The 104,149-nt window shown below is 40.0% G+C and overlaps 4 protein-coding genes and 1 long non-coding RNA gene across 7 annotated transcripts; 3 read left to right on the top strand and 2 right to left on the bottom strand.

Moving 5' to 3' along the window:
• The first annotated feature begins 13,299 nt into the window (after positions 1-13,299).
• Positions 13,300-14,853, top strand: LOC114460224 (gastrula zinc finger protein xLCGF3.1-like). The gene has a single exon (XM_028442222.1). The coding sequence runs from the start codon at positions 13,375-13,377 to the stop codon at positions 14,437-14,439; it is 1,065 nt and encodes a 354-aa protein (XP_028298023.1). The 5' UTR covers positions 13,300-13,374; the 3' UTR covers positions 14,440-14,853.
• Positions 14,854-18,838: 3,985 nt separating this feature from the next.
• Positions 18,839-25,784, top strand: LOC114460185 (zinc finger protein 32-like). 3 transcript variants are annotated; one of them, XM_028442220.1, is made up of 2 exons: positions 18,839-18,855; positions 23,737-25,784. In XM_028442220.1, exon 2 carries the CDS (start codon positions 24,060-24,062, stop codon positions 25,293-25,295), a length of 1,236 nt encoding a protein of 411 aa, XP_028298021.1. In that variant the 5' UTR covers positions 18,839-18,855; positions 23,737-24,059; the 3' UTR covers positions 25,296-25,784. The 3 variants fall into 3 exon arrangements, with proteins under 3 accessions (XP_028298021.1, XP_028298018.1, XP_028298020.1); XM_028442217.1 differs by having other exon boundaries at positions 18,840-18,903; XM_028442219.1 differs by lacking the exon at positions 18,839-18,855 and adding an exon at positions 18,860-18,938.
• A 912-nt stretch (positions 25,785-26,696) lies between these two features.
• On the top strand, positions 26,697-27,356 carry LOC114460240 (uncharacterized). Its single transcript, XR_003673578.1, has 3 exons — positions 26,697-26,761; positions 26,850-26,978; positions 27,114-27,356. It is a non-coding gene; the product is annotated as an uncharacterized LOC114460240 (long non-coding RNA).
• Positions 27,357-49,770: 22,414 nt separating this feature from the next.
• LOC114458962 (low choriolytic enzyme-like) lies at positions 49,771-57,637 on the bottom strand. Its single transcript, XM_028441351.1, has 9 exons — positions 57,621-57,637; positions 57,275-57,396; positions 52,230-52,277; positions 51,359-51,406; positions 51,116-51,271; positions 50,892-51,012; positions 50,638-50,816; positions 49,977-50,058; positions 49,771-49,903 (listed from the first exon to the last, which is right to left on the bottom strand). The coding sequence occupies exons 1-9, from the start codon at positions 57,635-57,637 to the stop codon at positions 49,771-49,773; spliced, it is 906 nt and encodes a 301-aa protein (XP_028297152.1).
• LOC114458012 (CD81 protein-like) lies at positions 57,165-98,178 on the bottom strand. Its single transcript, XM_028440247.1, has 8 exons — positions 98,011-98,178; positions 81,104-81,218; positions 65,694-65,791; positions 64,116-64,190; positions 62,264-62,383; positions 62,047-62,145; positions 60,215-60,298; positions 57,165-58,623 (listed from the first exon to the last, which is right to left on the bottom strand). Exons 1-8 carry the CDS (start codon positions 98,074-98,076, stop codon positions 58,561-58,563), a joined length of 720 nt encoding a protein of 239 aa, XP_028296048.1. The 5' UTR covers positions 98,077-98,178; the 3' UTR covers positions 57,165-58,560.
• Between the last annotated feature and the right edge of the window lie 5,971 nt (positions 98,179-104,149).

The following is a 104,149-nucleotide window of genomic DNA, read 5'->3' as shown; positions in this document are numbered from 1 at the left end:
TTAAATTAATCTACTGATCAGCTCTTGGTTCTGTGGTTCTTAGTTGGGGTAAGTGATAGTGTAAGTGAAATGTCTTGCCAGCACCCACGAGCACAACCCATCCTTACGCCGCCATCTTGGGAACCCCGGAAAAATGAATAGTTAGATTCATCGATGCATTGAAAAAATAATCTCTAGATTAATCGTTTAAAAAATAATCGTTTATCCCAGGCCTAGTAGAAATAGCAATATTTATGTATCAACTTCAGTGCAGTCACAAATATGAAAGTTCTTTATTTTCTGTTTTAGTAAAGTTAACACATGTTCAGACTTTCAAAACAGACTTCTACAATTTAGGATATCTACAAAGAATAAATCTTGGCACACACGAGAAAAAAATATTATTAGACTTGAGTTATTCATGAATGTAAACATACTTGATTTTACTGTGCATTTATTAGGGCCCGAGCACTAATTGTGGTGCAAAGGCCCTAGGTCGTTTGTGTAAAAAAATAACTTTATTTCAATAGTTTTTTTTTTTAAGCTATAGGAAGCCATTGCAAAAGAGTCAAAGATCCACATGAGGCTCCCGAGCCGCAGGTTGCAGACCACTGCCCTGGGAGAACCACTGCTGAACATCTGGCCTGGCATCATAGTCCATCAGTTCTGGTCCCTCCATGCTTGTTCTGATGAGCGTGTACACTATCGCTGCGCTCTGAATGTTGTTCCTTTTTACTGCTGCCCTCAATGTGAGCGTGCACTCAGTGAAGGGCTCGTATGCCTGGCTCTGGCCCCCGCTCTTTCTGCTGGCCTGGCTGCATCTGCGGGCACGGGGCAGTTCCTGGGTTTGCGGTAGCGGTTTTGGCGTTGCCTGCCAATAACTTCCGGGTCCCATCCTTTCTTAGATAGATGTTTTACATTGTTTTGTACAAAAGATAAATATGCTATTGGTTGACAAAAAATTGGGATTTCAAATATGAGTAAAATATTTCTGATTATAATTCACAATTATGAATTAAAGATGAAGATGTTTGTCTTTTGTACAAAAGATAAATATGTTATTGGTTAACAAATCATCGGAATTACAGTTATGAGTTAAATAATCTTGATTATAATTTTTTCTATAATTGAGCAGCTCCGCAGTAAACAATGTTTTGTGTTTTAGGCATCTTAAAAATGCTATTTATTTTTGGATTATTACTGATCTACCTAACCATGTGTGTATTGTTTGACACAAACATGAAAACAACAGTTTCAAACGTGCATTTTTATTCTTCAATGTGAGCATATGCAACATTAAAAGTTATTCTTTGCCTCACGGTGACGGCGTTCCACATTCTGTCAGTTTCTGCATTCAACAGTGGATGCTGTTTTTATTGGTCGATTCCGTGATGCTATCTGTGATTCCGTTAGCATGGAAATTATAGGGCCCTACTAACGTTCCACGTCTCCTCGACGTGCAGTCAGGATTTCTGGGAGACACATGTCAGGTTACGGCGTCGGGGTCTAGTTGACCTAGAGAGCTTCGTGTAGCATTGAGATTAACTGCCGAGTTACCTGTGCTGGTAAGGTTACATAATATGAAATATAGCAAAGTTTTGGAAGCTCTGGTTTTGCCTTTTTTGTTTCCGTTTATGGCAATTCATATGCACTTTACTTTTGTAACTAGAAAGAATGACCTATAAGTATCTGTGGTATTTTAGTTCAAGCTTGAAATGGTTGGGTGCGCTTTTTTGCCCATGAAAAACATTTGTTCAGAGATTGAGCGACACTGCCATGTTGATTTGTACAGATGTTTTGTATTTTTGTGGGTTTTATAGATATATTTTAGATTAAAGAAATGTAAAATGTACTTTTGCGGTACTGTATTAACTAGGGGTGTCCCGATCCGATTTTAATATCAGATATTGATCCGATATCAGCCAGAAAACGAATATCGGATTTTATCGGACTGCATCTAAAATCTCTGATATACGCGCTCTGGTAAGTTTTTGTCCCCGTCCTCAGTTGTTCCCACCATATACTAACTGAAGTAAACTGGAGTTGTTTGCACTTTAAAAGTATAACGTAACATCACATGATCAAGCCTATTCTAATATTCCACACTACGAAATAAGTAATAAAAGTATGTATGATGCATGCTGATATCGTATCGATATTGACCAACACCCAAGGCTACAATATCGGTATTATATCAGAAATGAAAAAGTTGTATCGGGACATTCCTAGTATTAACATTGTTTATGAACGAAATAAGAACTAAATATGGATGAAAGACAGTGAATAGTCCATTGTTCTCACTAAATGCTACATTTTTCAGATTGCCCACTTCACTGCAACGGCAGTCCCAGTGCTTGGGGCCTGTAACACTAGCAGAGGAGCTAGCGGCGGCGAGACGCTACTGGAAAGAAAAGTGGAGAGGAGCAGTTCAAACACCGTTACCACTGTGTCTTACTGGTAACCCTGTTGGGAACAAAGCTTTCTGCTTCTGAGAGAAATTCCAGTGGATGCTGAAATGAAAATGATCCTTCCTGACTAACGTATCCACCATAACACCAGTAAACAATTAGGTTCCAACTTCCCAATCTGTTCCAAATATGGATCCAGCAGAAAAAATTGCGGCGTCTGCCTCCATTCCCAAAGTTCAGCTGCACAGATTACAGGTCCAGCAGCCGTCAGTCACTGATTGTGTTTTCAGTGAGAGGAAGAATGTGGAGCAGCTGCTCCCAGAGCGTCTCCACATAAAGGAGGAACCAGAGATGCTCAGTGAAGGTCAGGAGGAAAACCAGCTTTGTGTGCAGCAGGAGACAAATAGTGCTGCTTGTCCTGTTAAATGTGAAGATGAAGAGGAGAAGCCTCAGGTCTCCCAGCTACACTGGAGAACACAAACAGAAATTAACATGAAGGAGGAACCTTCAACCTACAGTTTAAATGAATTAATTAAAAGACAGACTGTGGTAATTAGCAGCAAAGGACCAGAAGCAGCCCAGAACCCAGATCCAAGCAGTTTAGTACTACAAGGTCCTGATGGAACGGAAACAGACTCGTCTCAGACAGAAGATAGTAGTGAGGATGATGATGATGAAGACTCTGATAGATGGCAGAAACCTCTGTCAGAGTCTGAAACTGATGCTGAACCTGACTTTGACTCCACCAGGAAAAAGAGAAAGATGTCTGACTCTAGGAAAAGTGCTGAAATGGGATGTAAAGCTTTCAATACACAGATTAGTTCATTTCAACAGATTTGTTCAAAGAAGATGATTCTGGTAAAGATGACATCTGAATGTGTGGGTGGTAAGAAAGCATCACTCAGTAAAGCTTTAAAACTGAAAATCCACGCTCGAGAGAAACCATTCAAATGTGATGTTTGTAGGAAATGTTTTAACCAAAAGGGACACTTTCAATCACACATGATAATCCACACAGGAGAGAAACCATTCAAATGTGATGTTTGTAATAAATGTTTTAACCTAAAGTCTAACCTACAGGTACACATGAGAATCCACTCAGGAGTGAAACCTTTTGAATGTGATGTTTGTAGGAAATGTTTTAACCAAAAGGGACACCTTCAATCACACATGATAATCCACACAGGAGAGAAACCATTCAAATGTAATGTTTGTAATAAATGTTTTAACCGTAAGGATTACCTGCAGTTTCACATGAGAATCCACACAGGAGAGAAACCATTCAAATGCAATGTTTGTAATAAATGTTTTAACCGTAAGGAATACCTGCAGTTTCACATGAGATTCCACACAGGAGAGAAATCATTAAAATGTGATGTTTGTAGTTAATGTTTTCCCCAAAATGCTTCCCTGTTTACACTTTTAAAAACGCACAAAGGAGAGAATCCCTTAGAATGTGGGCAGCCACAGTGTAGCGCCCAGGGAGCTGTTAGGCGAAGGGACTTGCTCAACATCCCACAGTGATGGCCCAGGGGAGATTTGAACCAGTGACCCTCCGATTACAAGTTCTTACTTAACCACTAATGTTTTAACAAACTTCTCACTTTGACAAACATAACAATCTACTGATGAGAGAAACCTAGTGGATGTGATGTTGATAATATTAATCCTGTATTTTTTTTTCTCAATAGTTCATTATTTTTTTAGCTACATAGGTTTAGGTAGTTGAAAATAGAAGTGTAGTTAGAGTTTTGTAAGTTAGTATTTTTATTATGTTAACAGATTTTTGCAGACGTTTTAGAGTTGAGCAGTTTGTATTTACGATTATTTTTTTAAAGTGTATTTTTTTTACTAAGTGTAACTGTAAACAATTGTTTTCCTTTGAATATTAAAGCATCATCTGTGTTACTTGCTCTTTAAAAATAAAAAGAAAGAATTACAATTCTGTTATGTACTTTTTTCACCGATTACATTTACAGCAAATTTTCCCAATAAATATTATTAGTTAGTGAACTTGTCATGAGCATGTGTAGGTGCAGACCCAAATGCAGGGACGGAGGTGCAGCATTATTCCAATATTTGTTTCTTGAGGCATTTTCAGACAAGCAGGGATACGGCACACAGGTAGTCAATCCAGGGAGGTAGAGGTAATCAAAAAGGCAAATCAAGAACACGGAGCAAGGGTAAGAATGTCCAAATGCAGGGAAAAAAACACAAAACCAAGTTCAGGTGGCCACCCATGAGGCGTCGCAGGTGAAACGGGACCAGGGCTCTGGTGGCCTCCCATGAGGCGGCGTAGGCAAAGCAGACGGTGACACCTCTGGCGGGCCAGGCGAAGAGGGCGCAGGTGAGACAGATGAGAAGACCTCTGGCGAGACAGATTAAGTCACCTTCGACAGACCAGACGAAGAGGGCTCTGGCGAGACAGACGGGAAGACCCCCGGCGGGCCAGATGAAGAGGGCTTCGGCAAGCCGGGAGCTGGCGGCCTGGTGTGGGGAGCCGGGACTGGCGGCCGGGTGCGAGGACACCAGGTACGCCAGGGACCTGCACTGAACTGAAGCAAAGCCTCCCCATTTATACCCAGCAATTAATCAGTTGCAGCTGGAGACCAATCAGCAGGAGAAGGCTGCTGGGAGGGAGGCCAAGATTTCCTGCCTGCTCTCCAAAATAAAACCCCATCCTGACAGAACTAATTAACTGGAAAAGATCTGAGGCAGTTTCTAGGTACATTAGTCCCACTCTGGCTTTCTAAAACCTGCAGTAGAAAAATAATGTAATGACGAGCCTCCAGCCATAATCCAAGTTTTGTAGTATTTAATGAAGCACGTTGAAACCCGACAACTGTGGGCTGTAGTCGACGCCAAAATCAAACAGAACACAGCCACCAGGTACCGTCTTACTCTGTTCAAACTCACAACCGACAGAACCCGAATTTACACTCTTTTTCCCCGCTTACACACCTCCTCCCCCCCAGCCTCCCAGCCAATCACCACTTACAACACCCGTTAACAAAGATACACATTGGTAGGGAAAGCTGTACGTAACGGTGGTGCATTCAAAGCCATGGGACATCTCAACATTAGTGAATCATTGAATACACAAGTAGAACAACATACACATAGGACCCAGTCCGTTACACAACCCCCCCTCACAAAGACCCTCGCCCTCGAGGGTTACTGAACAAAGTCCTTCCAGCGTGCAGGGGGCCTCCGTATTCTCCGGGGCCTTCCTGTGGCAGGGGTTATTGAATCAGATGGAGCCCAGGAAAAGCATGTTAGCTCCTGATCAATGTCAGTGTAAGACCCTTGAGGGGGTTCAGGAGCAAGCCAGGCACGTCCAGGCGTTTCTGGTGGAGATGGTGCCAGTTGGGGGGAGGAACACGGAGCAGGTAAGCAAGCACCAGTCTCAGGACTCAACCATTCTGGGACGGCTGAACCCCGGTATGGAGACAGCTGGTCCTGATGTAACGCAACTCTCCTCCCTCTTGGTGGCAGCTGGACTCGGTAAACTACAGTACCTCTCCAAGCCTTTCAAGGATTCTGCACGGCCCCACCCAGTTACTGTCCAATTTAGGACACCTACCCTTTCTTCTCTGCGGGTTATATACCCAAACCAACTCCCCGGCTGCAAACTGACGTCCCGTGGCCCGGATGTCATAGTTCCTTTTCTGCCTCGCGCCTGCAGTCTCCATCTGATGTCTTGCAAAACTGTGGGCAGATTCCAGGCGGTCCTGCAGTTTCCGAGTGTAGTTCGGCCCCAGGAGGTCAGTAGGAGTATCCGGTGGTCTTCCCACTAACATCTCAGCTGGGGTTCGGATCTCCCTGCCCAGCATCAGGAGAGCCGGGGAACATGAAGTGGAATCCTGGGCAGCGGAACGGTAGGCCATCAGCACCAGTGGGATGTGGTTGTCCCAATCCCGTTGATGACTAGCTGTCACGATTGCCAACTGCTGAGCCAATGTGCGATTAAACCTTTCGACTAATCATCACTCTGTGGATGGAGTGGAGTGGTGCGGGTTTTCCGGGCACCTAGTCTCTCACACATGACGAATACACGAGATTCAAAGTTCCTGCCTTGGTCTGTGTGGATTGTCTCTGGAACCCCGAACCTTCTAAACATTCTGCCAATCAGAGCATCCACCACAGTCTCTGCCTCTTGATCAGGGAGACCGAAGTGTCCTGATCCAGGCGCTCCGTGCATCGCCCTCAGGACAGCATCACGTAGAGAATGTGGCACCACAACCTGCCACTGGATCTTGCCTGTCGCTGGTTCTTTCCAACCCCTTTGGAGAATCTCATCACAGAGACGCAGAGTTTCAAACATGGACCAGAGTCCCTTTGTTGCGCGTGAATGCATGGCTATGTCATCCCACTGTGGTTTCTGCTGTGTGCTTACCCACGTGACCACTGGTGAGATTTCTGCATCCTGTCTTTGTTCATCTATCCACTCGGTGCTCACTTCGACTAAATCCCCGGGGTCTGGCTGATCTCTCAGGTTAGTAGCCAAACATCTAACACCACCTCATGACTCGTCCGCCTCCCACATCTCCCTTTTCTCACAGTAGCTGCAGTTGTCTGCAAAACAAGGCCACCGAGAAAGCGCATTTGCATTACCATGACGCACCCCCGGTCTATGGACTACAGTGAAGTCATAAGCTTGTAGTTCCTCAATCCATCGCGCTAACTGACCTTCTGTTTCTTTGACGTTCATTAGCCACTGTAATGCTGAGTGATCAGTCCTGACCATGAAATGGAGACCCCAAGGTAATACTTGAAGTGTCTAATGGCAGAAACAACAGCCAGTAACTCCCGTCTTGTGACACAATAGCGGCGCTCTGCTTTGTTAAATGTTCTACTGTAGTAAGCTACTACCTTCTCTCCACTCTGGGTCACCTGGGTTAACACTGCGCCCGACCCCACCCCGCTGGCATCCGTGTCTACAATAAATGGTAAGTTGGCATCAGGGGGAACAAGGATAGGGGCCTCTACTAAAAAATTCTGAAGTTTAGTGAACGCTGTCTCACACTGCTCTGTCCACTCAAAAACCTCTCCTTTCTGTAGTAGGCGAAACAGTGGGGCTGCTATGCAGGAAATATATATATATATATAGAAAAATAACTCACTCACATGGGAGCCCTGATGCACCCTGTTTGTTTGATTTTAGTTTTTTATTTTCCCTCCATGCACCCCATTTTGTTTTTTTGTTTTTTGTTGTTTTTACTTTTGAAAAATTTTGATTTAATATCCTCGTTGAGAGTTTGTATTTTTTGCAAATGTTCAATAAAAGTTTTGTTTTTTTTAATTTTTAAAAAAAATAAGGTTTTGAGGTATTTTAATATTTTTTAATTTACAGTAATTGAAGGAATATTTGTATATTTTACACAATAATGCCAAATTAAACTTTTAGACAAATTATTCTGTCATAAGTGCTTGATTTTAGTAAGCGGTGGGAACTGTAGAAAGTGATGCGGAACCTTTGTGTGGGAGGCGTTCCTCTCAGGTTGCGTTTTACGGAGCAACTTCCTGTTTCCTGATGTGAGTCCAACGTCTTCATTGCTCTCACTAAAATACTGCATTTTTCAGGTCAGTTCACGCTGAAATTCGTCACACATTCTACAGTAAGGCCATTATTACCAAATGAGTTCTCAGTATGTTACATGTTATAGAAGCCACTGGTGATTATTGGACAATGTTTGGAAGTTTTAGATTTGAAAATAGAGGACATTTCTGTTTCCCGCTACGAGCCGTCCCACCAACCAAGCTTATATTTTGTACACAAGGCAGGGCGATATGCCTGAAAAATGCATCACAACTTGTTTCATATCAGTTTATATCAATAATTATTGATTCGTTTTTTTTGTTTTTAACCTATTTAAAATGAGGACCAGAAGAAAAAAGGCCAAATTTCAATCTTTAACATTTAAAAAGAGGTCAACAAAACTATTGGGGAAAAAAAAAAAAACACTGAAAAACCTCAATTAACTGTTAAATGTACATATATATACATTAAATAAATGCTTAATGAAAATGTACAATAGTAGAAGCAGTAGAACTAACATCTCTGACATAAAACAAATCGCAGGATATGTAATAAGACAATTTGATGGGGCAATTGGTGGCAATGGTATAGAGGTTTTTCAAGGCGCGTCATCAACCCGGAAGTCGCCATTTTGGAGATAAGCAGCTGGTTTACAAACGGCACACACACAAGCAAATCCAGAATTTTGAGAGGAAATGGTGAACTATTGCCGTGTTTTTGGCTGTACTAATCGGTCAGACTGTGAAAAACGTGGAGTTTTATAGATTGCCAAAAGTTATAACAGATCAGGGCAGAACAATGTCTGCATTTTATAGTCAGTAGTTCTACATCAGGAGAGCAATGACATGAAACTAGCTCACCATTGTTGCACCAGTTGTTATTGATGTATATGCAAACACATGCCGCTCTCATCTCATCTCCCGTCTTGCACTGGTGTTGAATCTTGTTTATTTTATATCTGATAATGAGTTACATAAAGTTATGGTTAATGAATATCTCGCTGATTTCCTATAATTAAACCAGATGAAGTTTGATCATTTAATCATTAATTACTGAAAGCATTTCAAACAGGTTATTCTGGTGTAATAACGGGATTCTCGCCAGCGCTGTTGAGGGCTCCTGACATTGTAATTTTGCTCCCCAATGGAGCAATGGCGCCCCCTAAGTTCAGTTTTCAGCTACATAGGGGGGATTTTCTGTTGCCTTTTCTTTTTTTATTCGGTACGGTCGTAATAATTGTTGCACACTTGGACACAAAAGGGACTCCCAGGTGTGCACGTGTTGTTTTAACTGTTTTTAATCTGAAAAAGCCATAAACTAGGGATTGCAATTTGTAATTCTAATAACCACACCACTCAGTATGCAGCATTTAAATCTAGAAATCAAGCTAATGCTAAAGCTAAGCTAGCGTGGCAAAGAGCCATTGGGCTGCTGTTGCAAACTTGTATTCCTACTAGTGTGGAATTATTCTACAATATTCACAGGAAAATAGACCATCCTAAGTCAATCTACTGCAGTAATTCCTTTATCAACCAATAGTAAATTCTGTGAACACATGATTTTGAATGAAAAAAAAATACCATCATACTGTATACTGTGAAACCGTTAAAATTTTGAAAAATGCCGTGATAAACATTTTTGGTCATACCGCCCAGCCCTACTAGAACCACATACATCATGGTCAGCCGTAGGGCTGGGCGATATATCGAATATACTCGATATATCGCAGCTTGTAGTCTGTGCGGTGTTGAAAATGACCATACCGTTAAACTCGCTGACTTTTTTTTTTTTTTTTTTTTTTAAATTTCTTAGTGGCATTATGCACAAAAGGTGCACTTAAATTTAGTGTTGTTTTGAAATGCCATCTTAATGACAACATGCACAAAAGGGCACTATTTGTTTTAAAATATTGTAGTGGCATTATGTACAAAAAGTGCACTTTAATTTTGTGTTTTGAAATGCCATGTGAGTTGCATCCTGCACTAATGTCTTGTTTTGAAATGTCTCTGTGACAATTTTGCACAGAACGTGCACTTTCTGTTGACAATTTTATGTTTGAGCCACTCACTGTTTAATAAATACAGTTATGTCAACTTTGACTTAGTTGTGATATCCCCTTTTTTGCATGAAAGTTTAAAATTGGCATATATTAATGCAGTATGATCAAGAATGTTTTAATGTAGACATATAGAATCATCATACTGGTGTGATTTTGTGCATCAAAGTGTTAATTCAAGGGTAATGCAAAATATCGAGATATATATCGTGTATCGTGACATGGCCTAAAAATATCGCGGGATTTATAAAAGGCCATATCGCCCAGCCCTAGTCAGCCGCACCATCTATTTAATACAGGCGATCTGCTCGGAAAGCTCCCGTCTTTCCCTGAGGACCCCTGCAGCCCGTTAGCTGCCCAAGATGTGTGCATCCTCTGCTAACCGTAATAATGGTCCACGCATTTATGCTCCGAGCACTAGGGACAGTCCGGACTCCGTTGTGCGCGGAGGCTCAAACTTACCGTGGCTTTGAAGGGCCCGGCGGCGAAGGCACTGCCCCGCTCCCAACTCGCCGCTTACCGGGGGCCGTGGACATGGTTACCTCACTGAGCCCTCTCCGCTCTCCAGCGGGGACGGAGCCCCCTCGTCCCTGGCACAGACTGTCCTCAGTCCGCCCCGACACAGGGACTGGATCTCGAGAGTTGGCGCAAGGGGTCGGTGGGGTTGTCGGCCACCTACTTGACCATGTCTAGAAACACGGACCGCTGTGTAACTGCACAGCAGAGCACAGTGAATAGAAGCATGTTGACCAGCTCCTTTTCTTACACAATCATTTAAAAGTGAAGACAGCAACGATGATGAGTAGCTGTACATTTGTCTTATCACCTGGCATTAATAATTAATTGTGTGCTTTTACCCATTCACCTTTTATTTAAAAACCCAAATTCCACAATTGTAAAGAGAGCTGATTTTGTAGGTTTATAAGTATTAAATAGCCACAAAGTGGGGAAATGAAAAAAAGATGCCTAAAAAATTGTGATAATTGTTAATATTGTAATAATCGTTGATTAATCAAATTGTAGCACCCTGAATTAAAATCAAATTGAATCGTGAGGTCAACTAGATGGCACACCCTTAAAAGTAAGGCAGTAACGAAGTTTTAAAAAAAGTTTACTTTAGCTTTATTTCACTCATTTTTTTCCCCAAACAGTTACATCTCTATCGCATTATACATCGTTATTTTATCACCCATGATTAATACTGAGTGACAATAAATCACATTAAATACAGAAATTTGTACTCCACCTAAAAAAACCCAGAGATTTATATCAAATGCTAAATAAACATTTTAATATTTGGAATGTATTTATTTTTTAAAGCATTAATATTAATGTATACAATTGCAATGTTTGAATTTTAGTGAGGTTAGTACACATGTTCGGCCGAATATTACAAAAAAAAAGCAACATTCGGCCTTCGGTGGAATGAGTTAAAAGCAAGGCTGAATAGTAGCATATGACACAATCAAACAACACACAGTGATTTTGTATCAGAAAAGTGTGTGTGCGCGTTGCTGCAGAACCAGAGCAGCAGCTCCTCCTTTCTGCATAGCAACACAGCCAGACTCTCTCCTTTCCGCTTATCGCTCTCTGTCACAGCGTAAAAGTTGGAAGCGTCCAATTCCACAACCAAGTCCATTGTTAGCGCTGTGAGTGTTTCCTCCGCAGTTTACAAGCGATGTTGGGTCTCGCTGCACAGGCTGGTGTAGCATTAACATAGAGTGCTAACTATTCAAAACTATGCAATTTAACTAAAAATAAATCTTGAATGGAATAATACAAATGAAGAAGAAGCCTATTAATTTAGATTCTGGTTCTATAGTAAACAATGCAAAACTGCATAATAGTTTTTAAAAGTGCAACTGAAAATGTATTTTGTGCCTTAACAATTGGACTTAAAAAAACAAAACAAAAAACAGCCATTGCACTGTATTTACGTTAGATATTTGTTTGGACCAGCAGAGGGCGGTGATAACCCAGTGGTCGGTTGGCATGCAGTTATTCTACCAGTGAAGAAGAGATGGTATGCGCTAGCAGACAGAGCTAATAGAAAAACTTGATTTATACAGATATTCACGTAATACTACAGATATTCTTTCGGTGATAAAGGTCTAAGGAATAATTTATGAACATGTTTAAGAGTAGAAAGCGGCCAGAAAGAAAGTAGTAGCAGATTTCGCCCGCCGCCAACACTTCTGGAAAAGAGAAGGATAAATATATAGCGCCCTCTGCTGTTTAAAAAAGTACTGCGATTCAATTTTCACAGTATTGATGTGAACCGTGATACCAATTAATCGATTTTAAACTGCCTTACGATTAATCATTGCATCCCTAGTTGTTGACTATTGTTCTCTGTTGACATAGAGAGCTATGTGTAGCATTGAGATTAATTACCAAGTTACCTGTGCTGGCAAAGTTACGTAAGATAATTTAGTTGAAATATCGCAATGTTTTAGAAGTTCTGGTTTTGCCTTTTTAGTTTGTGTTTGAGGCAATTCACATGCACTTACTTTTGTAACTAGGTTGAATGACCTATAAGTATCTGTAGTATTTTAGTTCAAGCTTCAAATGGTTGGGTGCGCTTGATTGCCCATGAAAAGCATTTGTTCAGAGATTAAGCAACACTGCCATGTTGATTTGTTCAGATGTTATTTTGTATTTTTGTGGGTTTTATAGATATATTTTGGATTAAAGAAATGGGAAATGTACTTTAGTGGTACTGAATTAATATTGTTTAAGAACTCAATATGGACAAAAGACAGTGAATAGTTCATTGTTCTCACTCAATGCTACATTTTTCAGATTGCCCACTTCAGTGCTCCGACAGTCCCAGTCCTTTGGGCCTGTAACACTAGCAGAGGAGCTAGCAGCGCCAAGACACTACTGGAAAGAAAGGTAAAGAAAGCGGGAAAAAAGGAGAGGAGCAGTTCAAACACCATCACCACTGTGTCTCACGGGTAACCCTGCTGGGAACAAAGCTTTCTGCTTCTGAGAGAAGTTCCAGTGGATGCTGAAATTAAAATGATCTTTCCTGACTAAAGTATCCACCATAACACCAGCAAACAATTAGGTTCCCAATCTAATCCAAAAAGGATTCAGCAGAGAAACCTGTGGTGTCAGCCTTCATGCCCAAAGTTCAGCTGCACAGATTACAGGTCCAGCAGCCGTCAGTCACTGATTGTGTTTTCAGTGAGAGGAAGAATGTGGAGCAGCTGCTCCCAGAGCGTCTCCACATAAAGGAGGAACCAGAGATGCTCAGTGAAGGTCAGGAGGAAAACAATCTTTGTGTGCAGCAGGAGACAAACAGTGCTGCTTGTCTTGTTAAATATGAAGATGAAGAGGAGAAACCTCAGGTCTCCCAGCTACACTGGAGAACACAAACAGAAATTAACATGAAGGAGGAACCTTCAACCTACAGTTTAAATGAATTAAATAAAAGACAAACTGTGGTAATTAGCAGCAAAGGACCAGAAGCAGCCCAGAACCCAGATCCAAGCAGTTTAGTATTACAAGGTCCTGATGGAACGGAAACAGACCCGTCTCAGACAGAAGATAGTAGTGAGGATGATGATGATGAAGACTCTGATAGTTGGCAGAAACCTCTGTCAGAGTCTGAAACTGATGCTGAACCTGACGTTGACTCCACCAGGAAAAAGAGAAAGATGTCTGACTCTAGGAAAAGTGCTGAAATGGGATGTAAGGCTTTCAAAACACAGATTAGTTCATTTCAACAGATTTGTTTAAAGAAGAAAGTTCAGGTAAAGATGACATCTGAATGTGTAGGTGGTAAGAAAGCATCACTCAGTAAAGCTTTAAAACTGAAAATCCACGCTCGAGAGAAACCATTCAAATGTGTTGTTTGTAGGAAATGTTTTAACCAAAAGGGACACCTTCAATCACACATGATAATCCACACAGGAGAGAAACCATTCAAATGTGACGTTTGTAATAAATGTTTTAACCTAAAGTCTAACCTACAGGTACACATGAGAATCCACTCAGGAGTGAAACCTTTTGAATGTGATGTTTGTAGTAAATGTTTTACCCATAAGTCCTCCCTGCAGTTTCACATGAAAATCCACACTGGAGAGAAACCATTTAAATGTAATGTTTGTTGTAAATGTTTTAACCGTAAGGATTACCTGCAGTTTCACATGCGAATCCATACAGGAGAGAATCCATTCAAATGTGATGTATGTAGTAAATGTTTTAATCGAATGGATTCCCTGCAGTTACACATGAAAATCCACACAGGAGAGAAACCATTCAAATGTAATGTTTGTAATAAATGTTTTAACCGTAAGGATTACCTGCAGTTTCACATGAGAATCCACACAGGAGAGAAACCATTCAAATGCAATGTTTGTAATAAATGTTTTAACCGTAAGGATTACCTGCAGTTTCACATGAGAATCCACACAGGAGAGAAATCATTAAAATGTGATGTTTGTAGTTAATGTTTTCCCCAAAATGCTTCCCTGTTTACACATTTAAAAATGCACAAAGGAGAGAATCCCTTAGAATGTGGGCAGCCACAGTGTAGCGCCCAGGGAGCTGTTGGGTGAAGGGACTTGCTCAACATCCCACAGTGATGGCCCAGGGGAGATTTGAACCAGTGACCCTCCAATTACAAGTTCTTACTTAACCACTAATGTTTTAACAAAATTCTCACTTTGACAAACATAACAATCTACTGATTAGAGAAACCTAGTGGATGTGATGTTGATAATATTAATCCTGTATTTTTTTTTCTCAATAGTTCATTATTTTTTTAGCTACATAGGTTTAGGTAGTTGAAAATAGAAGTGTAGTTAGAGGTTTGTAAGTTAGTATTTTTATTATGTTAACAGATTTTTGCAGAAGTTTTAGAGTTGAGCAGTTTGTATTCACGATTATTTTTTTAAAGTGTATTTTTTTTACTAAGTGTAACTGTAAACAATTGTGTAAATTGTTTTCCTTTGAATATTAAAACATCATCTGTGTTACTTGCTCTTTAAAAATAAAAAAAAAAGAATTACAATTCTGTTATGTACTTTTTTCACCGATTACATTTACAGCAAATTTTCCCAATAAATATTAGTTAGTGAACTTGTCATGAGCATGTGTAGGTGCAGACCCAAATGCAGGGACGGAGGTGCAGCATTATTCCAATATTTGTTTCTTGAGGCATTTTCAGACAAGCAGGGATACGGCACACAGGTAGTCAATCCAGGGAGGTAGAGGTAATCAAAAAGGCAAATCAAGAACACGGAGCAAGGGTAAGAATGTCCAAATGCAGGGAAAAAACAAAACCAAGTTCAGGTGGCCACCCATGAGGCGTCGCAGGTGAAGCAGGGTACCAGGGCTCTGGCGGTCTCCCATGAGGCGGCGTAGGCAAAGCAGACGGTGACACCTCTGGCGGGCCAGGCGAAGAGGGCGCAGGTGAGACAGTCGGCGAGACAGATGAGAAGACCTCCTCTGGCGAGACAGATTAAGTCACCTTCGACGGACCAGACAAAGAGGGCTCTGGCGAGACAGACGGGAAGACCTCCGGCGGGCCAGATGAAGAGGGCTTCGGCAAGCTGGGAGCTGGCGGCCTGGTGTGGGGAGCCGGGACTGGCGGCCGGGTGCGAGGACACCAGGTACGCCAGGGACCTGCACTGAACTGAAGCAAAGCCTCCCCATTTATATCCAGCAATTAATCAGTTGCAGCTGGAGACCAATCAGCAGGAGAAGGCTGCTGGGAGGGAGGCCAAGATTTCCTGCCTGCTCTCCAAAATAAAACCCCATCCTGACAGAACTAATTAACTGGAAAAGATCTGAGGCAGTTTCTAGGTACATTAGTCCCACTCTGGCTTTCTAAAACCTGCAGTAGAAAAATAATGTAATGACGAGCCTCCAGCCATAATCCAAGTTTTGTAGTATTTAATGAAGCACGTTGAAACCCGACAACTGTGGGCTGTAGTCGACGCCAAAATCAAACAGAACACAGCCACCAGGTACCGTCTTACTCTGTTCAAACTCACAACCGACAGAACCCGAATTTACACTCTTTTTCCCCGCTTACACACCTCCTCCCCCCAGCCTCCCAGCCAATCACCACTTAGAACACCCGTTAACAAAGATACACATTGGTAGGGAAAGCTGTACGTAACGGTGGTGCATTCAAAGCCATGGGACATCTCAACATTAGTGAATCATTGAATACACAAGTAGAACAACATACACATAGAACCCAGTCTGTTACACAACGCCCCCTCACAAAGACCCTCGCCCTCGAGGGTTACTGAACAAAGTCCTTCCAGCGTGCAGGGGGCCTCCGTATTCTCCGGGGCCTTCCTGTGGCAGGGGTTATTGAATCAGATGGAGCCCAGGAAAAGCGTGTTAGCTCCTGATCAATGTCAGTGTAAGACCCTTGAGGGGGTTCAGGAGCAAGCCAGGCACGTCCAGGCGTTTCTGGTGGAGATGGTGCCAGTTGGGGGGAGGAACACGGAGCAGGTAAGCAAGCACCAGTCTCAGGACTCAACCATTGTGGGACGGCTGAACCCCGGTATGGAGACAGCTGGTCCTGATGTAACGCAACTCTCCTCCCTCTTGGTGGCAGCTGGACTCGGTAAACTACAGTACCTCTCCAAGCCTTTCAAGGATTCTGCACGGCCCCACCCAGTTACTGTCCAATTTAGGGCACCTACCCTTTCTTCTCTGCGGGTTATATACCCAAACCAACTCCCCGGCTGCAAACTGACGTCCCGTGGCCCGGATGTCATAGTTCCTTTTCTGCCTCGCGCCTGCAGTCTCCATCTGATGTCTGGCAAAACTGTGGGCAGATTCCAGGCGGTCCTGCAGTTTCCGAGTGTAGTTCGGCCCCGGGAGGTCAGTAGGAGTATCCGGTGGTCTTCCCACCAACATCTCAGCTGGGGTTCGGATCTCCCTGCCCAGCATCAGGAGAGCCGGGGAACATGAAGTGGAATCCTGGGCAGCGGAACGGTAGGCCATCAGCACCAGTGGGATGTGGTTGTCCCAATCCCGTTGATGACTAGCTGTCACGATTGCCAACTGCTGAGCCAATGTGCGATTAAACCTTTCGACTAATCCATCACTCTGTGGATGGAGTGGAGTGGTGCGGGTTTTCCGGGCACCTAGTCTCTCACACATGACGAATACACGAGATTCAAAGTTCCTGCCTTGGTCTGTGTGGATTGTCTCTGGAACCCCGAACCTTCTAAACATTCCGCCAATCAGAGCATCAACCACAGTCTCTGCCTCTTGATCAGGGAGACTGTAAGCCTCGGGCCACATAGTAAAGTAGTTCATTGCAACAAGGATGTAGCGGTTTCCTTTCTCAACATCAATCCCTACTCTTTCCATTGGAGCCCCTGTGTGGAACAGTTGGAGCAGAGCATGTGACCTCCCAGTGGGGCCTTTCTGGGCAGTGCAGCTGTCACAGAGGCAACAGAAATCCTCCACATCTCTCCTCTGCTCCCCCCAGTAGAACCCCTGACGCAGGCAGCGAAGTGTTTTTGTGACACCGAAGTGTCCTGATCCAGGCGCTCCGTGCATCGCCCTCAGGACAGCATCACGTAGAGAATGTGGCACCACAACCTGCCACTGGATCTTGCCTGTCGCTGGTTCTTTCCAACCCCTTTGGAGAATCCCATCACAGAGACGCAGAGTTTCAAACATGGACCAGAGTCCCTTTGTTGCGCGTGAATGCATGGCTATGTCATCCCACTGTGGTTTCTGCTGTGTGCTAACCCACGTGACCACTGGTGAGATTTCTGCATCCTGTCTTTGTTCATCTATCCACTCGGTGCTCACTTCGACTAAATCCCCGGGGTCTGGCTGATCTCTCAGGTTAGTAGCCAAACATCTAACACCACCTCATGACTTGTCCGCCTCCCACATCTCCCTTTTCTCACAGTAGCTGCAGTTGTCTGCAAAACAAGGCCACCGAGAAAGCGCATTTGCATTACCATGACGCACCCCCGGTCTATGGACTACAGTGAAGTCATAAGCTTGTAGTTCCTCAATCCATCTCGCTAACTGACCTTCTGTTTCTTTGAAGTTCATTAGCAACTGTAATGCTGAGTGATCAGTCCTGACCGTGAAATGGAGACCCCAAGGTAATACTTGAAGTGTCTAATGGCAGAAACAACAGCCAGTAACTCCCGTCTTGTGACACAATAGCGGCGCTCTGCTTTGTTAAATGTTCTACTGTAGTAAGCTACTACCTTCTCTCCACTCTGGGTCACCTGGGTTAACACTGCGCCCGACCCCACCCCGCTGGCATCCGTGTCTACAATAAATGGTAAGTTGGCATCAGGGGGAACAAGGATAGGGGCCTCTACTAAAAAATTCTGAAGTTTAGTGAACGCTGTCTCACACTCCTCTGTCCACTCAAAAACCTCTCCTTTCTGTAGTAGGCGAAACAGTGGGGCTGCTATGCAGGATATATATATATATATAAACTAACTCACTCACATGGGAGCCATGATGCACCCTGTTTGTTTGATTTTAGTTTTTTTATTTTCCCTCCATGCACCCCATTTTGTTTTTTGTTTTTTTTTTGTTGTTTTTACTTTTGAAAAATTTTGATTTATTATCCTCTTTGAGAGTTTGTATTTTTTGCAAATGTTCAATAAAAGTTTTTTTTTTTTTAATTTTTTTTTTTAAATAAGGTTTTGAGTTATTTTAATATTTTTTAATTTACAGTAATTGAAGAAATATTTGTATATTTTACACAATAATGCCAAATTAAACATTTAGACAAATTATTCTGTCATAAGTGCTTGATTTTAGTAAGTGGTGGGAACTGTAGAAAGTGATGCGGAACCTTTGTGTGGGAGGCGTTCCTCTCAGGTTGCGTTTTACGGAGCAACTTCCTGTTTCCTGATGTGAGTCCAACGTCTTCATTGCTCTCACTAAAATACTGCATTTTTCAGGTCAGTTCACGCTGAAATTCGTCACACATTCTACAGTAAGGCCATTATTACCAAATGAGTTCTCAGTATGTTACATGTTATAGAAGCCACTGGTGATTATTGGACAATGTTTGGAAGTTTTCGATTTGAAAATAGAGGACATTTCTGTTTCCCGCTACGAGCCGTCCCACCAACCAAGCTCAGTATCCCTTATATTTTGTACACAAGGCAGGGCGATATGCCTGAAAAATGCATCACAACTTGTTTCATATCAGTCTATATCAATAATTATTGATTCGTTTTTTTTTTGTTTTTAACCTATTTAAAATAAGGACCAGAAGAAAAAAGGCCAAATTTAAATCTTTAACATTTAAAAAGAGGTCAACAAAACTATGGGGAAAAAAAAAAACACTGAAAAACCTCAATTAACTGTTAAATGTACATATATATACATTAAATAAATGCTTAATGAAAATGTGCAATATAGAAGCTAGGGATGTAACGATTCACTCAACTCCCGATACGATTCGATTCACGATACTGGGTTCACGATACGATTCTCTCACGATTTATTTTACAAAATGGGACTGTAGACATTTTTTTTGGGGGGGGGAAACTAGAAAATGCTGTACTATTTTTATTTTATTTTTCATTGTCAAAAGAATTCCTTGATAAACTATTCAAAACAATGCAATTTAACTAAAAATAAATCTTGAATGAAATAAATAAAGGAATAATACAAATGAAAATGAAGCCTATTAATTTAAATTCTGGTTCTATAATAAACAATGCAAAACTGCATAATAGTTCTTTTTCTTTTAAAAGTGCAACTGAAAATGTATTTTGTGCCTTAACAATTGGACTTTAAAAAAAAAAAATCATTGCACTGATTTACGTCATATTTGTTTGGACCAGCAGAGGGCGCTGGTAACACAGTGGTCGGTTGGCATGCAGATATCTTGCAGTGAAGAAGAGATGCTATGCTAGCAGACAGAGCTAATAGAAAAACGTGACTTTTACAGATATTCAAGTAATATTACAGATATTCTTTCGGTGCTAAAGGGGCAATGAATCATTTATTAACATATTTAAGATTAGAAGGCAGCCAGAAAGAAAGTATTAGCAGACTCCGCTCGTCGCCTACACCGCCCCCTGCTGGTCAAAAAAAGTACTGCGATTCAATTTTCAGAAAGTCGATATCAACCGTGATACCTATGAATCTATTTTTAACTGCCTTACGATTAATCATTACATCCCTAGTAGAAGCAGTAGAACTAACATCTCTGACATAAAACAAATCGCAGGATATGTAATAAGACAATTTTATGGGGCAATTGGTGGCAATGGTATAGAGGTTTTTCATGGCGCGTCATCAACCCGGAAGTCGCCATTTTGGAGATAAGCAGCTGGTTTACAAACGGCCCACACACAAGCAAATCCAGAATTTTGAGAGGAAATGGTAAAGTATTGCCGTGTTTTTGGCTGTACTAATCGGTCTGTGAAAAACGTGGAGTTTTATAGATTGCCAAAAGTTATAACAGATCAGGGAAGAACAATGTCTGCATTTTATAGTCAGTAGTTCTACATCAGGAGAGCAATGACATGAAACTAGCTCACCATTGTTGCACCAGTTGTTATTGATGTACCTGTATATGCAAACACACGCCGCTCTCATCTCATCTCCCGTCTTGCACTGGTGTTGAATCTTGTTTATTTTATATCTGATAATGAGTTACATAAAGTTATGGTTAATAAATATCTCGCTGATTTCCTATAATTAAACCAGATGAAGTTTGATCATTTAATCATTAATTACTGAAAGCAGTTCAAACACGTTATTCTGGTGTAATAACGGGATTCTCGCCAGCGCTGTTGAGGGCTCCTGACATTAAAATTTTGCTCCCCGATGGAGCAATGGCGCCCCCTAAGTTCAGTTTTCAGCTACATAGGGGGGATTTTCTGTTGCCTTTTCTTTTTTTATTCGGTACCGTCGTAATAATTGTTGCACACTTGGACACAAAAGGGACTCCCAGGTGTGCACGTGTTGTTTTAACTGTTTTTAATCTGAAAAAGCCATAAACTAGGGATTGCAATTTGTAATTCTAATAACCACACCACTCAGTATGCAGCATTTAAATCTAGAAATCAAGCTAATGCTAAAGCTAAGCTAGCGTGGCAAAGAGCCATTGGGCTGCTGTTGCAAACTTGTATTCCTACTAGTGTGGAATTATTCTACAATATTCACAGGAAAATAGACCATCCTAAGTCAATCTACTGCAGTAATTCTTTTATCAACCAATAGTAAATTCTGTGAACACATGATTTTGAATGAAAAAAAAATACCATCATACTGTATACTGTGAAACCGTTAAAATTTTGAAAAATGCCGTGATATACATTTTTGGTCATACCGCCCAGCCCTACTAGAACCACATACATCATGGTCAGCTGCACCATCTATTTAATACAGGCGATCTGCTCGGAAAGCTCCCGTCTTTCCCTGAGGACCCCTGCAGCCCGTTAGCTGCCCAAGATGTGTGCATCCTCTGCTAACCGTAATAATGGTTCACGCATTTATGCTCCAAGCACTAGGGACAGTCCGGACTCCGTTGTGCGCGGAGGCTCAAACTTACCGTGGCCTTGAAGGGCCCGGCGGCGAAGGCACTGCCCCGCTCCCAACTCGCCGCTTACCGGGGGCCGTGGACATGGTTACCTCACTGAGCCCTCTCCACTCTCCAGCGGGGACGGAGCCCCCTCGTCCCTGGCACAGACTGTCCTCAGTCCGCCCCGACACAGGGACTGGATCTCGAGAGTTGGCGCAAGGGGTCGGTGGGGTTGTCGGCCACCTACTTGACCATGTCTAGAAACACGGACCGCTGTGTAACTGCACAGCAGAGCACAGTGAATAGAAGCATGTTGACCAGCTCCTTTTCTTACACAATCATTTAAAAGTGAAGACAGCAACGATGATGAGTAGCTGTACATTTGTCTTATCACCTGGCGTTAATAATTAATTGTGTGCTTTTACCCATTCACCTTTTATTTAAAAACCCAAATTCCACAAGTGTAAAGAGAGCTGATTTTGTAGGTTTATAAGTATTAAATAGCCACAAAGTGGGGAAAAGAAAAAGAGATGCATAAAAAATTGTGATAATTGTTAATATTGTAATAATCGTTGATTAATCAAATTGTAGCACCCTGAATTAAAATCAAACTGAATCGTGAGGTCAACTAGATGGCAAACCCTTAAAAGTAAGGCAGTAACGAAGTTTTAAAAAAAGTTTACTTTAGCTTTATTTCACTCATTTTTTTTCCCAAACAGTTACATCTCTATCGCATTATATATCGTTATCATTTTATCCCCCATGATTAATACTGAGTGACAATAAATCACATTAAATACAGAAATTTGTACTCCGCCTCAAAAAACCCAGAGATTTATATCAAATGCTAAATAAACATTTTAATATTTGGAATGTATTTATTTTTTAAAGCATTAATATTAATTTATACAATTGCAATGTTTGAATTTTAGTGAGGTTAGTACACATGTTCGGCCGAATATTACAAAAAAAAGCAACATTCGGCCTTCGGTGGAATGAGTTAAAAGCAAGGCTGAATAGTAGCATATGACACAATCAAACGACACACAGTGATTTTGTATCAGAAAAGTGTGTGTGCGCGTTGCTGCAGAACCAGAGCAGCAGCAGCAGCTCCCCCTTTCTGCATAGCAACACAGCCAGACTCTCTCCTTTCCGCTTATCGCTCTCTGTCACAGCGTAAAAGTTGGAAGCGTCCAATTCCACAACCAAGTCCATTGTTAGCGCTGTGAGTGTTTCCTCCGCAGTTTACAAGTGATGTGTGGTCTCGCTGCACAGGCTGGTGTAGCATTAACATAGAGTGCTAACTATTCAAAACTATGCAATTTAACTAAAAATAAATCTTGAATGAAATAAATAAAGGAATAATACAAATGAAGAAGAAGCCTATTAATTTAGATTCTGGTTCTATAGTAAACAATGCAAAACTGCATAATAGTTCTTTTTCTTTTTAAAAGTGCAACTGTAAATGTATTTTGTGCCTTAACAATTGGACTTAAAAAAAAACAAAAAACAGCCATTGCACTGTATTTACGTTAGATATTTGTTTGGACCAGCAGAGGGCGGTGGTAACTCAGTGGTCGGTTGGCATGCAGTTATTCTAGCAGTGAAGAAGAGATGGTATGCGCTAGCAGACAGAGCTAATAGAAAAACTTGATTTATTCAGATATTCACGTAATACTACAGATATTCTTTCGGTGATAAAGGTCTAAGGAATAATTTATGAACATGTTTAAGAGTAGAAAGCGGCCAGAAAGAAAGTAGTAGCAGATTTCGCCCGCCGCCAACACTTCTGGAAAAGAGAAGGATAAATATATAGCGCCCTCTGCTGTTTAAAAAAAGTACTGCGATTCAATTTTCACAGTATTGATGTGAACCGTGATACCTATTAATCGATTTTAAACTGCCTTATGATTAATCATTACATCCCTAGTTGTTGACTATTGTTCTCTGTTGACATAGAGAGCTACGTGTAGCATTGAGATTAATTACCAAGTTACCTGTGCTGGCAAAGCTTCAAATGGTTGGGTGCGCTTGATTGCCCATGAAAAGCATTTGTTCAGAGATTAAGCAACACTGCCATGTTGATTTGTTCAGATGTTATTTTGTATTTTTGTGGGTTTTATAGATATATTTTGGATTAAAGAAATGGGAAATGTACTTTAGTGGTACTGAATTAATATTGTTTAAGAACTCAATATGGACAAAAGACAGTGAATAGTTCATTGTTCTCACTCAATACTACATTTTTCAGATTGCCCACTTCACTGCTCCGACAGTCCCAGTCCTTTGGGCCTGTAACACTAGCAGAGGAGCTAGCAGCGCCAAGACACTACTGGAAAGAAAAGTAAAGAAAGCGGGAAAAAAGGAGAGGAGCAGTTCAAACACCATCACCACTGTGTCTCACGGGTAACCCTGCTGGGAACAAAGCTTTCTGCTTCTGAGAGAAGTTCCAGTGGATGCTGAAATTAAAATGATCTTTCCTGACTAAAGTATCCACCATAACACCAGCAAACAATTAGGTTCCCAATCTAATCCAAAAAGGATTCAGCAGAGAAACCTGCGGTGTCAGCCTTCATGCCCAAAGTTCAGCTGCACAGATTACAGGTCCAGCAGCCGTCAGTCACTGATTGTGTTTTCAGTGAGAGGAAGAATGCGGAGCAGCTGCTCCCAGAGCGTCTCCACATAAAGGAGGAACCAGAGACGCTCAGTGAAGGTCAGGAGGAAAACCAGCTTTATGTGCAGCAGGAGACAAACAGTGCTGCTTGTCCTGTTAAATATGAAGATGAAGAGGAGAAACCTCAGGTCTCCCAGCTACACTGGAGACCACAAACAGAAGTGAACATCAAGGAGGAACCTTCAACCTACAGTTTAAATGAATTAAATAAAAGACAAACTGTGGTAATTAGCAGCAAAGGACCAGAAGCAGCCCAGAACCCAGATCCAAGCAGTTTAGTACGACAAGGTCCTGATGGAACGGAAACAGACTCGTCTCAGACAGAATATAGTAGCGAGGATGATGATAATAATGATGATGATGATGAAGACTCTGATAGATGGCAGAAACCTCTGTCAGAGTCTGAAACTGATGCTGAACCTGACTTTGACTCCACCAGGAAAAAGAGAAAGATGTCTGACTCTAGGAAAAGTGCTGAAATGGGATGTAAAGCTTTCAAAACACAGATTAGTTCATTTCAACAGATTTGTTCAAAGAAGAAAGTTCAGGTAAAGATGACATCTGAATGTGTGGGTGGTAAGAAAGCATCACTCAGTAAAGCTTCAAAACTAAAAATGCACGCTCGAGAGAAACCATTCAAATGTGATGTTTGTAGTAAATGTTTTAAACAAAAGGGACACCTACAATCACACATAATAATCCACACAGGAGAGAAACCATTTAAATGTGATGTTTGTAGTAAATGTTTTACCCGAAACTCTTCCCTGCATTCACACATGAGAATCCATACAGGAGAGAAACCATTTAAATGTGATGTATGTAGTAAATGTTTTAACCAAAGGGGTTCCCTGCAGTCACACGTGAGAATCCATACAGGAGAGAAACCTTTCAAATGTGATGTATGTAGTAAATGTTTTAACCAAAAGTCTTCTCTGCTGTCACACATGAGAATCCATACAGGAGCGAAACCTTTCAAATGTAATGTTTGCAGTAAATGTTTTGGCCATTCGTGTAACCTGCAGTCACACATGAGAGTCCACACAGGAGAGAAACCATTCAAATGTGATTTTTGCAGTAAATGTTTTACACATCAGTTCTCCCTGCAGTCACACATGAGAGTCCACGCAGGAGAGTAACTATTAAAATTTGATGTTTGTAGTAAATGTTTTCCTCATAATGCCTCCCTGCTTATACAGTACACGTGAAAATGCACATAAGAGAGAAAGCCTTAGACTGTTTTTGTAAGAAATGTTTCAAACAAAAATTTGAACTCAAGGTCCACAAGTGAATCCACATAAGACATCAAATGTGATATTTAGAATAGTATAGAATATACTTCATTGTCAGATATGTACAGCTACATACACAAAATGTGTTCTCTGCGTGTCGCGCTCGGGAGCTGTTGGGTGAACGGACTTGCTCAACATCCCACAGTGATGGTCCAGGGGAGATTTGAACCAGTGACCCTTCGATTACAAGCCCGCTTCCATAACTCCTAATGTTTCCAACAAAAATCTCACCTTGACAAACTTAATCTACTTTTGAGAGAAACCTAGTGCATATGATGTTTGATACAAAATTAAAATACTAACCTGGATAAGGAAATTACAAGCTAAACAAAAGACAATCCCTTTAAATATTATATTGTTATTAAAATAAATAAACAATTTGTTTGCTGTTGACAATATACTTTTTTGTATCTTATATTTTTTTTCTCCTAATTCATTGTTTTTGCTATTTTTTAGCTACATAGGTTTAGGTTGTAGAAGTTAGAGTTTTGTAAGTTAGTATTTTCAGTATGTTAACAGATTTTTGCAGAAGTTTTAGAGTTTTGCGTCATCTTTTCGCGATTGATTTATTTTGTGGGTTTTTTTACTGTATGACTGTAAATTGTTTCTCCTTTAAATCTTAAAGCCTCATCTGTGTTACATTTTACAATTTTGTTCAATAAAACAAAAGCAACTACACTTCTGTAGTGTATTACTTTTTTCACAGACTGCACAAAAACACTTGAACTGGTAAAGATCTTGGGACCTGTTTGAAAGCAGTGAGCAAACTCATCTTAGGTCCAGTGGTCTACGGTTAACAGATAGATTAGTCCCACTCTGGCTTTTTAAAACATGGCAGCAGAAAAAGAAATTCAGTGACAGGACAAAAGCTTTGAAAACCTGGAAAAGGATGTTGTCCAGCCCAACACAATATAACCAGGAAGTAGGAGCAGTCACGCTCTTCAGTGGCATTTTAGGGTCAGTTGAACGGCAGAAATGTATGAGGAAACAGTGGGACCACACAGGATGGGTTCTAAGGATGATCTCTTATTTTAAAGTATAGCTCTCAGTAAAACCAAAACTAAATCAATAATTTTGGCCAATATCATGAACGGGTGGCAGGAATATTGGGATGAAGGATCTAAAGGACTTCACTTGCATAATATAAAAAAAAAAGTGTTTAATGGGTGAACGGAAGTCAGTGGGTGGGAACCACGGGGGACGTCCATCGTATTGACGGACCTATTTAACCGACGCACAATCAGTCCACTCCCCCTCTGCTCCCCACCTAAAGCATGGCACTGCTGCTGTGCACGGAATTCTGAAAGAAATCTGTAAGTTTGTTAAACCTTTTGAAGCTAATTGCACAAGTCACTTTACATGCGGCCTTTTAATATAAACAAATAAATTTTTGCTTATTAGAAACAATCAAATCAGAACGGAACTGCACCTCCGGCCAGTAGCGACATGGTGTGGAATGTTGATGGGTTAAATTCTCATACTATCTGGATGTGTAAAGGGCTATAAAAGAACCCATTTTGGCAAAGGACCGTGAGTGAATCGTTTTACCTGTCGTTTTTTATCCCACCCACCTTTTTTAAATACATGTTTGCGCCCCCTTTTTAATGTAATTACGGCACTCGAATTGGGATTTTATTGTTGATTGTAATCATTATATCTATCTAGGGTTGCCAACTGTCCCGTATTCGCCGGGACACCCCGTATTTGGACCTTAATTGGTTTGTCCCTTATGTTACTCACCTTGTCCCGGATATTGACTGCAGTGTACTACTCCAACCAATAGATGGCCCCCTTGTACTAATTTCTAAGGTAAGGTGCTGATTCATTAGAAGCAATTCCAAGAATTAGAATAGAATATAATCATCTTTATTGGCCATGTAATGTATGTTATACACACGAGGAATTTGACTTGGTGAACTGTGCTTTCTCAAATAGTGTAAACATTAAATAATAACAATTAACTAGAAAAAAATATATAAACATAAATATAAACAGTAGTTAGACTAATATGTGCAAAACTAAATAAAATAATATAACAAGATAACAATAACAAGATAAGATAATAATATAGTAGTGCAGGTGAACATTTAAATGAAATAGTATGTACATGAACATTCTCAGTGACAGGTTGATCCAGGGTTGTTGCATGTTTAGTTCCATGGTTATTTCACAGAAACAGGTCTGACACACTTTGACTGTTTAGTGTTGATCAGAGTGACAGCCTGGGGGAAGAAACTGTTTTTATGGAGGGTAGTTTTGGCGTACAGTGATCTGTAGCATCTGCCGGAGGGGAGGAGTTTAAACAGATTGTGTGCAGGGTGTGAGGGGTCTGCAGTGATGTTACCTGCCCATTTCCTGACCCTGGACAGGTATAAGTCTTGGATGGAGGGCAGATCGACACCAATGATCTTTTCAGCAGTCCTGATTATCCGTTGTTGTCTGTGTCTGTCTAGTTTGGTTGTAAATCCAGGTTGAGATTTATCTGTGCTTCTTCCACAATGTGGGTTGTGTTTTTGAACAACTTGTGAAAAAACTGGAGGAAACAAAACTTTGCATCACAGATGTTTTTGAAGACATGGAGAAGTTCAAAGCTAAAATGATGCAGCAGAAACAAGACTTTGATACCAGACCAAACAGCTCATGGACAGACGACTGCTAGCACAAAGGTCCAAGGAGCAACAGGACTTTATGAAGTTCTACGACTCGGTCATCTCTTAAATTGACAAGTGGTTTGTAGGAATATGCGATATTTTATTGTTTATGATTTATCGTCGAAAACAATCTCACCGGTAAGAATTTGTCATCCCACAGTATAAACGATAAACTCCCATGTCGGAAATTAGCGAGGGCTACGGGCCATTTGTTTCTCAATTTAGCTAAGAACACCCCCCAAAAAAACCGTGTTCCACGGACAAAAACTGCCCCTGTTTGCTGTCAACTTTTATTCTCTGGAGCGGAACGTTGTTTACGGAAGCTCTGACGTGCACCGCCACCGCCCCCCGCACACACCGCCATCTGTCTGTGTGTTAGGTGCCCGTCTCAACTCCCGTGTTGCGATACAACACGGACCGCTACTTGGTTAAAACCAGATAACCATCCAACAAAGGGAACCAATTCAAGTTCCTCCGTCAGATCCACCCAAAGTTTCACAAACACGGGGACAGAGATGAACCTGTAGCAACAATTATGAACTGGAAACTCAACTAAAGCTAACTATGCTAAGCTAGCACACAGCAAATAAAACTTTCACTCGCGCACGCTGAAAATATACTCGCATATGCAACCATTTTGGTCCCAGTCTCGAGCCCTGCTAGAGCGAACATGGGCTGGTATGTAAAAGGTCGCATTTTCTGGTTCAATTAACGGTAAGAGATTCAAATTCTGCTGTAGCTGGTTGTGATTTACAGTCTGCATAAACAGGACTGAATCATAACATAACCTAACCACTAGAGCGGACATGGGCTCGTCTGTGAACGGTCACATTTACAGACCTAGGAGTCGCTGTTAGCTTACCAATAAACGAGAAGCAATTTGTCACCTTTATAATAAGTGCTGACTAGGCCACTGGGAGTGAGACCCAAGGCCAAGACAGGCTGACTTGATAATAATGTATCATGTTTTTCTGCAGTCAGTGCCTTCTCCTCGTCCTTCTCTCTCTGCTCTGTTCCAGGTGTCGTGAAGCTGATGATGGCAGTTCCTGATCTGTGGTTCACAGCTCAACTAGTCTGGAACACTCTGATGTTCTATCTCTCTATCCTGTTCTGTTGGTCCTTCTGTCCACTAACTGCAACCAGTCAAAGCAGATGTTCTCCACCTCTGAACCTGGTTCTGCTGGAGATTTCTTCCTGTTAAAAGGGAAATGTTTCTTCCCACTATCGCTAAATGCGTGTTCATGTGGATCTTGTTGGATTTTTTTCTTTCTTATTATGAATTTTATATTTTGATAAGCACATTGAGATGACTTTGTTGTAAACTGCGCTATACAAATAAGGTTGAATTAAATTGAATCTTCAAGTAGATGTCATGGGGTAATAAAAGCTCAGAACTTCCACTTAGCCCTTGAGAGGGCAAACCATGAGGAATACCTATTTAGTAGCTAGTTTAGTTGATTAAAGATACTAAAATGTATCTTATTCATTAAAATATTTTTATAGTAGTATAATAAGGACTACAAGATTTAAAAAAAAAAAAAAACATTAATTTGCAACTGCTATTACAATACCAAGCTTTGTCCTTTGTTCAATGTGATTGGAACCTGGATTTAACATCCATGGTAAAAACAATGTTTTAAAAATAATACAGGGTGTTATGCCTTTTTCATCCAATACCTGTAGATGAACAGTTTTGGGAATAGGACTGTCGTGGGGTCCAAAAAACACTCCAAAGAGTGGGCAAAACACAGGCGTAGTCAGAAGATTTTAGTGATGTTGAATTTATTTACAGCCGGCCTCCAAAGGTGTAGCACAGGAAAAAACAATGATGAGAAAATACTATTTACAATAGATACAATGAAACAAAAACGAACAAAAAAAAACAAGTTGAATAGAGTCCTTCTGTGACTCATCAGACCAACTCTGTCATCACCTGGTGTTACCTGCTCTGTAACCCAGAACCAACTCTCCCCACTAGGCCATAGCAGCCTGTATTTAAAGTAAAAGCCCCTCCTACTGGGCGTCATCAATCTCATGATCTATTTTTCCCAGAGAATAGTTTCTTCTAAATAAACCATTCCACACATTGTCATCCCCATCATTAATTTATAGGTTTTTTAATTACCTATTTTAAATTCAATCAAAACCCCAAATAACACTTATTTTCCCCCAGGAATAATTAATATCTAAATTACCCACATCATGTGACCATTTAGTGGTATCAATAAACTATAAAAAATTCGGAAGTAATGTGCCCCGTTTCCTCATCCCTACATGGGACGACTGCAGGTAAGAGCGCTTTGAATGTATGCATTTTAACAACTAGCGCTTCCAAGTGTGCACCCTTGGTTGCGCTATGACTGGGGAAGGAAGGAGAGGTTATGTTTTTTAACTGTCTGCACCCAGAACCGCTGTCAGAAGGGAAAAGTTTGGAGGATGACGTGTCTGCTTTAGAGCTGTCTCTGCTCCGCGATGCGTGTGTGCGTGCGTGCGTGTGTGTGTTGTTGCCCGCGGTCAGTGACGGACCTGCTCCGTCACATCATCCCTCTCCTCCGGGAGGTTACCGATGTGCGGAAACCTTGACAGGTAGTCAGCCACCACATTCGTCTTTCCTGATCGGTGTCGGATGAGGAACTTGAACGGCTGAAGAGAAAGATACCATCGGGTCAGGCGACTGTTTTGATCTTTCATTGAGTTGATCCAGGTAAGGGCACGGTGATCTGTTTCCAGGTCAAACTCTCTTCCAAGCAGGTAGTATCGCAGGCTCTCCAATGCCCACTTGATGGCCAAGCCCTCCTTTTCCACAGTGGAATACCTGGTTTCTCGTGGCTGTAGTTTGCGACTCAGATACAGGATGGGACGCTCTTTACCAAGATCTCCTTGCGCCAAAACCGCTCCAAGGCCCACTGCTGATGCATCTACTTGAACCAGGAACTTTCGATTAAAATCTGGACTTTTCAGGACAGGTGAGGAACACAGCAAGGTCTTCAACTTGGTGAAAGCCGTTTCACAGTCCTTAGACCAGGTCACCGGGTTTTTCTGATCTTTACTCGTGAGCGCTGTGAGTGGTGCAGCAATGGTTGCAAATTGTGGCACGAACCTCCTGTACCAGCCAACTAGCCCCAGGAAAGACCGTACCTCCTTCTTAGTCCGAGGTCAAGAGCACTTCTGGATAGCTTCAACCTTATCCACTTGTGGTCGCACCTCTCCTCGGCCTAGTAGGTAACCAAGGTAACGTGTTTCCTGACGTGCCCATTCACACTTAGAAGGATTAAGAGTCAGTCCAGCTTCCTTAATCTTTCCCAAGATCAGTGCCAGATGTTGAACATGATCCTCCCATGTGTTGCTGTAGATCACAACATCATCAAGGTACGTAGCACTGCAGTATCCACACTCCTGGAGAACCCGATCCATTAATCTCTGGAAGGTGGCTGGTGCCCCATGGAGACCAAATGGCATTACTGTAAATTGAAAAAGGCCAGCTGGTGTCCGAAATGCCGCATAGGGTCGGCTTGACTTCTCCAGAGGAACCTGCCAGTAGCCTTTTCACAAGTCCAATGTAGTGATGTATTTTGCTGCCCCAATCTTCTCCAGGAGGTCATCAATTCTTGGCATTGGGTAGGCGTCAAACTCTGAGATTGAGTTCAGCTTCCTAAAATCAATGCATATGCGAAGAGACCCATCCTTCTTAAAAACAATTACTACTGGGCTGCACCATTCAGCGTTTGTCTGCTCGATCACACCCAGCTTCAGCATCTCCTCCACCTCTTGTTGCAGCTTTGCCACTAGATGTTGTGGTACACGGTAGGGTCGTTGGCGGATCGGTTGGCCCTCCTTCAGGCGGATGACATGCTCAACCACTGTTGTTTTTCCAGCGCTGGCCGAAAACAGTGATGAAGTCTGCTTGAAGACTTGGAGAAGCTGGTCAGCTTGTACTGGAGTCAGATGAGCCAGAATTGGAGAAACAGGCGGTTCAGGAGGTAACAGACCAACATCCTCTTCGTCTTCCAGGTTTACTTCCCTCACCAGCATAGCCATCCCAGGGGACTGGTCTGGTCATTCTTTCCACTCTTTTAGAAGGTTTACGTGGTATATCTGTTTTTGTCTTTTTTTTCTCTGGTTGGTGGACCTCATAGGTGACCGGACCCATCTTCCGCGTAATGGTATGGGGGCCTTGCCATTTTGCCAGGAGTTTGCTGGTTGAGGAAGGGAGGAGTAGCAGTACCCTCTGTCCTGGCTGGAACTCTTGATGGCAAGCCTGTTGGTCATACCAAGTCTTCTGGCTTTTCTGAGCTTCACGCAGGTTGACCTCTGCCTCCTCTAAATACTTTGCAAGCCGCTCTCGCATCTCCAACACATACTGGACCACTCCTTTGTCGCTGGTCGGGGTTGAAGGGGCTTCCCACCCTTTACGGAGAAGATCAAGGGGTCCCTGAACATCCCAGCCGTACAACAACTCAAACGGTGAAAAACCTGTTGATGCTTGAGGAACCTCCCGGTAAGCGAAAAGCAGGAAGGGCAGCCAGCGATCCCAGTCCCTCCCTGTATCGTCTACAAACTTCTGGAGCATCCTCTTCAGCATCTGGTTGAATCGTTCAACCAGACCATCAGTCTGAGGGTGATACGGGGTGGTTTTGAGTCCGGTGATGCCCAGTTGGTTGTAGAGGAGCTGCATCAGCCTGGAGGTGAAGTTTGTGCCTTGGTCGGTTAGGATCTGGTCCGGTATTCCCACCCTGGAGAAGAGTTGAACCAAGGCACGCACCACAGCTGGAGCAGTGATGGAGCGGAGGGGAAATGCCTCTGGAAATCTTGTGGCATAGTCACATACGACCAAGATGTATTGATGACCACTGCTGCTTTTCACGAGTGGGCCCACAATGTCCATGGCGATTCTGCGAAATGGCGTAGAGATAACTGGCAGGGGCTGCAGAAACGCCCGGTCAGACCTGCGGGCAGCAGAAGTTTTCTGACATGTGGGGCATGTAGTGCAGTTTTTCTGAATAGCAGAGTACATTGAGGGCCAATAAAACCGTGAACTAACCCGGATATACGTTCTGTGGCGACCTAAATGTCCTGCCCATGGGAGTGTGTGTGCGAGATGCATGACAAGGTCTCTACACTTTGCTGGGATCACAAGCCGTTTAGCTTCAACCGAAACACAGTAAAGCACATCATTCTCAATCATAAATATATCTTTTCCCACACAATCTCTGATATATATATATATATATAGAGCCAAGATGGCGCCGCGGATGGTTGCCTCGGTACTGCGCTCTCTCGTAGTTGTTGTGTTTTTCTTTATTTTTGTAGTTTATTGCTCCCCTTCTCTGGTCTCTTTCACCAGAGGAGAACTATTACAAGTTGGACAGTCCTCTGCTGATCTTTTTTCACCGGTTCTCATTGAACCAGCAAGTTATGCGGAGATTCTCACCGGAGGAGCAGCAGCTCTCTATGGAATTTGCAGGAGACACCGCAGACGCAGACGGGGTAAACGAGCAGGCGCGCTCGTAAAACTGAGGCAGCGGGGATTACGCACTGCGCTTCCATCCATTCACCTGGCAAATGTCCGCTCTCTGGCAAATAAAATGGATGAACTGCTACTCCTAAACACTAGAAACTCGGACTTTTGCAGATCCGCCACCCTGTGTTTTACTGAAACCTGGCTCAGTGAACTCATCCCGGACAGCTCTCTACATCTACCGGACTTTCAGCTCCTCAGAGCGGACCGCGTAAAAGAGCTCTGTGGGAAGACGAGGGGCGGCGGAATATGCTTTTACATTAACCAAGGTTGGTGTACAGATGTCACAGTGTTGAAGCAGACGTGTAGCCCTAATCTGGAGAGTTTTTTCATAAACTGTAAACCGTTTTATTCTCCGCGGGAGTTCTCCTCGTTTGTTATGGTCGGTGTTTACATCCCACCTCAGGCTTGTGTAACAGAGGCGTTACAGCACCTGGCTGACCAGATAGCAGACGTGGAGAAACAACATCCAGACTCTTTGCTAATCATTCTCGGGGATTTTAACAGAGCAAATCTAACCCACGAACTCCCTAAATACAGACAGCATATAAAGTGTCCCACCAGGGGTGCTAACACACTGGACCACTGCTACACTGCAATAAAGGATTCATATCACTCTGTTCCCCGTGCAGCTTTGGGGCTCTCTGATCACTGTCTGATTCACCTCATCCCGACCTACAGGCATAAGTTTAAATCTGCTAAACCTGTAGTAAGGACTGTAAAGAGGTGGACAGAGGAGTCAAAGCAGGAGTTACAGGACTGCTTTGACTGCACTGATTGGAGTGTTTTTGAAGCTGCATCAGACAACCTAGATGAACTGACTGACACTGTGACATCTTACATCAGCTTCTGTGAGGACATGTGTGTGCAGACCAAGACTTTCTGCACATACAACAACAACAAACCCTGGTTCACACCTCAACTCAGGATGCTGCGTCAGGCTAAGGAGGAAGCCTACAGGAGTGGGGACAGGGACCTGTTCAGGCGGGCCAAGTACATACTATCCAGGGAGATTAAAGTAGCCAAGAGGTGCTACACTGAGAAGCTAAAACAAAGCTTCTCAAACAAAGTCCCTTCAGAAGTGTGGAAAGGCCTGCGTGAGGTAACCAACTACAGGAAACCCTCCCCCCACCCTGCAGGTAACAAAAGACTGGCTGAAGACCTGAATAGCTTTTACTGCAGGTTTTCTCACCCACCCCCCAGCTCATTAGCATCAGCCCATCACCTGGACTCTGCCCTTCCTGCTCCAACCACTTCCCCCCCTACCTCACCCTCTGACCCCCCACCAACCCTGAAGATCAATGAAAGAGATGTGTGCCAGCTATTCAAGAAACAAAAGATCAAAAAGGCTCCAGGACCAGACGGAGTATCTCCCTCCTGCCTGAAAGCCTGTGCTGAACAGCTGGCCCCCATCTTCACACGGATCTTCAATACATCACTGGAGCTGTGTGAAGTACCATCCTGCTTCAAAAGCTCCAGCATCATCCCAGTCCCAAAGAAACCTGCCATCACAGGACTTAATGACTATCGACCCATTGCCCTGACGTCCGTAGTCATGAAGTCCTTTGAGAGGCTGGTACTGAGCCACCTGAAGTACATCACAGGACCCCTGCTGGACCCCCTGCAGTTTGCCTATCGGGCAAACAGGTCTGTCGAGGATGCAGTCAACATGGGACTGAACTACATCCTGCATCACCTCGACTCCCCAGGGACCTACGCTAGGATCCTGTTTGTGGATTTCAGCTCTGCGTTCAACACCATCATCCCGGACATCCTTCACCAGAAACTCACACAGCTCACAGTGCCGGCCTCCACCTGTCAGTGGATCACCAACTTCCTGACTGACAGGAAGCAGCAAGTAAGGCTGGGAGGCATCACATCCAGCACCCGGTCACTCAGCACTGGCGCCCCTCAGGGGTGTGTTCTCTCCCCACTGCTATTCTCCCTCTACACCAATGACTGCACCTCAGGGGACCCCTCTGTGAAACTCCTGAAGTTTGCAGACGACACCACCATCATCGGTCTCATCAGGGATGGGGACGAGTCTGCCTTCAGACGGGAGGTGGAACAGCTGGCTCTCTGGTGCAGTCAGAACCACCTGGAACTGAACCCACTCAAGACTGTGGAGATGACAGTGGACTTCAGGAGAAATCCCCCCCCACTCACCCCCCTTACCATTCTGAATAGCAAAGTGGCTACCGTGGACTCCTTCAGGTTCCTGGGATCCACAATCTCACAGGACCTGAAGTGGTCCCCCCACATAGACACAACCAGGAAAAAGGCACAGCAGAGGATGTACTTTCTGCGACAGCTGAGGAAGTTCAACCTGCCCCAGGAGCTGCTGATAATGTTCTACACCTCCATCATTCAGTCTGTTCTGTGCACCTCCATCACTGTCTGGTTTGGATCTACAACCAAACTAGACAGACACAGACTACAAAGGATAGTCAGGACTGCAGAAAAGATCATTGGTGTTGATCTGCCCTCCATCCAAGACTTATACCTGTCCAGGGTCAGGAAACGGGCAGGTAGCATCACTGCAGACCCCTCACACCCTGCACACAATCTGTTTAAACTCCTCCCCTCCGGCAGACGCTACAGATCACTGTACGCCAAAACTTCCCGCCATAATAACAGTTTCTTCCCCCAGGCTGTCACTCTGATCAACACTAAACAGTCAAAGAGTGTCGGACCTGTTTCTGTTACTGTGATATAACCTGGAACTAAACATATCAACCCTGGAACAACCTGTCACTGTGAATGTTCATGGACATAATTTTTTCATTTAAATGTTCACCTATTTGCACTACTCATCAATGCACTGCACTACTCATCAATGCACTACTGCACTATTATCTTATTATTGTTATCTTATTTTATTTCATTATTATTATTATTATTATTATTATTATTATTACTATTATTATTATCTTGTTATTTTTATTTAGTTTGCACATATTAGTCTAACTACTCTTATATTTATGTTTATACTTCTTTTTTCATTTATTTTTCTTTATTTTATTTATTTTCTTTATTCTAGTTGATTGTTATTATTTAATGTTATACTACCTGAGAGAGCACAGGTCACCAAAAGAAATTCCTCATGTGTATTCATTCACCCCTGGCCAATAAAGTTGATTCTGATTCTGATTCTGATATTCTCTTCAGTCACTTTAGCAAACAAAGGTCTCAATGTTGCATCACACTTTTGCAGCTCAGAAATATTTTCAGGTACATCCCACATTTTCTCACCCAACAAATCCTGTCTGACCGGTGGAGATACCATTAGTTGTTTTTCACAGCGCCGTTGGCGGCGTGATTTCCTTGGCCCCTTAGTGCCACCGTCACACAGACTACTGTCGAGGTCTGGGAGCGGTTGGACACCAGTTTTTGCTTGGGCTCTGGTAATAACAGGGCATGAAACATTTACATTTGCATCCAATACTCTGGGATTTTCCACAACAGTATCAGTCTTTCTGTCATTGTCATGTAGCAAATCTAAAAGCACTGGTATGTCACACCCCAAAATGACATCAACAGGTAAATGTTCAACTACCCCCACTGTCATAAGATAGGGTTGTTCATCAATGGTAATGGTAAGATCACTTTTTGGATAAAAATGCTTGTCACCATGTACACACGAAATGTCTACGGTTCTGCTGTAGTCCATACTACCTACTGGTACCAGGCTTTGTTTAACCAGGGACATAAAACTACCAGTATCCAATAATGCTGTTACCAGCTGTCCATTGACTATCACAGTTTTAAGTTTAGTCTTCACAGCCATGTCCCCGCTAGAACTTACTTCAAGTCGGGGTGCATAGCAAGCGCCTGTGACTTTAGCTTTGCGTATGGGGCACACAGAAGCTTTGTGTCCTGGCTGCTGGCAGTAAAAACAAACAAGGTTCTTACCCAGTCCACGTTGGTTTGGGACAGATTTGACATCACCTGAAGGTTCATGGCTGCTCTTCCCCCAAGATGGCCGTGTTTGAGGTCGCTGGAAGGATGCCCGTTGAGGTGTACCGATGTTGCGTGGAGTGGAGATACCCTTCCTCGCGTTCTGGTACTGTAGAGCCAGCCTGGCTGCAGGAAGACCCTCCACTGGCTCGTGCTCCTTTACCCAGGTCCTCACCTCCACTGGAAGCATCCAAAGAAGCTGCTCCAAGATGATGGTCTCGCCGATTTCCTCCTTGGAATGCTGTTCCGGCCTGACCCAACGTCTGTAGAGCCCCTTTAGGCGATGGTAGGTCTCGGTTGGATTCTCACCAGGCGGGATATTTGTGGATCTAAACTGCTGACGGTATGGTTCTGGTGAGATGTCAAACTTCGTCAACAGGGCTGTTCTCAGGTCTGGGTAGCAGTGGGCTCTCTCTTCGTCCATTGCAGTGTAGGCCTCCAGTGCCTTCCCGGTCAACAATGGAACAAGTCGGCAGGCCCATTCACATTCAGGCCACTTCCAAGTCTTAGTAATGCGCTCAAAGCACAGCAAAAAGTTTTCAATGTCCTCACCCATCTGATACTGAGGAATTTTAGGGTCTTGATAATACCTCCATTCCGAATTTGGCTGCTGAGGTCCGCTGCTGGAACCCTGCAACTGAAAGGTAACAGTCTCTGCAGCCTCAGATGGGGACCTCTGATGTTGGTGTGCCGGTGTTGGCAGGTCTAGCCTTGGGCTGCTTGCCGTCACAGTGCTAGGAGTGGCAGCAGGTGTAGGCCGGTTTGGAAGAGAAACCCTTAGGCCCCGTAGCTCTACAATCAGGCCCTCTTCTCTCCTCTGCTGTGCAGCCATAAAGTCTCTCATCATGGTAAGCAGTTCACCTCCTCCTGTGCTGCTTGCTGTTTCTGGGACATTGGCCCCTGCTGAGGCTGATCCCGGTCTGGGCTCATTCACTTCCTCTTCTGCTGCCGACATTACCTCCCAAGCTGGATCAGTCCATTCAGATTCCTCGTCCAGCTGCTCTCTCTGCTGTGAACGTAGTCCTGTGCGTGCTCTTTTGGACCGGATAATCTTCTTGCGACTAGCCATCCCACTTCTGACACCATTTGTCGTGGGGTCCTCCCAAAAACACTCCAAAGAGTGGGCAAAACACAGGCGTAGTCAGAAGATTTTAGTGATGTTGAATTTATTTACAGCCGGCCTCCAAAGGTGTAGCACAGGAAAAAACAATGATGAGAAAATACTATTTACAATAGATACAATGAAACAAAAACGAACAAAAAAAAAACAAGTTGAATAGAGTCCTTCTGTGACTCATCAGACCAACTCTGTCATCACCTGGTGTTACCTGCTCTGTAACCCAGAACCAACTCTCCCCACTAGGCCATAGCAGCCTGTATTTAAAGTAAAAGCCCCTCCTACTGGGCGTCATCAATCTCATGATCTATTTTTCCCAGAGAATAGTTTCTTCTAAATAAACCATCATCCAGATACATATGGCCAGGAAAAATACCTAGGTTAAGTATAAAACTCTGCAGCTTCTGTCATAATCTGGCTCTTCGGCCATGACAAATGTTGGAGACACACCATAATAAATGAATGACAGTGACCGGTTACTGTAATATTTGATATCAAGTTCAGGGCAATTATTTCTTTATTTACTTACTGGGCATACTGAAGACTCCCGTCTTACAGAGATCCATAACTGCGACAGGATGGTAACCACATGTGACATGTAGGAAGTCATTCCCGTAATGTGACATGGCGGCGCACACAGACGTAGCGGCTCAGAGATCTCTTTATTTGTGCATTCTTTTGTGTTTATCATGTGTTGTACATTTTTTAAACGGTTCCGGTGCTTAAACCGGTATTTAAAAAAAAAATTAAACCGCATACACTTTTTTCAACGCCAAATTGAACACAATATTACCTTAAATAATATATATACAAGAAACATATGGAAATAATACAAACAACATTTAAATGATATCAAATAAAACAATATTGTATTAAACTATATAATACTGGATATTAATATTATGATTTTATTTGTCAATAATCATTAATAGTCTTTGTAAAAAAAATTGTAATTCAATATATTTTTTAAAGCTACAGTATAGGAAGTGTTACGGCAGAATTTACGGTTGACCTCATTTGAGACATGATTCATTGCTCTGGTTGAATGATGAAATCCAGGAGAAGCATTGATGATTTTATAGAAAAGATTTATTAAGACTAAGACTAAGTAAAAAAGAGAGTACAAAATTATGTCCGTCCGGCCAGACGTTCGATGACAGAGTGAGACAGTTCTGATCCAATACGTATATTCCCCTCAGTCCCCCTCCCTCCTCCCCCCAGGAGATAGAGATACAGAGAGAGGGAGGAGGTGAGGACAGAGGGAGAAAAAAGGAAAGACAGTTTGTTCTTTTGGGTCTAAACAACCAGTCCTGTATCTGTCGGTTGTCATAGAGACGGAGGAGTGTGCGTTTGTGTTTGTGTGTGTGAATGAATGGATGTGTATGGCGTGTGTGTGTGACATGTGAGTGCACACACAGAGAGTGCCTACGCACCTGTCCTTGGGAATGTTTTGGGGACTATGTGAGTGTGTGTGTAAGCATATCATGTGCTTTGGACAAGGCAGTCTGACCCAGAGTGAAGACAAGTTAAAGTTGAAGACATGAGAAATCACACAATGAAAAGTTACACCCCAAGGCTTAAGGATTAAAATATAAGTAATTATATTATTAAGCATAACTAATTATTCTGCCCCAACAATCCACTCTTTTTGGACAAAGTCCAACACAAAAAAGCGAAATTAGTTAGTAAGTTGTTTAACTTTAGCACAGCCCAAAACACATAAAACATTAATCAAAATTAGTGTAATTCTAGCGCAACCTCATGGTCCGTAGGACAAATGATATTGACACCGTTATAACACTATGGATATAAGCATTATTTTTTTTTCAGGGGACACTGCACAATAAAATCAAATATCCTTAGCAACTAACATCATTGGTGATCAATGAATGTGGAATATATATCACTAGTAGCAAAAACACACATGGTATAAATGTCAGCACAGCACAGCAACAAAAACATATGTAGGTGTCATCAGTAAGCAGAGTCATCATCTGAGACATCAAAAACACTCATCATAAACACTTCAGGCTGGGCTTCCGGCGGCGGAAGGGTTATAGGACGTGGCGGTCTTTGTTCATGGCGTCAAACGCCTCTTTTGGCCACGGTCTGTAGGTCTAGGACCATTCTACTTTGTGGGACCATTAAGCGTATATTCGTGATTTCCCCCAGAGAGGCCAGTAAGGGCCAAAAATGACGCGTTAACAAAGGACTTAAACCTGTATTCTAAGGTTTCGACGCGCAGCCGTACCCCAGATCGTCGTGTGGATGAAAGCTATTAGTCCCGGGTGTATGAATGTGGGCACATGTGTGCGAATTATGTGCGGTGTCGCATTCAGGACTAAGTAAAATTGAAATTATGACCGGGAATCTGGCCTAGTTTGCGAGTTCCGTTTCTGGCGAAACAGAAGGGAAAAAAGTGTGGATCGCGTGTAATCTACATACATAGCGGAAGATGTGTCATCGCGTAGTGTAGTCAGTTTTTTTACTGGCGGTTTAGAACAACGGTTGGGGTCCCCCATGCCGAAATTAGAGTGAGACAAATAACAAAAGGAGTCGGAAGCATCCATTGGTATCGGTTAAGCGGGGGTGTGTTGATGACACAGGCATGTAAGAACAAAAACAGTTGGATAGGCCCCCTCCTTTTAGCTTGATAGTGCGCGTATCGGTACCAGGTGTTCGTGAACATTGGTCGCAGCTAAAGTGTTGTGGAGGACGATGTCGTTTATCCAACGTTTATTTCTGCTTGCATTCGTCACCCTGTAAAAAGAAGCATTCATTAGGAACAACACTTGTATTCATTGGTTCAAGTCCAGTGTCCTCGATTGTCCCCCTGGAGGCCAGGAGCCAGAGGAGTACTGGAACCGCGGACAGGACCATCGCCCCAATCGATGACCAGAACACGAGTGACATGAAACGACAGAATAATGGCATAATTCCAGCCTGCTCCTGGGGCATAAACAGAGGGGCTCGTGACCTCTTCATCACAGCGGGAAAATGCTTGTGATCTCCCACGATGTCCTCAAGGTTGGATTTCAAAGGTTTCAACAGACCATATGCCCCGTTAGAAAGATTAGCTTGTAACCCCGGGGACTTTTCTTCTGCCCTTCGTTGCAACTTTCAGGGCACACAAAGGCTCCTCAAAACACTGCTCCTAATCCAGAAAAGAGGAAACGCTCCTTACTGCGGTTCCACGATCAGTGGTGATGTTGGTACTTCCTCCGTTGGACCAGTCGCCTCAAGATCAGGGTCGACTGGTGTTGGCACCTTCCTGCAGTGTGATGCGTGAATCCACGTGGCTCGCTCTGCGACCTTCACAGCCGTGTGGGTCGTTCGTTTCCGGTCGGCGTTGTAGATGATTGGTTGTTGTCTGTGGAAGGGTAGTCTCCACACACCTGGCAACCTCTCTTGGGATCGGAAGGTACCTGAACAGAAGAGGGGGAAAAACACCGAAACAGAACTCTTGGGATTGGCTGGTACCTGAACACAGGCGCGATCCCACTACTGAGGCTTTAGCTGGTACCTGGTACCTGGTAGGCTTTAGCTGGTACCTGGACAGAAAAAAAAGGGGTGGGGGGGAAAAACACTCACCCAAAATAAAATAAAACAAAATAAAATAAAATAAAATAAAACGAGATGAAATAAAATAAAATAAAATAAAATAAAATAGAATAGAATAGAATAAAAGTTTAGGGGTGTTAGGTTTAGTTAACTAACTAAATGAATAGTTAGTATGGCCAGGAAGGCAGAGACAGGTCAGAGGTCAGGATCTGAGAGCAATCACACAATGGTTAGGTGTGGGTTAGTGAGCTTTTAGCCATGCTAGCTCTGTAGCCCATTCACACGCGAGTGGGAAAATATGAGGCTGAAAGAAAAGCAGGAAGTATTAATTCGATTTTCTTTTCCTGGAGTAAGAAGAAGCACAGCTGGAGTTGCAGTGATTATCTGTGGTACATCTACTTACCTGGTGAGAAGCAACAATTTTGAGAACCACTGTTTACAAGGACATGCAAGTCGGACGGAGAAGGACATGCAAGTCAGACGGAGAAGTGTGGAGTGTGATTACATGTCTTCTCAAGATGAAAACATACAATTGGGAGACATGGAGATGTGAGAAAGCTAAATGAGTTTAACCAAATAAATAAATAATGTTATTTATTTATTTAAATTGTTTGTTTATTTTCTTTGCTATCTCTTATTTGTGAAGGAGAAATCTTATTCTATCCTTTATTTATTCTGAATAATGTTAACACTCCACACCTAATTACATAGCCTAATTCTTTTATAGAGCTGAATTTGTCAGTTCATTTATTTCATTATTTTCCCTCATAATTATTATTTGAGATGTAATTTACTTAATTTTGAAGGTCAATTGGTGGCAAAAGTGTCTCCTATTCTGTGTCTGAACCAGAGTTTAGCGAGATTATTGGCCCTTTAAGGTTAGACAGAATTAAAGTTAAGTTGAGTCGAACAATCATATTGTCTTTTGCTCTCTGTGTTTATCCCATTCGTAGGGGTGACGAGCCCCAGCACGGTTTGGAGAGCTTCCTTAAATGCTTGGAAGTTACTTAACTTTAAACTATCTCTTATTTCAATCAATTATCAAGAATTTCAGGAGGACCCTTTTTAAATCTCAGGCGACCCAAATTGGGCCACCAACCCAATGTTGAGAACACTTAATTTTTCCCTTAAACGTGTCTAAACCCAGTGAAGGTGTTTTATGGTCTTGCACGCTAAGTGCTGTTGGAACAAGAAGAAAATGGTTGGAGGGTTTTGGGGTATATTATTTTCCTATGATAAAATATAAATCAAAAATCAGAGGGACGTTGGCCCTTCCCTTCCCTTTTTTTACATAAGAATACATTTGGATTCTTAAAACCATATGATAAATATCATTGGAAAATCACTTATCTGATCATTTTGGATGTGTCTCCGTTTTCCTCTCTCTTGTGTCCGCCTGCCTTTGTGCCCTCCAACCTCCTCGACCTCCTTCTCCTCAGCCATAAAGGTCAAAGCCAGGGTCAACTGTACGCTCCTTTTGGAAATTTGAAGATCTGTCCCCACTTTTGCAGTTGGATTGGAAGTCGCTGTAGTCTCTGGAATAGATATTATGTTAGAACATCCACAATATGTCATATTGTCACGTGTCTATTTCAATCTATTTCCCCTTTGCTTCCCAGTTACAGTTATGGACAATACTTCGCTTTAATTCTCATCCTTCATCATAACAAGCAGTGACCAGGCATGGCGGCTGGAGGAAGGATCGGAGTCGAGAAGGCGGTGGCATTCTGTTAGGAAACACTCAGAAACAGAAAGAGAGGAAACCATTAAGACTTAACTGGATAATTTAAAATATCTCTTTTCTTTAGTTGGATCTGATTCGTCTCCTTACAGCGACCTGTATTTTTGGAAAAAGCTACATAATAACAACAACTAAGACGAAGACGTAGACAAGTGCACACCACAACGAGTATACACATATAACAACAAAAAACATGGACACTGAACATGAACAGTAAGGTCAGTCAAGGTCAAAGCCAGTCATTCCACTGAAAGTGGTATCATATATAAAAAATGTCGTTTGGTGTTTTTAAACACCCAGAAAAAAAACCCTTTAAAACCTGGTAATCTTTTTAGAAGGCCCAAGGCCTAAAACCATAGTTCTTTTAACAAGCAGCAGTGTTTTCTGAACACCCCACTACATAATTGGCAAAAACAGGGAGAAGATCTAGTGCATCAAAACCCAGGAGGAAAGGAAGGTGAAACAGAGGAACATGTGTACTCAAACAGCCATTCATCGGTCAATCACTCAATGACACGTCCACGGCACATTCGCACTCACAACGCGGTTCTCTCAGGCATACGTAACGTGTCATCATTCAGTCACTCATGCCTCAATTTTCACGTCCATGCATTCACAAGGTTTTGCTGCAGTGTCTAAGTGGAATATAGGTCTCATCTAACCCACCAATGGCGATAGCCAGTCCACCTCCTCTCTCGGGGTCAATGAGCTCTTATTGCCCCCCCATGCTTGGCAACCTTTTAGTGTTAATTAATTGCTTTTTACTGGTATCGTCTGATTACTAAGAGGTACGCTCCTTTTTACTTCCGCCTTTGCGGAGTCTTCACTTAGATTATTGCCCGTGTGGTACCGACAGTCTGCTCATCTGCTGATCAGGCAGGAATCGCACGGCCGTGTCTAACTCAACAAACTCAACAACTCTCGACCTCCGGCTTTGTAAAAGATAAAGCTGGGGAGAACTCTCAACCTCCGGCTAAAGCTCAACAACTAAAGCTGGGGAGAACTATGGGCACAACAACAACTCTCGACCTCCGGCTAACTGGGGAGAACTAACCTCCGGCTAACTGGGGAGAACTCTCGACCTCCGGCTAACTGGGGAGAACAACTCTCTAACCTCCGGCTAACTGGGGAGAACAACAATAAACACCAACTCTCGACCTCCGGCTAACTGGGGAGAACAACTCTCTAACCTCCGGCTAACTGGGGAGAACGCAGACTGTCAGGACTTTTATTGGGCACTTCTAAGATCACTCAACATTGAACGGAGCACGCAACCTCTAATAACCCTCACTCTAAGGGAACGTAGAAATTTGTTCGGAACGGTATTCGGTTACCAAGCATGTATCAAATCAGGTGGACCGCTATCCCCCGAAGAGTGCTTTCCCTAGCAAGGTTTATCCTTTTTCTGCACATTAAACCAGGACTTCTTGTTTGAAAAGTAATTGCCTATGTACTCATAGCAACTAATGGGACATTTTTTCTCAGGAAAAATTTGGTACCCCCCCCCTGCTGTCGAGTGGCTTTGGGCCGGCCAGACAGTCCGACGCGGTAAGGGGGAAGCGCGCAAAATGAAAACAATGAATGTTGAACTAGGCTGTCTGTCGCAAGCAGCTTCAAAAAGGGTAAGGTACAGATTGTTTACGAGGGTATCGGTCAAAAAAATGTCAAAATTTAAACTTGTTGAGGCTGCAGTCCTCAATCTCTGTCTCAATTTTCCTGAAATTGAGTAAAAACAAAAGAGAAAAAGAAGAATCGTTCAGAAATAACAAAGGAGAAAAACGTGTGAGCTCAAAAAAATCATGGCCAATAAAAATTAAAACTTCAGCTCCAAAAGCTGAGGCAACAGAGGGCTCTGTCTTCAGCGGATGTAACCATATCTTGCATTGTGGGGGGCCTCCCCTCAATCAAGAAAATAAATGAAAGAAAAGCAAACAAAAACAACCTTATCAGTAACACTATTTTTTTTCCCCTTTGTTTGTTGTTTTCTCATAAAGGCCAAAGCAGTGTAAATAAATGAGCAACATAATGAATAAAAGCAAAGATAAATGATGGGCACACTTGATCTCATGTGGCAAACAGAAGGGTTCTGTGTGAAGTTCTGGTGGTCCTGTGTTTCTCATAGTTGTGAATGTGGGTGTGTGACTGTATGTCTGGTCTGTCTGCGTGTGAGAGAATAAATGAAAACAAAATAATCTAGTGCACAGTCAGAAGATAGAGGGGTTAGTATTGTGCGAAGGAGAAGCTTGTTGGCTATTTGCTAGTTGTCCCCCTCCATGCCAAAGTTCAAGGCTAAAGTGATTTAGCTCTGTGCGTGCGCGTGCCTGTGCGTGTGCGTGCGCACTACCACCAAAGGCTGTGGTGGACTTCTTGTGGCTTGGTATCCTTGTGGCTTTTGAAACAGTGTCTTTTTGGTGAAGATTTCCAGCAGACGTGTGACCAGTCTGCAGTTGCTGCCCATCATTCAGGCAGTAGTCGTGGCGTTTAACTCGCAACTCATTGGTGGGGGGAGTGTCCACTCCGACGCCCACAGGTTCTCAGTCTTTGATGATGGGGCATTGGCATGCGGCCCATTCATAGACGATGAAGAGTTGACTTGGGACTGAGCGAGTTATTTCAGCATTGCTTTGCTGAATGGGAGTTGAGTCCTTGAGTCCTGAAAGGTCACACACCTTTGATTGTCCATTTCCTTCTGATGCTTGGTCCTTTGAATGATGTTGACATTCCATTAGCGTAAGAGTTGAAGGTGATTTCATTCTTTCATTGAAGATGTCGTTTCTTCAGGGGACAACCACAAAGCCAACAGAAACTAACAATTTAAATAATAAAAAAAATGGTAATGATGGTACTGTATTCATCTGTGTGTGTGTGTTTGAGTGTGTGCTGCCCATCAAACATGAAATCAAAATAAAATAAAAATAGTGTCTGTGTGTAATGGCACTATTCTGTAGGCACAGGAGAGGTGAGAAATCACAATGTTGTGTCACAAGTGTGTAGTGCACTAAACTGGCCAGTGAGGGGCGCCACCTCTCTCTTGGGATGGGTGTGGCGTGTGCGTGCGCCCGTGCGCGTGCCTGTGTGTGTGCTCTCTCTCTCTCCCTTTCTCTCTCTGTACGTGTGTGTGGGTGTGTGTGTGTGTGTGTGTGTGTGTGTGTGTGTGTGTGTGGGTGTGTGTGTGTGTGTGTTCACACGTCAAAAAAAAAGAAAAAACACAGCAGCGACGTGTGTGTGTGTTTGGCTCTCTGTATTTCTCTCCCTTTCTCAAAAGCTGACACTCGTCAAATGAAAGCATTAAAGCCAAGCCAAAGGGAGAAATCTGATTCCACGTTTAAACAAAATAAAAACAAAGATAAAAAAAAAAAAAGTAAAACTCGCCTGAAAGCATGATCTGAGTTCACATCATACCAAGATTGTATATGCGTATGCATATATTATTTGTTTATTGGGTTGTTCATCTGTTTGATTCACAGAAACACAATTTAGGTTAGATTCGGGGTTTTAATCTATTTTGCTTTCGGTACAGAGGTGAACTCAGATCATGGCACCGCTGGGATGTTTTGGAAACTTTGGTTGCCCGTCTATCTCTGGTCAGGACCTCACAGGCTGTCTGTGGGTGTCCGAACAAAACCAAAGTAAATAATGACCTAAACAAAATATCCGAGCCCGAAGAAAACCAGAGAGAACCTACAGCATTAAAAAGCACAGAACCTCAACCATTTGAGCCTTTCTCATGGCTATTCACTGCGTCAAAACACAGAACAGCTGAGGATCAAAATCAAAGCTCAAAGCTGAAAATCAATACAATGCTTGACTGGTTCCAAAAAAAATTAACACAGAGCGAATATATATATATGTAAATGAAAATTTACATATATATATATATTTATAAAGGCAGCTTTACCTTAGTCCGAATTGGTGTTTGAGGTTCAACCGATGGTTCGTGATCCAGTCTCTGTCCGAGGGGTGGACAGAAGATGGTCCTGTTCGTGATCGCCAATTGTTACGGCAGAATTTACGGTTGACCTCATTTGAGACATGATTCATTGCTCTGGTTGAATGATGAAATCCAGGAGAAGCATTGATGATTTTATAGAAAAGATTTATTAAGACTAAGACTAAGTAAAAAAGAGAGTACAAAATTATGTCCGTCCGGCCAGACGTTCGATGACAGAGTGAGACAGTTCTGATCCAATACGTATATTCCCCTCAGTCCCCCTCCCTCCTCCCCCCAGGAGATAGAGATACAGAGAGAGGGAGGAGGTGAGGACAGAGGGAGAAAAAAGGAAAGACAGTTTGTTCTTTTGGGTCTAAACAACCAGTCCTGTATCTGTCGGTTGTCATAGAGACGGAGGAGTGTGCGTTTGTGTTTGTGTGTGTGAATGAATGGATGTGTATGGCGTGTGTGTGTGACATGTGAGTGCACACACAGAGAGTGCCTACGCACCTGTCCTTGGGAATGTTTTGGGGACTATGTGAGTGTGTGTGTAAGCATATCATGTGCTTTGGACAAGGCAGTCTGACCCAGAGTGAAGACAAGTTAAAGTTGAAGACATGAGAAATCACACAATGAAAAGTTACACCCCAAGGCTTAAGGATTAAAATATAAGTAATTATATTATTAAGCATAACTAATTATTCTGCCCCAACAGAAGCCATTGCAAAAGAGTCACATGTGGCTCCTCAGCCGCAGGTTGCAGTAAACCCCTGAGCTAGCCAATCTGTTGCATTCTTGTGTAAATGCAAAACTGTGCCTTTTAAATCGGGTGTTAAAGCTTAGGTTCAACATCAATTTGACAGTGGCTGCTGCTGTTGTTGACGTGCTTGGCTTCGTGTCACGTAGGTTATCAAACACGGTCCATTGTTAGGCTTTTACGTAAACTCCATGTGGTCTTTTGTCCTCTTGCTATCAGTTCTGAGCAATGGGTGAGCTGAATCTGAGTAGCGGCAATAACGTCACTATTAACAAACGGGGGGGGGGGGGGGGGGGGGGCACAATGATCATTCTTATTTGGTTTGGTTACTACCGTTTACATCGGAACTGGTGTCATATTGGTACTGCGGTTCGGTGCCCAACCCTAATGGTCATATATAGATTTACCTCAGAGTTTTGGGTGTTTACCCACATTTGAGCCATTTTTCATGCCTTACTGGTCTTATGATAGTCTTATCTCAGAAAAAAAAAATCAAAATGTTACCATATTTATGCGTTAAGAAAAAAAAAATTGTGCCTTATTATAGCCTTATCTCAGAAATTTGATTTTTAAAATATATTTTTGTTTTATTATGACCATATGTCTTCCATTGTTTGTTTTTTCTTACTATAGCTTCACTAAGCAACTGCCACCTGTGGCACTCCACTGTGAGTATTTACTAGTAACATATTTGAGGTATTTGGCAATTCCTGCAGAAAAATGTTTTGTGGTTTTGGTCTCCAAGTATTTTATAACCATAATGCTGCGTTTAATGCAGCATCAATCTATCTAAAGTAAATGGTTTGACTTTTTACAGGCACACTGACAATAGTCAATTTGAAAGCATCGTAAGAAGAGTTTGATGAGGAAAAAATCACTCTGAACGTCTTTGTTTTTATTTGAAAGAGAAGCAAACAAATCCTTTTCCTCAGAGGATGGAGGTTCCGTGCTGAATACAGATTGTCCTGGTTTAAACTCGGTGAACTGGACTTCCACTCATGTTAGGCAGCCTCTGTGAAAAAACGAGCAACAGAGAAGAATAAATGAGTGTGTATGTGCACATGTTGGTATGGTTTTGCTGGTTCAATTCTACTCACAGCACTTGTAGAGTGTGTTGAGCCTGGCGATGTCGGTGCGGCTCATTTCCTTAGCGTTGCCAAAAGAGACGTTGGCGTTGGGGATGGGAACCATAGTGGGCTGGTTGTTCTTAGAGAAGGCATACCTGGAACACAAGGTTTGAGTAGGTCAACTGAGAAACACACACACGCAGACACGCACACACTGGCTGTTCTTACTTGTGGTACTGCATGACAGAGTTGTAATCGTAGGAAGTTCCCTGATTCAGAGTGGCGATCTTCCTGAAGTTGTGCTCCATCCCTACAAATGACACAAAATACATAAGGTAAGATTGGAGGTTGCGCTGATACCAATATTAGTATCGGGAGGGGCCCCGATACAGCACTAAAAGGCTAGTATCAGCAAGTACTAACTAATAACACGGCGATGCCATTTACAGCATCAAACTCTTCTTCAAATGCAGCGCCTTGTGTTTTTCTCTTTCCCAACTATCACTGCTACCCTGATTACAGAAACACGTAGTTACGTGTTCAGTGCATCATGCCAAGGCAAGCTATTGGTATTGGCCTGGAGCTGCTGCTCTGAACCAAATGCAGGGTCGTGTTTTCATGTTGTCGAAAAACAAATGTTCCTACACACGAGAGAAAATGTCGCAGATTTGGAGGACCTGATTTTTGTCAAAAAAAAGGTCAGAACTTTTTTTCATCATGTATTGGCATTGGTCGATACGATGCAACTGAGTGTTAATCATGGACCAATACTCTATACATTATATATGCTTCTGCTAGGTAACGTTATATACATTTCCATTGCTATGCACATGATACACTGCTTTATTTGTCAATAAAATAAGATGATTACTGAGTAGATCCAACTTACCAGACACAACATTTTGCAGCAGGACTTTGATGTGATTGTCTCTGTCAGAGCGAGTTTGCTCGTGGTTGAATCCCAGAGCGTGGAGAAGCTCGTGTTGGACCGTGCCATGGTAAAGGCATCCACGACGAGCCAGCGACACTACCTGCTTACCGCCACGACGACCAACGTAAGACCAGCAGCTACAGGAAAAGAGCGGGGAAGTGTTCTGAATGAGTTTTGAAGCGGAACACAAGATGATGAGAGACCGGACTCACCCGTTCTGGGACTCAATGTTCAGCCATTCGTGGTCATTGCTTCTGCTGGGCCTGAAGCGAATGCAAGAGAAGGAGGAGAAGGACTCCAGTCCACGAGTGATGATAGACTTCTCTCTGGAAGCTGATAGAATGACAAACATTTAGCCTTTGAGCGTGAAAAAATGTTTTTAAAACTGATCAAACCACAACCAAATGATCAGATGGTGTATGAAGCTCATACTCACAGAAGTGGTTGGTGATGTAATAAGGGATATACACCTTTCCGTCGGTATTCTTTCTCCACAGGCAGCCACGGCTGGTGCAGGGGTCGGCGTTCCTCTCGGCTTCGCTGTCGAGGGCGATGTCTCCTTCGATCAGGAGGGGCTCGTCGGCAGAACGCACTTGGAAAAAAGATCAGACAGAAGTTTCAGCATGAGTCGAGTTCAGTTAATGATTGAAAAGGTGGTAAAGCTGCTGCTCTCACTCACCGAGGTTACCGTTGGCCCTCTCCAGAAGTTCAGAGACAGAAAGCTCATCTGTTGAGTGAGAACAACAGCACTCGTCACTTCACTGCACACTAAACACAAACTATTGCAATCAGTGAAGGGTTTACTTACCTGTTTGTTCCTTTAGCACAAGACAAAGAGACAGAAACAGAACTTTAGTTTACTAGGTCTGAGAATAAAAGCTCAAAAAATGAGTCTCTGATTGACTGAAGCCTCATGTCTGTAGAAAGTAGCTTTGCAGCAGTCTGAGTGAAAGTTAGGCATATCCAATATATCAGGATTTGAAATATATCGAGTTTTCCATTTTGGTGGTGTAGAAAATTACAATATTGCTAAAAGCTTATTTTGTATTAAAATACTTGTATTAGGAATTGCAAATTTCGCTACTTCTCAGAGCATAAAAAGCACAGTTAGATGATTACTGAGTGTGTCCTAACACAGAACTTCCCCTAAACAAGCCACACTACAGAACTTACTAACACGCACTATCACTTCTCAGAGATTGTCGATGTGGCACATATTATGCAACTGTTTTTTAAATAAATGTGCCTGTGTGGCCGTTTGCATCAGCAAATTTGACCTAGAATTGTCTTTTTAGTAAGACTATTTTTAGTTAAAAATATCAAGATTTACATCGTATATCGCTATTCTTTGAAAAAACATCGAGACATGAATTTCCGGATGCACACCTCAGTGTGGGCCCAGCAGCAGGCGGACAGCAGCACCAGAGCCAGAGCTGAGAAGGTGAACAGGCGAGTCATCTTTGCAGATCTGCAGAACCAGGACAGGAATCATTAGAGACACAATCTGAACTCATGATGTGGAGCAGCTCCATGTGTGCAGAGGAACTCACCTTGTTGGATCGTGTTTAGACGAGTGAAGCAGAGGATGGAGTCCACGACTTATATACGTTGAGATTTATCTGCAGCTCCAAATATGGACCAAACATACTGTAACAGCAGAATCAGTTAAAGTGGAACCTTATCAGTGTGATGGGCCTCAGACCTATAGAACACACACACACACACACACACAGACAGACGGGAAACAGACAGATGTGCAGTGTGTAAATATTGGAAACATACTTTTTACGCAAACATTAAAAGCTGCTGTATCTGATCTCTGTGTGGACCGCATGGGAAACTGATTGCCCCAGGGGCCACATGCAGCCACCTGTCTTATTTTGTGCTGCCCCAAAAGTAAATGTAAAATAAGATGCCAAAAACACATACAGTTACAGAGAAATACACTAAAGAATTAAAAACAAATACACAAAATTACACAACATACTCAAAAAAACTGCAAAAATACAGCAATATTACAGAAAATACACAAGAGTACAGAAAAATAACACCAAATGATTAAAAACACACACAAAATGACAGAATACACAAATAATGCACTAAAGAACCACAAAAACACACAAAATGATTACAAATAAATAACTGAAAAAAATGTACATTTTAAATAACAAAATGGCAACATTTTTTGTGTTAATGTAAAGTTGGTCCTTGTTCTAAATGGTGTTTTTATTCTCTTCACATCAGTCCAGTCTAGAGTTGTCAACAATTCTTTAAACATAAAATATGTGTCCTTTTTTAAACTGATGGAGGACACTCTTTGTTCTGTATTTCAGTGAAAATTAATTATAGGCTGTAAAGAAATGTACATATTTCGATGGTAATGAAAATAAAACTTTACAGCAATCTTAATGCTGACGGACACTCATACATGAATGTACGATGCACTACCCGTCGATATTTGCCCTATTAGAATAAATATTTCTGGAAGATAATATGTTAGCCAATGTCATGTGATTACAGTCATTTCACTATCACCATGTGAGGGAAGCCTTTGAAGCAGCACTTTGTAGAGTTTGGAAAGCCATGCAGAAAAAAAAACAGAGCACAGTGAAGAAAGTTGAGCAAAATACAGCAAATTTTCATTTGGTCCCAGATCCATCTTCAGCAACAAAAACCTAAAAACCGTTTGCTCTTATATTGTAACTTCTGAAAACAGAAATTCATTTTTAAAAACCAAGAATATAATATTAATTTATTTTACCATTTTGGAAAACCCAATGTACAAATATTAATGCTTTCTTCCAGAAGAGAACATATTTTTAAAATATTTGCCAGGCTAATATTTGTGCCTTTAGACTGTTGTTTTGCCGTGTAACCGTTGTGCCTAACGCAGAGATGGAGACTTCTACTATTGGAACGTCCACGATTGTACTTTTACTATAGAGGACGTGAAGGCACATCGACTTTAGTCAGGCAGCCAATAGTCCTGCCCTAAAACAGCTCATTGAGCATTCTGATTGGCTGAAAAAGAGTGTCACGCTCTTTGATTTCTAAAGCTCAAATACACAGCCAAGAGAAGGAACAGAGCTCCAGAATCCTCTCAGAAGATTTTGATCAAATATGATCATAGATAAATTTATGACCAAATGAAACCAAAAAATTTACATACTGCAGCTTTAACTCTTAGTTAGGTGGCCAAGCCCGCGGGGCCAGGGAACCGCGTATGCTCCGAGGACCAGCGCGTAGAGTCTTCAGTTGGACGTTATATACTGTTATCAAAATGAGTTTGTTCGAGTAAATTAAGCGCAAATTATTAACGAGTAAAGTTTTCTAGCTAGCTATAAAAATGCGAACTGGCGCATATCTCGGTCAAAATAAATGGTAACAACACCAAATCTGAGATCCATAGTTGGCATGTGAATGTGAGGGTATGCGCCAAATTTGAATAATATAGGCCACTAGGGGGCACTACAAATAATGAATATTTATATCTCTTAAATGGCATGACCAATTTTTACCAAATTTGGAGGGTATGATCTTGGGTGCCTCCTGAGGCGATATCGCAAAGTTATTCGCAATTGGTCAAAGTGGGTGTGGCTAATGACATCATAACCCATAAATAAACAAACATTTATTTCTGCTGAATTTTTATGTTGAGGGCAGTGAAATTTACAGGGTGAATATAGAAGACCACACAGACCACCCATATCAAAAATTGCACCACTAGGTGGCGCTATAATTACAAAAACATTTTGGCCTTTAATTTTCACAATAAATTCACATCTTCATAAAATTCATATCCACATGTTCCTTACATAGAGTCGCATTTTCTGACATAGGCCACGCCCACTCCCACAGCACATTACTCTTTGTTAGTCACTACATATCAAAAACCTACTTTTTCAAATTCCTTTTTGGGGTTTTGTCCAATCAGCATGAAACTTGGCACGTAGAGTCTTCATTTGGACCTGATCTACAGTTCAGCAAAAAAATTTGTTCAGGCAAAATATGCGCAAAATATTAACGCATAAATTTCTCTAGCCAACTATTAAAACGCAAACTGTTAAAAATATTGGTCAAAATAATTGCTCACACCACCAATTCTGAGATCCTTGTTTGACATGTGACTGTGGGTGTATGAGCCAAATTTGAATAAATTAGGCCTCTAGGGGGCACTGCAATTATGAGAAAATTATATCTCCTAAATGGCACAACCGATTTTTACCAAATTTGGTGGGTATGACCTTGGGTCGCTCCTGGGACCGTATCTCGAAGTTAATCGTGATTGGTCAATGTGGGCATGGCTTATTACTACATAACATATAAATAAACAAACCTTTATTTCAGCAGAAGTATTATGTTGAGGGCTGTGATATTAACACGTTAACTATAGAAGAGCACACAGATCACACATACCAAAAAGTGCACCACTAGGTGGCGCTATAATGGGTGCAAACACATTTTGGCCTGTAACTTTCACACTTTAAATCACATCTTCCAAAACTTCATATCCACCTGTTCACAGCAAATGGCACGTTGGCCACAAGCCCGTCATCCTTCGTGACGTACTTCCACGGGCTCCACGAAACCTGGGGGCCGAGTCGCACGGGAAGGCTTGGCCCCCTTTTATTAACTGCTTGCAGTTCTAGTTCTTCTTGTTTTTTAAGTTCCATGACTCAGTTTCCAACTTCCAGAGGCAAGTACTATTCTTCAGTGCTCAAATAAAAGTATAGATATTTGAATAAAAAATTACTCTGGCAAAAGTAAAAGTATTAAAGTACATGCAACCAAATGTACTTAAGTAAAAAAAAGTTAAACAAATGTACTTAAATAATAAAACATTTTTTTTTAAACTTGTTCAATAAAACCCAGAGCAGCTTTGAGTTTAACATTTTTAAAAACTTGTAGAAAACTGGTACAAGGCTCCTCCAGCTTTGTTACTGTATTTAAGTACAGTAACAAAGTATTTGTACTTTGTGACACCCTGCCAACTTCTCAGCAGCAGCGCCTTCAGTCATCTTAATGAACCAGTTCACAGTGACTTTCCAATGCCTTCAGTAAATTCATCTGTATTATGTTGGGGTGTTTTTTTTAATTTTTTTTTATATCGATCCGATCTCATATCAGCACAAATCATACAAACATTTATGATTAATTTTGTAATATTGAATGGTAGAAAAGGCTTGATAAAGTGATATTAGTGAGAAAAACTGACCCATTCATTATTAACCAATGGGTTACAGACATTTGAACTTTAAACAGAAAAATACTCTACAACCTAATAAAACTAAAATACTACACTACGTTTAATCTGCTTGGTCGGCTATGATGTGATGTATTTAATTGTTGCTGGTTATTTAACTTTTTGTACTTTCAAAATGTCTGTTGATCATTTGAAAATAATAATTTACTCAGTTACGTTTGGGTGAAGAAATGTAACAAATTACTTCTTTTAAAACGTACTTAAGTAAAATGACTGATATAGGAATATACTCAAAAAAGTAATCGTACCCATAAAAGCAACTCACTTACAGTAACGTGAGTACTTGTAATCCATTACTTTTACACCTGGAATATACTAATACGAGGCTGGAGGTGAAGAATGCCAGAAACTTTAGGCGACAATGTAGGAACTATTTTTTTGATTAGTATATTTGCTCTATTTATATGCCAACAAAATGTCAAACTAAACTTTTAATTTGAATTTTGTAGTTGTAAAAACTGCTTAAAACGGCACCGTTTCAACAAAGAATTTACAACTTTGGTAACACTACTAAATGGTGGGCTCACCTGTATGACTGTATATATATATATATAATGGTTTGTTTATAAGTTGGTTTTACAGACTGATTATGTATTTAAACACATTTATTCCCACTTTTGATTTCCCAGGTCCTAACACCCTACCTATTTTCCTTACCTTAACCTTCCCCACACTAAACCCTAACCCGATACTCCTTGAAACCCCAAACCATACGCTTCCCCAACCCCCTCCCCCCTTTGCACATCCCTGCATAACACTTCATCTTTTATATCTAAATCTTAATTATTTATTTGATGAAATTTTAATTTGGGGCGATAATCTGGGTTTTAAACTAACAGGAAGCTGCAGGCCTCTACTTCTTTTATCAAAAAGTTATTTTTTACATAGTTTATTTTTTTTAATTTTATTTTAATTTACTCTTATAAAGAAGGAGAAGGGGTTCCTGTGACCCGTGTTCACTAAATTTCTATCCCTACCTAACCCCACTAGATCCCTCCACATAACCCAAAAAATTCCAACATAGCTCCAAAAGTGTCATAATTTAGCGAACAACACTTAATTCATGCTAATGACAGATATGACAGCGTATTGTCAGCCCAATTTATAAAATATAACCCGTTTTGTGTTCATGGTTTGATTTGTGTTGATGTTTGTTAAACCAAAGCAGCTGAAAACATCATCTTGTGATAAAAAAAAGACAACAGAAAGTTTGTTTATTGTAAAATACATTTAATCCCTTTAAACTCGGGCAAACCAACATCTACAGGAGGGCAGGGAGGTGGTCTTCCAGTGGCAGTGGGTTCAGACAAAGGCAGCGTCATGTGACCTCGCCTGTGGTCGACCGAGTCCCAGAAGCTCTGAGAAACATCAAAAGCAAGCGGGACAGTGCCCCATCAGGACCGAGGTCTCGTCCCTCACTGCCAATGAACCTCCCCGCCTTCCTGTTCTGACTCCTTCGATGACAAAACCAGACAAAGTTATGATCACAATACAAGAAGAAAGGCAAACAGTTTTTTTCTACAGCCTTCATTATTTCCATTAGTACAACATGTTTCTCAGGCTAAACTGTAAGGCAGGGATGGAACTGAAGGACTAAGCTGGACCCGTGTGGAGGAGGGGTACATTTAGGCTCCAAATGTAGAGTTCAGTGACCAAAGGAAGAACTGTTCCACCTCACAGTTCCACTGGTTTCATGTGTACGCGGGGCTTTTTATTATCAGATTAAATTATTGTGGTGGGCGTACACATACACATGCAATAACAGGAACGCAGCATTAAGAACAGGACCGGACTAGACTGGACTGGACTAGATAAGGCGACCGGAACCGCATCCAGAAATGAAGCTGAAACTGTCAAATGATAATCAACCAGTGGCGCTTTGTTGTTGAAGGACGAGGAACAAAAACCAAGCTGTGAGTTTACACACGGGCATGCGCGGCCAGTACGTTAGCGTTTAAAGCTACAGGAATCATACATCATTTCAGTTCCTCTGAGTTAAATGAACACACGATGACCAGCGAACACAGAACACCAGCACAATACGCCTCACGTCTCGTCTCTGACTTTGGTTCCAGCTTTAGAAATTAACTGCTTCAGTTCCAGCAGGCAGGGTGTGTGTGTGTGTGTGCGTGCATGGGGCTCACTAGTGCCAGTCAGAAGCTAAATCATCGTGCTAACGTGGAGCGCTACAAACAGGCACAGCATACAGAGGAATAGTGTCTGTCATACGACGTCCATGCTGAGGCTGACATAAAGCACTGTCTATAGATTTATATACAGTTTATACAGAAAACACTAAAAAAACATCTCAAACAATCTGAATATAAGACGGTGTCGGAAGAAAAGCAGTAAGAACTCATTAGTAACTAAACCATTACAGCACCTGGACTGATGAATGTCACTGATGAGCGTCAGGCAGGAATTAGCACATAATGCTAACTCTGTGGCTAACAACAACTCACTGACACTGTCATGCAACGCTCTGTGAGGGGGGGTTAGATACTCATAAAAAGCTGACTAAATCCAGCAAGCGATATATGGGACATTCCTGGTTACAAAGGAAAAGAAAAGGAGGCGGTCCTTTCTTTAGGGGCGGGGCCGGGGCATAGCACGGGACTCTAGTACACTGGACTGTTGCGGATGCCGCAGCACAGCACCATGCTGAAGATCATCTCAAAGATCTGAAAGAAAAAAAGAGCAGCAAACAGAAAGAAGGTAAGCTTGGTCTGCAGAACTGGATGTGTTCCAATCATAATTCATTACAGTTATGACATAATTCTAATTACATTTATACAACAGATAGTTCAGACCAAGTGATTTGATTGGATGACAGACATTTCAAGAGTTCTGATATAAAGCAACAACAGCACCAGGACTTCTTATGGATCACATCAGCTGATCTAAGTCAGTGGGCGTGCACTGTAGCAGTTCCCACTCAACGTTCTTGAAGCCAAAATACGGCGCTTAGGGGCGCTTTTATTTTGAATATTTGACGTCATTTGGAACCAGAGTCTGCACAGTAGGGTTTGGCAGGTGGAGCCTTGGTAACACGGCCCGCCCATTTAGCGTACTGCCCTGATGACTTATGCAGCCCAGCTACGCCAAGAACATGCGCATCTTGCCCGCTGGAAATTCTACCAACGTCTTGTTCAGATCATAGACATTAGTACAAAACCACCATATATTTACACTCAAATATCTCGTTAAATGGCGTCTCAGCTTTCCTTCACGACGCACCTGCTATTCACAAAGAGAGCTACGCAAGACCCATGGCTGTCAATCATCGTCATATATGACGTAAAGTCTTGTTTTCCAACCTCAAATAATTAAAACAAACTTCACAGAAAAATAAGCACGTGAACACAATGTAGGGTGATAATAACTAATGATCACAGCAGAGTTTAAGCAAATATCGTTAATTACAGTTACATCTTGGGTTAGACACCACAGTCACTTTGTGCTCTCCACATGTGGAACTACTTTTGTTGGTGGAGAAAATTAATTAAATAAACACAAATCATATTCTCTTCTCACTTATTACTGTTCACTAATAAAATGCGCTTGTATAAAAGCAAAATCACACTGGAAGTCGTGTTGTTATGATAAAATATCAGCACTGGAGTGATTATCTACGGCCAGATCACACCAGTGCTGATATGTCATCACAACAACACATCCTCTCATGTGATATCGCTTGTCATTTTAAACACTCTGTTGTAATTAGAATTGAATTCTAATTGAGTTCAGATAATTGACATTGTAATTGCCATTGAAATTCTATAAAAACTCAATTCATATTTAATTAAACACAAACCTGTGAAACCATGTTACAGTTCTATGGCTTACACCAGGGTTGGGGTCAATTCCATTAGTAATTGAGAACATAATTGTAATTGACTTTTGAGGGAAAATAACTATATTGTAATTGGGGGAAAATGCTGGTCACTAATCAAAACCCCAACCCTACTGAGCATGCTCAGTAAGTGCAGAAGGGGGAAATGTAACACACTTAATGCAGTGATGCACTTTCAAAACAAATGGTTTCATTAGTAACTGTATCCAATGCCTGACATTTTGAAAGTTGTGCAAACTGTAGCAGATGCTCATCAACACTTTGATACAATCTATATAAATATATCTATAATATATCTTTGAGCTCCGTCAACACGTCCAACTCCTACTGCACTGTTTCTGATCCATACTTTCCTTTTCTGGGCTCTTTGGTGCAGCCACAGTGTTTTCTTTATAAGCTTTATCTCTGTGTGTTCTCACCATAATAATAGCAACCACCATGGCGGCGATACCGATCAGGTAAATCTTGTCTGAGAACAGCTCCTGGATCCTGCTGTGGCAGCTCTGCAGAAGAAGAAGAAGGCATTCAAACCTTAAAGGAGAAATATTATGCAATTTTTCACCCATCTCCATTTGTTCTAAGAACCCCAAAAACATAGTATTTGAGGTTTATTTTCCCAAATTCGCCTGTTTTCCCAGAGTTTTATCCTCTTTCTGAGCAGTTCTATAATCAGGCTGTTTAGCGGCCTACTTATGCAGGCGATAATCATTTGTTTTGTCAAACTGCTGCGTCGCATTGTGTCACAAACACATCGGATCAGCGATACGAGGCGATATAACAGATCAATGGGTGGAGTTACCAGCAAAGGGGAGTGTATTTTTCTTTCCCGATTTAGATTGTGATGTCAAAAAAAAAAAAAAAAAAAAAAAAGATTGTGATGTCACAATCTTAGAAAATTTGAAACGGAGCAATTTTCTCTGTGTTGTAAGACTTACAAAGACCACAAACAAACAAATGGATGGTTGTATTTCACATTTTATCATTACCTCATAAGTGATCAAGAAAACTGCAAAAGTGGATTTTTCATGATATGTCCCCTTCTAAATATACACATTAAATTAAACTCCACAATACTTTTATCACATGACTGCAGTCATTTTAAATCCCAAATTGTTCAAAGAACTACATTTTCCTCAAATTTTTTAACATAATTTCCCCAAATTACAGTAAATATAAATGGTCACAAAAATTAATCAGAGACTGTTATTTGTCACTTATTGGATATTGTCGGCACCTTACATAATTCATTTATACGTTGAAGTGTAAACTGGGGGACATTAATGTTGAAGTTGTTCTTTTTCCTGCCTAAAATCTGTGGTTCACTTAAGATCAAACTACTTTGTATTTGGGCCCTGAACTAAAATGTGTTTGACACCCCTGATTTCGACACAGGCCAATAATACCAGATATTTGTGTCTTTTTGCTGATATTCGATCGATATCAGTCATCAATATCTGATAGGGTCACCCTTACCAAATATCAGGAGTAAGGCCTTCAAAATAAAGCGTGTGGTCAGCACAGAATAAGAATGAACTCTGGAGCCACTGATTATTTTATTCATTGGTAGATATTTGTACTGAAGTCATTTAAAAGGTGAATTTGTATTTAGTCTCTGGTCCAAAAACGTATTTAAATCTCAAGTGAGATTTTTTCAAAAAGTAAACATGAAAAGGTAAAATAATAAAAAAGGCAACAGTGGAAAAAAATAAAATAATAACTCAGTAATGTGTGCTACTACATAGGATCCCAAAGGTTTTCTGTCCCTTTGAAAATTATATATATTTTTACAAAATTGGTATAAAATGTAACTTATTATAAAAAAAATATAACTATTCTTCAAAACTCATAAAATGTGCATTAACATCATTTTAGAACAATAACAATAAAGTTCTTTGAGTGCAGGTGTCACATTTTTAGGTGATTCTATCAAGTAACTGATAAAAATATACTTTTGCTCAATTTTAAATACACAACAGAAAATAAAGCCTATCACTCATGTCAGACAATTTGTTTCCTTTTTAAGACAAATTGACATTTATTTAATACACACATATTAAGCACAGCAGAAAAAGGAAAGCATGCATTAAATATTCCACTACGTGTGTCAACCTCAGACGTTAAATACAGAAATGGTAAAAAATAAAGAAATAAAATAAAAATAATTGATGTAAATAAACAAGCGAGGCGTGGAATTTCCTGGTTCATGTTTTGTGGTGGACCTATTGGAGCAATGGTTGCAGATTTAACTTACGATCGTGTATCCATTGCTGGGGCAGAGGTCGGTCACTCCCAGTTTGTCCGTCAGCTGAGTCAGAATCGAGGTTCCCTGACCTTTACCGCAGCAGCTCAGCTGAAACACACACCACAGCACATGTTGTTACACACATTTACCACCAGGGGTGAGCCTTTGCAAGCCTTCTATTGTGTCTGTCTGCAGCGTGTGTGTGTGTGTGTGTGTGTGTTCTCACCGTCTCATGGAAGACCTTGAGCACGGAGCCAATTGTTTTTTTCTGCTCAGAGTTGGTGATGGTTTGTGTCATGGCTTTATCGTAGACTGAGTCATAGTAGATGATCATCTCCCTGGAAACCTGGCAAAGACATATAAATGCTTCATCAATGAACTCTCAAAGCAAACAGAGACAAAAGCAATACATCTCCATTAGCAAACACGATAAAGGAATGTAAAAAAAAACAAAACATTTTCATCAGTGAAGTTTCTCTAACGTTGCTGAAAATGTAAGAAAACGACCCTGACCTCCATTGTTATTTACTGATACGATCTTGTGTGCTCAGTCAACAATTGTTTGATTTACTTTGGCATAATAACATTTATTGTGAAATACAATGTGAGCGAGCATGTGGAAATAAAAGCTACCATTATACATTTTTATCGACATTATTTTATTATCCATTTACTATTTTTTTCATTATAATTCACAGTACTTTTTTCAATAATGTTACTTGTTCCTGATATCGATGAACTTTAATGAGTATATTGGTGCAGTATTGGATCCACAGCAATACTAATATTTATATTATTATTGCTATTCATGATTATTTTCTTCTCTGTAAGATGCATTAATGCATCATCATTACTCATTCTTGCCTATTCCATGTTTGTACTGTTCTCTAATATGAAAAACTAGGAAAAGAAAAACAGGAATTAAATATAAAGGTTTAATAATAGATGAGTGGATCGGGTCTCGATTATAAATATTCATTTGTTTCACTGTATAATGTAGATTTAGGGTTCTCACCAGGAATTTTTCACAGCACAGGAAAAATTTTAATGTATAACTCTTTGAGGGCCAAAATTAAGTAAAGCTAAAGTTGTTTTTTTTAATCTTTGTTACTGCTTTACTTTTAGGACTTTTAGGACCTCACGATTCGATTTTGATTCAGGGTGCTACGATTAATTAACGATTATTACGATATTAACAATTATCACAATTTTTCATGCATCTTTTCCTCACTTTGTGAATATTTAATACTTTTAAACAAGATGTTTGTGTCAGTATCCATTCATTAAAGTAACCAAACAAATGTTTCACTATTATCTTTATTTATATCAACTCACCAAATTCAAAAGTAATCATATTACAAAAGAAATAAATATATATAAAACAAAACCAAAACAAAAGGTGGATTGTTAAAAGAACGACTAGCGCCAACTGTTGTGGTCCGGTCCCCGTGTTGGGGCGCACTGAGGACAGTCCTTGCTGAGGGGGAGGGGGCTCCGTCCCCACCAGAGAGCGGAGAGGGCTCAACGAGGTAACCAACTCCACATCCCCGGTAAGCGGTAAGTTGGGAGCGGGGCGATGACTTCGATTAAAAAACAAAAAAACAACAGAAAATCCTCCTCACGTTGCTGAAAATTGAACGTAGGGGGCGCCATTGCTCCATTGGTGAGCAAAATTACAACAATGTATTATCTCCATGGTCAGCATTTTGTGTGTGTGTACATTTGATCCCTTTTCTTAATTTAGGTTTATTGTATACATTTATTTTGCTCTTGTGGTGTTTGGTTTGTTATTTCTTAGAGGCTAATACCGGATTTTCTGCTACAGTGTCCAACTTTTTGGTTTCATTCTTTTAACAAACAAAACTCACACTGTCTATGTTTTATTTACAAAGCAAACTGTCTTTGTGTAATATTTCAATCACATTGGAGATGAATGCCTGCTATGCATCAGTTTCAAAGTCGGCCGACTTATTTGCAGTAATCTTTCCCTCTCAGAGTACAGCTATAGTAGAAGCTTTGCTAGCTCAGGGTGGTAGCTAAAAGGTTCCCTGGAACCATCTATGGTATTTCAGTCTTACCGTGTCCCGGTTCATGTAGCCCCAGATTCCAGCTGCAACCTCACAGGCAAACAGGATGACGAGGCAGGCGAAGAACTGCAGAACACGGTCAGAAACATTAGACAGAAATATTGGAGGCAAGACCAAAGCAGACGTCAGTGTTATTAAAAGCCGTCCAATATCCACAAGTTTCTGTTGAGTTTTAACATAAAAACCAACAACGAAGAGGTACCCATGGTGGGGGAGTGGCACGCATTAATACAGAAAACAATAAAAGTGTCGTTGTTGTTTTAAGTATATTTGTTGTTGTTTTGTGTGCTTTTCTGTAACCTTTTGGGGCCTATACTACAAAGCTAGAGAATTATATGCGGGCTATAGCGTGCTTCATCCAACCAAACATTCTCCTTCAGATAGAAACTGTCCTACGAATCTCGATTACGACTCGTTAAGTTAAACAAATTAATTTCAGCCTGGCTACGTGTGCACTCTTGTGACAGAGGTGGAAATTACAGCGTCAGAGCAATCACAATCACAGAGGAACTGGAGAGCAATTTACGTCACAATTGAGCAATAATTCTTTAAAAATATGAAGAATTTAAATCCAAAATTCAGACCAAAAACAACACTGTTGCTGCAGTAAAAGCAGTAAGGAATGAATGCAATAATTGACAAATGTCAATGCTTAAATTAGTGAGATTATAAACAGTTTCATTTTCACTTTTACCTTGCCTGTGCCTCTGATGCTACGTTTATCAGAGCTGGACAATATTTGTATTTCTTCTCAGCTTGGAGCTCTCCAGCTGAGCCAATCAGCTGACAGTGTTTAGCTTAAGTGCACATCCTCATAAGACCCACGAGATTGATCACAGATTTAATGATTAGAGAGTGACGGCTCATGTGCTACAGCTTTTACAATGAATGAGAAGCCAATAGAAACCAATGCTGAGACCAACAGGACGTGATGTCATCTGTTACTGAGCAGTGAAAACAAATGACGGACAAGTAAAAAAAAAAAAAAAAAAAGTGATTTTTTTTTTCTGATCTGGGCCAAATTATCAACTTTCATGTCATCGTTAGAATGAGGACCAATCTGAATATTAATACAGAAAATAACAAGAGTGCCTTAGTTGTTGTTTTGTGTATTTTTGCTGTTGTATGTTTTTCTCTCATTTTTTGTTGTTTTATGTATATTTGATGTTGTTTAGTGTGCTTTTCTGTAATTTTTGTATATATTTGTGTATATTTGTTGTTGCGCTTTTCTGTAATTTTTGTATGTTTTTGTTATTATTTCATGTATTGTTGTTTTGTGTGTTTTCAGGGTCATTTTGCACATTTTTGCATAGTTTTCTGTCATTCTGTATAGTTTTTTTGTTTGATGTGTTACGAGTTTTCTTTTTGTCATTTTGTGACTTTTTGGAGTAAAACTGCTCGTTAACTTTGGAGGCGACAAAATTAGACAGACATGTGGCTCAATGGAACATAACTGTACATTGTCTTGTGTGGAGGATAAGGAACATGTGGGATTTGCAGAAACACATCCTGCACCATGTGTTGTTTAAAAACTCAACAGGGTAGGTTTTCCACATGACTGTGACTTACTGTTCCCAGAAGACACTGAGACTCCTGAATGGCACCGTAGCATCCAAGGAATCCCACCACCATCATCACTGCTCCCACGGCGATCAGGATGTGGACGCCTGTGCAACAAAGAAACAAAGAGAGTTCAAGTCTGGACCTACAACAGCAGAGGTGTGATCAATTTTAAATGAACAGAATGCTTTAGCTCTGGTTTTCCCACACATTGGCCTCCCGTTCACGTTCACATGCATGCAGTAGGATCTGATAACCAGCAGGGGGCCACATTTGTAGGAAAGCAGACGAAGTGAATCACTTCCAGCTTGAGACAATTTTGTTAAGTGTTTTCCTGCAAAGCTCCTCCTTTATGACTTAACACACTGTCCTTCACCCACTCAGTGTGTTTTCTGATGGGACTGCAGTGGGTGGATGTGCCAGTAGCACAAAGAAGATAAAGAGTGAGAAGTCTTCCTTTGAAGACTTAACAGTCGCACGCAATGAACAGCCTTCAGAGATCTTCGTCAGTCTTGTGTTTTAACACATGATGTATTCCTGCATCCTGAGAACAAATAATGTCTAATATGTGCTCAGTTCCTGCAGTGTATGAAAACCTGTTTAAACATAAATGACTACATTACTAAATTACATAACTAGTGATGCAGAACGTGTCACTAGTGCTACTACTAGTACTCAGAGAGCTGGATTTGGTTCTATTCCCTCCTACTTTATTTTCATTAGATCCACTAGTACTACCAGTGAATGTTTTGGCTTTACTAATACTACTAATGAGAAGATTTTGAGTGTACTTGTAGTATTAAAATGTAGTTTTACGAGTAAAAAGTTTTGGAGCATTAGTGTGAACAGACCTTACTCATATCACAAAACTGTCTACTAGTAAAATTATGTGTTACTAGTAGTACTAGTAGACTTCAAATATGTTACTAGTAAAAACTCAAAGTGATGCAGCGGAATGTAGCGAAACGCGACATGGCCGCATTTCCATTACTCCTTAATACGTACAAAATCTAAATAGCCCAATAAAGACTGGCAATGGAAACAGCTGAATTTCACAAAAACATTAAAATATCTCTAAAAAGTTTTTAAGCTTTCATTCAGAGGTTCTTTAGACATTTCGATGCTAAAATATGTTGCAAAAGCTCAATGGAAACACTTTTTATGTAATTACACGTCACAGGATGTGACGCACCTGGTTACATGACCAATTCTTTCTGAGAAAACATGGCGCGGTACGTGTGGACAGAAGAGGAAACCCAGATATTTCTTAGCGTTATACTTAAAAATGATTAGTGCTACATTAGAAGTGAAACAACAAAGGAATACGGAGTTTTATACGGAGGTTTGGAGCACCCATCTTACTGCAACAAAGTCTCGCGGGATGAGATTTCACAGGAGTTACGAGGCTCCTAAACAACCGTCAATGGAAACACGTTCAAAGCGCAATTATACTTTGTCAAAACTTTAGAAATATCGCTTTTATTTAGCGAAAAACTGTAAAAGAAACAGCTATAGTTTGAGAGGGAGATGTTCTGTAAGCATGTGTGAATGCTGGAGATGCTTCATGACATGATGTAAAGCAGTGATTCCCAACCAGGGATGTATTTATTTATCAATCCATAGTTAACAAACAGCATTACTATGCAGTTTATTAGGGGTGTCGCGGTCCAACTTTTTCACTTCTGATACAATACCGATTGGCCGATACCGATATTGATCCAATGTCAGCATGAATTATACATACTTTTATTAGAAAAGGCTTGAACAAGTGACATTACTCAAAGAATGGAAAGCAACAGCAAGTATGAGAAAAATTGATACAACATGCGAAAAAAAATAAACACGAAAAAGTTGCGGTAAACATCTTCACACCGATGTGAAGAAAAAAGTGGAAATGTTTCTCCCTCCAGTTACTTATGAGGCTTTCTGCCTTTGTCTCCTCAGTGATAAGTTGGGTTAAAGTGTTGATTCATGTCTATGGAGGGAGGCTTTTGAAAGCGTTTGATCACAGGGAATGTGTGCACAGGTGTGTGAGAGTGAGATCATTATGGTGTGTCTGTCTATCTCGTGTTCTGTCTCCGTTTCTGTGTCTGTGTCGCTCAGAAGGTGTGTGTGTGTGTGTGTGTTAGTTATTGTGTGTTTGTAGTTAAGTTCCACTTCGTCAGTGGGCAGGTGTTTCTGTCCTTCAGCTTCCGTCTAAGCGCAGTTGTCATCAGGGGTATGTTTAAGTTTTTTTGGCCTGTGAGTGAACTAATTTTAAACATGCTTGAAATGTAAAGTTTAAAAACAATGTAGGCCTTTAGATATTAAAATGGGTGTTTTAAAATGTATAAACTATTTAAAATGCACACTAAAGTTAAAACTTTGGGGCGGAACTTTGAAACTTTGAACCCTGCTCCAAATCATTAGAAAATGTGTTTACTGGCTACAGCTGGCAACAGCTGAACAGCCTGAAAAATTGGGCCCAAGACTGAAGGAAAATGGTGAAAAAACCGCAGGGAGGCCCTTCAGAACCCAATTCGGGTTTGGAAGAGGTCAAGGAGATGATACGCGAGGGTCTACAAAACCTGCCGAGATAAAGTCGTTGGAAAAGACGCTGGAAAACTCACTGGAAAACCTACAAAGCGAAGCAAAGGTACTGAAAGAAAAGAATGAAAGAAATGCTGAAGAGATAAAATTGTTGAACGCCAGGGTTGAAGAGTTGGAACAAAAGGAAAGAGAGAAAGATGTCATCATCACAGGCCTAAAGATAAAACCCAGGAGTTACGCGAGTGACGAAGAAACAAAATCGATTGAACAACAGGTCATTGACTACCTGGAGTCGAAGGACATTGTCCTGAACCCTGACAACATCAACTCCTGCCATCTCCTGCCAAAGAAAAATGATAACAGAGCTGTAAAAATAACCTTCACGAATAAGAAATTCAAAGGACAACTACTGAAGCAAGGAAGAAAGCTGAAGGAAACGAAGGTTTTTATTAATGAAAGCCTGACAAAAAAAAATGCAAGCATCGCATGGAAGGCACGCCAAATAAAAAAGGGAGGAAAGATTCTAAAAACGTGGACAAGGAACTGCAGGATTTACATCACACCACTGGGAGAAGAGAACGGAAAACCAATCCTCATCAAAACGATGGAAGACTTGGTAAAATACGAAGGATCCACCTAAACAACAACATTACTGATGGTAATCATGGATATGGACCCAGATCTATATAAACACTGAACTCAGACTGTGATTATTTTATGGAGACTGAATTAAATGCGGAAACCAAGAGTAAAAAAGGTCTGTCATTTATTCATTTCAATTGCTAGGTGGTGGGGTGATTAAGGATTACATTAAATTTAAATTCAGTGTTTATTGTCATATGTGCAGTTAGAAACACGTTTTCCTGTACAATGAAATTACTACCTTGCTTATGAACTAAGATATAATACAATGAAATTACTACCTTGCTTATGAACTAAGATATAATAATGTGTTTATACAAGTTAAATCTAACAGTGGAAAATACAACACTGCCAATAGAACTAACAACAGCTGGATTAACCTTGATGTAGAGACAAAACAAGCTGCAAACTTGTGTGTCCAAAAGAGACATTCCCGAGTGGTGACATTATGGATGAAAAGGGAAAAACCTTCCAAACACCTTCGAAAGAGGAACTATTCTTGAACTGGAGGAATGCTAACAACGTATGGCAGGGAACAAGGCCAACACAAACAACGATAGAGAGAAGGAGGAATAAAAAATTAAAAAAAATAATAAAAAAAGACAACACTGACTACAGATGAGAATACACAAAAAAGGACTGTTCAGAACAACTCAAGAATGTTTGACCAGAGAGACATGTAAACCCATGTAAATTTGCGATGGTAAAACAGGGGACGGGACGGGACCCAGATAAGCAAACTGCTTTTCTCGTCTCCTTTTTCGGCATGTACAAAAAAAAAAAAAAAAAAAAAAAAAAAATGTAAAAAAAAAAAGTGAATGTAACCATGTCGGAAATAAACTGAATAAATAAAAAATAAAAATAAATAAAAAATAAATAAATAACAACCAGTTTCCTAAAAAAAACAAACAAACAAACAAACAAAAAACTCGACATATATTGTCAACCCGATATATAATATAATATAGGGATATATGGCTTTGGTCATTAGCCCAGCACTACCTTTAGAATAATCAGGACAATAATGCTAAGTCCTGGAATAAAAAAAAAAAAGCGTTATTGAAGTAAAAAAAAAAAAAGTGTTATACTGTATTTGGTGATCCTTTTGAATTTTAACGCAAAACTTTCAGCAGGGTCGCTCTAAACCCCTCTGGTGGGAGGGAGGCTAGGGATGTGCTCACAGCCTTATTTTACACCTTTGCTGATCCCTTTAATTGTTAAAATGACAAAAGAGGTCAAATGAACTCACTACCTCCAATTTTAAAATATTGCGTCACGGACACAAAAGCACCTCAGTTGTATTTATCAATACGATCCTCACAGAACATTTGTGCAGTAACTACATTTGCTAGCCTGGCGAAGCCACACCCGCTTCCTTACTTTTTGTAAGAAAGGTGATGCTGCCGTTTCTGCCCACTTCCTTGATCCAGAGTAGATCGAGCCAATAAGAGCTGAACCGGAAAAAACTTCATATCCCATGCGCCAAGCGGTATCAAAACAAACACGTTCAAAACTGAGCTCTGCTCTGTTTTAAAAGACCTAGATATATTGTTGAAACCACAACAAGAAGAGGCTTTAAAACCATAAGTCTGTACCGTTCTACACGCTGTTTTTGTCTGCTGGCTCCGTTTAGGGAAAAAGAACTACGCTTGTTGCTCTATTGTCATTAGGTCTACTCACCGTTTGATAGGTTACTCTGCGCGTGTTTTTTCCGTACCGCTCAGCCACCAGAACTTAAACGATGGTGAGTGATTCCAGACTAATCGCCTATATGAATAATACAAGGAAATTAGGATGGATTCCAGGCTATACATTTGCATCTCAGTTCTGAGTTTGCACCCCTGCTTGCATCTGCCCCCTGCCCATAGCAACAGGTTAGACAAGGAGATTGGACGGTAATCTACCTTAATAGAGACGTCTGTAATGTCTGCCATTAGAAAAATAAATACAGCATTTACTCATTTACTCAGACAAAAACCAGATTCTTGAGCCAGGCTCTTACTGGCATTGATGTGAATAAGCAGTGGAACATGTGACCACAGCTTTGTTTCACTGGTTTCAGCGAAGCAGAAACCAGCTAGCAGAGCAGCTGTTGACGTTCAGCTCATAGACTGTAAAAAGAATGGATGGGACAAGCCCCCGGGGAAGTGAAGTTTAGAGCTCCCCCTGCTGACTGGCTGCAGTATAGGTCATAAACCCTGCATCCTCAATGAAAATAGATGGGCTGTGGGTCAAACTGTAAAGTTAAAATACTCTTCACATAATTTTTTTTCAAACCTAAACTCTGCTGTGATCATTAGTTATTATCACCCTACAATGTGTTCAAGTGCTGATTTTTCTGTGAAGTTTATTTTAAAAAAGTTATTTGACGTTGATTGACAGCCACGGAACAGCTACAGTGCGCGCCCACTGGTTCAGCCTTCGGATAATTACTTGTGCTTGTCAGCTCAGACATGATTTGATTATAGACCACTAACTGCTGCTGTACTTGGTGCACCTACCCCGACCCTCCTCTGCTCACTGAGCCTCATTTAGAAATCAATATGTTGGCAAAGTGCCCTCATGTCTCTTCTATTGCAGCTCTCTCTCACACACACACACACACGCACACACACACACACCTCAATCTCTCGGGCTTGGGCCCTATCTGTCCTCTATGTAATGCCTTCCTCATGCCGAATTATGTCCTCCAGCCGTTCCATTTGGTTAAATGTCTTTTCCTGTGTCTTTATTTAATTTTCTCATGGGTTCCCTTCCATTACGCTCCGTCCACTTCCATCCATCAGCTCGTACATCTCACTGGTTCAGTTGGCAGAGGAGCCTTTGGAGAGTGTGAGATGTTATAAGAACAGCTCATATTTCAAAGCAACGCATATTTTAAACCACACATGCAAAACTTGTATTACAGTGGGAGCCACAAAAATGTGTTCGTCTGATCTGAGGGACACATCGTCTATGTGATTCTGTCATTTTGTGTATTTTTTTGTTGTTATTTTGTTTATTTTTCTGTAATAAACTGTCGTTCTGTTGTCTATATATATTTTTGTTGTCCTTTTGCATATATTTTGTCATTTTCTTGACCTTGTGAGTATTTGTCTGGACTTTTGCTGTCATTTTATGTGTTTTTGTTGACATTTTGTGTATTTTTGCTGATATTTTGTGCATTTCTTTACCCATTTTGTGAGTTTACTATCAAAGCTGCACATGGGCATGCTGTTCATTTGAGGATTAAACAGGGATTGATTACATTTTGTAATCTTGGTATTCAGATTAAGAGTTTTTAAGGGTATTTGCTGCCATTTAAAAACACACACACACACACACACACACACACACACACACACACACACACACACACACACACACACACACACACATATATGTAATGGTACAGTTTTCATAGACAAAAGAAAAAAATCTGTTTGGTAGGGTTTTATGGTATGACATAAGAAGCTTAGCGATTCGTTAACAACATTAAACCCAACCTTCACAGTTCTCTTGTGTTGTGCCAGGAGGCAGTTTGTGTTATAGCATCCTTAGCTGAATTTTTTATGAAAACCACAGAAGAAAGAACCCAGCAGCAGGCACTACCATATATAGAAGTCATTTGGAAAGAGTGATGTGTGGTTTGTGTTAAGCTACAAACAGTGACTCCTCAAGCCCTGAATCGACAATGATCTCCAAAGAGCATAAAAAAATTAAATTGTCTTTAAAAATACAATAAATAATTAAAATAATAATTTCTTCATCAACGTGTAAAAAAAAAGCGGTTGCGGTAAAAATGTGTTAACACAGCAGTTTTTGTTGTTGAATCATTCAGATAGTTGAAGCTTTTTTGTGCTCCATCCGTTACTCATTGTTTTGGATTAAATAATGAAACAATAATAATTATATTACCTTTTTTTTCCTTTTCCTTCAGCCTATTTGACTGCACTATAGATAGTTTGGGTTTTAACATTGGGAAAGATTTTTCCTTGTCTTGCAGAACATTTCAGCTTTCTCAGGAAATCCCAGGCCTTCCGCACTGCCAGTAAATCTTATTAGATTCATCTGTGTTGGAAAAGAAATACATCTGTCTGCCTCTTTCTGTGTGTCTTTAGCTAGTACACGGACAACTTATCATTAAAAATACGTGAACAAAGTAGTAGAAATTCCACCCACAAGTGTGAAGCTAATGAAACGAACCTTCCATTCTTTGCACATCCATCCGACCTTTGTTTATCATACAATGAACCCTTCCTGTAAAGAGCTCTGGCTTTGATCGCAGATCCCGCGATAATTCCTTTGAGAGGTCCAAATGGTCTGTCTACAGTCTGTGGTCCTGGCTTTTAGTTGAGGTGTGGGACACACATTTAACCTGGCAGTACACAGACCTACTTTTAAGTTTCAGTTCTTCTTCTTCGTTACTAAAACTAAATAACAGTCCCCTAATATATTTGGTAATTAGACACTAGACCAAAACTCATATGTCGAGATGTTTTCTCAAAATGGCGATAAACAATATAAATCAATAATTTTAATTCAAATGAAGTCTGACCAAAAAGACAATTCAGGGTTAAGTTTGCTGATGCAAAAATGCCACACAGGTACATTTATTAACAAACAATTTATGCTACTTTTGGCTTTTTCTCCTATAAAGGACAGCTTGTGTGAGTGAGTTCTTAGTGGAAGGTCAGGGTTATTACAACGCATTCAGAAATCCATGTGAGTGTGGTTTTAATGCTGTTCTGAAAAGTAGCGAAAGCAGCCACTCCTAAAAAAAGTGTTTTCAAACAAAATAAACTATAATAAATATATATATCAATATAGGCGATGCTGTAATTTTCTATATCGATGGTGATTATTTCCTTGATATGTTCCATACTTTTGTTATTTGTGATGAGCTTTAGTCTACTGACACCATGGCTCCTCTACTCCTGCATCCACTACTCATTAAATGTTAAATTCCTGTTCTCCAGAGAAAAGCTCAACAGATGCCAGACACAGCGTTGCCACAGAGCGTAGAGCCTTTTAGTGATAGAGCAGTTACCCACAGCCTCATTACTCAGACCTTTTTAACCACCTGAGCCTCTGATGTCGGGAGAGAGGAGTAATAACCGATTTTATGTAGCACTTGTACGCATGACCACAATGGAAATGGATACTGCAGATTGCTTTATAGATAAGTCTCATGCACAGCAGAAAGGAATGACAGCTCTGTTGGTGATTTTCTGTGACTCGGTGGAGCATTTGGACTTCAAAACAAAGTTAGACATCTAAATTTAATACAAAATTGATTGTTAAACAACTAGAATCAATCTAATGGTTTTCAGTATGTAATAGATATCAGTATGTATGTGGTTATAACTGATACTGAATTGCAGTTTGAGAAAGTAATATGTGGAGTTCCACAAGGCTCAGTCTTGGCACCAAAATAATTTACACTTTATATAAATTGTGTTTTTTCTATATCATCCATACTGAAATGTATTGAGTTTGCAGATGATACAAATTTATTTTGTACTGGTAAATACATATTTGAGTTGTTGCAAAAGAACTGGAAAAAGAACTAAATTAAGAAATGGTTTGATTACAATAAGTTATCTTTGAATGAAAATAAAACAGAGTTTATCATTTTTAGGTAATAGAAATGTTGAAAATGCAAAACAATATCTAAATGGTGTGGCAATAGAAAGATATTATGATACAAAATTTGTAGGTGTTGTAACTTGCACTGGAAACCCCATTATGAGTATATTATAAGTAAATTGTAAAAGTCTATAAGTATACTATATAAAACTAGATAATCATAATTTTTTAATATCTAGAAGTCAGAGATGTATTTCTGTTGTGGGTGTAACTTTATTGAATGGTCTAAGCCAGTGGTTCCCAATCTTTTTTGTCTCATGTACCCCCTTCATATCATTACTACCCTCTCCATAATTTCATATGATTATTCATTTGTGGAACAGCAGTCTCTCCTAAACACTAAAACTTTTTTTTAAAATACCAATGCAACTTTTATGTGATTACTTCAATAGTACTGTAAGTTGATAAGATCTCCTATTAAAATCGAAGCCAATTATTGTCTCTTATTGACAGAACTGTGATAAAATGGCCTCTATGACATAAAATAATCCTGTTTGTCACAATTGGTGAAAGGAAAGTCTAAAGTTTCAACATGACAGATAGCTTCCTCAGATGGTTCCTAATTTAGGTGATGATGATGATGATGATGATGATGATGATGATGCATTACAGACTGGAAGCGTTGAAGTGTTGGTCAGGTCAACAGAGGCTTGTAGCTGCTGCTCTGGTGTAGACTAGAGGCAATAGCTCCACACTGAGCAGTTCCTCCCTGTGATGAGACTGATTACAAGCTTGGAAAATTCCACTCTGCTAAAGTCGAGCTGACTTCACTTCCCTTTAAGAAATGTTCCACTATTTCAAAAGTTAACCTCATCCAGTGTGGGTGCTTTCAGCCTTCAGCAAGAAGGATTTATACAAACAGATGCTAACTTCAGGATGGTGCAAACCAGTCGAATGCATTAAAACAGTGTTGTTCAACCTTGGGGCCGTGACCCCATGTGGGGTCGCCTGAAATTCCAATGGGGTTGCCTGAAATGTCCAGAATTATATATATTTTAATTATTAATCTTTTTGAAATTAAAACCACATCTTCTTGAACTGTATTGTATACTTTCACTTTCTCAAATATGAATCTAGTTTTTCAAAATTCCATATAAAAATATCCAAGCTGGTGCATCTCGTTACTTTGTGCGCTAATCCTGGCTACTCGTAAAACACAGCTTAACAAACATGATCAAAGCCTCTGGGGTCGACAACCACTGCTTTAAAATCAGGCTGAATATTTTGAGCAGGAACAAGTCATTTCAGATAGAAAACAATAGTCTTCTGTAGTTTATTATCACTCTACCATTGGGACACTACAGTCAATAGACAATGAGTCTTTCAGTCACTTAAATAAGAAAAAAAAAGAAGTTACCCTTTCTACAGAAAATCCAGATAATATTTCAGATGTTTGAAATGCTTCTTATTTAATTCCAAGCTAACGTTTGAGTTCTTCAGACTAATAATCAGTGAAATGAAATGGACAGAAACCAGAGTTTTATTTTTGTTAAAAGGCCTGCGTTGAGCGTAGGGGGGATCCTGGTGTTTTGTGTGCCTGTGTGTGTGAAACTGTGACGGAAAAAAGAGAGGCAGATGTCGGAAAAAAGGGCAGAGCAGACTGAAAGAGAAGGCGGGAAGGAGGGAAAACGGAGAGCGAACACTAACCACAACCAGATGGGAAATAAGGGGAGCAACAGGGGAAGGAAAAGAACCCCTCAGACAGAGAAAAAAAGGGGTGTGGCCAGCGAGGAGGAGGGAGGGCCAGTGAGGATTTTTTTCCGATACCAACAAGGTTTTTTTTTTCTGCCCTTCTCAGGAATGAGAGGGAGGTTTTATGTAATGGCTGCGATGTAGAGAAAGTCCCAGTGTCAGTGGTCTGTGATGTTTCAATAACTACTGCTATGAACCCATGGAGCTCCACAAAGCACTGGTTCAGATAAGGACTCCAACACTTGTGAGTCTGTTCCATGTTTTTTTTCTCCTTCAGTAGTACATCATCATAAAGCATTGTTCCCACAGACTACAGGAAATGACTCCAGCAGCTTATTTGAATCATGTGATGCGTCGTATCGCTCATAAGTAGCTGACCTGGGTGAGGCCAGGGCAGCTCCCGGCGCTTTAACACACACATGCAAAGTGCTTGAGAAGCCTCAGATAGTGCTGCTGGGTCGGCTCACTTCACTCTTATGGCAGGAAGTTGACGTGAATGCCGCAGCTTTCCATCAATTTAGCCTCGACGTCGACATGATTTTTCAAACCCTGTACCGCTCGTTTCCTGCACCTTTAAAATATTGATGTGAGTATAGTAAAAGATAAATGGACTCCACGTTTATAGCACTTTACACCGTTGTCACATTCACTTATTCACACACACACAACTTGGAGTTCAGTGTCAACTAATGGTGGGTGATATATCGAATATACTCAATATATCGCGGCTTGTTCCGCCGAGATGTATGAAAAAACTATATCGTGACCATCGAGTACAAATTGTCACATAAATGCTTTGCTGTCGGCTGGGATTCTTTCACTCTCCTGACGCTCCTCACACACCAAGCTGCGCACTCCCCCGCCAATCCACAAAACTCTCCCACACGCATGAGTATTTGTGTATGAGGAGAGATGGGACAAAAGTGAAGAACCCAAGACGAGTTTGAAAGTCACGGGACGTTAATGGAAAATGGTGATGACAACTTGGTTCCAAAGAAAAACGGAGCAGGAAGGGCCCGGCGACAAAGGTGGCTTTACAGCCCGTGGTCCGCGCTTGAGAGCGCTTGACGTCGCGTCATTTACATTGATTTTGAATGTACTCTCGTCACCAGAGTCGCTTTCCGTGTGAACGCATCTTAAGTGGTACATCGCAGGAATTATTATAAAAGAAAAGAGAGGAAAAGAAAGAAAGGAAGTAAAAAAAGGAACAACGTGGTTCCATTGCTTCAGAAGTTATATGTACCCTTTATTTGTTTTTTCAGTTGTTATTATTGATTTGTCTTGTTTTTATTTAATTTTATTTAAAAAAGAATAAAAGGTTTGCCATGTGAATGACATTAATTCTGGTCCTGATTTTGTTGATGCTCATGAATAGGTGCAACAACCTATTGTTTGTTAGTTTTTTACTTAACAGAGAAAATCTTATGTTGTGAGGTTGTTGGTAAAACTGTGAGCTTTCTTTTTCTCTTTTTTTAAATAAAGAACATCTACCTAAAGCTTTGTATACAAGAACAGAAAAATAACCTTAGCCAGTCAAAGGAACACACTGTAAGTCTTGTTCTCATGGTAGAGATAGAACAAGAACTAAGTTTTCTGTTCTCATCAAATATGTAGAAGCCTTAACTGAGATACTATTGATTTTATAATATATTCCCAACACCCAACAAATAGATCTACTTATTTGAGTCATTCATATTTAATAGAACCCTATCATATCTATTAATTGCAATCAAATACGGTAAAGCACATAATGTTTATCAAAACTAATTCAATTTAGATTTAAAAAGTGATTTCTTGTCACATTCCAGTAACAAGCATTTTGCAATACTAAACTCAGGATTATTTGGTTGGTCAGAATAAAATGAAAATACACAAATGATAAATCCTCTATTGAGATTGAAACCTACAAAAATCATCATATTTTAATCATCAAAAGGATGGTAGAGCTGGTTTAGCTTTAGATTGTTAGGGCCTCAGGTTTTCAGTGATTGTGGAAAACGGACGGAAAATACAGAATTCACTTCCCAACAATATTGGTTTTTTTTGTTTTTGTTTTTTTACAGAAAATAAAGTGAAATGTCAATATGACAATGTATATAGCTGACATGCATGCTTTTGTAAAATATGTAAATGAAAAATGTATCTGTAAACAGGAGGTCAGAAGGATGATAATATCAATTCTCACACAAAATCTAACATAATATGATGTGATAGGATGGACATTCTGAAATTGAAATATCTATAAGACACGGACTAAACCCTCACCCACATGTTATGGACAATATCGTACATTTACACCATCATTTTCTCTGTGAAATGGGTCTAATTCTAGCTTTAGCAAGTGTTGCAAACGGATGGATGTAAAATCTCAGCACTAGCTTGTTTTTGCACATTTCTGCTGTGTATAATTCTAAAGTAATGACAATGGCTAACTCTATTAATCATATTCAGCTATTATGGCTCGACTGACATGGAGATGACACAGAAAAGGGTAAACTCTGAAAATAAAAAAATGAGGCTCTAGATTCTATAGATCTATGAATCAGACCATTTGGGAACACAGTGCTTGTTCATCTCTTTGTGCAGCGTTACTCAAACATACACATATTATTTTAAATCCCTACATTTTCTGCCAAAAATGACAAAGGCTCCTTTTGTTCAACTGTGCTTTTTGGAAAGGTGTTTTATTGTGCTGGAAATTCTTAGAGACGTGTTTGAAAATGCCGAATCATGGCATGAAGCACAAAAACCACTGCTATAAACACCCAGATCCATGAGATGACTCACTCATCCCAGATTCTGTCTAAATAGTGACTCGGGCACAGCAGAAACCAGCCAATATGTTATAGGGGTGCTCGTCCAAAACACAACATAAACTGACATATACCCAATAAGTACACAGAGATATGGGTCATATCTCTGCAAGCAACTATAAGGTGAGTTTTGTATAATTGGTAAAATATCTAAAATAAAAAGAAAATATCGGTAGTTCTGTAAGATTATCCATATGTTTACTCAACAATGTTAGTAAAACTGTTTTTGGTAAATTAAAATAGGCAGCCGTAGAAGCTAACCAAATGCCATTAGGAGGAACAATAGGGTTAAATCTCTTTCAAAAGTAAATCATAAAAACAAATACACAGCAAGTCTACACTGTGTGTGTGTGTGTTAGGGCTCAGCATGATACAGTTACTTCAACAAATCAGAGGCACATGTGTTAAACTTTCTTTCCACTGTGGAACTGGGACTGGTGCTCTGGGCTTCCACAGGTACTTGGAGGCCGCCTCGTGCATCAGCCTTAAATGTTCCACTTTTCATGTTAAACCCTCCAACCTGCAGTGACATTTCTGCTGTGTACGTGGGAGTAAAACGGCAATCAAGAAAAACAATGATTACACTGCAGGAGTCTGGCCACTCCCTCGCAGTATACCAATATTTGAGAAACAAATAAATGAGAATTGTATTAAACTAAATGTTAAGTTACACATTCTGTAATGATGCACTGAAATTCCGGCCAACGAAACACTTTTCTCACCGAAACAAGGCAACCAAAACAGACGCGAGCAAATATTGCGGTTAGCGCGTCAGTGGACTCATAGAGCGGCTGTATTTCAATACATCTGAGCACTAAAGTGTTTTCTGACCAGAGATGATGGAGGACCTAAGTGGGATTAATGTTTCTGTGTAGGGATAGACCATTATGGATTTTTTTAGGGCCGATGCCTTAGCCAATGACTGATACGGACTGCCGATTTTCTTGATCCAATATTTGGACCCGAAACTACTCTTGCTCCCTCAATTTACATCATAAAAATTACACAATGATGATAACAAATGGTATGAGTCTCAATTTTTTTAAAAGGAGCATTTATTGAAATTAACAAAGGTCAGGTAGGACAACAAGTAAAAAATATTTAACAAATATTAAAAACAGGTGATGTAGAACAAGAACAAGTAAAAAAAATATTTCTGCTCTCTGTAAATAATGCGGACCGGCGAATGCAGCAGCCCGCATCGGCAGATGCCGATACACGTAAAAAACCATGGCGTCCAATTTGGGGCTCGTGGGCCTAAGTTGGCCTGCAAGCAATTATTATTGGCCCACTGCCCATATTTGAGATTTAAAAACAAAAATGTTTTCATATTTTTCTAAATATAAAAAAATACGTAATACAGTACAGTGATTTATAAGAAAAAAATCTAAAGCTTCCTGTAAAGTGTCTTTGAGTTTTCTTTGAAAAGTGCTATATATATAACTAATTTATTATTATTATGATTATGATTATGATTATTAATCATAATCATAATCATAATCATAATCATGATAAGAATAAGAATTAGAAGAAGAAGAAGAAGAAGAAGAAGAAGAAGAAGAATAAAGCTGAGGTACAAATAGATTATTTTTATCAAGTTTTAAAGGACTTTTCAAGGCATGTTTATGTGTGCGCGGACGTGCGTGTAATTCTTGTCGCTGTGTGTGTGTCTTCCTGGTTTATGTGTGTGTGAGGTGGTGTTCCGGGGCTCACGACTGGAGTAGAGTAATAATAGTAATAATAATACATTTTATTTGTAATGCACTTTACATTTGATGCCAAACCTGAAAGTGCTACAGGAATATAACAATACAACACAACATATATTAAAAGACAGGACTAAAAGGTGAGACTAGGGGCTGTTTGTCCCTGAGTGCTATCTAGAGTCTGTGGGGTTGTGAGTGAGCTTCACTTTGTGAATGTGTGTGTCTGTGATTGCAGTGACACATTTCAGCTGTGAACTCACTGTGCAGCACTGACCGGCTGACTGGGCGTGTCTTAGCTGCTTCAGTAGTAACGCCCACAATCAGGGGTGTGTGCGTGTAGTTGTTATTTGTGTTGGTGAAAGAATCCGAGCTGAAACACTGAAACACTTCAGTGAGCTGAAACACTTACTGACGTAGAAGGTTCCAGGGGCCTTGGCTCCGTCGAGCTCCAGTTCCAGCAGGTTGCTGATCTTTGGATCATGTCTCAGCCATAGGGCCACTCCCAGGATTACACCTCCAGCAAGCTGCAACACACAATGTTAACAATTAGCTCATCCAAAGTGGAGGTTTTTTCCTTTCTAATTGATAGTCAAGTCTCATTGTGTTTGTTTTTGTGTGAAACTCTTGCCCCATTGTATAGAGCTACTCATTCTGAACGAGGGATCTGAGTTTAATCATGTTAAAAGGCAGGACACACCCTGGTCTGGACATGTTGCCAATTTATCTCAGGATCACATTCACACAAACATTCAACCCTACAATCTACAGCAGGGATTTGCAACTCTATCACAGCGGGGGCCTCAAACATAATCATATCTGATCCGAGGGCCACATGATCAATATTCATGTCAGCATTTTCAATAATGATCAATCGGTGCACAAATGCAGGGGGAAAAAGGTTGTTTTTTTGTCTTTGTCTGTGGTTTTGATGTTTTGTCAGTTGTTAGTCATTATGTGTGTTTTTGTTATTTTTGGTTTTCTTGGTGTAACTGTGTGTATTTTTCTCTCATTTTCTGCATTTTTGGGGTCACTTTCTGTATTTTTGTTGTTGTTTTCTGTATTTTCTTGTCATTTTGTGTAAGAGTTTGTGTGTCTTTGGAGCTATTAGGTAATGTGTTGTTTTGTCTGTTTTTGTAGTCATTTTGTTTGTTTAAGTGGTTGTTGGTTTGAGTCATTATGTGTGTTTTGGAATTTTTGTGTAATTTCTTGTGTACTTTGTGCATTTGTGTACTTTGTGTGTATGATGTTGGGCTTTATATTCCTTCCAACTTCTTAAATTACAATTTTTTGGGATTTGCTTTGGGGGGCGCAAATTTTTTTTACTGAGGGCCACATGTGGCCCCCGGGCCTCCAGTTGCCCATGTCTGATCTACAGTCACTCTAATCAACATGAACATCATTAACTGGTTCAAAGTAAATCAAAAAAGTGAATTTCTGATGAACGAAATAGGAGAACAATGTAACCCTGGAGCCCAATGTCCCCTACAGGCTCATCAGCATACAACAAGAGAACAAGTAACAAGTAAGGTGATATAAAGAGAGATTATATGTTGTGCTGTTTCAATTTATATCGTGATTCTACAAGTATTACAATTCAATATATAAAGGTTATAGCAATTTAAATTTCCTTATTTTCCATATCCAAGAACTAAAGTATAATCATAGTTCCAAAAACAATGCGCATCACATGTCAGTCAGTTGCTCTGTATGTAGTGTTAACCTGTAACCCAGTGCTTCTCAAACTTCCCTTTGAACAAAGGTGAACTTTTAAGCCCCACCTGCACCCGTTGCCCTCCAAATAATCCTGACAATTTCAACATTTTCAAATTTACTGAACAAACAGGGAACAAGTCACATCATATTTCATAATAAATCAAAAAACTAAATTAAACTAATCACCTGCATAAAAAACACACCACACACTTTGAGAAGCACTGCTATAATCATATGATTACAGACATTAAAATAAATACATTCTCCAGAGAAATAAAAAGAAGTTGGATATATATTGTGAATCAATATTATTCCCACACTTAGTACCTGTAGTTAGGGGCTAGTGGCTAGCTAGTGCTAGCGCAGAGCGGGCATGTGGTAGCCCACATGGACCATCGGAGGGGCCCTCAGGAGCTCTAGTCACCAATGAGACCCTTCTAAAATCTGATTTATTTTCCAGGATTTAAACTCACAAAGATAAATACATATGACAGATGTTAATAATTAATCGAGTTAAATACTGCTGCACCTGATAAAGTTTTAGTAATAAATGACCATCTTTTAATCTTTATTTTCACTAAAACATTGTGACCAATGTTTTAAGTGCTGCAGATTTGGTGTATGGTCAGCGCTATGTTAAATATACTATGATATATATAAAATATATTTTTAAAAACGCAAGGTGGATTTTCATAAAATATGACATAATTGTTACCCTTTCCAAATGTTACATGTTATATGATCAGGTAAAAGTTGTTTGTTAGTAGCTAGTAAAATGGGAAGATGATAATTTTATATGAAATGTAATGAAAATGAAACAATTGCATAAATTAGGAGAAAAAAAGTGCTGCATGTTGAAACTTTTTAAGTTACTGCTAGCCTTCTTTATTATCTTAGCCAATAATTCAAGTGAAACCGTGAAAATGTAGTATTTAAGAAGTGATTTTCTAACTGGTATCCCTTCAGACTATACAGCACCTACAAAGTAGCTCACAGTTACAGAAAGGTTCTTGATCACTGCACTAGTGGCTCTGCATTGTTTCACGTCATCCATATGAAGAGCAGTTCCTGTGCATTGCTCAGAGCTATAGTTACGATTCAATGCCACTCAGTGGAAACGCTCCACAGATGCACAATATCATCAGTGAGCTGTAAACATAAGTCGTGCTTCTTATCTGCAGCACTTCAGCCTCCCCAGGTCAGCAGTCTGATTCTGGAATCTCAACAACCCTCCCATCCCCCACCCCACATGAGCGGGACACACACAAAGACCCACTGGCCTATCCTGCCATGTGGCTGCTCGCCTAATGTGATGCAAACTCAACACAGACTGACTGGAGGGAAGCAAGGAACAGAAAGTAGAATCTGTATGACACTCGTTCACATCAAACTTTAACATATCTCCTCAAGTTCTGAAGATTATTCTGTGCAGTAGATGTTAGTGGTTCTGCATCTCAATGGATATAGGTTCAATCCATCCAAGGACAGTTATCTTTTCACTTATTAGTAAAATAAACCTCCCAAAAACCCTTCAGGTCATCTTCAAGTCTTTATAGAACAGCAGAAGTTGGTGTGAATGTCTGTGATGTTCCTTTCCCTTTCATTACATGTAAACTTATGTGATATATGATGCTTTGTGCCCTGAGTAAGCAGGGATAAACTCTGTTAAAGATTCTCTCGTGTTCAGTAACTGAGACTGCATACAGAGAGACATAGGTTTTGCTTTGCTGAATTAATCAATCAATCAATTTATTACAGATGAACAGAAATGAATCAACAACAATATCAAATCAATATGAGAACAGGCACTCATCTAATGCACAGCTGTGGTCGTCAGGGTCGGCTCACTCCTGGAACTTGCACGTAGTTTTCTCAAGCATAGATTTCAAAAGTTTATATCTAACAGTATTATTTTAATTAGAAGATGTTTTACATTTAAAAATCAAACGATCACTTATTGTAGTTAGTTAAAGATGACATTCACTGCTGATAAGCAATACAAAATATGTTCAAGATTTATTGATTGATTTATTATTACTTATCAGTTAGGGGTCTATTGTGTCTATTTATTTGATTTATTAGGTATATGAGTTGTTTAATGTGTAAAATATAATTATTTTTATTTGTTAACTATTTAGATTTTGTGCAGTTTGCTCAAACTGTCTTTTTTAGTGTTAATCTGAGTGTCCTTGTTAATCATATCTGATTTGTCTCTTTGCTTACACACTTGCTTGTGTTATTGTTAGATCTAGATTAATAAAATCAGATGTTCTAAAACTGTTTGTTCTAAAAAAAATTGGCTTTGAGAAAGTTCACCTGAACGTATTTTATTGAGGGCGAATAGGAACTGTTTAATTATTGTATGTTAAAAAGAAAGCATGAAAAATAATCCATATCTACATTGGTAAACTTACAGTTGCTGCACCTGATTTGCTAAACTAAGCTAAATAGCAGTGGAGTATTAAATATAAATAGTAGCACCTACAACAGAATTCATAGAAAAAAGCTGTAACATTAGAGAAAAAGTTATTGTGTAAAACTTATTAAAACTGAGTTTCAAACTATATTTTCTTACGAGCTGAAAGTTAGTGGAGGTCAGGAAACTTTAAGAACTTTAAACATGACGTAGTTTAGAGGTAAAGTTAGCTGAGCTTTCAAACTCATGCTAATGTGACAAAAACAGCCCCCCCCCCACATGCCATTCTCCTCCTCCTGTTTTTAAGGCTCATTCCTGAGTGAACGCACACTGCTGCTAAGCAACCACATCAACACACGAGTAGTGAGAGAGCGAAGAATCAACACACGTAAACACAGACGTGTAAACACAGATCTGAATGGTTTTAAAGCAACGCTGTCTGACTGGAAACTGTGGAAATCAAAGTACGGTAACGTGAGACTGCAGGGACACACGATAATAATCAGGGCCTGTTTAAAAGAAACTCTGGAACTTTTCTTAAATGTTGCCCTCATAATCTACAGGGTCAGACTTTACCACTCTGAGCATCTTTGTGACCAACTCTATTCCGGTCATTTTTAAGGCTAGTTGCATGAAATTTTTCCACTATTATTTGTATCCATTTTTATTTTCTTAATTCTAAAGTCATGTGTATTGGAAGTGTATAGAAAAGGAGATATTATATGCATCATACTGACACTTAGTAACCTCGTGACCAATAGTGCCCCATTGACTCCCATTGTAACCACATATTTCCCATATACTGTAATCATGACGCATTTATTTATTTATTTATTCAGTTTATTTCCGACATGGTTACATTCACTTTTTTTTTTTTTTTTTTTTTTTTCTTTTTTTGTACATTTTTGTACATTTTTCAATAATACCTAATAGATCAAAGCCTCTACCTTAAAAATAAAAGGAAAATAATAATAATAAAAGGAAAATCGTACTAAAAATCGTAAAAAAAGGCCTGCCTTTCTTATCTTGCAAAATATTCACGGTGTACAAGTGGAATTTTCTTCTTTAAAACTGTCCTTGTGCCAAAAATAATAATGCATTAAATTCAATTCTACTATCAATTAATGACATGGTCAATGGTTGACAAGGTAACAACTTAGTGACAAATGCATGTATTATGTGTCATTGGTGTCTTTTGTTTGTGTAAAACATGCTGTCAGAATACAACAGCTGCAGTGAACAACCCAAACAGGTGCGTTAAAATAACAACCCAAAAATGTGCTTAAAAACAGTACGATAATCATGACTAATTGAAAAAATAACTGATAGATTAGTCGATAATGAAAATAAAAGGGTAGTTGCAGCAGTTCTATTAAACTTTGGTAGTTTTAGATGGTAAAACAAACTTCCAAGGACCAAATGTTGAAACAGTAACAAACACATGATATACTGACTTATAACTAAAGCTAAATAGTATATCATGACTTGTTACATTTGATAGTTAATGTAAATCCATGTAGAGATGTATGGTTTATTATCTAATAATTAAACTAAAAAGTCCTTATAGATCAGCATTGGAAGGTGACTGTGGAAACCATTCTGATCGCCACTCAAAAAGGTAACGTAATGATTTGATTGTTTGTTTAGTAAACGTGAAGTCAAAATTTAAACATCCATAAAAATATTAAAGCTGATATCCTGAGTTTCTGAGAAACTTCTTGATGTCCCGCCCTCAACAGCTCCACTTCCTCCCACTGCCTCTCCCAATCTACTAGAAGCCACGCCTCTACTTTTCTGCATCACGGAACATAACGCATTGGGTTGTATTACTATATGTCTATGGGTCAGGTAAGAGCCAGAATCATATTTACCTGTTTGCTGTTGTGACGCGCGGTCTTGTTTCCGTGCACAGTTCTACATTCACTTTGATTGACAGTCTCAAAAACAGGAAGTCAAAACCTATTGGTTGTGCGCAGTTGGCGATCGTTTCCATTTGTATAGGGGTCTATAGGACGAAGGAGGGACTTATATACATTATTGTATATGAATGACTACCAGCAGTAGACCATAGTAAAAGACTAGTTAGATATTTTTTAACATTTCAAAAGAATGATACATAAACATAGATTTCTCAGAAACTACTTTAAAGACAGAAGACAAAACTGAAACTAAACAGACCAAACAGAAACCATGTATTTCAGGCAGCTGTGGCTTTTTAAAGGAAATTCCAAAGAGAAAGATATCAATAAAAGAGGAAGTGATCATTGTAAAGTAGTACCCACAAAAAACACATCCAAACACACTCAATAACAGGTGACGTTGAAATGATAAAAGATGCTTTTTAGAAACCACTTCTACAGCCTGTAATGAAGAGAACTATCAGAACTTTTGTGGAAAATAGAAAAGAAATAGGTAAAAATTCATGAAGGTTCCAGAAGAACCTGAGCTGTTGTGTTGGAATCATTAGTTACACTAGGCACTGTTACAACACAAACAATAACAACATGACTATAGAAAACAACACACACTTGTTTGTTTTTGGTCAGAGTCAGAGTGGCAAAGGTACGACTGATATACATGGCCCCCACCTTTAATAAATACTCAGAAAGATGTTCAAAACATTCATGGCACATAACAAACTGTTGTTTCTTTGTCTAATAAATAGGATTACTGTACTTAATACTGTACTGCTATTTGCCAAAAAAAAAGCCTAAACTATCCGTCTCCCTATCAGCAGACTGGAGAACTCAATAACAGTCATTACTTTTCTCATCGTCTCATGCCTGTGTTGGTACGTTTGACAGTTATTCTCAAAGACAATGAGATAGAAGAAATTTGTCAAGTTTTCTATTTTGGTGATCTTGATAATTACAATATCGCCTATATCAATATAAACAAGTCTGACCAGAATTGTCTTTCTAGTGAGACTTTATCGAGTAAAAAATATCAAGGTTTATATCTTATATCGCTATTTTGAGAAAATAATATCGAGATATTAGTTTTGGTCCATATTGCCCAGCCCTAGTTCAGAGCGCTCGTGAAAGGAAAAGCAGTGGGTAGGTGGCCGGGTCATGTGAGACCAACGTCTAGCCTGTGTGAGCCTATTCTACAGATAAGCTGCTGTTACAGTCTCCACCATTAAAACACTTTTTACTGGTCCCAGTCCAGCCAAATCGGTAGAGACATAGACATAGACAGAGTAGACTTAATGCTTTTAGGATAAAGCTGTGGTCAAAATTATTGAAGCACTTTTCTATAAACATTTGTGTGGAATAGCTGAGGTTATTCCACACAACAGCTGCTATAAGCGGACATATTGGAGGAGTGTGTGTGTGTGTAGGGGGGATCCAGTCTACAGCTCCCATAAAATACTAATACTGGCACTGACGACCCTCTTCAAACTCCGCCCCGGATCCTGTTTTACACCGTGAGTCACCCCCCACATCCCACCCCCCACCGAGGGCATTCCTTTCCTGTTTTGGTTTTCTCGACCATTTTTACCACTGAACTTCACATAAGGCCATAGTACTCACACAGAGATCATAAAGACCAATGTGTGTGGTTGTTGTTTAAACAGCAAACATGCATTTTTTTTCTGTGACAGTAACTATATTTTGTTTACTAAGACGAAACCCAGATTTCACATTTGCTAGACTTAGAATGAAATTATCAGACAGCTGTTTGGCTGCTTACACGGACTAATGGACTCTCATCTAATTTAAGTTTCTCTCTCTCTCACACACACACACACACACACACACACACACACACACACACACACACACACACACACACACACACACACACACACACACACACACACACACACACACACACACACACACACACACACACACACACACACACACATATACGTATATGGTTGGACTGAGTGGGTGTGACCTGTGCTGAAAAACAAGCAACAGGAAAGTTAGTAATACCAGCCGCGATGACAAATCTTTTGTGTTATAATAATGTGGGTTTAGTAACAAAACAACAAAAAAACCCAACAAAACTGGGTGGTAACTTTTTCTATTATCACTTTTAAACACTAGATGGTGCAACGTAATCTCGCAGTGATTTCAACGTAACCGTCCAGGCTTCCATGAATCATCTGAAGCATTAAAATGTACAATTAACAACAGTAGTTGATTAAACACATTTAGCATGTTTGGTAGGATTTCAGGGAGTTTAATAGCGGTAAAGTCATCTAAATAAGGAAAAATGAGTGAGAACTCTGAAATAGAAAATCGAAGGCCTGTGAAGGTCTATAATAATCCGTTAAAAAGAGAAGTTAAGTTTACAACACAAACATTGCCGTGATTCCCAACTAGGGATGCATTTATTTATCAATCACACTTTATTAGGCACTTAATATTTTCTCTTCTCTGAATAACGAGTGCAGCATTTTTGTAAATGGCATCAATTTAAACCTGAGTGGAAATTTACGTTTTTCTACATTTTTCAAACCTAATGACAGTGAAATGGGTCATTCTGAGCCAATTTACTGCATTAATTATTCTATAAATCATTAGAAAAGGTGGTTAAAACCCAGTCATGCTTTGAAAAAAAGAAGAAATAAAACGTCATACACTGAAACTGACAGTTTGGGTCAGCACTACTCATCAGTCTGGTCTGTACGGGAATAAAAGATATAAGTATAACAATATCAGAGTATTCTGGTTCCAATTATTACACACTTGAATTTTCCATAACTACTGACCAAGTTATTAAGAACAGAACCAGAGGTGTAAAACTCAATAAATGCTTACACTTGAATCTGCACCTCAAATCAGAGCTACTGTAGAAGCATCAGTCATAACATCACTTGGTCATAACAACAGCACAGATACAAAAAGAACACCTAGCATCACACCATTGAGAGGAGAGTTCACATGTGCCACACAACAAACTCCTTTCGTTTCTCTCTCTGTCTTTGAATCCAGTCAGATCAATTGTTATAGTGTTGTCAGCGAGCAGACAGCTTGGCTAGTCTGTGATGCCAGCTTCAGTTGAGATAATTACCGTATTATGGCAGGACGCCATTTAGCCAGAGCCCGAACCACAAAAAGCCAGCCTGTGTGATATGGTTGTAGCCTGTGGTCACAATAGTTCACAATGTATTTCACTTTTCTATAGAATCTGGATTTGTTTTATAAAGCTCTGCTCTTGTTTTAGGGCGTGTTTTCACTCCTCAGAAAAAAGTATATTGATGAAAGCTTAGCTGCTAATCTGTTAAATGACTTAACAGACTTAATGGGAAAGTTAGTCAAACTCATGGCCCGGGGACCAAATCCGGCCCATTGGAGAATCCAATTCGGCCACAGGAGAAAGTTAAAAAAAATGACAGAGAAAACATGAACCATAGCGTGAATGAAACAACAATATTCGCAGGGGCTCACAGTTTTCTCAGTGCTTATATCACATGGTTGCAGGCATTTTCAATGTTAAACTCTTGAAAAAACTCAAAATGATTACATTTTCCCTCAAATTATGACATAATATTTACCTTAATTAAATAGAAATTGGTCACACAAGCTAGGAATGTTCGAGTGAAGATCCCGTTGGGACTGATATCTGTCACCTGTTGCTTGGATATGGTTGGTTTCTTACATATTTTGAAATTGATGTATATGATGTAGAAGTACAAACAGGTATATTAATGTTGAAATTACTAGTTTTTCTGCATAAAATCTGTGGCCCCCTGGAGATCAAACTGGTCCGTATTTGGCCCCTGAACTAAAATGAGTTTAACGCCCCTGGTCTAGAGAATATATAGTAACTCAGGTTCTGCTCTGGTCTAAATAAAGCTGATTGCGTTGAATGTTAAGCCGTTGGAGACAGAGGTTGGTAATTTGAGAGAAAGCTGCAGAGCCAAACTATAGGCTTCAACATACTTTAAAGGAATACTTCTCTCTCTTGTCAACAAAATTACTTCTATTATTTGTTTTTTTTAATTATCTCATAGCCTGTTTTCTGGACCTCTTGTTTTTCACACCAACTCAGTAGAACTTTGTTCTGAGGGTGTGTCATAAATCTAGTGTAATGAAGGCCTGGCTTGTGTTAATCCTGGTTCCATTAGTGTGTGCGCTGAAAAATGCATTCTAATCTGATACAGTCATTAAAACAATGGACGAGGGCCTGAAATATTTCAAATGTATCCATTCCACATCCTTCTCTTGTCATTTTTGAACGGGGAAAATTCTAAACGTTGATTATAGTTGGAAGAGTGAACATGTTATTTTGTGACTGGTCAATAACAGTACGGCTGAATACAATGACAGATGGAAAGAGAAAATTCTGGAAATTACATGGTGACGAACTAATGGATGTTTTTGTTGTATTGTGACCAAACATGTAGAGCCTCCCATTTTCCTTTTCAAATTTTCCCCAATTCCGTATCATAGTTTACCCACTTCTGTGTCATTTCTGTTCCAGTTAACCCAATTCAATTTCCTTTCATCAGCTTTTCCTACTTAGATGTTATTACTGGCTATTAAACTATTACCATTACATTTTTTCTTTTAGAAAATCAAGTGGAAACTGCAATATGACACTGAATATACCCTGTAACCCTCACAAGCATGTATTAGAATATCATGCATTTACATGCCATTTTTCCCAGAAACAGGTGAGCAACAAGATGGAAAAGTTAATTCTTGAGCACAAACTGACGTAATATCTATGTGTATATATTTAACACAGACTAAACCCTCACAGACATGTTTTAGGACAATATCAAACATTTTTCACCTAAAACGGGTGATCTAATATCCAGCTTTAACAATGAAATTAATGAAAGTAGTTAACTCCATTACCAGTGTCAAGCATGTTTGGCTTGGTTTTGGAACCTTTAATAGTCTGTAATGACATCTGATTAGGGCAGTGGCTCTCAACCTTTTTTTGGACCGTGACCCCATATTGATATCAAGAATTTTTGGTGACCCTAAAAACATTTTTCTCTAGAATTACTTTTTGATCATGTTTATTATACTGTATTACAAATACAGAGTAGCCAGGATTAGTGACAAGTTGTGCCAACTCAGACTTTTTAAATGCATTTCATTATTATCAGTTAGCTCTATCTTTGACAAAGTGAAAGTACAGAAAAAGCTTGTTTGGGATTTGTGTTTTAATTTGAAAAAGAATGTTAAAAAAAATGCAATGTATTTTTAATCAGTTTTTTTTTTTTAAATTACTAGACATTTCAGTGACCCCATTTAAACTCCAGGTGACCCCACGTGGGTTAAAAAAAACTTGATTAGGGAAAGCCGATGAAACAAAAACAAAACAGAAATGTGTACAGAAAAACAGAAGCTCTGAAACAGAAAAACTGAGTCTTTAATAATGTTATTTATTTTAAATTTCCATGCTTCCAATGTGCACTAAAATAAAGACATAGCGTGAAATTTTACTCAAGATTTCACATGTCCTTCAAAGATCATTAAAATAGAGTTGAACGATTTTGGAAAATAATCTAATTGCAATTTTTTCCTTAATATTGCGATTGCAATTTAATATGCAATTATTTTTTTCAAGGGCCTCTTGTCATGTATTTTTCAATGAACACAAGCAATAAATCCATCTGTTTCATAATAAACAATTTTGGATTTATTTAAACTTTAAATAAATAGAAAATAAGAGATTACAACAATAAAACAAACAAATCTGTGGCTTTACTTCTTCAACATATCTAGCCCTGGAGTTTCAGCGTCAGACCATCCCATTTTAGATCATGACCTATTATTATTAAAATCATGTAATTACAACCTTACATGTTCAGTCTACTATGGAGCACTGTTCTGTAACGCCTTGTAATTTAGTGTAGTTACTCATTTTATAACAGCATGCAGTTATATGAAAAGTAGAATGAATGAACGCGGCATCTTTATTGTTAGGAAAATTAAACTTTTATTCTGCTTGAAAAGAAGACATGCTTCAGATGGAAAACAATCACACTGGAATCAAACTCCTGATCTCTATTTGAAAGACGGAAGACGTGACCACTATACTAACTTTAGTTGTGTTCTCCTGCTACATTTAATTAAAACAAGATGGTAATAGCGTAGATGTATAAAGGCATTATTTTTTTGAAAGATAAACAGTATGTAAGTTAGGGATGATTGTATGTTATTTTTTTATTTTAAGTTGTTGGCACATGGCATGTTAAAGCCAATGTTTTTGAGTGTAAAATATGCCAAAATATAATATATTTCATACATAATGTTCTCATGAAGGTGTACACATTTACAGATTAGTTGTTTTTTTAAAAAAAATTGCAATAATCGCCTTATACTGTAATATCGGGATATAAATTATAATTATCACCAGTTAAACTTCTACACCCAACAATAAAGCATTCCCTTTGTAGCAGTAGTTTGCTTTGTTTTCCCATTCCATGTCATCTTCTTTTTTCCCACTCTGGTTTTATTGTCTTCCTCACTCAAAGTACAGATAGTGTGTGTGTCACAGTGTGTGCAACGTCTACTGTATGTCAGGGTGTTTTCCACATGAGTTTCTGTTACAGCTAAACGGAACTTAGTCATTAAGATTCCCACAACAAGAACAAAAATAAAGTTCTTGTTATGGGAACAACAAGTATTGTGGCTAAGTATGTACAAAGCTTCTTTCTACTCCTAATAATTCTCCCTTCATCAGCATCAAATGTTTTTGTTCAACCTAAATTAAATAATTAAATGGACCTGTTATAGGACGGGTGATGATGTTTTACTAAAAAATGTTTGTGACATGCTTCAACAAGAGTTAAAATAGTGTTTGAGGCAGAAGTTAGCAGCAAATCTCTCACTCTACCTTTTGATGATGTTTCTACAGCTAGTGTAGTGTTGTATGGTACTTGGTAGTGTTGTACTCAAGACAAGAACGCCCCGAGACCAAGGCTGTGTTGGAAATGTCACACTAATATACCATCCACTACAAAATGAGTATACACTGTCTACTATATACTATAAGTATGATTAAGATGATGAGCGTTCCCACTGAAGTATAATTCCAAGTTTCCCAAGATGCATTTGGAACCTACATCGTTAAAAATCTGAATCACACTGAGGCTAAATATCTCTGTTGATTCTCCACCTTTGAAAGTTCTGAAAACATTTGAAGAAAGAAAGTGACCAAGTAGAATATCAGCATGTGCTCATTTGATCCATAAAACTCCATTATACTACTACCAGAACTTCCTGTTGACTTCAAAACAAGAGCCTTATTTACAAAAATTAAAAAAAATAATAAAAGGGATTTTTGGTTTGAGTTTACCTCCGTACTGGGATTATAACCCTAACATAATCCAATAAACAAATAAAACATGTGTTTTTTCACTTTGAAAACAAAAATAAACAAAACTGAATTTTTTTTTGGCAAAAATTCATTTTGCGGTACTGCGCATGTGCATATACAATCTCAGTACGATGCACACTCAGTACATAACACCGGTCCCAGGACCATTTTACATTCCACTCACAATGCATCATGGGACGGTTGAGTATGACTAGCGTGCCCACTGTGCACACTTAAAAATTGTCCCCATATAGCATAAATGTTTTCATATATCTACTACATACTCATTTAGACTTCACACTTAGTATGAGTAGTACGACATTTACAACAGGGCCAAAAACTTTAGGAAGTCGAGAGCGAATCAAGACCAAGACCATAAAAATACATTTTAAAAATCATGACCTGAGGGGTATTCCATAAAGGAAGGTTAACAAACTCTGAGTCTATCCATAAACTCTGGGTCAACATACCTCGCGATGGGAAACTCTGGGTATCTGATTCCATTAAAGCTGGTATGAAGTGGGTCAATCAACCCTGAGTATGTAAACCTTGGGTTACTTACGTGCACGCGCGCGATAAAAAGCCATCATCAATGGATCAAAGAATACTCAAACTGCCATGACAACCAAACGGAAGATAGTGATATATTCACCCTGATGGGTGAAATAAGCCAGTGTTTGATGAATATGAGCCTGTTCTAAAGGTGCGTTCAGTCTTCAGTGACTATAGTGGCTTAAATCACCCATAATTAGTCACACTTTTTGGTCGCTTCATCACTTCATTGCTTCAGTGACGTGACGAGTGATGGATAATATGAATAACATGTGTCTAAGGAGACATGTCAGCAGCATAGGATGTCTGCATAGAGAGCCCTCCTGTTACACTGGATATAAAGACAGTGGCTGCTGCTTCATATCACATCATTTATATTGATTCTTAATGTAATATTGTTGGTAGAGTCATCTCAACGTCCTAAAAAATGTCATGAAAAACACTGAAGCGGGACGCGAACCCACTACCCATCACTTTCAAGAGCAGTGTCACAATTCACTGCACCATCACACCTTCAAAGATGTGTGATCTACAGACTTATCTGTATAACAATATAAAACAACAATCGAGCCTTAAAAGTGGATTAATTTAAATGATCATCTCCTCCTTTATATTATCCACAGGTTTTTATCCAGAGAACTTTACTACAGACGTCAGTAAATGTTTTAATGCAGATCAACCTCTCAGTGACTTTCACTTAATGATCTACATCTACAATGTTATAAAGAAAATTACCCTTATCACAAAAAAAAAAAAAAAAGACGTAAAGCAACACAACATTAGTAATGATGTGAGCACGTCTGTGGTGTGTGATGTTACTAATGTGTTTCAGAGAAAAGTGGTTACGGTTTATTAAACTGATGTTGCCCGGGAAACATACTCAGAGAAGAACATACCTCGCTTTTTGGAATGGGGTACTCAGAGTTTCCCTCATTTGATCCTGAACATACTCAGAGTTTGAACATAACCCGCTTTATGGAATACCCCTCTGGTTAGAACAGTTGAAGAGCATTTTCTCTTTAATCGTAGTTTTTTTTAAATACATTCTACAAACAAAAACAAGATGTCTGCAACTCTTTCAAAGCACAACATTGCAAAACTCTCAAATCCCGAGAAATGTTTGACTAAATTCTTGGGAAAAAATAAATCTTTGTATTTATTTAAAAGCCAATGATGAGTCCAGGATGTTTATTAGTCAGATGAACGAGGCCTAAAGTAAACGTTCAGAGGGATTTCTGACCAGAAATAAGATGAATGGATGTCAAAATGTTTGCAGACATCCATCACATACAGTAAGACACTGGAACAGATTTCTAATCAGTGAGCTAATGCTAACACTTGTCAGAAACACTTGCAAGTGCTTCTCCTTATTAACACAATATTGAATGTGGTCTTGAGTAGTACTACTACAAAACAAGTACTCATTAATACTTCTCTCTGTCACTAGATAACCAAAGAAAACACGGGACTGGCACTTTCTTAAAGCCTGCAAATATTTCACACGAGCAAACAAATTTAAAAAACCGTTGAATGACCATTTGAAACCATTCTGAAAGTAAAATAAGATGCAGGAGCTGCTGCAGCAGAGCAGACCCTGCAGACGAGGACACACCCAGCACACGGACCACCCATGGAAGTGTCCACGCCCTCCCCGAAGAGGCAGCGTCACTGCAGCTACATTAGACAAGCCAAAGTCATTTGTGTCCTGGTCTGGAAGACTAAAAGAGGGATAAACACCAGCCATAAGACACCACCACACAGGCCATTAACAAAACCATTCATCAGAAAGTCATTTTAGAGTGGATTTTAGTGGCACTCAGAACCTCAACTGATCCTATCAGAATATTTATGTTAAAAAAAATGTGGAATATAATTTCAATATAGTGTCAAACTCAAAACCAGCCCTTTAGAGCATCCAATTTGGACCACACGAGACGGTAAAAATGACAGAGAAAACATGAATTATTGTGTAAATGACCTACTAATCCAGTTGTATATATCTCGAATCCACCAATTAAATGCCCCCCTCGGGACTTGCAGTTTTGCTTTGTTTATATCACATTAATGCAGTCATTTCTAATTACAAATTGTGGAAAGAAATCTAATTTTTTCAACAAATCTTGCAATTTCTTTAAAAAAGTGCACAAAAGTCCTTTAAATTAGACAAACATTGGTTACAAAATCAATATTTTTTAAGCATGTGTGTGATTCGGACCTATGGGTGTGAGAAGTGTAAAAACCCTAATTTAATTAATAGTATTGAAAAAAACAAAAAAAAATATGGGCCAAATACAAAGTAGATGACTTCAATCAAAAAGAACTTTTCCAATCAAAGAAAAAAAAGTGTTCAAATGCAAAAAAAAAAAAAAAAAGAAAGAAAAAGTTGGGACTCAAATGTTTGTTTGTTTTTGCATTTGGACACTTTTTTTTCTTTGATTGAAAATATTTATTTTTGATTGAAGTAAACTTTTTTAATGAAAAGGTTTTTTTGTTTTATTTTTTTCTAATCTACCTCCATTGAAATAGATGTAACACAAGATGTACATATGTATCCTTCAGTTTGAGAAGGAAACCTCACTTCTGGGGAGTATTTTCCCATCTAAAAAGTGTTAGAATTCACATATCAAAGGACAACCCCCCCCCCCCCACCCCCAAATTCATCTCCATACACAATAACACCAAGGACAGGCCCTCACACTGTTGGAGAGAGGAAACCAAACCCTGAGGAGAAAGAGAGAAAACCAGAGGAAAGGAAAGTAAAACCCAACCACAAATGATTCATACATTACTCAACACAGGGCTTGCACAAATGGAAACCACACACACCACACACACACAGGGTGGAGGACGTAGGACAAAGCCGTCCCTCCTGAGAACTACAAACTCCCAATCCTTCCTCTGTTAATCGCTATTAATCGTCCATCATTATTATTTGTCCTAAAATAAATCGACACATCACATTCACCGCTAACGAAATTACATTGAAAAGAAGCCTTTTCCAGCTAGCTTTTAAAAAACACCAGTGTTTTTGTTTTGTTTTTCCAGCGTCTCCACACATCCTAACACCACCATGTTTATTCATGTAATCGTCGTGTAGTTGGTTAAAAAATAAATAAAATTAAATTAAAAAAAATTAAAAAATTAAAAATAACGCGCCTTCGAGCGTATAATAGAGGTATTACGTATTCATAACCATTCCAACCTGAAGGGAAACGTGTATATTCATTTAAGCGCAAGATTGTTTTTAGCTTGGATTCTCCGACCGTCACTGAGGTCTGAACCGTTAAGTGAATCAGTACCGTTACCAACACACCGCTAACAATGGAGCGAACCGAGCTTACCCAGAAGATGAAGTTGAAGAAGAAAAGCATGTATTTGATGCATTTGGTGCAGCCTTCGACGCCCATGGTTGTTGTTTAGTCGCTAGTGTGTACGTTGGGACGGAAAGAAACGTGTCCGAGTGAGAATCTCAACTAATAAAATCTGACTTTAGCTTAGAAAAGGCAACGCCCAACGCCCCCTCCCTCACAGACTAGGGGGGGGGACCCACCATCAGCCAATCAGCGCCGCTCATTCTGACTGACGCGGGGGAAAACCAACCAGAGAACAATGCAAAAAAAGAGGCGAAAATAACCAAATCAGAGTTACCTATAAAAGCAAGGGAGGTCTGTGTGTGTGTGTGTGTGTGTGTGTGTGTGTGTGTGTGTGTGTGTGTGTGTGTGTGTGTGTGTGTGTGTGTGTGTGTGTGTGTGTGTGTGTGTGTGGAGCAAATATCTTCCAGAGGCGATGCCAGTTCGACCTCGGTCGACGGGCTCCAAATACCCCGAGTGTGTGTATCTGTTATTTTGGAGTAATTTGGTCATTTCAAAATGTTTATTTTCATTTTATGTCACTTCTGGACGGCCCCGAAATGAAACATATTCAACTTTTGACCTCAGGGTGTGAGGGGGCGCTAGCGCACCATCTATATCTATTTCACTGCACAGCTCACTTCCGGTACGTTCTTGAGCTCCCGTGGACTTCTCTTTTCTCTTTTGAGGAAAAATACTTTTTTTACTGTTCTTTATTTGGTGATGACATTTCGAAACGTTTATTTTTATGTTAGTTAGACCGTTCGGTATTTACACCGGACGGACCTCACCCAGAAGTTGTATAACGGACCACTATTTAGTCCGGTTACAGTCTGTGTCACGACACACGTCCGTAGCGTGGTAGTGAGCTCCCGTGGACTTCTCTTTTGAGGAAACATACTTTTTACTAGGGATGTAACGATTAATCGTAAGGCAGTTAAAAATCGATTCATAGGTATCACGGTTGATATCGATTTTCTGACAATTGAATCGCAGTACTTTTTTATCTGGAAGTGTTGGCGGCGGGCGGAGTCTGCTAATACTTTCTGTCTGGCTGCCTTCTACGCTTAAATATTGTAGCGTTTGCGGCCCGACACTACGGGGCTAACTAGCCGAATGACGAGGACACTGAGTGGCTGCCGTTTAACCGGATGAACCGGGTTTTATTACCCTCAAAAACAGGCTAATACTGGGTTGGAGGAGTGCCGGAAAATAACAAAAACGGATAGCTAACTCAACTAGCCACTGGACGAGGTGTCTCTCCTTTTCTCTTCCCTTCTTTTTTAGTTCCTCTTCCGCTTCCAACAAAACTGGCCTATCCGACTAACTAGGGCAACTCCTTCCCCCACAACTTCCCATCAATCCCCCCCAAAGTCCTGCAGGGTCGCTACAATATGTTAATAAATGATTCATTACCCCTTTAGCACCGAAAGAATATCTGTAATATTACTTGAATATCTGTAAAAGTCACGTTTTTCTATTAGCTCTGTCTGCTAGCATAGCTTCTCTTCTTCACTGTTAGAATATCTGCATGCCAACCGACCACTGGGTTACCAGCGCCCTCTGCTGGTCCAAACAAATATGACGTAAATCAGTGCAATGACGGTTTTTTTTTTTTTTTAAAAGTCCAATTGTTAAGGTACAAAATACATTTTCAGTTGCACTTTTAAAAGAAAAAGAACTATTATGCAGTTTTGCATTGTTTATTATAGAACCAGAATTTAAATAATAGGCTTCATTTTCATTTGTATTATTCCTTTATTTATTTAATTCAAGATTTATTTTTAGTTAAATTGCATTGTTTTGAATAGTTTATCAAGGAATTCTTTTGACAATGAAAAATAAAAGGAAAATAATACAGTATTTTCTTGTTTTTTTCCCCAAAAAAAAAATTTGTCTACAGTCACATTTTGTAAAGGAAAAAAATTGTGAGAGAATCGTATCGTGAACCCAGTATCGTGAATCGAATCGTATCGGGAGTTGAGTGAATCGTTACATTCCTACTTTTTACTGCTCCTTATTTGGTGATAATGTTTCAAAACGTTTATTTTCATGTTAGTTTGATTGTTCGCTATTTAGACCGGACAGAGCTCACCCGGAAGTTATTGACGGCAATGGCTGCTGTGTTGAAAGCTGTCTACATGACATGAATGCAGGCATGTGAGTGTTGAGTGAATAACGGACCACCATTTAGTCCGGTTACAGTCTGTGTCACGACACCCGTCCATAGGGTGGTATTGATTGTAGTGTTACGCTCTGAGTCAGATCTAAGTGTTTACATGTCGCTACACAGTGAAGGTCACCTGATTACTGCAGCTTCTCTCACGACACACCTGCCACTACATCTAACTACTGACAATAGAGAAGTTTAGTGAAAGTTAGGCAGGTACACGTGGATGGACTGGTGCGCATGAATTTAGAATGGATCCCCCCCCAAACACACACCATGAAAATGACTCAAAATACACAAAACTAAATATTTATACAAAAATATACAAAACACAACAGAAATGCAAAAAACTACACTAAAAAAAGATACAAAATGACTCCAGAATCACACTACAAATGCAACAAAAAAACAATAATTATACAAAAAAATGCACAAATGATGTGAAACAAAAAACTAAACAATATTTATACAGGAAGTACACAAAACGACAACAGAAATGCACAAAAATATACAAAAGGCTCCAAAAACACACGAAAAGTCTCCAAAAAACATATATTACAGAAAAATACACCAAACAACAACAAAAATATGAAAATGACTCAATATACACAAAACTAAATATTTATACAAAAAATACACTAAAATGACAACAGAAATGCATAAAACTACATAAAAAAAAACAAACTTCACAAAATGACTCCAGAATAACACTACAATGGCAACAACAAACAATAATTAAAACAAAAAATATAAAAATCAGTAAAAAAAAAAAAAAAACTCAACACATTCATCATGTGCATGTCTCATAGAATTAAACCAGGGAAATTGCACACGTTATTTTACTTTGCACCTGCAAATATACCCCTTAATAATGCTACAGAGTATGTTATTATTATGCCCGTGATTGACAACTCTCCTTAATCACCCACTAGAGAGAGACAGTACCCACAATCACTCAAACTTTTGACAGGTGTGACGTCACGCCCTTTGTCCCGCCCCCAAACCGGAAGTCCCGCCTTCCCAAACCGGAAGTCCCGCCTTATAGCACCCGCCAAAATGAAAAATGAAAAAAAAAAAAACCTGACCTACTTTGGTCGTCTCTATGCAGATTAGAGTGATTTGAACATACAACCTTTGGACTTATGCACACACACACACACACACACACACACACACACACACACACACACACACACACACACACGCACACACACACGCACGCGCACTATGGAGGAAATAGAATTTGAACCTAGATTTATTTTTCCTTTTTCATGTTTAATTGTTGGTCCTAGCGGCTGTGGGAAGACCTATTTTGTAAAAAATGTATTAAACAACTGTAATCATGTTATGAATATTGTACCTGAAAATATTGTGTGGATTTATACATGTTTTCAACCCATCTACAATGAGATTGTTATAAATTTCCTATGTTTGTTTGGGATTACGGTGTTTTTTATGTTCAGGCACCTAAGCGGGCAGCTATTGTTTTCACCGTTTTGTTCAGGCCGCGAAGGGGTCCTGACCACTGAATGTGTGGTTGACAGTTTTTCCCACTACACCCCGCGAGGGTTCGGCCGGCCGATGTGTTGTCTTCTTTAAATGTGATGCGTTCATGAAAGAAGTAAGTTTGGTTCACTGTAAGCATGTTTAAGCAGTTGTTTAGTGTTGTGAATCTCACGGATAGCGCACCGTTTAGTTGTTTAATGTATGTTTCTGTTACCAGCGCTAATGCTAAGCTAATCGGCCGTGTCACTTCTGGTCGGCCCGTTTTTCATTTATATCTGTTTTTCTGTCTTATTATTTACAGAATACCATCACAAAGCATCATTAATCTTGTATATCAGAGTACTGATGGACAATTCAGCACTATTTCCATACTGTGGCATATAAAAGGCTAAGACTGAACTCTGTATCCTCGTTTCTCTCTCTAACCGGAGCAACTGGGTGGATGAGGTGTTCCAGCAATCTTTGTCACACACACAGGAGAAGCAACAATCTCCAATAGAGATGCAAAAGATGAATAAAAATATAAAATTTGTCAAAGGTCTACCTGATTCTTTTGAAGATGAAAACCTGTTTCCTCCGGATCAAAAACATTTGATTATTCTGGATGATGTTATTTTTCAGGCTTCAAACCACCGCGAAGTTGTAAAGATTTTTACTCAATTTCGACATCATAGAAATATGAGTGTCATGATGTTAACCCAAAATATGTTTCATCAGGGTAAACACAGTCGTACTATAAGTTTGAACAGTAATTATTTGGTAATGTTTAAAAATCCCAGGGATAAACTCCAAATTAACATATTGGCTCTTCAAATTTATCCTTCACAAAAGGCATTTTTTTTAGAGAGCTTTGATGACGCCACCAAAGATGTTCACGGGTATTTAATAGTAGACCTCCCACCCATATGCCCAGAGCTATACAGACTAAGGACCGGCGTACTGCCTCACGAACGTCTGGCCGTTTACACCCCCAAAACGTAAATCATCATCATCATCATGTCGGCACGTATAAAAAGAAACGCCCCCTTGTTGGCGGCTCTGTATCATGCTTCACCCAAGAAACGAAAGGACATTCTTATTCACAGTTCCCCCGATTTTATCCAAGCATTGTGTGAGATCGCCTTAAATCTTCTGAAAGGAAACATCCCGTTGAATCCTTCTCAGTTTAAAAAACTGAAGAGGCAGAAAAAAATTATCAAGCTGTTGGCCGATAAAAAAACCAGTATAAAACACAAGCAGCGGGCTCTAAAGAAGCAAACTGGTGGTTTTATTCTACCTCTGCTCTCGACCGTCGTGCCTTTGCTCGGCAATCTCATCGGAGGACTGATCCAGAGATAATGACTTTAAAGAAGGCCCAAAAAATGTTTCTTATTTCACCTCACCAGTTAAAGAGTCTAACTCAGCCTTCGCCATCCATGAGAGAGAACGCTGAGCTGGATTTAGACGACCGTATGAGAACAATCTTGAACGAGCAGGGTGTGAGTCCTCATGAGAAAATTAAAAAGTATAGCGCGCTACTGCAAAGATATCTGACCTTTATGAAGCAGGGTCAGAGAGAGGATCGTAGAGTGGCAACGACCCAGCACCCGGAGCAGTTGGATGTTCCGTATGTCGCCAAAGCTCAAACGTCTTCTCACAAACCACAAACATCCGTCGATGTAAATTTTGACCGTACGGACGAAGATCTTTTGAAAAACCTCCCCCAGCGAGATCGCAAGAGCGCAGAGTACGTCTTAAAAAAAATATCGGAGAATCATGAAGGCTGGAATTCCAAGGGGGAATTCATTTTCAGGGGCGACGCTGTGCAAGGTTCTCACGTGATTGATTTGTTAAAGTATCTCACCCACCCTTTTAAGAAAAAAACCAGGGAGCCGTCGCCTGCGGGGTGGACAGAGTTTTTAAATACTCTGTCAGAACTAAACATCCCCTTATCCACAATAAATAACCTGCATGCTCGCGATCAATACCGTCTGCTCAAGAGGGAGGCCGGTGGTTTCCGCGATAAAGAATTTGAAACACCTCGGGAAGCGCCTGAAGGAAAAAGAAGAAAAAAGGCGCTATCCCCAAAATGGATTACTCCCGAGAGAGAATTAGCTGCCGAACGGACTGTTGGAAAACAAAATACTTTATCATCGCCATGGATTAACATTTCATCTTAAATAACTGTGAGGCATAACACATTTTATTGTCTTTCATCAATAAAAATGTTTATTGAGCATATTTTGTGAGTGTACATTTTTAAAGCAAAATACACATGGGTAATGAATCAGAATCAGAATCAGAAATGTTTTATTTGCCATGTACAGTTTTGAGGACAGTACAAGGAATTTGACTTGGTGGTTGGTGCACAAAACAAGCAACAAAAAGAAATAAAAGAAATAAAAACAGAACAACAAAGCACAACCCAGCAACAATAATAATAATAATAATGATAAATATAAAGGATGAGGGATA

This window comes from Gouania willdenowi, chromosome 3 (assembly GCF_900634775.1).
Source record: "Gouania willdenowi chromosome 3, fGouWil2.1, whole genome shotgun sequence".
Classification (NCBI taxonomy): Eukaryota; Metazoa; Chordata; class Actinopteri; order Blenniiformes; family Gobiesocidae; genus Gouania; species Gouania willdenowi.
This window is presented reverse-complemented; position numbering and strand designations above follow the sequence as displayed.

Excerpts from the sequence above, each read along its gene's own strand:
- LOC114458012 (XM_028440247.1), bottom strand. The coding sequence starts at position 98,076 with ATGGGCGTCGAAGGCTGCACCAAATGCATCAAATACATGCTTTTCTTC. Across the intron at positions 81,219-98,010 it reads TCTTCAACTTCATCTTCTGG|CTTGCTGGAGGTGTAATCCT; the intron begins GTAAGCTCGGTT and ends TGTGTGTTGCAG. Across the intron at positions 62,384-64,115 it reads GCTACATGAACCGGGACACG|GTTTCCAGGGAGATGATCAT; the intron begins GTAAGACTGAAA and ends TGTCTTTGCCAG.
- LOC114460185 (XM_028442220.1), top strand. The coding sequence starts at position 24,060 with ATGCCCAAAGTTCAGCTGCACAGATTACAGGTCCAGCAGCCGTCAGTC.
- LOC114460224 (XM_028442222.1), top strand. The coding sequence starts at position 13,375 with ATGAAGGAGGAACCTTCAACCTACAGTTTAAATGAATTAAATAAAAGA.
- LOC114458962 (XM_028441351.1), bottom strand. Across the intron at positions 52,278-57,274 it reads TGGGACTCGGTCGACCACAG|TCGTGGACTCCATCCTCTGC; the intron begins GCGAGGTCACAT and ends AACGTATATAAG. Across the intron at positions 49,904-49,976 it reads TCTGTCATGCAGTACCACAA|GTATGCCTTCTCTAAGAACA; the intron begins GTAAGAACAGCC and ends CTTGTGTTCCAG.